Here is a 144,179-nt window from a genome sequence, read left to right as displayed (position 1 = left end):
CCAGATGTGTGTCCGTCTCCAGACCACATTTCCAGCCACAAACCAGTGTCCTTCCTTCATCAAAATCCCTCACTTTATGTCTCCACAGAAACGATTTTGATGTTTTGATGTCCTTTCACAGAGCAGGCCCTTCAGTTGACATTGTACCCTATCTACCACTTCCTTCGTTCTCATCAGCATAATCAATAAGAGCAGCCACAACAAGCCCTTTTAAATTTTTAAATACTACTATATTATTGAACTACTCAAACTTTGAAACTAAACCGCAAACGGATTCACTTACTTATCATAGAGAGTCCAAAACGCGGAATTTTTCACGACAGGTAGTTCACTCTCGTCTTTGCGACTACAAGTAGCAGCAACAACAACAACAACAACAACAACAACAATAATAATATTAATGACAATAACAAATGTGATAATTCTTCTGAAATTAACGAAATTTACTTTCGCCTGTCAGTCACAAGAAGTATTTCATTTAACTGACAGTAATATCAAACTTAACTGCGAATGGTCCTATTTGGTGCGTGAGCGTATTGCCCTTGTGCTAGTAATACATCTGGAATTAAGGACTAATGCATTTCATCCAGGTAAAAGGCACGCGAATCAAACACATTCCACACTTATACCTTCTCTACTTTGGCCATAGTTTGCTATTTTTCCACCAAAATAACAAAAGCCATCAACTGATTTCAGTCTCTTATTTTCAAATATAATTCCTTCACAACCGCTTGATTTAATTCGAATACATCCCGGTCCCCTCGTTTTACTTTTCATGAAATTCGATTTATAAGGTAAAAATAAAGCTCTGTCCGAAAGTCGTCTCACACCTTGCCAGTGGTGTCAACAGATACGGTATACAGGAGCATGTGGTCAGGACTCCGCTCACCCTGACGTTTTCGATTTTTTCCGATACTAATCCGTCAAGTGGCTCCTCACGTAGCCACACGAGGCTGAGTACACCCCGCACCAGTCCTCCCACCAAGGAAAATCCCTGGCAGTACAGGGGACTGGAGTCTCCCAGATGGCGGTCACTCAACAATGAGTTCCCCGCGCACCAGCCCTCCCACCAAGGAGAACTCCTGGCAGTACCAGGAACAGATACTGAATCTCCCAGATGGTGGTCAGCCAACTATGAGTACCTCTTGCACCAGTCCTCCCACCAAGGAAAACCCCTGGCAGTACCAGGAACTGACATTTGGTCTCCTGGATGGCGGTCAGTCAACTAAGAGTACCTCTCACACCAGTCCTCTCACGAAGGAAAACTCCTGGCAGTACCAGAAACTGAAGGTGTGTCTCCCAAATGGCAGTCAGTCAACTATGAGTACACCCCGCACCAGTGCTCCCACCAAGGAAAGCCCCTGCAGTAGCAGGAATTGAAGTTTGGTCTCCCGGATGGCAGTCAGTCAACTATGAGGACCCCTCACACCCGTCACCAAGAAAAACGCCTGGTTGTACCGGGAACTGAATTTGAGTCTCCCAGATGGCGGTCAGTTAACGATGAGTAACCCCCGCACCAGTCCTTCCACCAAGAAAAGCCCCTGGCAGTACCGGAAATGAATTTCTGTTTCCCAGATGGTGGTGGGTCAACTGTGAGCACACCCTGCACAAGTCCTTGCGTGAAGGAAATCCCCTGGCAGTACTGGGAACTGAAGTCGGGTTTCCTCGATGGTGGTCATCAACTATGCTGACCCTTCAGCTACGGACCCGGAATGTATATCCCATTAGTATTCATTTTCAAGACTGTGAAGTAACGTGGATTTCATGGGCGGGAGACTGCTACAGGTAGATGGTGCCACCTTGTTGGAGAGATTACTTCTCTCCTTTCACATTGCCGTTTTGCTTCATGAAATGTGACGGTGGTGTCTTCATTGAAGGTGTCTGTGTGATGTGTATGCACTCACCAAGTTGTTGTACCTTGTTTGTGTTTTTGGTAGCAATGTAAGGGAACTGGGACAGAGTGAAACCCGATGATAACCCAAACCTTGACCCTTTAAAATTAACTTCCTAGTCGTTATGTTGTTACAGAGAGCTACAGATTTTGAAATGAGTCTAGATAGTATGTCAGCAAACCGGCACAAAGTTTTTGTTTAGCTGAAATGATCTTTAGAATAATCAAGGGGAAATCTGACACATTCAGTTTTAATGGATGTTTACAGCACCACCACAGTTCATCCATTTTTAAACAACCATTGGATCACGACATGATTAGCTACTTTCCTAAAACAACTGCAGCGTTCTACAAGGTGAGTACAGCATATTTCGATTCACTTCACAGGTGACCATTTTTCTCTGAAGAAGGTTGGTTTTATTCAGGATTCCACGCCACCACAGTATTCCTCATTCTTGTGGCTACAAAGCCCTATTTTTCAACATAATCTCTGTTCAATGCGATGGCCTTACGCCATCTTACTGGGACCGCCTGTGTGTCTGTATGATTTCACTGTACTGGCCGATGTCGGAGGCAAGGTCTTGCTGCATCAGTAACGTCCCCATCATCCATGTAGTGCTTCCCTCCACGGAGTGCATGGTTCGCGGGAAGAACGACTGTCTGAAAGCCTCCGTGCGCGCTCGAATCTCTCTAATTTTACATCTGTGATCTCCTCGGGAGGTATAAGTAGGGGGAAGCAATATATTCGATACCTCAACCAGAAACGCACCCTCTCGAAACCCGGACAGCAAGCTACACCGCGATACAGAGCGCCTCTCTCCCAGAGTCTGCCACTTGAGTTTACTAAACAGCTCCGTAACGCTATCACGCTTACCAAATAACCCTGTGACGAAACGCGCCGCTCTTCTTTGGATCTTCTCTATCTCCTCCGTCAACCCGACCTGGTACGGATCCCACAGTGATGAGCAATACTCAAGTATAGGTCGAACGAGTGTTTTGTAAGCCACCTCCTTTGCTGATGGACTAAATTTTCTAAGGACTCTCCCAATGAATCTTAACCTTGCACCCGCCTTACCAACAATTAATTTTATATGATCATTCCACTTCAAATCGTTCCGTACGCATACTCCCAGATATTTTACAGAAGTAACTGCTACCAGTGTTTGTTCCGCTATCATATAATCATACAATAAAGGATCCTTCTTTCTATGTATTCGCAATACATTACATTTGTCTATGTTAAGGGTCAGTTGCCACTCCCTGCACCAAGTGCCTATCCGCTGCAGATCTTCCTGCATTTCGCTGCAATTTTCTAATGCTGCAACTTCTCTGTATACTACAGCATCATCCGCGGAAAGCCGCATGGAACTTCCGACACTATCTACTATGTCATTTACACATATTGTGAAAAGCAATGGTCCCATAACACTCCCCTGTGGCACGCCAGAGGTTACTTTAACGTCTGTAGACGTCTCTCCATTGAGAACAACATGCTGTGTTCTGTTTGCTAAAAACTCTTCAATCCAGCCACGCAGCTGGTCTGATATTGCGTAGGCTCTTACTTTGTTTATCAGGTGACAGTGCGGAACTGTATCGAACGCTTTCCGGAAGTCAAGGAAAATGGCATCTACCTGGGAGCCTGTATCTAATATTTTCTAGGTTTCATGAACAAATAAAGCGAGTTGGGTCTCACGCGATCGCTGTTTCCGGAATCCATGTTGATTCCTACAGAGTAGATTCTGGATTTCCAGAAATGACATGATACGCGATCAAAAAACATGTTCTAAAATTCTACAACAGATCGACGTAAGAGATATAGGCCTATACATTTACGCATCTGCTCGACGACCCTTCTTGAAGACTGGGATTACCTGTGCTCTTTTCCAATCATTTGGAACCTTCCGTTCCTCTAGAGACTTGCGGTACACGGCTGTTAGAAGGGGGCAAGTTCTTTCGCGTACTGTGTGTAGAATCGAACTGGTATCCGGTCAGGTCCAGGAACAGTCCAGTGAAGTTTTGTGAGCTCTTCTCTGGTGCGCAGACTTATGTGAGGCCTTGCGCTATCATGGAGAAAAGAAGTTCGTTTGCATTTTCGTGGCTCCTCGTGACAATAACACGCTGAAGTTGTTGCTTCAATTTCCTGATGGTAGCGCAATACAATCCCGATGTGTTCGTTGTATCATGAGGGTGAACATCAAGCAGAATAACCTGTAAAGAGTCCCAGAAGACCGTCACCATGATTTTATCATGTTATGATGCGGCACTGAACATTTTTTCCGGAGGAGAGATGGTATGGGTCCCCTCCATGGACTGACGTTTTGTTCCTGGTTCGAAGTGATGAACCCATGTTTCAAAACCCGTGACAATCTTCGAAAAAAGTGTCACCATCAGTCTCGTAACGTGCAGGCAATTCCGCACAGATGGTCCGTTGTTCTTTACCGTCTTCTGTAAGACGGCGAGAAACCCAGTGGGCACACGTCTCTGAGTACACCAACTGGTGGACGAGTGTGTCAGCACACTACCAATTGAGACTGCCAGGTATGTGGCGAGGTGTTTGATTGTGATCCGTCGACCAAGTCGAATGGGAGTGTCCACACGTCCCATCATTGCAGAAGTCACAGCTGCGTTCGAGAGACCGGACAGGTTTTGGCCCCCTTATCGCGATGATGACATACGCCACTCTCGACGACTCACCGTGCTTACGTTCAATACCAGGTCTCCATAGACATTCTGCAAGCGCTTATGAATACATGTGATGCACTGGTTTTCCGCCAAAAGAAACTCAATGACAGCTCTCTGCTGGGAGGACACCTCCATGACACTCGTCAGTTTGAAGGCTACGTGTAGTGTCACCACCTATCAGAACTTCAGGAAAGTATAGGGGCTGAAGTGGGAATATTACACGATGACCCGCAGCAACTTCCTCATTTTTTCAACCGAAAGTGGCGGAGAGAAAAAGTGAATTGCATTACTTATTGAATGCTCCTCGTGACAATAAAATGATATTGCAGAACACTCCTAATTTTGTCTCTCATTTGCGGGGTGTGCAGGGGGCAGGGGGGCAAGATAGTAGAGGAGCCAGTGGAGTGGTAGTGGAGTGAGTGCTGGCTGGAGCCATTACCCTCGCCGACACCCAGCAACAAGTGCCGGCCAATCGGTCAGTGTCGTTGTCAGCACCGACGCGGCGTCCGGCATCGGGGCCAGTCAGTCCCGAGGGACGGACAGGAGAGAGCTGGTGGCCGGCCACTCTCCGGAGCACCGCACCTCGTGTGCTGCCGCCACCAGCAATGTGGGCGGCGGAGGAATGCAGTGGGATGGGCCGGCCGAGCCTCCTAATGGTCATGCGCCGGCCGTATTTATAACTATTATTCTCTCGATTCCTTTTATGCTATAGCACTGTTTCGAGCGCGGCTGGAACATCCCGATGGGGCGATACGTTTCTGACAAATGATGGATGCAGGCGTTACCGCTTTAAATTCGTTTCTGCGGCTCGTTTAATTAGAGTCGCCTATCAAAGGGACTGCCCGCTGCTGCGCCGCGACTGCAGCGGTGCCACCGGCTGCGGGCGGTCGGCGCGTACCAATCGGCGTCGCGGCTCGACGGCTAATAGTGCCACCTGCAGTTTGCCATTCTAGAGTATTCTCCAGCAGCGATGTTTTGTGAAGTGTCTCTGTCCTTACATTGACAGGGCATTTGCGAACTGAGAGGTACTACCAGTAATAGGCAAATGGTGATTAATATCTAGCCTGCCGTCGACGACGAGGCCATTAGAGACGCGCCACAGACTCTGACTGGGCAGGTACATGCGAGGGAAACCGGCCTTTTCGTTTGCATACCGGCATTTACATTAATTGATTTGGTGAAACTTCGAAAAGCTTAGATCTGGAGAATCCCCATGAGGCGTAGCGCCTTCGCATCGCTCCTGTCACTCGTTAGGACGATATCGTTACAGGCATGAGTCATCGACAGATGTCACCAGCTGACGTGGACCTGAGTTACAGAGCTGCACGTAGTTGTACTAGTAGGCGGCAGAGGTCAGCAGCTGACGGACAGTGCTAGCAGTCGTAGTCAAAACAACGTTGTTTGATTAATGTATTTGCATAATTATAATTGTTTTATATGTGTAGTAATTAGCAGTGTCAGTGTTGTATGACTGAAGAAGAACAGAAGTAAATCAAAATTGTTTTGTTTATTCACGAAGTACCAGTTAAACTATACAGGGGATTTACTATAATTAAATGTGCAGTCGGTTTATGGTACTCTAAATCGTGAGTAGAATTTCAGAAGGAGTAATTTTATATTTGATACTTTTCTAAATCTATTTATTTAGCAATTGCCATAGAAGAAATGTTTTACTATGATTGGTCATTGAAGTAAAGCGCGGGTTAGCGCGGGATAATACTGCAACCTGATTTGCTGTTTGTGATATCAGCCAATCAGAAAAATGCAGGCTCGCTCCAATCTATGCTGGGAACAAAGCCTTTGGTGTGATCTATGGATCGGGGCTGAGGGTTCGAACGAGTAACATCTCATTGAAAGCAGCTCCGACGAAAGTACTGTAAAATCGCGGAAAAATGCTAATTACGAGTTCGCGAAGTAGTACAAAGTGTATTTAAGTGAACAGTATAGTGAAAGTCGTATGGAATTTCGGACGGAATATCAAAATTATTGCTTTTGACTGTTAGTTAAAACCGCGTGACGTGTTGCGCGATCTAAGACTGGAACAGGTATTACGTGTAGAGCAGAGTGCACAACATTTGAGCGAGCATTTTCATAACTAAACGATCCGGTGAACTCTATTAACTTCGGTAACGGGTGTAAATACCATAAACTGGCTACGTGTGTGATTGTGGTGTGCGTGTGAACTTTACATTGTGTTGCCACTTAGTACGGACTTGACAGTGTTAACTGTGATTTTTATCGTAAAAATATACCTGAAAATTTACATTGCCAAGTTAAAACTTTTATTTCAATAGCTAGCCACATCCCGGACAATTCTATGTATGTTGCGACCTGCAATAGACAGTAGTGGTCTAGTATTTTATACTACAGCTTTTAGCTAGACAAATGAACATTGCTGGACATTGGCAGGGCGGTAAAAAGTAACGCGCCGCGCTGCACCCAGACAGCGATGGGATACCATCCTGAATGTCGCCCGCCATAGGGCCCTACTAACGGTAGTGATCGCCTGGGATGGCACATCTTTTCGTAGCAGGACTCCTTTGATTGTCATCCGCGGCTCCCGTGCAGCACAGAGGCACGTCGACGATATTCCACATCCCATTCTGTTATATCATGGGAAGCCTTCCTAGACTTACATTTTAGTAAGACAATGCCCGCCCTCACACGTCAAGAGTTTCTACCGCTTGTCTTCGCTCTTGCCAAACCCTACCTTGGTCAGCAAGATAGCCGGATCTCCCCCCAATTGAGAACACTTATAGTTTTATGGGCAGGGCCCTCCCACTATCTCGGGATTTCGATGATCTGACGCGCCAATTGGAGAGAATTTTCGCGCTATATCCCTCAGGAGAACACACAACCTCTCTATCAATCAATGCCAAACTGAATAGGTGCTTGCATAAGGGCCAGAGGTGGACCAACGTGCTACCGACTTGCTCGATTTGTTAAGTCCTTACTATTAAATATATTCTTCTGTAATTATAATCATTACTTTGTCTGCACATGTACGTCACATCCGACGGTTTACGTCCCATTCGGATATTTCTTCGTCGTATCTTTTATTTTATTTTACTTTATTTTCCCTTGGAGTGTATGTAGAATATGTGTGTGTGTGTGTGTGTGTGTGTGTGTGAATGTGTGTCTGTGATAGTGTGTGTGTGTCTGTTGGTATGGCCTCCGACACAACTCCGGGTGCTGAAACATGCAACGTCAAAGAGACACTAATTTGCAGTTCACAAGGTTTGCCACCCCAAATACTGTATAAATAAAGTGATGTGGAATTTTAATACTTTAATGATTTATTTGACCTATAACTGCACAAGGCTAATATCATTCACTCCTGAATTAACACTAGTTCTAAGCAAATCACCAAAATTCTGATTTGTAAAATGCAAATGGCTCTGAGCACTATGGGACTCAACTTCTGAGGTCATCAGTCCCCTAGAACTTAGAACTACTTAAACCTAACTAACCTAAGGACATCACACACATCCATGCCCGAGGCAGGATTCGAACCTGCGACCGTAGTGATCGCGTGGTACCAGACGGTAGCGCCTAGAACCGCTCGGCCACCACGGCCGGCCCCTGATTTGTAGTTGCTGCAAAAACACGAAAGGTTGCTTGCACAGCAGCATAGGCCTGAAGACCTGGTGTCATCGAAACAAGTCATAAGAAATGTGCATGTAACTAACTCTGTCAGAACAGGCATCCGAAGGTGTAACGGTATCGACCGAGTACCGTGTCATCCTTAGTCGATAGGCGCCAGTGAATGCGGATGTGGAGGGGCGTGCAGTCGGTCCGCCCAGCGCTGTCCCAGCCGTTGTCAGTTTTCGTGATCGGGTCCGCTACTTCTCAGTCAAGTAGCTCCTCAACTGGCCTCACCCCGCTTGCCAACAGCGCTCGGCAAACCCTGACGGTCACCCATCCAAGTGGTAGCCAAGCCCGACAGCGCTTAGCTTCGCTGATCTGACGGGAACCGGTGTTACCGATGCGGCAAGGCGGTTGGTTAAGAAACATGCAACTGAAACAGAAAATAAATGACATAAAATTTTTAAAAGAATCAACACAGTTGCTAAATTCGTTCACGACGTACATGTCTGCTACAGAATGAAAAATGTCTCTTCACACATATAAAAACCAGAAGCTCAGTATGTCACTGAAAATGAAACGCTTCACATAAAAGACGACATGCAAAATATCCTGGAAGGTGGAAAAGAATCTCTACCCCAAAGAATGACAGACCGCTACACACAAATATCCCACGAAACAACAAAAAAATTATCCTACCTCGTGGTTGACGTCCGAAAAGAAAAGACTGAAACATTACGGTCACACCCACATACTTCTAGCAATACCACAGGAGGCAGGAGTGCACATGTCGTTGATAACCAAATGCGGAAAGAACAAATTCTCAGCAGTAGCCTCAACAAATGGTTCAAATGGCTCTGAGCACAATGTGACTTAACATCTGAGATCATCATTCCCCTAGAACTTAGAACTACTTAAACCTAACTAACCTAAGGACATCACACACATCCATGCCCGAGGCAGGATTCGAACCTGCGACCGTAGCAGTCGCGCGGTTCCGGACTGAAGCGCCTAGAACCGCTCGCCCTCAACAAATGGCTCGGTGTACAGCAAACGGAAAAAAGCTAGACGATAGCAGAATTTTATATGACTGACGGCTTATTCGCATACAAAGAAGGATAGTTATGGGAGGTATATTTGAGAGGACATTTATACACCCCTAGGATCGTAAATTTCTGCGGAGGTGTCTCTTCTTATCCGTGAACTGGAAAAAAAGAGAATGTTCCAAGGCGGGTGCTGTGCCTACTTGAATTTGCCCTGTGCTTTAAGATGTAAGGTCAAAAGGTGAAAGAGAAGCGAAGAACATCACAGAGATAATTCAGTCGGACATATTAATTATTGCGGCCCGACAAAGAGCATGTTCTTTCTGTTCCTTTCGCTTTAGACAAAAGGATCGTTGCTCCCACGAAACTCTTCGCCTTTCTCCTTCGTCTTCCCAACAAAGGATGACCACGCCTCAGAGGTGGCAGGGCCACGTCTAACGCCTGAGACTACACCCCGCCCAGAACAATACTTTCGGCGCGATCGACCCGCGTTATGGGGTGTCACAGAACGGCTGTCTCCGACTGTACTGATCTACACCTGCGTCTGTTGCTTGACAGCGGTTAGTACACGTCATGAACGTAAGTTCACAGAACGGAATACTTGTGACCCGCCGAAAAAAGAGCATACTGGTTGCCTTGGAGCGCTGCAGTTGGTGTACAACTGGTGCCAAGTGATCATGTTACCTTTCACTGTAGTCGTCAGTCACTATGGTGACGTTGTGTGAATAAGCATGTAGGTTGTGTTGAATCAGTGCAGTAAGACGGGTCGATTGGGGGCGTGCCACAATGGCAGAAAGGAGCTATAATGTTCCGACATGTCCATGACGACATTGTGAATAAAATTACCAATTTTGTTTGTGTATCAACGAGGACTGTCGAATGCGCCTGCAAGAAATTGTGCACCACTGGCAGCCACACAACATGGCGTAACGACCTAAAGAGACCGAACGCAAATATCACGCTTTGTCAGTAACAGGCAACTTACATGCTGTTGCTCACAGTCAAAGCAAAACCATCTGAACTTCTTATCGAGCGAACACTGCAAAGAGAATTACATGTAACGGAAAGTTGGAGTCGCATACCTTCCAATAGAAGAGCGCTCACTACGGCAGATAAAACAGCACGTCTTCAGTGGGCTAATCAAGACAAAAATTGGGCAGTAGCTGACGAAGTCGTGTACTGCGATCGGTGGGGTTGCACTCTTACCTCTTTCCGGGCAATAAGAGACGTCGAGCGCACCGACCGTTCAACAAGGCGTTTAACCCGCAGAGAGTGAAACTGCAGTTCAGGTTGGATGTGTTCTCTGACGTTTTGTTTCTCGTACTATGTCTTGAGTCTACTCGTTCAGGTTGCCGTAAACCACCCCAGAGTGTTTATTTCAGCTTTGGTGGCCAAGTGTTGGCCTTTCATCTACATTTCTGTTTGATTCACCAGTCTTCTGACTAGTTTGATGCTGACCAACACAAATTCCTCCCCTGAGCCAAAATTTCGTCTCAGAAGAGCACTTTCAACTTGCGTCCTCAATTATTTTCTGGGTGTCTTCCAGTCTCTGTCTTCCTCTACAGTTTTTACCCTGTGCAGCTCCCTATAGTGCCATGGAAGCTATTCTCCGATGTCTTTACAGACGTCCTATAATCCTGTCCCTTCTTCTTGTCAGTGTTTTTCATACATTCCTGTCCTCGCCGATTCCAGGGAGAATCTCCTCATTCCTTACCTTGTCTGCTCGTCTGTTTTTCGACATTCTTCTGTATCACCACATCGCAAATGCTTCGATTCTCTTCTGTTCCGGTTTTCTCGTGGTCCATGCTTCACTACCATACAATGCTGTGCTCCGAACTTACATTCTCAGTAATTTCTTCCTCAAATTAAGGCCTATGTTTGATACTAGTAGACTTCTCTTTGGCAAGAATTCCCTTTTATCCAGTGGCAGTCTGCTTTTTATGACCTCCTTGCTCCGTCCGACATTCGTGATCCCGTACTGTCTGACGTTACGTTTCTCGCTAGTCTCATTTCCGTTACTTCTCATTATTTTTGTCTTTTTCCTTTTTATTCTCAATCGATATTCTCTACTCACTAGACTGTTTATTCCATTCGGCAGATCCTGCAATTCTTCTTCACTTTCGCTGAGAATGGCAGTGTCATCAATGAATCTTATCAATGACATCCTTGCACCTTGAATTTTAATTCCACTCTTGAAAATTTGTTTTATTTCCATCATTGCCTCTACGATGCATTGATTGAACAGTAGGGGAGAAGACTGGACCCCTTTTTTACGCCCTTTTTAGTCCGAGTGCTTTGTTCTTACTGTTCCCGTGTTATTTCTCCCTCTTGTTTCTTGTATATATATATTGTATAGACTATTAACCGTCTTCACCTATAGCTTACACCATATTTTTCAGAATTTCTAATACCTTCCACTACTTCACATTGTCAAATGTTTTGCCAGGCCGATAAATTCTATGAACGTGTCTTGATTTTTCATCAATATTGCTTTCATGACCAACTGCAACGTCAGAACTGCCTCTCTGGTGCTTTTACCTTTCCTAAAGCCAAAGTAATTGTCGTCTAACAGATCCTCAGTTTTCTTTCTCATTCTTGTGTATATTATTCCTGTCAGCAGCTTGTACGCATGAGATGTTAAACGCATTGTGCGATAATTCTCGCACTTGACTGCTCTTACTGTCTTCGGAATGATGTTTTTCTTAAAGTCTAATGGAATATCGCCAGTCTCATAAATTCTATAAAACAACGTGAATGGTCGTTTTTTTTGCTACTTGATTTTAGAAATTCCGATGGAATGTTATCTATCCCTTCTGCCCTGTTTGATCCTGAATCGTCCAGACCTCTTTCAAATTTGATTCTAAAACTGGATCTCCTATCTCTTCCCTGTCGACTCCTGTTTCTTCTTCCATCACGTGATGAGACAAGTCTTTGCTTCCCTCCACTCCACCTCCCCATAGAGGCATTCATTGTACTCTTTCCTCCTATACGTTCTCTCCTCTGTATTTAATAGTGGAATTCCCATTGAACTCTCAGTATTATCCCCCTTGCTTTTAATTTGACTCTTCCGTGTGCTGAGTTCGTCTTTCCAACAATCATTTCTTTTTCAATTTCTCCACCTTTTTCAGGCAGCCTTTTCGTTTTACCTTCCCGGCACCTTCTAATTATTTCTTTGAAAAGTGACTCGTATTTCTGTACTCCTGAATTTCCCTGCACATATTTGTAGTTCCTTCTTTCGTCAATCAACTGAAGTAATTCTTCTGTTATCCTTAGTTTGTCCGAAGTTACCTTCTTTGTATCTATGTTTTTCTTTCCAATTTCTGTGATTGCTCTTTTTAGAAATGTCCATTCCTTTTCAACCGAAATTGCAACTCTGCTATCCTTCATCGCTTTATTTACAGCCTAAGAGAACTTCAAGTGCATCCCTTTATTCCTCAGTGGTTCCCTATCTAACTTCTGTGCACATTTATACTTCTTGACTAGTCACTTAAACTTCAGGCTACTCTTCATCATTACTAAATTATGGTCTGAGTCTGTATGTACTCTTGGATACGCCTTACAATCCAATATCTGATTTCGGAGGCTCTGTCTGACCATGATGTAATCTACGAGGAATCTTTCCGTATCTCCTAGCCTTTTCCAATTATACCTCCTTTTCTTGTGATTCTTTACGGGTAGCATTCTGTTGACAGTCCTATCTTCCAAGGTGACAAAAGCTGCACTCACAAGTTCCTGGTTTTGTGACCGCTTCTGACCGGCTAAATCACCCGATCCTAATCCCACATATAATGTCTGGGACTATCTGTAGCAGAGCGTAAAACATAGCAATCGTCCCCCCATTTTGCTAGTTACGAGGTATCTAATTATTCATGAGTGGCTTCCGTTGGGTATGCAAAACCAAAGAAACTTGTGGACTCTTCTCGCCGAAATAATGTGGGCCGTGGAGTTGCTTGAAGTTGCGTTGGGGTGGAACATGTGTAGGTGTAGGAATGTGTTTGTAAACCCGGGGCGGCATACCATGATTAGTGATCACAGGGGAAACAATGGGATTGACGGTATGCCACATGAAAGATTGAACTGCTGCTTGAACCTCACTCACACACTTAATGTGATATGATATTGCACGCTAGAGGCATTAATTCAAACGTGACACTGAAATTAGATACTGAGGGAAAGAGATGAAAGACGATTGGTTAAAACTGGAAGAAGGCCATAAATTTCGTTCGTTGTAGATGATTTCACGTATCTTCTGCTGCTGACAAATGCAATATCGATGTCAGTGTACTGTCACTCAGGAGCTCACACTGGAGCAGAATATAGGGGGATGTGAGTATGAAAAGAGGGAAGGATATAATTTAGTCCTCCGATGAGATGCATATCTTTAGGAACCGAGTAAATGCTCTCCCAGCGATTGCTCCAGTTAGTTTCATGTTACATGGATCATTTCTACGATTAAATATTATGATTGGAGCGAGTCAGTTTACATTCACAGTGCACATTCGTAAGTAAATATGGCTACACGCTGCCCATTCACAACAGTTTCTTATTCCTTTTTTTTTCCACAAATACAGGTTTGAGTTGGTAATCCTTGCCCACCATTATTTGTAGACATTATGCAGATAGAAAATTTCTACAGAATAGGAGTTCCTAAATGGAAACTTTTTCAGTTTGCTTTAAAATTTAACTTTGCTGTTTGTCAGACATTTTGTGAGTGGGTAAATGATCAAAAATTTTGGTGACAACATTGTGAACCCATTTTTGCGCTAAGGACATCCTTAATGTGAAATAAGGGATGTCACTCGTCATTTTTTCTTATGGTGTTGTATTTATATACATCACTGGTCCTTTTCAACTGCAGTGGATAATTTACAACAAACTTATTGAGTGAATAATTATAGTCTGAAGCAGTAGTCAAAATACCTAACTACTTAAACAGATGTCTACAAGATGATGATGGGTGACCACCACATCTTATCCTTACAGCACGTTTCTGAGGAATGAAGACTTTCTTTTTTAAAGATGAATTACTCCAGAACATTATTCAATATGAGACAACTAAAGGAAAATACACAAATTATATCAGCTTACTGATTTGTTTCTCTCCAAGATCTGAAATGATTCATAGGACAACTATGACTGAACTGCGTAGTTTAGGAGTTCCAAAACGTGTTGGTTCCAGTTTAAATTCTCATCAACAAGGGCACTTACAAATTTGAAGTTTCCAGACTGATTATTATTTCGTCTTTATGTGCTACACTTAGCATTTGTGTGGTAACTCTAGATGTGCATACTGAACGTTTTATGTGTTTTTCAAATTGAGAGTAAGACCACTTGCAGAAAACCGCTTAGTAACATTTCTAAGGACATTTTGTTATCACAAGATGTCAGTCAGCTGTGGCAATTTGAAACACCGCACCGCTGGAGCAATGTGAATCTTTGAGGGTGCTGTCAGCAGGAGCGTGGCGGGGGAGGCATGTCTGACCAGTCAGACATATCAGGCAGAATTAGAAGTACAATTCAGAGAGTAACATGAAAGGAAATCCTGGAGTACCACTGAGCATTCGAATGGATTTGATCGGAAGCTTGGGTAGCTGTGGTCTTGTCGACAGCTGGTAAGAAGGGGGTAGTGGCTGAACAGTGGAAGTATGGCACGCACTGTGGCGTTTGTTATAGAGCAGTCGGTTCATGGAAAGCACGAATTGTGGCAGCTTCTTGGTCTGTGTGAGTGTGTAGTCAACAGCACTTCCCTCATTTCTGGTGCAAGTTGTGAACTGTTTTTGGATTAAAGGATGCCACTCACCGAAAAGCAGAAGTGTTGACTTACCGATAGGCACATAGAAAACAAAGAAAACCAGCTAGATTTCGGAATAATTTTTTTTCGGGCTGGGATAAAATTCACATAGAAAAACACAAGCATAGTACACACACACATGCATACACCTGCACATTCACGCTTATGCACCTACATGGTGCCGGCTAGACAAAGAGTGCCAGCTCTACATTTCAACAGATGGACCAGTTTCTGGTGGGTGTAGTGTCAGGTGGTTTGGGTAGAGGGAGAAAGTGAGGTGGGAGGCATGGAGAGTTATTTGGGGTGGGTGGGTAGCACCTCAGATGGAGGCAGCCAGTTTTCCAGTCTGTAATAAGAGAGGGTGCGAGGCAGGTGCACGTGTTGGGCCTGTGATGCATGACTAACATTGCCAGTGTGCAGCAGTGCACATCGAAGGTGATGTGAGGGCATATGTTGGGAGGATGTGACAAGACAGAAGAAGGGGAAACTGTTGGGTGGAGAGCACTGGAATAGTGGACTGCCAGAGATTCAGTCAAGAACTATAATGGGCATGATGGATGTGTTGTACGGATAACTTCCATCTGCATACTTCAGAGAAGTTATTGCAGGAGAGAAAGATCCAGGTGGGCCAGGTTGTGAAAAAGCCACTGAAATTGAACGTGTGTGCACAGCTACATGTTGAAACACCGAATAGTCAACTTTGTTCTTGGCAACAGTTCGGCAGTGGCTGTTCATCCTGGTGGACAGCTGGTTAGTAGTGATAAGAAAAAAAAAAAAAAAAGGCTGTGCAGTGTTTCCAGCAAAGAGTAGGTATATGATATGGCTGCTTTTTCAGGTGCTCCAGGTAGGGTAAGCCTGTGATGGGACTGGAGCAGGTGCTGGGTGGGTGGAAATGGCAGGTTTTGCACCTTTGTCTACCACAGGGACATCATCCCTGTGGGAAAGGGCTGGGAGTAGGAGTGGCATATGGATGGACAAGGATGTTGTGTAGGCTAAGCAGGTGGTGGAATACCACTTTAGGAGGATGTATCTCATTTCAGGGTCTGATGAGAGACAGTCAAAGCCCAGATGAAGGATATGTTTCAGTTGTTCCAGTTGAGAGTGATAATAGGTGATGATGAGGACGCTTCTTTGTAGCTGATTCTTGGGAGGATTGTGGATGTTTGAGGGTACAGCATAGGAAATCAGTTTGTGGATTAGTTTTTGGGGGAGGGGGATAGTGCCTGTCTATAGAGACATTCATGAGGTGTTCAGCTTACTGGGAAACAGAATCGCATCACTGCAAATATGTTGTCCAAGATCGGCTAGGGTGTAAGGGAGGGATTTTTTAGTGTGAGATGGTTGGCAGCTGCCAAAATGCAGCTACTCTTCGTGGTTTGTGGGTTTAATGTGGATAGAGGTGTTGATGGAGCCATCAGAGAGGTGGGGGTCAATGTCCATGAAGATGATACGTTAGGTTGAAGTTCATCAGGTGTAGTTAAGAGGGGAGAAGTCACGAAGACATCATTAATTAAAATGAATCATACTAGGGCCTGAGAGTTTTGAGAGGCTAGGAAGGTTTCCTCTAGGTAGCCCTTAAACAGATTGGCATAGGGGGGTGCCATGTGAATCACCCTGGCTGTTTTGCGGATTTGCTTGTATACCTCCCCTTCAAACGAAAGGCAGATTTTAGTCAGGATGTAGTTGAGGAAGTGTATAAATAAAGCTAGGTTTGGAGCCTGAAGGATGTTGGGAGAGGTGTTTGAAAGCAGCAAGGCCATGGGCATGTGGGATTTTGGCGTATAGTGAAGTGGCATCAATAGTGATGAGTAGGGATTCAGAAGGTAAAGAGGGGGACATGGTGGGGAGACAGTGAAGGTAGTGGTTAGTATCTCTGATTTGAAAGGTTATGTTTCAGGCATTGATTGGAGGAGTTTGTCAACAAGAGTGGAAATTCAGTGGGAGCACTGTAGCCAGTTACTATGAGGCATCTGGGATTGTTGGGTTTGTGCATTTTGTGGAGCATGTAGAAGGTGGCTGTGTGGTGTGTTAGGATTGGCTATGAGGAGAGGTTCTGGGTGGGCTCATGGATTTCAGTGGAGACTAGAGCTCTGTTGGACTTCTAGAATGGGATAACTAAGGCAGAGCTTGTACATGGAGGAATTCTGACAGTTGGTGGAGGCTATCTGTCACATACTCGCTGTGACTCATCCCAACAGTTGTGGAGCCTTTGTGTGCATGGAAAATGATTAGGTTAAGGTCAGTTGTGTTGTGCATGGCTGTCATTTCTTCTGCTGAAAGGGCAGTGGTCTTAGGAGGGACCTGGGAAGTATGGTGAACCACAGTTGGAGGTAATGAATTCGAGGTGTTTAGATGGGAGGGAGTAGGAAGGTCACAGTTGCATGTTGGCATGCACTGGGAGAGTTAGGATTCAATGTTGGGATTATGTCAGCTTTGGTTGGAGGACTGGTGACAAAGAAGGATTTCCAGTGCAGGGATTGGGAGAAGGAAAGAACTTAGACAAGTCCAACATGGCTAAACTTGGGTGTTAGCATGAAGGCCCTGTTGCTGTTTAATTCTTACTGTGTGCACAATATCTCTGAAACTGACACTAGTACACACCAACATCTGGAGGAGCATTCCAGATACACCCTCCATAAATTATCCAACTTGTTAACTTCTTACTCCCACCTTGGAGAACAACTGCCCATCATCACCCATCCTACTTGCTTCAGTGCCCCTCATCAACCCTTCATATTATCCAGACCCTTCGTAGCTGACATCTTCAGTTTACCACATCCTTCAAAACCCCCTCCCAAAACGCCACACAATCCAGAACCCAAGTGAATACAAAACACTGTTGTTGACCTTCCCACAGAAAACTTCAGTCAGTTTCAGTCATATCCAAAGTTCTCATCTTCAACCTTACATATAAGTGTAACCATGATTGACCTGTCAAAGGCCTCTCCTTCTTTGGATTTTTATTTCTTTGGCATCAATCCTCCAATCAAAGCCAACCTAATCCCAACATGGAATCTTACCTCTCCCAGTTTATATCATCATGCAACCATGAACCTCCATCCTGGCCACATTCCACGAATTCCTTACCTCCAAATTGGCCCCTCCATCTGTCTATAGACCCCTTCCTAAGACTATTATCCTTTCATCAGAAGAAAGGACAATTGCACATGATAACAGATCCTAACCTAATTATCTTCTCTGCAGACAAGGGCTCCACCACTGTCATGGTGATTTGCATTGAGCATGTGATAGAAGGGGAACATCAACTGCCTGATTCCTACACCTACAAGCTCCACCATAGTGATCTCATCTGAGAAGTCCAACATAAGCTCCAATTTCTTCTGAAACCATAGGTCCATCCCAGGACCTATCCTTGAGTTCATCTCCCTCCTCACCCTAATGACTCCTCAGACACACACATTCTACATGCTCCCCAAAATTCAGAAACCTAACAATCCTACATGTCCCATAACAGCTGGCTATTGTGCTCCCACTGAAAGAATTTCTGCTTGTCTTGACTGACCCCTCCTATAAGGCCAAAACTTACCCTCCCATATCAAAGATACTGACCACTTCCTTCACTGAGTCTCCACCATCCCCACCCCTTTACCTTCTGAATCCCTACTCATCGCTGCTGATGCCACCTCCCTGTACACCAAAATCCTTTATGCCCATGGTTTTGCTACTATCAGACACTACCTCTCTTAACATGCTTTGGACACCAATCCCACCAACTCATTACTTCTACATTATTGACTGTATCCTGACTCAAAACTACCTGTCCTTTGAAGGAAGGGTAAACAAACAAATCTGTAACAAACGCATGGGTATCCACTTGACACCCTCTTATGCCAATTTGTTTATAAGCCATCAAGAGGAAATCTTCCTAGCCTCTCAAAACTCTCAGGCTCTTGTCTGGTTTAATTTAATTGATGATATCTTCATTACCTAGGCTCAGGGCCAAAACACCCTACATGCATTCCTTCATAACCTCAACACCTTCTCTCCCATCAGGTTCATCTTATCATCCTCTGCCTAACATGCCACATTTCTGGCGTTTGACCTCCATGTCTCTGACGGCTTCATCCACAACACTGTCCACATTAAACGCACTAACCATTAACATTAGCTGCATTTTGGTAGCTGTTATCCCTTTCACAACACAAATCTCTCGTTTACATTGTAGCTATCCATGGAAACCTCATTTGAAGTGATGAGAACTCCCTCGCCCAGTATGATGAAGTCTCAGGTAGGCCTCCACAGATGCCACTACTCTGCCCCCCCTCCCCCTAACCTAATCCACGATACGATTTCCTGTGCCATATTCTCACACACCCCCAACCCTGCCACCACCTGGAAGGATCGGCTACAAAGAAGGACCCATCTTGTCACCCTGGACTGCACTGGACTGAACTGGGAAAACTGAAACATACCCTTTGTGAGCATTTTGGTTATCTCTTATGATGCTATGAAATGAGGGAGATCCTACTGAAGATCCTTCCCACACCTCCTAAAGAAGTACTCTGTCACCCACATAAGCTACACAACATCCTAGGAAATTCTGTGTCAATCTGACTCCCTACCTCTTGCCACAGGGATCATATCTCTACTGTGGACCAAAGTGCAAGACTTGCCTGCTCCAGCCACCCAGCAACTCCCACTTCAGTCCTGTCACATGCTCATCCTACCCCATCAGAGACCATACCATGTCTGCTGTAAATACTTCACAGGAGTTTGTGTTGGTATGACTACCAAACTATCCCTCCACAAGGATGAATGGGCGCCACCAAACTGTTACCAATAACAAAGTTTATCACCCAGTAGTCCATCATGCAGCTGAGCACAGCATGCTCAATTTCAATGCCTGCATCGATGTCCAGGCCATCTGGATCCTTCCATCCAGCACCAGTTTTTCTGAACTACGGACATGAGCTATCCTCATAACATATCCTCCACTCCAACAATCATCTTGGCTTTAGTCTCATGTAATCCATTGTCTTCACATCCTCCACCCAACAATGTCCCTTCCTCTGTCCTGTCAATCCCCACATCACTTTCAGTGTGCACCACTTCCCATTGGCTCTGGTAACTGCACATTACATTCCTAGACCATATACCTGTCTCCCTCTCTCCCATGTTATTAGCTGGATAACTGGTTACTTCACTCTAAACAACTACTTACCCACACCAAATCCCTCTCTGTGTCTCTCACCCATCCCTCTCCCACTGCCCCTCACCTGAAACTATCCCCACTAGAAGCTAGTTCACCTGCTGAAATGCAACTCTGGCACTGTTTGTCCAGTCAGTACCATGTAGGGGCATAGCTGTGAATACCTGGGCATGTGCATGGGTAGTGTTGTATTACAATAATTTCAGCCAGTTGTGCAACAGTACTTAGTAACCACTTGTTAATGTTATTATACCCTCTGCCTGGTGGTGTAAGCATGTCTAAGTAAAACAAAACCCTTGACAAATTTTGGTGCCTTGAATCTAGTGTTGTAATTACCTCTCTGGTTTCTTTTACAATGAGTGAGTTCTGAAATTTGCATAGTCTTATTAAAGTTGTTGCCTGTTACACTGGTTTCGAGTACAAGGACTAAAGCTGTGTTGGGAAGTTATTTGGAAACGTTCTCTATCCCTGTTATGATTCTGAATTGTAACAAAATTCTTTGTGATTGTTATGTTTCTGATTCCTTGTCACCATGTTATTTTGCAGAGACTATGGCCAATATCATTCAAAGCAAACTTTCATAAATATGCTCTTATTTTTACAGTGTGACGGTATTTAGTGCTCTAACCTGCTTGCTGTCAATTTATTTTAAATCTGGCATATGTTTTCAAATTGTTCTCATTCTGTGAGTTTCCCTATGCAATTTTATTATGTTATTTGTTTTTCATATTATGGCTAGTATCTTTGGGCCCTGTTATGTGGTCATGGATTTTAATTGATTGTAATTGTACTTTAATTTTGCCTTAATTGATAGGGTATTTGCCTTTACTGAATATTTGTTGTTATTGTGCCTCTTTTACAATTATAAAACATTGCTATTATAAGGTTTTTTAAAGATTTCTTGTAATATAAAACATCTACCATGTTGTTAAATGAAAAATTTGCAGTTATGATATTGCACCACTCAGCCCAGCCCTGCCACTTCCTGTTACGTCATAAACATTATTTGCCATTTGTTCTCTTGCTGTATGAATATTTGGATTGGTTAAAACATCAATTTCATCTGAAGAAGGAACTAATTTTGGTTGTATATTAATCGGAGGGTAATTTACATATATGGGAGGCAACAGTGACTCTAAGATTGGACCCTGTGGAACACTATGAATGATACCTCCCCAGTCACAATAACCCCCCCCCCCCCCTGCATATACTGGTTGAATGATTAAGTACAGTTTTCTGCATTCCTATTGTTTCAGATACCATAAATTCCATAAATAGTCAGTTTATCTAGGAGGATATTGTGATTCACACAGTCATACGGCTTAAACAGGGCACAGAAAATACCAGTAGGTGCTATTTTGTTATTTAATCCTCAAAAATTTGGTGAGTAAATGCGTAGACAGCATTAGGTAAGGTTAAATTTACTTTCATTCCAATTGATCCGTAGTGAGGAGGTCCTCTATGATGTAGAACATGACAAAAAAACAAAAATACATGACAAATATTTACATCTAAAACAAATAAGCTTGTTTTAATGAACGCTATATGAAGGGATCATTTTTCAGAACTCATTTACTAAGATCGCATTAATGCACTGAATTTAAAATTTTAAAAAAATGTTTTTTTCATTTATAAGGTAATAAGCATGTAATAGAACTACTACAATACTTCTTTCACAGTGAACACATTACTGCACTGAAATGGTGCAGAAGTAAGATTGTACTTATATATATATATATATATATATATATATATATATATATATATCAGTTGGTCCTACTGAGAAATTCATCAATGGAGCAGAAGGAGTTGGTCGCCAATACATCCTTTACACTTCTCTTAAACTGAATTTCATTGGTTGTTAAGCATTTTTGGCTGCTGGCAAATTATTGGAAATGTTTGTTCCTGAATAATGCACACCTTTTTGTACAAGAGTAAGTGACTCTAAATCGTTGTGAACATTATTCTTATTTCTAGTATTGATTCCATGAACTGAGCTGTTCGTTTGAAAAAGTGACGTACTTTTAATATAAAATTTCATTAAGGAATAAATATATTGGGAAGCAGTAGTTAGTATCCGTAGTTCCCTAACCAGGCCTCTGTGGGATGTTCTTGAGTTCACACCACATATAACTCTTACTGCACGTTTTTGTGCACAGAAACCTTTAGCTTGGCTTGATGAATTACCCCAAAAACTGATCCCATACGACATTATGGAGTGAAAGCAAGCATAGTATGCCAGCTTTTACATTTTTATATCCTCTATGCCTGACAGAATTCGCATTGCAAATAGAGATTTGCTTAGATGCTGCAGCAGTTATGTGGTGCGCTCCTCTCAGTTGAATTTATTATCAAGCTGTAATCCCAAGAATTTAACACTGTCCAATTCTTGTATCTGCTTGTCATCATTAGGCATATACTCGTCGGACAGCCCTTACAAGTTCTGAACTGCTTGTAGTGTGTGTGTTTTTTTTTTTTCAAAATTGAATCACAAAGAATTGGCTAGGAGCCAGTGATTAATGTCCATAAATATTTTATTAGTCGCTCTTTCTAAGACTACAATTGATTTGCTATTTATTGCAATGTTTCTATCATCGCCAAACAAAGCAAACTTGGCATCTGGTTACGTTAGTGATGAAAGGTCACTGATATATGCAAGAAAAGGTAAGGGCCCTAAAATGGAACCTTGCGGGAACCCACATGCAATTAGTTCCCAGCTGGATGATGCCTGATACCTTAATACATGTCTCTTTCCTAATAACACCCTTTGTTTCCTGCCAGAGATATAAGATTTGAACCATTTTGCAGCATTTCCTGTTACATCATAATATTCTAATTTACTTAAAAGAATATTGTGCTTTACACAGTGAAATGTCTTTGACAAATCACAAAATATACCAGTTGCCTGCAAATTTTTGTCTAATGACTTAAGTACATTTTCACTGTAAGCGTAGATACTCTTCTCGATATCAGAACCCTTTAGAAATCCGAACTGCGACTTTGAAAGTATGTTACCTGTGATAAGATGGCTATAAAGTCGATTGTGCATTACTTTTTCTAAAATTTTTGGGAATGCTGATAAAAGTGAAATTTGACGGAAATTTGATGCTATTTCTTTATCTCGCTTCTTAAACAGTAGCTTAACTTCAGCATATTTCAACCATTCAGGATGTATTCCACTGATAAGCGAGTGGTTACACAGATAGCTTAATATGTTACTTAACTCAGAATCACATTCTTTACATCTACATCTACATCTACATCTATACTCCGCGAGCCACCTTACGGTGTGTGGCGGAGGGTACTTATTGTACCACTATCTGATCCCCCCTTCCCTGTTCCATTCACGAATTGTGCGTGGGAAGAACGACTGCTTGTAAGTCTCCGTATTTGCTCTAATTTCTCGGATCTTTTCGTTGTGATCATTACGCGAGATATATGTGGGCGGTAGTAATATGTTGCCCATCTCTTCCCGGAATGTGCTCTCTCGTAATTTCGATAACAAACCTCTCCGTATTGCGTAACGCCTTTCTTGAAGTGTCCGCCACTGGAGCTTGTTCAGCATCTCCGTAACGCTCTCGCGCTGACTAAATGTCCCCATGACGAATCGCGCTGCTTTTCGCTGGATCATGTCTATCTCTTCTATTAAACCAACCTGGTAAGGGTCCCATACTGATGAGCAATACTCAAGAATCGGACGAACAAGCGTTTTGTAAGCTACTTCTTTCGTCGATGAGTCACATTTTCTTAGAATTCTTCCTATGAATCTCAACCTGGCGCCTGCTTTTCCCACTATTTGTTTTATGTGATCATTCCACTTCAGATCGCTCCGGATAGTAACTCCTAAGTATTTTACGGTCGTTACCGCTTCCAATGATTTACCACCTATGGCATAATCGTACTGGAATGGATTTCTGCCCCTATGTATGCGCATTGTATTACATTTATCTACGTTTAGGGAAAGCTGCCAGCTGTCGCACCATGCATTAATCCTCTGCAGGTCCTCCTGGAGTACGTACGGGTCTTCTGATGTTGCTACTTTCTTGTAGACAACCGTGTCATCTGCAAATAGCCTCACGGAGCTACCGATGTTGTCAACTAAGTCATTTATGTATATTGTAAACAATAAAGGTCCTATCACGCTTCCCTGCGGTACTCCCGAAATTACCTCTACATCTGCAGATTTTGAACCGTTATGAATGACATGTTGTGTTCTTTCTTCTAGGAAATCCTGAATCCAATCACAAACCTGGTCCGATATTCCGTAAGCTCATATTTTTTTCACTAAACGTAAGTGCGGAACCGTATCAAATGCCTTCCTGAAGTCCAGGAATACGGCATCAATCTGCTCGCCAGTGTCTACGGCACTGTGAATTTCTTGGGCAAATAGGGCGAGCTGAGTTTCACATGATCTCTGTTTGCGGAATCCATGTTGGTTATGATGAAGGAGATTTGTATTATCTAAGAACGTCATAATACGAGAACACAAAACATGTTCCATTATTCTACAACAGATTGACGTAAGCGAAATAGGCCTATAATTATTCGCATCTGATTTATGACCCTTCTTGAAAATGGGAACGACCTGCGCTTTCTTCCAGTCGCTAGGTACTTTACGTTCTTCCAGCGATCTACGATAAATTGCTGATAGAAAGGGGGCAAGTTCTTTAGCATAATCACTGTAGAATCTTAAGGGTATCTCGTCTGGTCCGGATGCTTTTCCGCTACTAAGTGATAGCAGTTGTTTTTCAATTCCGATATCGTTTATTTCAATATTTTCCATTTTGGCGTCCGTGCGACGGCTGAAGTCAGGGACCGTGTTACGATTTTCCGCAGTGAAACAGTTTCGGAACACTGAATTCAGTATTTCTGCCTTTCTTCGGTCGTCCTCTGTTTCGGTGCCATCGTGGTCAACGAGTGACTGAATAGGGGATTTAGATCCGCTTACCGATTTTACATATGACCAAAACTTTTTAGGGTTCTTGTTTAGATTGTTTGCCAATGTTTTATGTTCGAATTCGTTGAATGCTTCTCTCATTGCTCTCTTTACGCTCTTTAATTAACTTTGTTGATATTTCGTCATACCCACTAGATGTTTTTTATTTTAAAGATTTTATGATGGACATTCTCAGTTGAATAGCTCTTCTGAAACCCAAACTAGGATTTACTGAAGATATTATTGTTACTCAGTTGGCATACGATTCTAGAACACACTATCACTTCAAAAAATTTGAAAAATGATGTCAGTAGTGAAACAAGTCGCTAGTTGTTGATATCTAACGAGCGAAGTGGCTCAGTAGTTAGGATACTGGACCCACATTCGGGAGGACGGCATTCAAATCTCCACCCAGATATCCGGATTTACGTTTGCCATGATTTTCCTGAATCGCTCAAGGCAAATTCCTGGATTGTTCCTTTGAAAGGGCATAGTCAGTTTCCTTCCCTCTCGTAACGTAATCTGAGCTTCTGTTGCTTCCCTAGTGAACTTGTTGTAGACGGGAGGTATCGCTGTACTAACAAGCCCTCTGAACTCATACGGTCACAGGAAGAAATTATGCTGACAGATAAGAAAATTGGGTGGCGATATTCAGAAGACGCTTTCTGCAGCTGTTGACAACAATTCCATCTGTCTCACAAGTGCCGATGTAGAAACTCGTAATACGTCTGTACGCTGTTGGTGTGGGCCAAGTTCTGCAGAAAAACGAATTCCTATTCTTCCTTGGGAATGCAAGATTATCCATTGTTTCAGCATGTGCACCTCTATTTTCTAGAAGAAATGTGGACTGGACGCAATTTGTATAAAACTATGTTAATCGTGTTTACTTTCGGAGTGTTACAGGTGATCTCTAGCACGGCATGAGCTTTTCTGAGGCTTCGGTACCAACTGATAGATTTGATGAATGAAGTGATCCTTGATAGCTCATAACGTTTCGTTCCTACAATCATCATTTACCAATAGATAGGGAAAAAACAGTTACAAATCATCTTTCCCTCTGCAATATCAATTGCCGTTTGCACTGGATCCACTGTAATTGCTTCTGTAGAATCTCCTTCATCCATTTATGCTTCCTATTTACCATACGGCCTTAAGGAATCCATATCTACATCTACATCTACATTTATACTCCGCAAGCCACCCAGCGGTGTGTGGCGGAGGGCACTTTACGTGCCACTGTCATTACCTCCCTTTTCTGTTCCAGTCGCGTATGGTTCGCGGGAAGAACTACTGTCGGAATGCCTCCGTGCGCGCTCGAATCTCTCTAATTTTACATTCGTGGTCTCCCCGGGAGGTATAAGAAGAGGGAAGCAATATATTCGATACCTCAACCAGAAACGCACCCTCTCGAAACCTGGACAGCAAGCTACACCGCGATGCAGAGCGCCTCTCTCCCAGAGCCTGCCACTTGAGTGTGCTAAACAGCTCCGTAACGCTATCACGGTTACCAAATAACCCTGTGACGAAAAGCGTCGCTCTTCTTTGGATCTTCTCTATCTCCTCCGTCAAACCGATCTGGTACGGATCCCACACTGATGAGCAATACTCAAGTATAGGTCGAACGAGTGTTTTGTAAGCCACCTCCTTTGTTGATGGACTACATTTTCTAAGCACTCTCCCAATGAATCTCAACCTGGTACCCGCCTTACCAACAATTAATTTTATATGATCATTCCACTTCAAATCGTTCCGCGCGCATACTCCCAGATATTTTACAAAAGTAACTGCTATCAGTGTTTGTTCCGCTATCATATAATCATACAATAAAGGATCCTTCTTTCTATGTATTCGCAATACATTACATTTGTCTATGTTAAGGGTCAGTTGCCACTCCCTGCACCAAGCGCCTATCCGCTGTAGATCTTCCTGCATTCCGCTACAACTTTCTAATGCTGCAACTTCTCTGTATACTACAGCATCATCCGCGAAAAGCCGCATGGAACTTCCGGCACTATCTACTAGGTCATTTATATATACTGTGAAAAGCAATGGTCCCATAACACTCCCCTGTCGCGCGCCAGAGGTTACTTTAACGTCTGTAGACGTCTCTCCATTGATACCAACATGCTGTGTTCTGTTTGCTAAAAACTCTTCAATCCAACCACACAGCTGGTCTGATATTCCGTAGGCTCTTACTTTGTTTATCAGGCGACAGTGCGGAACTGTATCGAACGCCTTCCGGCAGTCAAGGAAAATAGCATCTACCTGGGAGCCTGTATCTAATATTTTCTGGGTCTCATAAACAAATAAAGTGAGTTGGGTCTCACACGATCGCTGTTTCCGGAATCCATGTTGATTCCTACAGAGTAGATTCTGGGTTTCCAAAAACGACATGATACGCGAGCAAAAAACATGTTCTAAAATTCTACAACAGATCGACGTCAGAGATATAGGTCTATAGTTTTGCGCATCTGCTCGACGACCCTTCTTGAAAACTGGGACTACCCGTGCTCTTTTCCAATCATTTGGAACCTTCCGTTCCTCTAGAGACTTGCGGTACACGGCTGTTGGAAGGGGGGCAAGTTCTTTCGCGTACTCTGTGTAGAATCGAATTGGTATCCCGTCAGGTCCAGTGGACTTTCCTCTGTTGAGTGATTTCAGTTGCTTTTCTATTCCTTGGACACTTATTTCGATGTCAGCCACTTTTTTCCGTTTGTGCGAGGGTTTAGAGAAGGAACTGCAGTGCGGTCTTTCTCTGTGAAACAGCTTTGGAAAAAGGTGTTTAGTATTTCAGCTTAGCGCGTGTCATCCTCTGTTTCAATGCCATCATCATCCCGGAGTGTCTGGATATGCTGTTTCGAGCCACTTACTGATTTATCGTAAGACCAGAACTTCCTATGATTTTCTGTCAAGTCGGTACATAGAATTTTACTTTCGAATTCACTGAACGCTTCACGCGTAGCCCTCCTTACGCTAACTTTGACATCGTTTAGCTTCTGTTTGTCTGAGAGGTTTTGGCTGCGTTTAAACTTGGAGTGAAGCTCTCTTTGCTTTCGCAGTAGTTTCCTAACTTTGTTGTTGAATCAAGGTGGATTTTTCCAATCCCTCACAGTTTTACTCGGCACATACCTGGCTAAAACGCATTTTACGATTGCCTTGAACTTTTTCCATAAACACTCAACATTGTCAGTGTCGGAACAGAAATTTTCGTTTTGATCTGTTAGATAATCTGAAATCTGCCTTCTATTACTCTTGCTAAACAGATAAACCTTCCTCCCTTTTTTTATATTCCTATTAACTTCTATGTTCAGGGATGCTGCAACGGCCTTATGATCACTGATTCCCTGTTCTGCGCTTACAGAGTCGAAAAGTTCGGGTCTGTTTGTTATCAGTAGGTCCAAGATGTTATCCCCACGAGTCGGTTCTCTGTTTAATTGCTCGAGGTAATTTTCGGATAGTGCACTCAGTATAATGTCACTCGATGCTCTGTCCCTACCACCCGTCCTAAACACCTGAGTGTCCCAGTCTATGTCTGGTAAGTTGAAATCTCCACCTAAGACTATAACATGCTGAGAAAATTTATGTGAAATGTGTTCCAAATTTTCTCTCAGTTGTTCTGCCACTAATGCTGCTGAGTCGGGAGGTCGGTAAAAGGAGCCAATTATTAATCTAGTTCGGTTGTTGAGTGTAACCTCCACCCATAATAATTCACAGGAACTATCCACTTCTACTTCACTACAGGTTAAACTACTACTAACAGCGATAAACACGCCACCACCGGTTGCATGCAATCTATCCTTTCTAAACACCGTCTGTGCCTTTGTAAAAATTTCGGCAGAATTTATCTCTGGCTTCAGCCAGAAGAAACATGACGGAGAGAGAACTGCAACGTACTTTATTCTTTGGTAACTTGCAGTCTTTCCACCGTGGGTTCTGTTAAAAATAGGTTACAGTTAACGCTATATTTAGCCTTGCTCGTGTTCCGTTCATACGGTATCTCGACATGTTTCTTGTCTCTCTTCCCTCCTCTTCTACCCTATGTACGTAATTCAGTTTCAGTATTTCAGTTTGTTCTTTATATATGTATCTTATGTCCTTATGACACACAAAATTCAGTTCAATATATGATACGAAGTAGAGAATGTTACAGAGAAGAAAGAGGAACAGGAGGAACAGAAGGAGGAGGACAAAAAGAACAAGAAGGTTGAAATAGCTTGCCGAACACAGACTCTGTAGCGGCCACATCACAAGAATTTTCAGGCACAATTATTCTTTAATGTTAATAACGGGCTGTGGTGTTGCTAACGGAGCTAAGTCAGGAGTCATAGACACGCTTCGCAATATCGGATTACGACAAGCGCTTTCTCAGCTTCGATCATTGCAGCTGCTTTCAATGAAACACCCTTACCTATTAGTCACGGCGCGGAAGTGCCTCTTTACGCTGCTGAACTGCAAGTAATTGCATATGTCGTGTTAGAATCTGCGGCGAGTTAAGCCAAGGCGTTAGCACACGCTAACAAATTAAGTAACGTTAGAGCCTCGCGTTAAACGCTATGCGCTGGGTAGTTACGCGCAACTCGTGTAGCGGAAGAGCGGTTACGATTACGAGACGCTCCATTCGAAGCCATGCGTGGCTTCTCCACCCGCCTGCGGTCGAACATTTCCTGCCTTTCATATCGCCTTTCTATATGACTGCGATCATTGACCTTAGAATCGAGGGCGTCGATATTACCCCGGGCCACTCCAGTAATAACGTCTTTGCGTGCCGCTGTGGTCTATCATGAGCAGCGATGGTACGAAACTGCAAATAATCGCCATCGATGTATACGGCAAACGGTATCAATGAACATTCGCTACGCTACGTGAAGACAACTCGATCCACTGTAGTGGAACACGTCGCTATTGAGAAGCAGCAGGCAAACAGGTGTACCTGAGCTATAACCAGTTATCCATTGTTGACGACGGAGGGTCTGTGGAATTCTGTTTGGACCGTCACTGTTAATTTCATTCCGAGAGAAGCCCATTTTAGGGTCCAGGCACTGGATGGAATTTGTTACGGAAAGAAAAAAGACAAAGAAGGAAACATTATGGTGGCAGGTTTGGAACCATCACAGAAGTATCACTTCGTCCTTTTCTAGGTTCGTTTGGAAAGCATTCTGGGCACCTACTGAAATTAATAAATATCTGTAGTTCGTATACACTCGAACTCGATCTGAATAGAGTAGAATAAATTTGGATAGATTTTGATTCATAGACCGACAGTGAAAATTCTCTTGCGAATGTCAAACAAATTTTAAAACACTATTCTACATGGACACATATATTCCGCAAGCCACCTTATGGTGTATGGCAGACGGTACTTTGTTTACCGTTTTCTGTTCCAGTCGCGAATGATCTGCGGGAACAACGTTTGTGGGTAAGTGTCCTTGCCAGTTGGAATTTCTAATTTTACCCTCGTTGTCTTTCACTACTTGACACAACAGTGGCTCTAAGATGTGGAAGGCTGACAACTGCTGGGAGAGTAGTGTGCTGAGCCTTGGCTTATGCATACCAATTCCAAATGAAGCAATATGGCAGAGGGCGACACGGCGGCTAGTCAACATCATGGGTTCTTTACGCTGATCGCAGATTTACGTTTTTTTCTCTTAGACAAATATCAGCGTTCTGTAAGTGGGGCAAACAAGTTCCAATGTAGGAGTTAATAGTTCGGACAATGTCTTAAAGCTAAGGGAAGTCTCCCAAAAGCCTTGCTTAGAACCAAATAATTGGAAGTACATTTACTTTAACTATGGTCTAGTGTGTGTATGCATATATCTATAAGTGTGTGTAACAGAATTGAGGCAATGACTTGCTCGACAAGTATTTCAGCGTACTTCAAGAAAATGGTTCAAATGGCTCTGAGCACTATGCGACTTAACATCTATGGTCATCAGTCCCCTAGAACTTAGAACTACGTAAACCTAACTAACCTAAGGACATCACACAACACCCAGTCATCACGAGGCAGAGAAAATCCCTAACCCCGTCGGGAATCGAACCTGGGAACCCGGGCGCGGGAAGCGAGAACGCTACCGCACGACCACGAGCTGCGGACTCAGCGTACTTCATCGTCATGAGCGTGTAACGAAAGCGGCGGGTGCGTCGTTAGTATTCGTGAAGGAGTACGAATTCTGCGATGAAGCAAGGTGGCGCCGTGGTTAAAAACTGGAATCTACTTCCGGAGTATGAGAGTCAAATACTTGTTCGGTCATCAAGAATTGAATTTTCCATAGCTCCCTTAGATTAATTAAGACGAAGGCACGATAGCTCCTTTGAAAAACAACACGTCTGTTTTACTTCCCAAACCTTATCCCGTCAGAGATTTTGCTAACGTCAGATGGCTCCTAGGCCAACGTGAAGTTTAAACTCAAACGTTCTTGCCTTCGGAATGACTGTGACACTGGTGAGAAGGCAGTGGACATCCTTGCCCCAGCGAAGACCCTGAAACTTGTTCGCTTTGTAACCCAGAGCAGATAGTAATCTATGAAAGAAGAAAATGCTTAAATGTTTGGGAACACGTCGTTCGTTGTTCGTAGTTCACTATGGCAAATGGCACCTGGCAACATTTGTTCAACTAAGGGCATCATCAATTACATTTGCAGAGGGGCGGGAAATCGTTATTTTATTATACTTCAATACATCGTGTCGAATGCAGTTGAACTGAATTAAATTTTTGTTTCAAGTAATAAAATCTAGTCTTAAGAGGCCCTCTCTCTCTCTCTCTCGTTCTCCGCCCTCACTCGTCTCTCTCTCTCTCTCTCTCTCTCTCTCTTTCACACACACACACACACACACACACACACACACACACACATGCTTGTAATTCGAATTATTCACTATTTAGAAAATACTCTAAACTACAAAAACCTCCAAATAAGTACAAAAAGTAAGAATCAGATACGCAGGTTGATAACGTCAAATACAAAATGAAACAGCAAGCCCGCGAGACATTAAAATCTGCATCTTGCTGTTTTATCAAGAATTTAGAACATTACACAAAAGTTTAAAGGACGTACACTGTACGTCCGAAAAATTCCAAGACTGATTTCATTCCTGGCGCACAGGGGTCATTAGCGCAACAGCCGCTGTGGCATCTTGAACCAACAAAAGTAAACAACAGATGTGTGTTCAACCAGTCAACTGTGAGCGGACAGAGTTAGGTAGCGGACACACTACGGTAGTGCGTCGACGTTGTGTCGGAAATCGCAATGGACCAACAACTCCTAATCAAGCCTTCAAGGCGTTTTCCAGAACGTTTTGTTTCAAAGTACTGCACTGAAAAGGTGTTTGAATGTTGTGCAGGTGTGGTTAAATTTAGTGGAGCTAAACTTCTTACTGTTGTTATTTATAGATCCCCAGACTCCGATTTCACAACATTTTTGCTAAAGCTAGAGGAGGTTCTTGGTTCACTTTATAGGAAATACAAAAAGTTAGTTATATGTGGTGACTTCAATATTAATTGTATAAGTGATTGTGCAAGGAAAAGGATGCTGGTAGACCTTCTTAATTCATATAATCTTATGCAAACCGTATTCTTTCCAACGAGAGTGCAAGGGAACAGTAGAACAACCATAGACAATATTTTTGTTCATTCGTCATTATTAGAAGGGTATTCTGTTAGCAAAAAGGTGAATGGCCTTTCAGATCATGATGCACAAATTTTAAGTCTAAAAGATTTTTGTGCTGCAACACATGTTAAATATAGTTACCAACTTTTTAGGAAAGCTGATCCAGTTGCTGTACAGACTTTTGTAAACCTTATCAAGGAACAAGAGTGGCAAGATGTTTATAGTGCTGATACAGTAGACGATAAATACACTCCTGGAAATTGAAATAAGAACACCGTGAATTCATTGTCCCAGGAAGGGGAAACTTTATTGACACATTCCTGGGGTCAGATACATCACATGATCACACTGACAGAACCACAGGCACATAGACACAGGCAACAGAGCATGCACAATGTCGGCACTAGTACAGTGTATATCCACCTTTCGCAGCAATGCAGGCTGCTATTCTCCCATGGAGACGATCGTAGAGATGCTGGATGTAGTCCTGTGGAACGGCTTGCCATGCCATTTCCACCTGGCGCCTCAGTTGGACCAGCGTTCGTGCTGGACGTGCAGACCGCGTGAGACGACGCTTCATCCAGTCCCAAACATGCTCAACGGGGGACAGATCTGGAGATCTTTCTGGCCAGGGTAGTTGACTTACACCTTCTAGAGCACGTTGGGTGGCACGGGATACATGCGGACGTGCATTGTCCTGTTGGAACAGCAAGTTCCCTTGCCGGTCTAGGAATGGTAGAACGATGGGTTCGATGACGGTTTGGATGTACCGTGCACTATTCAGTGTCCCCTCGACGATCACCAGTGGTGTACGGCCAGTGTAGGAGATCGCTCCCCACACCATGATGCCGGGTGTTGGCCCTGTGTGCCTCGGTCGTATGCAGTCCTGATTGTGGCGCTCACCTGCACGGCGCCAAACACGCATACGACCATCATTGGCACCAAGGCAGAAGCGACTCTCATCGCTGAAGACGACACGTCTCCATTCGTCCCTCCATTCACGCCTGTCGCGACGCCACTGGAGGCGGGCTGCACGATGTTGGGGCGTGAGCGGAAGACGGCCTAACGGTGTGCGGGACCGTAGCCCAGCTTCATGGAGACGGTTGCGAATGGTCCTCGCCGATACCCCAGGAGCAACAGTGTCCCTAATTTGCTGGGAAGTGGCGGTGCGGTCCCCTACGGCACTGCGTAGGATCCTACGGTCTTGGCGTGCATCCGTGCGTCGCTGCGGTCCGGTCCCAGGTCGACGGGCACGTGCACCTTCCGCCGACCACTGGCGACAACATCGATGTACTGTGGAGACCTCACGCCCCACGTGTTGAGCAATTCGGCGGTACGTCCACCCGGTCTCCCGCATGCCCACTATACGCCCTCGCTCAAAGTCCGTTAACTGCACATACGGTTCACGTCCACGCTGTCGCGGCATGCTACCAGTGTTAAAGACTGCGATGGAGCTCCGTATGCCACGGCAAACTGGCTGACACTGACGGCGGCGGTGCACAAATGCTGCGCAGCTAGCGCCATTCGACGGCCAACACCGCGGTTCCTGGTGTGTCCGCTGTGCCGTGCGTGTGATCATTGCTTGTACAGCCCTCTCGCAGTGTCCGGAGCAAGTGTGGTGGGTCTGACACACCGGTGTCAATGTGTTCTTTTTTCCATTTCCAGGAGTGTATAATGCTTTCCTCAAGACTTTTCTCGTGCTCTTTGAAAGTTGCTTTCCGTTAGAACGTTCAAAACAGGGTACTAGCACAAACAGGCAGCCTGGGTGGCTGACTAAAGGGATAAGAATATCTTGTAGAACAAAGTGGCAATTATATCAAAACGTTAGAAACAGTCAAAATCTAAATGCAGCAGCCCATTACAAACAGTATTGTAAAGTGCTTAAAAAAGTTATTAGGAAGGCAAAAAGTATGTGGTATGCAGATAGAATAGCTAAGTCTAAGGATAAAATTAAAACCATATGGTCAGTCGTAAAGGAAGTGGCTGGTCTGCAGAGACAGGTCGAGAATATAGAATCAGTGCGTAGTGGGGATGTCCGTGTTACTGATAAGTCGCATATATGTACAGTACTTAATAATCACTTTCTGAATATAGCAGGTGAACTAAATAGAAACCTAGTCCCAACAGGGAATCATATAGCACTCTTAGAAAAAAGTGTTCCGAGACTGTTACCTGAAATGCTCCTCCATGATACTGACAAGAGGGAGATTGAGTTAATAATTAAATCACTAAAGACCAAGAACTATCATGGATATGACGGGGTATCTAGCAGAATACTGAAGTATTGTTCCACGTATGTTAGCTCAGTACTTAGCCATATCTGTAACTTTTCCTTTAGGAGTGGTCGGTTTCCTGACCGATTGAAGTACTCGGTAGTGAAGCCACTTTATAAAAAGGGAGACAGGGATAATGTTGACAATTATAGACCTATTTCTATGCCATCGATGTTTGCTAAAGTTATCGAGAGGGTTGTATATACAAGGTTACTGCAGCATTTAAATTCACATAATTTGCTGTCAAATGTACAGTTTGGTTTTAGAAATGGCTTAACAACTGAAAATGCTATAGTCTCTTTTCTCTGTGAGGTTTTGGACGGATTAAATAAAAGGTTGCGAACGTTAGGTGTTTTCTTTGATTTAACGAAGGCTTTTGACTGTGTTGACCACAAAATATTACTGCAGAAGTTGGAACATTATGGAGTAAGGGGAGTAGCTTACAATTGGTTCGCCTCCTACTTTAAGAACAGAAAGCAGAAGGTAATCCTCCGCAATATTGAGAGTGGTAATGATGTTCAGTCCCAATGGGGCACTGTTAAATGGGGTGTTCCCCAAGGGTCGGTGCTGGGGCCACTGCTGTTCCTTATTTATGTGAATGATATGCCTTCTAGTATTACAGGTGATTCAAAAATATTTCTGTTTGCTGATGACACCACCTTGGTAGTGAAGGATCTTGTGTGTAATATTGAAACATTATCAAATAATGTAGTTCATGATATAAGTTCATGGCTTGTGGAAAATAATTTGATGCTAAATCACAGTAAGACTCAGTTTTTACAGTTTCTAACCCACAATTCAACAAGAACTGACATTTTAATCAGACAGAATGGGCATGTTATAAGCGAGACGGAACAGTTCAAGTTCCTAGGCGTATGGATAGATAGTAAGCTGTTGTGGAAAGCCCATGTTCAGGATCTTGTTCAGAAACTAAATGCCGCTTTATTTACCATTAGAACAGTATCTGAAACAAGTGACATTTCAACACGAAAAGTGGTATACTTCGCATATTTTCATACGCTTATGTCATATGGTATTATTTTTTGGGGTAATTCTTCTGATTCAAAAAGGGTATTTTTGGCTCAAAAACGGGCTGTTCGAGCTATGTATGGTGTAAGTTCGAAATCCTCTTGTCGACCCCTATTCAATAGTCTGGGAATTTTGACATTGCCCTCACAGTATGTATTTTCTTTAATGTCGTTTGTTGTTAGCAATATTAGCTTATTCCCAAGAGTTAGCAGCTTCCACTCAGTTAATACTAGGCAGAAATCAAATCTGCATGTGGAATGCACTTCCTTGACTCTTGTGCAGAAAGGAGTGCAGTATTCTGCTGCATCCAATTTCAATAAGCTACCACAAGAACTCAAAAATCTTAGCAATAGCCCAAACACTTTTAAGTCCAAACTGAAGAGTTTCCTCATGGCTCACTCCTTCTATTCTGTCGAGGAGCTCCTGGAAGAGATAAAAAATTAAGCAAATTCCAGTGTTACATTCTTGATTTTCTTTATTTAAACTAACGACTTGTCGCCTGAATATGTTTCTTATATTTCATTTTATCTGTTTCTACAATCGTGTTATAATTTCATGTATTGACTCGTTCCATGACCATGGAGACTTCTCCTAAATGTGGTCCCACGGAACAATAAATAAATAAAAAAGAGGAAGATGTGCGGACAGATTTTCCCTGACACCTTAACTCCAGAACAAATACAACTACGCGTGGACGCCTGTCGCGGCCTGATGAAAATACGAAATTCGGACAATTCTTTCCGGAAAAAATCACCACGGGTGATGATACTTCATATTATCAATATGAACTCACCACAAAAAGACAAAATGCATGATTTCACAGAAAGAGCTGACATTTGACGACATAACAGATATTTAAGCCAATGGGAGGCGCGAGTTTACCAACATTCCAAAGAAGGACTTACGTGAAGTTTCAGATGGATTTATAAACGTTCCATGCGTTGTACTCAAGTGAGTGGAGACTATGTAAAACAAGACCTAAAGCGTTAAGATCACCATCTTAACTTTTCCATATTTTTTATTTTATGCAGTCTCTAAACTTTTATATTAAATGGTAAGTACACCCGACTTTATACCACGAAAAAGACGGGCAAGTCACCATTTAAGCCTGGGGTCATTCTTCCGCCAGTATATGAAATACATCTAGTTGAGAAGTATTTTTTTTAACATTGTGTCACAAGCGCCATATACAGGCGACTGAACAAGACGCGTTAACGCTGAGTACCGTTCATCACTAGTCACTGCTTTGTTTACTTTTTGTGTTACGTGTGAAGCTGCTTTGGATTGATCCTGGGATAGCTGTGTCTGAGAAAAAAAAGGTACTTGATAATGCCAGTTCTTGTAACTGGATTGTCAGTGGCAGTGACAAAAGCGCGACTGTAATTGATAAAATATCCGAATACGTTTATTGCAGTGTGGTCGGTACGTAAACGTGACAGGATCTCTTAACTGCGAGCTTCACATCTCTAAATTTGTGCTGCGTGTAGTCAGCTACGTGATTTCCCGTTAAGTCGTGACTTTGGGTCAACAGTGACCTAACTGCGTGCAGCAGGATGGCACGCTATGTTACCCTAAAGTCCTCTTCGCTCCCACAGGGGTTATAGCGTCACACGGATCCCTGCGCGTGGAGGTACCCAACATAACGCCTTGTTACTGTAACTGCTGAATAGTATCCTGGATGTTCTGTTTTGTCTGCAGGGTACAAGCTCCGGACCGACTTGACAGCACTTACTGAGTTGGAGGAGGTGAGGGATTTCCTCTTTCGATCAATTTAGTATTTTTCATGTCTTTTGGATTTCAAGACGTCCAATTTCAAAGACAATAAATTCACTTAGGAGACAAATACTGAAGATACGACCAGCGAAAATGATTGCACAAATAATGTAATCCTTCTGCTCAAGCCGTCTGTCTACTAAAGTTTAAAACCGTCTTTATCTTACCAAATGTAACATAACTAAATATAGAAGCGTGAATTGGGATTCGTGATTTATAGTATCACTTCATATTTAAAAATGGCTCTGAGCACTATGGGACTTAACATCTATGGTCATCAGTCCCCTAGAACTTAGAACTACTTAAACCAAACTAACCTAAGGACATCACACAACACCCAGCCATCACGAGGCAGAGAAAATCTCTGACCCCGCCGGGAACCCGCATTGAAGGGTATGTGGGTTATATGCAGGAAACTTCACGATGGGATTATGTTTGTACCCATGTCACAATATGAGGAGCTACTGCTGAATTGATAATGGTTGTTGCCGAGCCCCAGCGCATAGTGAGATAGTAAGAATACTTTTCGGTGTGTGGCAGCTATTCTAACCGTTGTGCTTGTTGTAGCCTTGGTACTATAAATCCTTCTGATTAGTACTAATCCTACCGTGTCGCAGTACAACGCTTTATTCATTCTACTATATTAATTTCATGTATCCAGGCAAGAACAGGACCACTAGGTCAGACAGACAGTCTACAAACATTGAGGTAACAACAGATACGGAATAGCCATATGCTCGTTTGTGGATGGCGTTAGTAAACCCTGCACAAGGTATAAAAATGTAATAGATTGACGGAGCTGTCACTTGCAGTCAGGCATTCGTGTGAAATGGACCCAACGTGATTACAGCTGCAAGACGGGAATTAACAGACTTTGAACGCGTAATCGTGGCTGGAGCTAGACCCGTCGGACATTCCACTTCGGAAATCGGTAGGGAGTTCAATATTCCGAGATCCGCAGTGCCAATGCTGTTCCGAGAATACCAGATTTCAGGCATTACCTCCAGCCATGGACAACCCAGTGGCCGATCGCCTTCAGTTAACGACAGAGAGCAGAGGCTTTTGCCTAGAGCTGACAGTGCCAACAGACAAGCAGCACTGGGTAAAATAACCGTATAAATCAATGTGGGGGTACGACGGATGTATCCGTTAGGACAGTTTGGCGAAATCTGGCGTTAAGAGGTTATGGGAGGAGACGACCGACGTGAGTGGTTTGCTAACAGCACGACATTACCTGCAGCGCCTCTCCTGGGCTCCTGGCCATCTCGTTTGGACCCTAGATAACTGGAAAACCGTGGCCTGGTCAGGCGAGTCCCGACTTCAGTTGGTAAGAGCTGACGGTAGGTTCGAGAGTGGTGCAGACCCCACCAAGCCGTATACCCAAGTTGTAAACAAGGCACTGTGCATGCTGCTGGTGGCAACATAATGTGGACTGTGTCTATGGGGAACGGACTGGGGCTTCTGGTCCAACTGTACCCATCATTGACTGTAGATGGTTATGTTCGACTACTTGGAGACCATCTGCAGCGATTCGTGGACTTAAAATTCCCAAAAAACGATAGAATTTTTATGGATGACAATCCGCTATGTCACCGGGACATTGTTCACTGTTGGTCTGATGAACCTTCTGGAAAATTCGAGCGAATGATTTGGCCACCCAGATCGCCCGAAATGAATCCCATCGAACATTTATGGGGCATAATCGACAGCTGAGTTCGTGCACAAACTCTTTCACCGGCAATACTTAGGGAATTATGGACGGCTATGGAGACAGCGTGGCTCAGTATTTCTATAGGGTACTTCTAACGACTTTTTGAGTCCATGCCATGTTGAGTTGTTGCACTGCGCCGGGCAAAAGGAGGTCCAACATGATGTTAGAAGGTATCCCACGACTTTTGTCACCTCAGTGTATTTTATCACACTTACCGATAACACATAGAAACAACTACCACACAAACATTGGAAACAGTAGCTGCTTAAAAAATTAGAAAACCAGTTCATATTCCTGCTGCGCTAGTGGCAGGAAAGGGGAATTTTGTTAAAATTCAGTAAAGGCGCGGTTGGGCGATGAAGTCTGGAGCGATAAGAAGCGAGAAGAAAAGCAGTATAAATAGTCCGGCACTTTTAGCTTGAGGGGGTGTGCCAGGTCAGTAGAGAGTCAGGTCGGACCTGTGCTGGTCTACGTATATAGAGGCCAGTCTGGCAGCGATGTTGTAAATATTCTATGTAAATACGTTCTTTGTTTCTATGTACTTGTTCAGGCTGTAATCCGCCTCCGGGGACACAACACCGGGGCGGGACGGAACGGCAGCCGGGTACTTGGAGGGCAGTGACAGTGGTCTGCAGTGGATCCAGGACAGACCACGTTCGCTTCCCACCTGGTGTACTGGGGTCCGGGTGAGACGTGCGCTGCAGGAGGCGCGGCAGCGCTGCGGCAGCGCCAGAGTCGGTGGCAGGTGTTGCCATCCGGCAAGCACCACTAGCGGCAAGTTGCGGCACCGCATCCAGGAGGGCGCGGGTTCGAGTCCGTTTCTGTCCTGGGTGCAGCAGCGGCCGAGGGCCACGGGTGACCAGTACAACCACCTTAGTTCCATGGTCGGACAGAGTAGACCAAACAGGGCGGAGGGCGGCGGGGACCAGGGCCTGTGACAGTCTCCGGAATCACGGGCAGCTACACGACGCAAGACGTGACGCCACGGCGAGCGGCGACCGGGCAGAGCGCGGCCGCCTTCCAGCTGAGCAGCCTTGATGACGGACAACGGCGTCGGCATACCGGGAGTTGCTGAGCTGGCTGGACTTGCGGGACAGCATGCGGGTGGCACGCTGACACTACACTGCACCCATCATAGTACTGTAAATTATGTGAATAAAGCAATGCTACCGTATACCGCTGTATCACTCTCCACTGTTCCTTGACGCTACTGAACTTGCTCAGCCTCCTGACGAGAAGTGGCGTGGTGGGCCCCGCTTCAGCTCGGCCATCTGGAGTCCTGGGTTCGACTATCGACGCAGTGCAACACTCGATTATGAAAGGTAATACAATAAAGTCAAATTACATACAGACTAAAGGCAACGGCAGCAGTGGGAGTAAGAGGAGGGGCAGGAGAAGGAGAGGAAGAGGAATGTCACGAAACAAAAGTGATGACGAGGGGTGGAGGAGACTGGTGACTCCGACTAAGAAACGAAAAGAAGAAGAATATTAAATAGCAAGCAACTTATTTGATTATCAACTGACTTTCAGCTATTTAGTATATCGTCAGTCAAAACTAAATGTCGCACAGATAAAATCAGCGTGACTTACAAAGATATTTCTGACACAAATACAGAAGGCACATAAAATGGTACTATACAAATCGGTACAAGGGAGAGTACTGCTTTTTCTTCGGGTTCCCGGGTTCGATTCCCGGCGGGGTCAGGGATTTTCTCTGCCTCGTGATGACTGGGTGTTGTGTGATGTCCTTAGGTTAGTTAGGTTTAAGTAGTTCTAAGTTCTAGGGGCCTGATGACCATAGATGTTAAGTCCCATAGTGCTCAGAGCCATTTGAACCATTTTTTGAACTGCTTTTCTTGCTGCGTAAAAACCTAACATCAAACACAAATGAGAGTAGAGTTTTTTACCTTATATTGAAATGGATACATTTGATAAAATATGAAAAACAGAACAGTATACTGTTGCAGTCTAACTTTTGCATAACTGAGACTTTATTTGACAATGGGGAAAAGGAAATTCTGTTTGGCCATTTAAAAGTAAACTTACATTATGTGTCATCTGTTTATTGATTTCAAGCGTTTCCATAGTGTGATTTTCTTAACAGCATATATAATAGAATGTTCATCGTGTTGGTAGATCTTTCTTTCTGTTTTCTTTTTTTTTTTAAGGTCGAATATTATAATTTTCAGCTCCTCTCATGTTTGGATAAGCTAATCGACTGAGTAAGCAACACAAACGTTTAGACATTACTTGCATGTGCTTTTATACACAACGTTATGTACCCAACCTTTTTTGTATATTTCCGATTGAAAGACAGATTTAGCTATACTGTTATTATTGTAGTTGCGAGGCCTTAGGTTTTCGGAAAGACTATCTGAAACAACATTCACTTTTATTTTCATTTTTGTTAAATGTAATATTTTCTATGAAGCTTAAAAAGTCAGTTTCTTTTGTAGACACTTTGGATCGTATCATTTTATGTGTCATCTGTTTCAGGAATACCGTGTAAATTTTCGTTTTATTTATGAATACCTGGCGACTGTCAAAAAGTCGGAAGCCGGTTGGTATTCAGATAAATAAACTTTGCAGAACTGTCACGTCCCGTCAAGCTCCGATGGAAAATTCACTTAATGAAAAGAGGAAGTAGTATAACAGGGAGACGACAGGGGCATTTGCTTTGCTGTTTGACAGATAAAACTTCACATACGTTAATTTTGTAGGGAACAGTTATAACATTCGCCAAAGAAAGTGCTTTAGCCTCCTGTTAATTGCATAAAAGCTTTGAATTGTGTGCAGAGTGCAAGATAGATTGTTCCAGAGACGGATGGAGATTTAAAGAACGTTTCTAAATGATTGATTGCCGTATCTTTGATAATACGTAACTGAGATGTTAAGTTGCAATTATGATAAGATGATATATACATGATGTCTTATTCGTGGTCCAAGGGTACATGTGCGATGGGAAATAGATGTAGACGGTAGACGCTGATGTTAAAGATGTAACGCGCACAAATATCAGTGGTTAGTTTCAATTGTTAATTGTTTACAGATTTAGCTACTCTTGCCGCGCTGGGCTAGGTCGCAGTAGTGGATGTCCAGCAAAATGAATGACTGCGTAAATCTGCGTTTCGCATCAGGCAGAAATATGTTCCGGAACTTCTGAATGGCACATGGGTAAACAAATGTCTTTCTCAAGGAGCGACAGCATTTCTTGCTCACCTTAGGTGGTCACTCACAGTTGTGCCCAAGTATCGTACCGTGTTCTTGCTACGGTAGTGGGATACTGTCGAGAAGACTACGAGGCAGCTGTTCACCGAATTAGTAACTAATTAGCCTAATGAAAAAACACGTGACACCATTGTAATAGACTAAATACTTATTGTTTTAAAAACCGGTTTTAGTCTGTTACGGTGTCATCATACATAAAGATAAATATGTATACCTGTGAAATTTTTATGGGGTCCAAGATTTTAAACTAATGCATATATAGCGTATCTCAGTTGCACAGCCCATGTATTTATTTTAGTGCCTGCCGATAGCGTATTAGTAGAAAAACTGTAATAAATACTACAGAATATTACATCACAGTCATGTGTTTTTTTATTCCTAATGTATAACGTTTTCTACTAAGAAATAACGGAACAATCAGTTAACCGGACGAATTAATATGTGACTGGATATTAAAATTACTTGGTACTCTTCACTTTTAGTTTAAGTTATGGGTTTTGCACCCTCCTGAACACTGAAGACAGATAGTACTTCATCTGGACGGTGGCACTATTGATATCTTCAGATCTGGCATTTAAGTAAGTCTGGAAGTCAAACGCATAGAGTTGACTTTTAAAGAACGACAGGACCGATTAGAATACTACGGACATTCATGGAGAACAACAGTGTGCTGGTCTAGCGGTTCTAGGCGCTCAGTCCGGAGCCGCGCGACTGCTACGGTCGCAGGTTCGAATCCTGCCTCGGGCATGGATGTGTGTGATGTACTTAGGTTAGTTAGGTTTAAGTAGTTCTAAGCTCTAGGGGACTGATGACCATAGATGTTAAGTCCCATGGTGCTCAGAGCCATTTGAACCAACAACAGTGTGCCAGGAATTGACCACTGTCGCAGTCTTGGAAGAGCATGTTTTCAGGACAAATTTTTTCCCCCAAAGACGACACGCTGCTGTCTGTTTCTCAAATAGCTTTAAAACCATTTTAGCACACTATCATCAAATTTTAGCTGTTGCAGTTTTTTGGGCAGTATGAACATTTCATTGCATCAAATACTCTGATGATGGTTTGTAGTGTCAATATTGAGGCCTCACGATTGTCTGTGGTATAATTAAGATTGTCAGTGACCTTAATGTGTGTTTATGCTATGATATCTACAAAATCCGAACTGACATCTGTTACGTAAGTTGAATTTGCATTAAGTATTCTGTAGTTTCGTGGTGGACAGCATATTACAAGGCTTTGGAAATAGTGCGTAAGAAGCTGACTAATAGACATTCGCAAGTTGATTATGGGTTTTGATTCTTGTGGAAAGCTCAAAGCGTCTCTTCTATAGACTGGGGTATATCACACTAACGAGAGGAAAATTAAATGTGTGTACTAAGACTGGTACGAAGCTAGCACCGACATTCGTGATCGTGGTTACTCTGACACCGCTGTAACCTATCGCTTCAGAAGAGACTGTCCTTATTGGCCTTCTTGTTGAGAATTTGAAACTTCTTTAGGTGAAACAACTCAGGCTATGATATGTAATCTCGAGGCTATTCCAGGGAATAGCCGTTTGCAGTATGGGACTGCTTGGTACTGACAAAAGATTCATTCAGTTCGTCAAAAGAGACCAGCTAGCCAGTTCCTGATTTTGTCTTTCCAACAGACAAGCTAGGAAGATACTTCCACTGAGTTACGGAGCTCGTACCTTGCACACAACGGAACGAGCGTGCCTTATTTTGGCATTGAAAACGTACTGCTTTATCCTTTACTCTTTATCGGCCTTAAATATGCTTGCCATAACCTCTTTCTACTCCAGCTATTCTTCGAACCTTTGCCATCGTTATCTGAAAGGCTGCTATTTTGTCTTCGCAGTTCTGTCAATGTATCCCTGACTGCGAAGTGAAATTCGTAATTCCACCAGAGGACACGTTGCCTCGTTTGCTGTCCTGAGGCTTACGAAAGGGGTATCTCAGCGGTAAATCAAGGTTGAAATGTGGTCCAGCCAACCCTGAATGATGACGTTCAAATATCGCCAGATGACTGTATAGCTTCCTAATCGCCCATTTTGGCAATATGCTTTGGGGGACTCTCATTTCTGGAAACTGTAACCAGACTAGGAACTGGTCGCTTGACTGGAGAATGGTAACATCGTTTCACTGAGCGGAGTGTGTGAAGACAGACGAAAAACACAAATAGTCTGTAGAACAGAAGAACGCGTTGTCGAGTTTAGTCTCTATTCAATGCACGTGTTCTCCGACAAAAAGGAGACTTTTCCGGTTCCTGGAACAGGTGTGTGTGTGTGTGGAGCCCCAAAACACAAAAAATGGTTCAAATGGCTCTGAGCACTATGGGACTTAACATCTGAGGTCATCAGTCCCCTAGAACTTAGAACTACTTAAACCTAACTAACCTAAGAACATCACACACATCCACGCCCGAGGCAGGATTCGAACCTGCGACCGTAGCGGTCGCGCGGTTTCAAACTGAAGCGCCTAGAACCGCTCGGTCACACCGGCCGGCCCCAAAACACAGTGTGCGTGAAAATCGTCCAGCAGAAATGAGCGAGAAGCTTCTTTATAACCACTCTAAGAGCCCCTCTGTCTTGTGGACCTTAAGGTGGAAGATAAAATGAGCACGTGGTGACCATAGCCGATTCATAAATCTATACCGTAACTACATTTTAGTGGCTACTGAAGCTGATGCTAATGGAGCGGTACACCTCACTGACAGACACAACCACAGTGCCTTTCGCTGATTCACAAGTTTTCAGTTTGTGATTACAGACACAAGAAAATGTCGATTATCTGAGAATTCTGAAATTAAGGTATTCAATTTCCTACAAACTCTGATTCCACAGAGCAACAGGAACGCTATCGAATTTTGTACACAGGCATTCATAAAATAGATCTTAATTTCAAATTGGAGCCTATTAGGGCTGCCCATTGTGTAATTAGCTTACAGGGAGTGTATTAAATTTGGTTTGTGCCAAGCCTAAAATACAATATACCACTTCGACACAAAATAAAAGAGAATGGAATTGTTTGCCATGGTATAGCAATGAGCGAATGTTTTTCGATCTTGTACTGTGCTTTATGCGCAATGAGACGTATCATCTTCCGCTCAAGAAGAAGAGCACGTCTGCAGTAAACCAGTAATCCACTGCCACAGATATTACAACTTGTGGCAGAACGTTTCACGGGTTGGATGGTTGTTTCCGTGGCTGGAATAGCAGGTCGGCCGTTCGGCTTTTTAATCTTCCAGCTGCGCAGCTCTGCAGCTTCCGTACGGCGACAAACATAGCGTCTGCCTGTGCTGACATCGACGTCAGCTCCCACAAAAAGATTCGTCTGTCTTTGATAAGCGCAAATGGGCGTTTCACTTCCAGCGTTCTTGAACTACTTCTCAGCAGGCTGTTGCTCGTAAGATACGTCAAAGTTGGCAATCCCATAGTGGTGTCTGTTGAGGTAGCGTGCCTTATGAAAGAAGCACTGTGGAGCCGAAGCGCTTTTTGTTGCCGTTGGTGTGTAAGTTAGTAGCGTTTTTCCATAAATTTAATAAACACAACAGACACAGATAACAGAGATTTTAGTCATCAATAATATATTCTCCTTCTATTTACAAGAGTCTCCCAACGCTGGGGTAACTTTTCGATTCCGAAACAATAGAAGTCACGTGGTTTTGAGACAAAGAAATCGTCGAACCATGTTCGGAGTGCATTTTCATTCGGAAAGGAAGTTCCTTGAAGGTTTGACAGAGAGCGGAAAATGTGAAAATTTGAGGGTGCAAGATAAGATGAGTAGCATGGGTGCGGGATTACTTCCCGACCTAACCCCTGTGTCGTCGATTTGCCAGTCTAGTGGTATACAGGTGGGCGTTATCGTAGAGTGGCATCACTTCGCTTGACTGGAGAATGGTAACATCGTTTCACTGAGCAGAGTGTGTGAAGACAGACGAAAAACACAAATAGTCTGTAGAACAGAAGTACCCGTTGTCGAATTTGGCCTCTGACCGTTCTTCGAAGGGGTTCACAACACCTTTCAGTTGTTAACAATAAACGTCAGTAGTGACGGTTACACCTCAGGGAAGCAGTTCCTAGTACATCACACCGTCGCTGTTCCACCAGATCCACAACATTGTCTTCTGTGGATGGGCGCAGGTCATTGTAAGGAGACGTGCTGTTTCGTTTGGGCTCAACTACTCCTTTCTTTCCCCTATGTTAGCATAATGACACCATACAGCGTCACCAGTAACGGTACAGGATGGGAATGACCGGTGTTGTTGACGATCCAATGCACGTAAGGTCACCAGTTGATTTTTTTGACCTTGGCTTAGAGCATGCTGTACCCACACACGCGATTTTTCAGCCTTCCGCACTGTATGCCACACGATGGTGGAATGATCACTGTTCATCACATTTGCAAGTTCGCGAGTACAGTGACGTGGATCATCGTGGGTTAATGGGTTTAAACGATCTTCAACAAACCCGTAAGGTCCTCCTGAAAGTGGAGGGTCACTAATGTCAAAACGATTCTCCTTATAACAAGAAACTACTTTCTTGTGACTCTTCAAGTTTTTTTCTTGCTGTGCTCTGTCCAGTGGCATTATCCCCATACACGGCGCAAATGATTCCAGCTGCGTCCGCTGCTGTCACGCCTCTACTGACCTTAAACAGCGTCCACAGCTCTATTCACTGTCTCTGGATGACAAAATGACAATATGTAAACTCAAACAGCAACAGTGGAATACGAATAGAAAATGACAATCGATAAATAAACCCATAGCAACCGGAATACCAACATGAAAAACAAAAACGCTACGAACTTATGCACTGATGTAATACACACTACTGACCATTAAAATTGCTACACCAAGAAGAAATGCAGATGATAAACGGGTATTCATTGGACAAATATATTATACTAGACCTGACATGTGATTACATTTTCACGCAATTTGGATGCATAGATCCTGAGAAATCAGTACACAGAACAACCACCTCTGGCCGTAATAACGGCCTTGATACGCCTGGGCATTGAGTCAAACAGAGCTTGGATGCCGTGTACAGGTACAGCTGTCCATGCAGCTTCAACAGGATACCACAGTTCACCAAGAGTAGTGACTGGAGTATTGTGACGAGCCAGGTGCTCGGCCACCATTGCCAGAAGTTTTCAATTGGTGACAGATCTGGAGAATGTGCTGGCCAGGTCAGCAGTCGAGCATTTTCTGTATCCAGAAAAGCCCGTCGTGCATTATCCTTCTGAAATGTAGTGTTTCGCAGGGGTCGAATGAAGGATAGAGCCACGGGGTAACACATGTGAAATGTAACATCCACTGTTGAAAGTGCCGCCAGTGCGAAAAGGAGGTGACCGAGACGTGTAACCAATGGCACCCCAAACCATCACGCCAGGTGATACGCCAGTATGGCGATAACGAATACACGCTTCCAATGTGCATTCACCGCGATGTCGCCAAACACGGATGCGACCATCATGATGCTGTAAACAGAACCTGAATTCATCCGAAAAAATGACGTTTTGCCATTCGTGCACCCAGGTTCGTCGTTGAGTACACCATCGCAGGCGTTCCTGTCAGTGATGCAGCGTCAAGGGTAATCCCAGCCATGGTCTTCGAGCTGATAGTCCATGCTGCTGCAAACGTCGTCGAACTGTTCCTGCAAATGGTTGTTGTCTTGCAAACTTCCTCATCTGTTGACTCAGGGATCGAGACGTGGCTGCACGATCCGTTACAGCCATGCGGATAAGATGACTGTCATCTCGATCTGCTAGTGATACGAGGCCTTTGGGATCCAGCACGGCGTTCCATATTACCCTCCTGAACCCACCAATTCCATATTCTGCTAACAGTCATTGGATCTTGACCATCGCGAGCAGCATGTCGCGATACGATAAACCGCAGTCGCGATTGGTTACAAATCGACCTTTATGAAAGTCGGAAACGTGATGGTACCCATTTCTCCTCCTTACACGAGGCATCACAACGGTCCACCAGGCAACTCCGGTCAACTGCTGTTTTTGTATGAGAAATCGGTTGGAAAGGTTCATCATGTCAGCACGTTTTAGGTGTCGCCACCGGCGCCAAAATTGTGTGAATGCTCTGAAAAGCTAATCATTTGCGTATCAGAGCATCGTATTCCTGTCGGTTAAATTTCGCGTCTGTAGCACGTCATCTTAGTGTAGCAATTTTAATGGCCAGTAGTGCAGCATTTCAGAAGGTAAAACCGAATTTCCCTCTCAAACTTTGTGCTGAAAGCAGAATAATCTTCATTTGTATAGGAACGTTACCAATCTGTAGGACGCGAGTCGTCGGTGGTTTCATTTCGCACACGCTTCATATCTTTCACAATATATCGCCCTGCAGGGATCGTATTCATCCACTCCGTCTGACGGGAATAAATTTCGGTTGCCGAAATGCCAGGCAGTTGCCGTTATTACGGGGTTATTAGCCGGTAGCCGGAGCGTAACGACGTAGCTGCTCTTCACGCGGCCCCGTCCCGCTGACGGCGGCGCTCTGCCGCGATGTATATGTATGAGCGGCCGCTGGCCGGCCGTCCCCTAATAAGACGACTCTTTCGTCACATTATGCCGTGCCTCCTCCTGTCGTCTCCAGCCGAGCGTCGCCTTTGATGTACGAGGGACTCGCCGCAACCCGACGACAGTGGTCTTTACGATGAAGCAATAGTCATCTCGGAACTGAAATGCCAGTGTTTCGAGTCTCGAGAATCCTTTATGATCGATCTCGTCCACAAACGACAACGTGCGCACGTCTCGAGGCGGCGATATTTAAATTTTCTGTGCACGAGATTGTTTCCTCGGAGACTTAAAGCACTGGTTGAAGAAACTATTTTTCCGATTATTCAAATTGACAGCCCTGTAAGCAACGTTAGAATTGAGTTGTAGCGCCGGTAATGCCCGAAAATAATGTGCTATTAACGTGTGAGAAGCGTGTTATTCAAATGCTGGGTACTGTAAGAAACAGCTATCGATTACCGTGCGTCTATTATTTACTTCAGATTCTGTCACGAGCAGCAGAAACTACTTCAGTACATCAAATAAAAATGAAATGGTCAGCCGACTGGAGCACCGCTGAATGTGAGACAAAAACAAGTAACTGGTAAAGCACAAACTTTTCTGTTACTGGTGACATAAGGAAGACTGTCGAAACGTTGACCAGGAAAACCAGGGTAGCGCCTGAAACCTTTCCAGGACACTCCAGTTGTTTTACCAACATTGTGCTCTAAATTGGATCAAAAACCGAGCAGCCAGTGCTTTTAGTGGGAGCTTTTGCAGAAACAGCCTTTCATTTTCTTTGCCACTGAGCGTACTGTAATCCTCATTTCTTCCATAGCCTTTGCCTTCAATTTCACCATCAAACAAAAAATGACGTCTTGGGTTGTCGGGTGCTCTGCCAGATGTCAGCGTCGTATTTGCACGATATTTCGGTAGCGTAACTTGCTACCTTCATTAGGTGCGACCTGAGACATCTCAGGTCGCACCTGATGAAGGTAACGAGTTACGCTACCGAAGTATCGTGCAAGTACGACGCTGATATCCGGCAGAACACCCGACAACCCAAGATGTCATTATATCGTCGGGAAAGCCTGAAGAATTAAACCCAAAAAGCGCTACTGAAATATCGTGCAAATACGACGCTGATATCCGGCAGAACACCCGACAACCCAAGATGACATTAGATCGCCGGGAAAGCCTGAAGAATAAAACCAAAAAATGTTTATGAATGTTGCTCTTTATTCATGAGTGCTATTTGATTTTTCACCTCATGGACCTTCCTATCTGTTTATTCTGACACATGTGAGATCTATTCTTCTAAATTTTTCCTTAAGTGAGCCACTTATTGCTGCACCTTAATAATAGCTCCGTAATTTTAGGTGACTTATTCAAATCTCACCTCTTCAGTGATGTAATGACAAATTAGCTTCGATGCGATAAATGTAAATGTCGTGTGGTTAGGGTCTCCCGTCAGGGAGACCGTTCGCCTCGTACATGTCTTTCGAGTTGACGCCACTTCGGTGACTTGCTTGTTGATGGGGATGAAATGATGAAGATAAGGACAACACAACACCCAGTCCCTGAGCGTAGAAAATCTCCGACTCAGCCGGGAATCGAACGCGGACCGCTAGGTATAACATTCCGTCGCGCTGACCACTCAGCTACCAGCGTCGGACTCTGGGTACGATAACGTTTTACTTCCTTGGTAAACGCTTAAACCTAAGATTACCGTTGGATCGCTACGTATAACGCTCTGATACGTGAGGGATAAGGAGGGAGCGACTTGAGATTCGTGTATGAATGACAACAGCAAATACTTTACTGCCACGTTCACTCATCACAGACCATTAGGCCTACGTTGTTTCTGCTTTTCACAGTCTACCCTTAATGCACGTATGAGTTTCCTTTACGTTGGCACTGCCACGTGTCAAAACTGGCAGCCGTAAGCGAGGTCTTGTTTTATCCAGTTCTGTTATTTCTGTAATTTCTGCCTGTAGAAAACTTCGTACAGTGTGAGACCAACTGACAATAGCACTTTAAGCACCACTGTTGAATGCGTTGAAAATTATTACTAGTCCGAATTCCGCTATTGTTCAAATGTGTGTGAAATCTTATGGGACTTAACTGCTAAGGTCATCAGTCCCTAACCTTACACACTACTTAACCTAAATTATCCTAAGGACAAACACACACACCCATGCCCGAGGGAGGACTCGAACCTCCGCCGGGACCAGCCGCACAGTCCATGACTGCAGCGCCTTAGACCGCTGCTATTGTGGTAGAAGAAAATCTATTAATACCTCCTGCAGGATACGTACGCACTGGTAATTGCAACTGTACGCTTCTTACAGTTGCTCTTGCTCATTTGCCATCCTGTCTTGTGTAACTGTCACGGCAATCCATTTTAGTGTGCGAAGCTCCGAACGTTGTTGAAAATGTCCGCGACTCCGAACTAAAGGATTAAAATAATTCAGTAATGTTTCTAAGCTCCATTTTCCCTGAAATTTAATGATTTTGATCTCTGGCTTTTAGGTAAGAAAACTTTTTATACTTACTCCATTACCTTTTACTCGCTTTACACATCTTTATTTATTTTACTGCATCTCTGTGGGATATGAAGTGCTGGTGTAGGGCGAATCCCGAAAGCCAGTAGTTTTGATACTGTTGCACTCTTTATTTATGTATTTTATGAACTTAGGCACTTATTTAGTTTTTTAATGCGAGTTGAAGTTTGAGAGGAGGGAGATTTTCATATATTTACAACATAATCCCTGCATTCGCCTTACTGCCTTACGGAGGAGCCTCCCTGTAGAAAAATCTAAGCTGGTATTGTTTGCCTTGTGTCCTGGAATTTTCATCCAATCACTTTCTGTAGTGTAATGCATTAATAATGCGTATTGTCGCAGAGTCTTCTTCTTTTTTGTATTTTATTGTTTTTTACTTTGTTACTAGCCGGAAGCACGACCTTCCCCAGTTATTTATTTTTAACTGTGCGTGCACGCCCGTACCACTCAGCGACTGGCCTTGTGTTTAATTTTTATGACATCATTACTCCCGAATTGTGTGTCGTAAAGTGATGTAATTTTGTACGCACATTCAGCGGCATATCTGGATACTGTCTGCAAAATCTGTTACGAATGGAATTAGTAGCAACGAAGTAAAACATTTAAACGTCATGCGCGATGCGAAAACTTTTCTCGCATCTCACTATTCATGACGTCATATCTCCTGAACACGAGGCCCACGAGAGAGACAGGCCGCGACGCGTACGTCACGAAGGTAGTCCTGAACTCGCTCGCTCGCTCAGCTCAGCAGACAAAATGCGTTTCTAAACTTGTTAACTTGCAGCTTGGCGTGTACGCACTAACGAGAACTGCATCTTCGACTGGAATCAGCTATTTAAGATCAATACTTGATATAAATGGTATAACGGCTTGTTTATAGCATTTAGTCTCTTTTGTCTAACGGTCCTCATTTCATACTGGAAGTATGATTATCATTTTGGCATGATTTTAATTTGATTGTAGTATAGGGTGGACGCAAACTTTGTAAGTTAAAAGTGACACCGGAAGTTTTGTGTCATGAATTCTGTTTTTCACGTGTTGTTCTAGGTTTAGTCTATGGTCTGCTTTTCTTGTTTTTCCTGTTGTGGTTTTTCTTACCAGTTTAATAGTTTGTCCAAGTGAATTCCTTTTTTTTTTTGTGTATTTGTGCGATAATTTCTTGCCCCCAGAATTGAATTTTTAGTTTTTGTGATTTCTGTGTTTGCAGATTAGTGAGGTGTTGATGTCGAAACAAAATCAACTGGCTTTTGTGGTGTTAGGTCTTATCCTCCACTTGTTTAGCCAGGATACCAGTTTCTCGATGTAGTCGTTTGTCCGTTCGTTAATTATTCCACAAGCTAGGGCATGACACCAGTACGCAGTATCATCAGTACACAACGTTATTCCTTCGGTCCACCGTCGAGGACTAGGAATGTCATTTGCATAGATTGTGTATAACAGTGGAGCTATGACTACCCTGAGTTACCCCTGCGCTTAGTGGGCAACTGGTCACCAACCCGGACTTGAATGAGGGGCAGTGAAATTAAAACAAATCAGATGAAAAAAGTAAGTAAATTGTTTAGTATTTCAAAAGTGATCGCCGTAATAGTTAATACATTTATTCCATTGTGAGAAGAGACAATGACTTCATAGTAAAGGTCTGCAGTTGACTACGGAACCATGATTGTACCCTCACGTGAATCTCTACCTCCGAACCAAATCGATGGCCACGAACGGCTTTTTTCAGAGCTCCAAAAATACGGAAATAGCATAGGGAGAGATCGCAACTCTGTGGAGGTAGTCCCAGCGAAATTTCTGCAGCGTAATAGGTACAATCTCATCAAGAATATACAGTGTAGATCAAGTAAGCATTCCCTTATTTTATGTGTCGCCAGAACAGATCAGACAATGGAACGAGGTTAACGAACGTGGATAATTTTCTAGATACTTCCTTTTTTTACTAATTCGTTCTTCAGTTGCTTCAATAAGTGTCAGGTAAGTTACTACTCTTCCAATTTCTGTGCATTTACTTTTCTTTCGACCGCTAGTCCAGTCACACCGCAACTCCAGTCTTACTCGTTCCGTTCCTCTGGTGTTCCTCCCAATACGTTACCAGTGTCCGTCAGTTCGCCCGTCTCGAAGTAAACTGTTTGCAAAAGGGCGTTGAGTGTTTTCTAAACACGCTGCCCAAAGTGGGGGCCCCACTTTGCGGTGTGCGTCTGACAACTCGCTCCGACATGTGAAGACTCTTCGTTCGGAAAATTAGCTCCTACAGTCTCTAACCAACAGAGCAAATTCTAAGGTAGTCCGCCGAACATCAAATATGGTCAGATAAACAAGTGTTAATGTTTCTGAATGGACAAGGTGAGGCAGCTCAAATATCTATAGCGTGACGACCATATTGGCTCAGCAATTTCACTTGTAAACGGGCTTGTTATTCCTCGAAGTCGCATTAACCTAACATTGTTTTTCTAAACAGAAATATGTCGGTTTTCTGGCTCCAACTTGGCGGTTCTTAAACAGTGAGGATAAATCAATGGCACGAATGTTACACGTACAAAAATTATTCACAGTAAAAACATTTATATTTTTTGTACGTCGATTCATATCGTTCAGTGCCAGACATGGAAATGTCCACAGCAGACTGAGAATCTACACCTTTACCTACTGCGAAATTTTGCGACTGAGAATGCTAACCGCTGCAGATACAAATAACTGCAGTTAAGTGTTTGGTAAACTGGAAGTGTATACGGAATGAAAATTACCGTAAATTAAAGATCGCCACAAACGTCGATTGCGTGGCACGAGGCTAAAGACAATTTCGTACTGGAATACTAAAACAGAGAGTTTGTGCTGTCCCCAAATGTATGGGAGGCACTGTCTGTGAATATGAGCACAGTGACTGCGATAAAACAATAAATGGGAGAATAAATCATCGAAATAAATTATTGCACAAATTTACAATTACAAATTCGTCCAGTGACGTATTTCATTCAAAGTCAGCACTGCCACACTTTGTAAGTACGTATGTGAATACTTAACTTTCTTCCCGATTTGTATATGCACAGAGCGAATAAAAATTCTCATACTTGGTCGTCACAGTGCAGTTCCTCGCATACCAACAGTACAAACATGCCTGTAACGAGATTTCGTCACTTGCGTATATTCTGTAGAAAAAGTACGTCAAAGGGAGGTAACCTGACCACACTGGTACCAGATGACGTACGACGAGTACCTTGACTTCATAGTTGGCTGCCGTGTTGCATAGTTAGCGCAGTGGGTAGAGTTTAGTAAAGTTGAAGAGTACGATAGCCGTACTTTTTATTTTGTAATTTACGTCTCCACAATAATTCTGCAGCATACGATGTTTCTTAAACGGATCATATCCTATAGCTACAGCATTTTAACATTGAACATAACTATTACCTATTATTTTATTCATGTCTTATATTTTCACCAACTGTAGTGTATGTTTCAAAATAAAATTCAACTGTCGGTATCACAGATATTTTTATTTCACTTTACTGGTTTCAACAAAGTAATTTCGCATCTTTAGAAACCTACAAAATTACGAATCTTGTAAATCACTAGTTCTTGGCCCTACATTTATGTAATGTGTAACAAATGTATTAAAAACTTACTTAGTACCGGTTTAGCAGATGTCAATATCTTCTTCACAGACGCATACCACCATGACATCTCCTAAACTGTACATACAGGGTGTTTCAAGAATGACCGGTATATTTGAAACGGCAATAAAAACTAAACGAGCAGCGATAGAAATACACCGTTTGTTGCAATATGCTTGGGACAACAGTACATTTTCAGGCGGACAAACTTTCGAAATTACAGTAGTTACAATTTTCAACAACAGATGGCGCTGCAAGTGATGTGAAAGATATAGAAGACAACGCAGTCTGTGGGTGCGCCATTCTGTACGTCATCTTTCTGCTGTAAGCGTGTGCTGTTCACAACGTGCAAGTGTGCTGTAGACAACATGGTTTATTCCTTAGAACAGAGGATTTTTCTGGTGTTGGAATTCCACCGCCTAGAACACAGTGTTGTTGCAACAAGACGAAGTTTTCAACGGAGGTTTAATGTAACCAAAGGACCGAAAAGCGATACAATAAAGGATCTGTTTGAAAAATTTCAACGGACTGGGAACGTGACGGATGAACGTGCTGGAAAGGTAGGGCGACCGCGTACGGCAACCACAGAGGGCAACGCGCAGCTAGTGCAGCAGGTGATCCAACAGCGGCCTCGGGTTTCCGTTCGCCGTGTTGCAGCTGCGGTCCAAATGACACCAACGTCCACGTATCGTCTCATGCGCCAGAGTTTACACCTCTATCCATACAAAATTCAAACGCGGCTGCCATTGCTGCACGAGAGACATTCGCTAACGATGTAGTGCACAGGATTGATGACGGCGATATGCATGTGGGCAGCATTGCGTTACTGACGAAGCTTATTTTTACCTGGACGGCTTCGTAATTAACAGAACTGGCGCATATGGGGAACCGAAAAGCCCCATGTTGCAGTCCCATCGTCCCTGCATCCTCAAAAAGTACTGGTCTGGGCCGCCATTTCTTCCAAAGGAATCATTGGCCCATTTTTCAGATCCGAAACGATTACTGCATCACGCTATCTGGACATTCTTCGTGAATTTGTGGCGGTACAAACTGCCTTAGACGACACTGCGAACACCTCGTGGTTTATGCAAGATGGTGCCCGGCCACATCGCACGGCCGACGTCTTTAATTTCCTGAATGAATATTTCGATGATCGTGTGATTGCTTTGGGCTATCCGAAACATACAGGAGGCGGCGTGGATTGGCGTCCCTATTCGCCAGACATGAACCCCTGTGACTTCTTTCTGTGAGGACACTTGATAGACCAGGTGTACCGCCAGAATCCAGAAACAATTGAACAGCTGAAGCAGTATATCTCATCTGCATGTGAAGCCATTCCGCCAGACACGTTGTCAAAGGTTTCGGGTAATTTCATTCAGAGACTACGCCATATTATTGCTACGCATGGTGGATATGTGGAAAATATCGTACTATAGAGTTTCCCAGACCGCAGCGCCATCTGTTGTTGAAAATTGTAACTACTGTAATTTCGAAAGTTTGTCTGCCTGAAAATGTACTGTTGTCCCAAGCATATTGCAACAAACGGTGTATTTCTATCGCTGCTCGTTTAGTTTTTATTACCGTTTCAAATATACCGGTCATTTTTTAAACACCCTGGATGTATGTATGTATGTAATAGCTGTAAACATAGACGTATACATAGAAGTGATTCATCTACCGTAAATTATCAATTTGTCAAATCTGCCAGATTTTGGAGGCATCTGAAGGTGACGGATTATTTTTTTATGAACTGTAAGGCGTAATGAAATATCTGTGCAACTGACAGCCCCATATCAGTCTGAAATAAATAACGTTAGTCAGACATGCCATACATAGTCACGAAGGGAGATAATCAGTTAAAAATAAATTACCTGTCATAGATCAGAAGTAACTACATAACTTATCGATGTGGATATACATATATTAAATATATATACTGCATTTTGTTAGAGTGGCCAGTTGTAATACTTAGAATATACTCGTAGTATCAACAACAGCACGTCTTTCACAACACAGAGCAGATGCTCAAACCGACTACCCTACCCCTGCATCTCCGAACATTTAACGACTCAGTAGATCATGCTTCTCTGAAATTTTCGCAGCATAGCTACATTCATAATTACACGAACAGCATGGGTGCGTGCTAACTGTTCTTCCACATTCATAGCTGGAATTCAGTAAATATAACAGTGTTTGAGAATTACCTGTGAAGCGGATTGCAATGTCATGAGGTAATTTTGCAAATGATTGTAACTGACATGAAAATGATAAGCATGATAATTCGTAATAATTGACAGCACCAATGACGTGAGGGTTTGCGGGAAACTGAGATGGAATATTTTAGATGAAGTATGAGGAACAATATACGTAGACGTTATGGCTAATTTATATGCGTGGTTGCAAGGGAACTACCTACGATAAAAGAAGCAGGGGCAGGCCAAGAGTGAGAGGGGTGGAGTCGACTGGACAGAGGTGTAGTGTGTGGAAGAGAACACAGTGAACGTTTAAGGTAAAGTACGTCTTGAAAAGCGAAATATTGAAAACGACAGTACTCTCAATTCTATCTTAATCCCCACATATTTTAAAAATGCATGTATGTATGTAGTGGTATTTATCTATGAATGAATGTTTCACATCTCCTCCCTATCACTGTCCGGAAAGAATCACTATGGGTTAAGAACCATCTACGTATCAAAAGGATGGGGATCAAAAAAGAAATGTAGCCAACGACGCACGAATACCTAGATTTTATTGATGTAGCATTTTAGATTGAGAGCACTTAGAAACTGACATCGAACTTTCTATACAATTTCAAACCATTACGAAACATTTTCTCGCTGACAAACCCCACAAAATGATGAAAGGGAAAAAGTTTATCACGTATAACATTTACGCTGTTCATGCAGTAAAACTGCCACATCAGGCAAAACTTTGTAATTTAGTACTTCTTTACTACTAACTGCCTCGTGACACACTTTGCAGACAGTATTCACATATTTCACTGAAAGTACGTGCTAACTTAGATCATTGTGCAGCGCTAGTTCAGGAGTTATGACGTCATAAACAATGAGATGCGATAAAACTGCCGCATTATGCATGAAGTTTACATTTATTACTTCTTTACTACTAACTCTATTCACAACACACTTCACAGGCAGCGTCCACATGTGTCATTCTTCATCTACATCTACATTGTTACTCTGCAATTCACACTTAAGTGCGTGGCAAAGGGTTCATCAAACCATTTTCATACTACTACTCTACCATTCCACTCTCGAAAGGCGCGGGGGGAAAAGGAATACCTAAATCTTTCCGTTCGAGCTCTGATTTCTCTTATTTTATTATGATGATCATTTCTCCCTGCGTACGTGGGTGTCAGCAAAATATTTTCGCGTTCAGAAGAGAAAGTTGGTGATTGAAATTTCGTAAATAGATCTTGCCGCAAAGAAAACCGCCTTTCTTTCACTGACTGACACCCCAACTCACGTATCATATCAGTGACACTCTCATTCCTATTGCGCGGTAACACGAAACTAGCCGCCCTTCTTTGCACTTTTCCGATATCCTCCGTCAATCCTACCTGGTAAGGATCCCACATCGCGCAGCAATATTCCAGCAGAGGACGAACAAGTGTAATGTAGACTGTCTCTTTAGTGGGTTTGTCGCATCTTCTGAGTGTTCTGCGAACAAAGCGCAGTCTTTGTTTCGCCTTCCCAACAATATTATCTGTGAAGTCTTTCCAGTTTAAGTTGCTCGTAATTGTAATTCCTAGGTATCTAGTCGAACTAACAGCCCTTAGATTTGTGAGATTTATCGTACACCCAATATTTATCGGATTTCTTTTAGTACCCATGTGGATGACCTCGCAATTTTCTTTGTTTAGTGCCAGTTGCCACTTTTCGCACCATACAGAAATTCTTTCTAGATCGTTTTGTAATTGCAGCTGATCGTCTGATGATTTTACTAGTAAATTTCAGCGTCATCTGCAAACAATCTAAGAATGCTGCTCAGATTATCACCTAGATCATTTATGTAAATCAGGAACAGCAGAGGGCCTATGACACTACCTTGCGAAACGCCAGATATCGCTTCTGTTCTGCTCGATGACTTACCGTCTATCACTATGAACTGTGACCTCCCTGAGAGGAAATCACGAATCCAGTCACACAACTGAGACGATACTCCATATGCACGCAGTTTGATTAATAGTCGCTTGCCGGCCGCGGTGGTCTAGCGGTTCTGGCGCTGCAGTCCGGAACCGCGGGACTGCTACGGTCGCAGGTTCGAATCCTGCCTCGGGCATGGGTGTGTGTGATGTCCTTAGGTGAGTTATGTTTAAGTAGTACTAAGTTCTAGGGGACTTATGACCTAAGATGTTGAGTCCCATAGTGCTCAGAGCCATTTAATAGTCACTTGTGAAGAACGGCATCAAAATCCTTCTGGATATCTGAGATCCCTTGTCGACAGCACTCATTATTTCATGGGAATAAAGAGCTAGCTGTGTTGCACAAGAACGATATTTTCTGAATCCGTGTTGGTTATGTATCAATAAGTCATTTTCTTCATGGTGATTCATAATGTTGGAGTACAGTATATACTCCAAAATCCTACTGCAAGCTGAGGTCAGTGATATGGGTCTGTAATTCAGTGGGTTACTACTATTTCCTTTCTTCAATATTGGTGTGACATGTGCTTCGTTCCAGTCTTTAGGAACAGACCATTCGTCAAGTGAGCGGTTTTATGTGATTGCTAAGAAAGGCGCTATTGTGTCTGCATACTCTGAAAGGAACCTAATTGGTATACCATCTTGACCGGAAGACTTGCCTTTCTTAAGTGATTGAGTTGTTTCGCAACACCTAAGATATCTACTTTTATGTCACTCGTGCTAACAGCTCAAAAAATGTTCAAATGTGTGTGAAATGTTATGGGACTTAACTGCTAAGGTCATTAGTCCCTAATCTTACACACTACTTAACCTAAATTATCCTGAGGACAAACACACACACTCATACCCGAGGGAGGACTCGAACCTCCGTCGGGGCCAGCCGCTGCTAACAGCTATTCTGGTTTCGAATTATGGAATATTTACTTCGCCTTCTTTCGTGAAGCAATTACGGAAAACTGTATTCAGTAACTCCGCTTTAGTAACACCATCATCGGTAACATTTCCATCGCTATCGCGCAGTGACGGTATTGACTGTTTTTTGCCACTGGTGTACTTTACATACGACCAGGATCTCTTTGGGTTTTCTACCGTATTTTGAGACAATGTTTCATTGTGGAAACTATTAAAAGCGTCTCGCCTTGACGTCCGCACTAAATTTCAAGCTTCCGTGAAATTTAGCCAGTCTTGGGGATTTTGCGTTCTTCTGAATCTGGCATTCTTTTTTCGTTGCTTCTGCAACAGTGTTCTGACGTGTTTTGTGTACCATGGTGGATCAGTCCCGTCTCTTATTAACTTTTGCGGTATGAGTGTATCTACAAAATTATGGCCGGCCGATGTGGTCGAGCGGTTCTAGGCGCTTCAGTCTGTAACCGCGCGACCGCTACGGTCGCACGTTCGAATCCTGCCTCAGGCATGGATGTGTGTGATGTCCTTAGGTTAGTTAGGTTTAAGTAGTTCTAAGTTCTAGGGGTAGTGCTCAGAGCCATTTGAATTTTACAAAGTTGTTTCGTTGTACAACACATAGTTCAGGAGACTGGACACCATAAACACTGAGCTGCGTGAAAACGAAACTGCTGGGCGAAATTCGCTGGAGATACAGATGAGCTATGTGTACAGATCTGTGTGGAATGTGTTACATATATGTGACACTTGCATACGTGGGCAAAGTCACCGCTAAAAGCTCCTCCTAAACCCCCAGATCAATTTCAATCAGACTTGCACACATAACCTACTTACTATCTGAAAAGAAAATCTGTGGGGTAGGAAACCTCGGGGTAGAAGTGATTACGTGGAGAGAGAAGGTGTTAGGAAGAGATGGACACAGGTGGACACAGACAGGGGAGAGGAGAAGATGGACAGAGAGCAACGGGAGAGGGTCAAATGGACTGACAGGGAAAAGGAGGAGATGGTCAGAGAAAGAGGAGAGGAAGAGATTGAGAGAAACAAAACAGGAGGAGATGAACAGAATGAGGGAGCAGGAAGAGACCGACAGAGATAAGGGGGAGGAGGAGATGGACTAACAGGATATTGTAATGAACATACACCCTGGCCACGCCACGAACTCAGCTAATATTAAATAACTATACGTGTTTTATGAGACTGCTGTGTGACGATTAACACGTGGGATACCATACCACGCAGCATAAAATTAACAAATTACAACACTGTAACTAGACTCGGTACTACACTTTCGAACTCCTCTAACGCAAAAGTCTACTCCTCGTACCAACTGGGCAGCAAAACCATGCAATACTGAATGAAGATACTTGTTGCACATAAGATTACAGTGTTACCGTATTACCTTCCTTGACGTCCAGTTTCAACCGTAAATATGGGCGGGACGAAATGTCGTTAGACACATTTTTGTACTGTGTTAGTGTGCAAGTATTTGCACTATGACGTATGAGAGTGCGATTATTGGTTTTCCATACATAGGGTCACCCGAAAGTCAGTTAACATAGGAAAATTCAATACTTTACAAAATAATGTAGGTAGACAGGTAACATTTGACACACTTGTTTGAAATGACTTGCGGTTTTATTGAAACTAAAAAAAAAGGTACAAAATGACCAACAGATTGAGCTTAATATGATTCAAGAACAATAATTAGCGTAACAATAATTATTGTTAGCTAAGACGATGTTCCTCATAACAAATGTTCAGCATGTCGGCCGTCACTCATCAACGATACCTGTAGTCGATGGGCAATGTGGTGAACAGCACTGTACACAGTATCAGCAGGTACGGCGGGAAATTGCCGTCGGATGTTGTATTTTAGCGTCCCTAATGAGGTCGGACGATAGAAGTAAACTAGCGACTTCAGGTAATAATCACGCGGATTGAGGTCTGGAGGCCTGGGAGGCCAATCATGACGGACGTGGCGGCTCAGCACGCGATCCTCGCCAAATGATATGCGCAAGAGAACTTTCACACGTGTAGCAATACGAGATGGAGTGTCATCCTGCCTAAAATTCGTACCTTCCTGCAGATGTTTATCAGGCAGGCTAAGGATGATCTGACTCACTCTATCATTACAGTCCATTTTATAAACGATTTTCGTGCTGCGTCACTGAAGTTTTGCTGTCCAGCGCCATTTGTTAGCCAGTTTTTGAACTCGGTTTAGGTTTCAATAAAACCCCATGTCATTTCAGGCATGTATGTCAGGTTTTACCTCGTCAACCACTTTCTCTCATGACTTAGTGATATTTAAATGTTAACGGACTTTTGGGTTCCTTCTCTGTCCATCTCCTCCTCTGTATCCTTCTGTCAATCTTCCTCTTCCATCTTCCTCCTTTCCTTTCTTTGTCACTCTCCTCCTCCCTGTCTCTCTGTCCATGATGGACAGAGAGATACATATGTATTCTTGTGACACGGATAGTTATACTACTTGAAGATGCCACTGCCGTCCGGAAAGACATGAAGCATATAGGGATGCAGGTGTTCCGCACTAATTTTCAAGTAGTATGCAGCTGCCATGGTGCCTTCACTTGCTACCACAGGTCCCCTGGAAGCCCAGGTGGGTGTCCCTCTTAACATACTACTGCTTCCACCGGCCTGCCTCCGTGGTGTGTTGAATGTTTCTCACAGTTATTTGCCTGTATGACGGTCGACCTGGTGTAACAACAAACGACCAGGTGACACGTTTCTATTGATCCACAGTCTCGGCTGAATGTTCCCGTATACATAGCAATCTTTAACTGACGATGACGATTAGTCAACATGGGAATACGTAGGAGTGGTGTGCTGCAGAGCCCCATATTGAACAATGAGTGCTGAACAGTGTTCTCTGAAACACTTGTTTCTGCACCGGTACTGTACTCCGCCGTCTGATCTGCCACATATCGCCACCTATCCAGCTATACAGAGCGGGCAAACATCCAACCTCCGCGTTCTGCGATCCGACGTGGATGTCCGATACGTTGCGGCCTACTCGTGGTTTCACTGTCTTTCAACCACTCCCCACAGAAGCTGGCGACAGTAGCACGCAAACAGCCGACCAGCTTCGCCGTTTCCGAAATGGTCGTTCTCAGGCATCGAGCCGTAACAATCTGTTCTGCGTCGGAGTCGCCTGTGTCAGTGGGTTTCCTCATTAGCGACCAGCACCGTCACCCCATTCCTTTCGGTTCTGCTTACACACTTTTCTTGCCGCATCAAGTGGCCGCAACTTCAACAAGCGACATTCAGTCACGTCAGGTAGTGGTCATAATGTTTTGGCTCATTGGTGTAAATGTAAGTGTACAACTAGATAATAGACGAATGATTACTCTCTGCCGGCCGGGGTGGCCAAGCGGTTTTAGGTGCTACGTTCTGTAAATGCGCGACCGCTACGGTCGCAGGTTCGAATCCTGCCTCGGGCATGGATGTGTGTGATGTCCTTAGGTTAGTTAGGTTTAAGTAGTTCTAGGTTCTAGGGGACTGATGACCTCAGAAGTTAAGTCCCATAGTGCTCGGAGCCATTTGAATTTTTTGATTACTCTCTCTATTATCAGTTTTGTCTTGAAGACTGGAGAAATGACTTTTTCGACTATTATGACAGTGCTAAATTTTTCAAGTTAAAATCTTCCATTTAACTTACAGGATCATTTAGTAATCGCGAAAGCGTTACGGAGATGATAGATAAACTCCAGTGGAAGACTCTGCAGGAGAGACGCTCAGTAGCTCGGTACGGGCTTTTGTCAAAGTTTCGAGAACATACCTTCACCGAAGAGTCAAGCAGTATATTGCTCCCTCCTACGTATATCTCGCGAAGAGACCATGAGGATAAAATCAGAGAGATTAGAGCCCACACAGAGGCATACCGACAATCCTTCTTTCCACGAACAATACGAGAATGGAATAGAAGGGAGAACCGATAGAGGTACTCAAGGTACCCTCCGCCACACACCGTCAGGTGGCTTGCGGAGTATGGATGTAGATGTAGATGTAACTTGCTAGTCGCAGTTCGTTCACATACAGAGACCAAATATGGAGTATGTGCTTCTAATAGAGCAAAAAACAATTCTGTCAACGTTGTGACACCGTACTTGCACAACGATCGTGCTTCATGTGTCTAAGTATCATTGGCTAACATGTAAGACTTCCTTTGCTACGCTCGGACGCTTGAATCTAGGCCTTGGAGCATTGACATTGAGTTTGCGTTAGGCTTTGTAACATACACACAAAGCTTGCGGCCGTCCTGACTGTATCTGTTTTCTCTGTCGCCTTACAAATCTTCGATCAGTGTGAACTATGCGTAGTTAAGGATCATTGGAAATGCTACTTTATTATTCGGATTTCAACTACACGAATCGGTGGAAAAGGAAACTTAGCTGACATTAAATAGTTTGTGTGTCGGCTCCTCTTCCTTTGCTGTACGTAAGATCATTTCCTTAATTACTAGTCAATGATGCGTTTGTGGAGTGAGTGTTGGTTGGTGGAAAACTTTCAGCGCCGTTTAAGAAGTGTTTGCGTAGTGCCTTGTTATTTGTCTGATAATTTCTTCAGCAGTAATTTCACTTTATCACCCCACGCTCGTGGCCTACAACTTGATAGGCACAACAACCTGTTAATACTTACGCCTTTAGGTCAGGAGAACACGTACAATATTTGCTCTCATTACCTATTTCTGTTTTTAACCGTTGAGTTATTGACTAAAAGTAATCTGAAATCCGAAGTTACAGATCAGGAAGAGATTCGCTATAAACCTCAACTCCTCCCCCCTCACCCTAACCTGTCCCCATAAAATAACCAGAAAAATTACTGTCTCGTCTTATCTTTATTGACTTTAATTTATTAATTGATTTATTTAGCGTGATCTGATTAGAACCATCAGGTCAGAGAGAAGACAAGGGAATATGGAAAATTCTGCGCTTGTCTGCACGCAGCTAGGACGGCTGTGCATATGATGATGACATGATCAAACAGTCGAACATCGCAGATATAACAAACACAAGTATTCATAATCAGCTCCAGGCGCCGAGAGCTATTCTGAGAAGGACCTTGCAGAAAAACATCGCTGTAATCAATAACGGGCAGTATAAGCGTTTGTATAGATTTCTTTATCAGGTCAAGAGGGAAGTGGTTTTTATATTTCTGTAGGACGTGGAGAGAAGCTGATGCCTTCCAGCACATAGCAATGATGTGATCTAGTTTAGGTTGTCATCTACTTTTACTCCCAAACTCGTTGATGAGGGAGAGAAGTTGATACTTGTCCCAGTTAGGATTAAAGATGGTAGGGGGTTCACGACATTTCGGATTAATGAGCCTAGGATTACTCACCAGTACCGCTTGGGTTTTCGATGGGTTGAGCTTTACCCTACATCCTGAGTCTATTTTCATAGTGCACACATATCGGTATTATGATTCTGGATAGCTATCTTCAGTTTTATTGGTTTTTTACTTAGATACAACTGGCGGCGCTCAACGTACATATTTGTAGTAGACAAAACTGACGACACATCACTGACATACAATGAAAAGAGTATAGGACCTAATACTGAATACTGTGGAACGCGTGATACTACTTGCCTCCATTGTGGTGCCAGACATGACGCATTGCTGGCGAGACGTCAGGTATGGGCGGAACCACTGCACTGTGCTCTGTGAGAAATTTAGGCTGGTATGTTTGGCAGGTAAATAGTCGAGGTGGCTCTGAGCACTATGGGACTTAACTGCTGTGGTCATCAGTCCCCTAGAACTTAGAACTACTTAAACCTAACTAACCTAAGGACATCACACACATCCATGCCCGAGGCAGGATTCGAACCTGCGACCGTAGCAGTCCCGCGGTTCCGGACTGCGCGCCTAGAACCGCGAGACCACCGCGGCCGGCCACAGGGGTTTATCTATAGTACAATGAATCACTCTATATTGCAACTAGAGTGATGTTAATACCAATTTCTGCTAAATACCCATTTCTTCCCGAGGAATATGTACATAGTTCATTTATAATTAAAGACTATTATGAGTGATAAATGTATATTTAGACAGTAACGATAGAACTATGTCAGAGCGAATACGATAAGTTTATTGAAAATACCTCTGAATCAAGTACCAGTCAATTAGTTTTATAAATTGCGTTTGCTTCAAGGGTTTCGATAATACATATCTAAATTATAGATTTCAACTACGACACTACTTTGCGCGACAACTGAATATACAAGGGAAAATCAAATACTATTCAATTTCCTCTGCCAAGAGCTACGTTGTGAAATTTACTAGACGTATGTAAACTGCAAGTAAATGCCATTAATTTCCTTGGGAAGTGGAATCCTAAATATCATTTGCAGATCCATGTCGCAATTTTATTCACGGTAGTTCGTGCTGCCTAAAATTTTCCCACCCCTTACCGAATAGCCGGACGTAAGCCTTTCTGTCCGGCAGAACGTGATGTATGTCGTCACGTTTCCTGTGTTTGTTTCGTGTAAATCGATGCCGGCCAATGGGCGAGACCCAGCGTGGGGGGCGTGGCCGCCCGCCTTGTCTCGTTAGCCGGCTGACAAATAGCGCGCCGCGAGGTTCGTGCCGCGTCACTGGCGACAGATTGGCCTCTCGCCTGATATAACGCAGCGCAAGCAGCAGCACCCGTTACAGTGATGAAATCAGCTGTTACCTGTACTACATGGGTCCCTGTCAGATGCAATTTAAGAGACCTTAACATCTGTTCCACAGAAATCGCTTTGGAACGGTAAATTGTTACAAGCTGACCCGTCTCGGAAATGAAACACCGAAGCTCGCGGCTACGCATTGTGTTACCATTGTGTTTCACATTGTACGCTACTACCAGTCGAACAGTCACCGTAAGACATACTACTATAAAGTATTAGAAGAATAAATATGTATCCACTGCGTGAATCCAAGGGGACGACTTTAAAAGGCTTTACACTTCCTAACGTATTTTTTTTTTTAATGATGACGCAGATACGAACGGTGATTATAAAATTGTAACTATCATCTCGATATGAAAGTACAAGAACTGACATTGGCTGTACATAAAGCAATGAAGGCCTCGATAGCTAGGAGAGGTTCTTCTAGAGGACTGCCTTACTACGTGGCACCTGCGCCGAGACGCTGCAGAAATTAAGATGTTACACAAGAAGTGCCAGTAAGCCATAAACACCGTTTTATGGAAGAGTCATGGAAAACAAAAATGGAACGATGGAAACAATTCGTAGATACTAACTTAGGAACAGAACCCTGGGGTACACTACACAAAGTAGTCTGTCATAAAATCTGATCTCCAACAGTCATATCTAAACTCGAACCGAATGGTGGGACGGTAACAGAAAGCTGGGAACCGTCAGCTGTCCTGCTAATAAAACACTGCTTCCTAACGACGGAGAAAAAGGCGAGACGTAATGACAGCGTAGATTACAAAAAATGTTATGGGAAGGCTATACAAACAATTAACTAGTGTATCCCTTCGCACAAGAAAAAGTTAGGTAAATAATTTTAAGATTGAAAAACAAAAAATCTCCAGGACCGGATGGGATACCTGTGGAAGTATCACAAGCCTTATGTAACCAATTAGATATTTACCGGCGTGAACGGTACGAGTGTATCTCGCAAGGAAGGGCCTCTGCACCGTGGAAGAATGCTGAAGTGGTGATAATTAATAAAGTGGAAGACAAGGATCCGATGATACCCAAATCATAGAGACCAATTTGTCTTTTGAAGATTCTAGGCAAAATATTTGGAAAAAAAGGCCTTACGCAAGAGACTATTAGACCATAGAGTGCTGCACGGGATGAACCCTCAACAGTGCGGGTTTAGAAGAGGCAAGACAGCTGAAGGAGCAATTAATAAGGCGATCTTCCTAGAGACTGATACTCATTCTACTTACGCTCTAACGATGATGATCGATATTGTTGGCTATTTCGATAATATATCGTGGCCATCTTCCTTCGGTCGTCTTACGCAATTCGATGTTCAGGGGTGCTCTACAACTGCCTATTGCTCCGGGAGACGTGCTACATTAATACGCCCAGGAAAGGGAATAACGAAGACAATAACAAAACGCTGTCCTCGGGGATCAATGTGTATTCCAGAGTTTTGGGATATAGCGTTGGAGACCATATTACAGAAGTCACGTGACAGGAGTAAAGTATGCGCGATGGTGGAATTTGCAGAAATCTGTCTGCTGTAAGCGATTACTCCAAAATAATTATAGAAGGAAAACGTAATGCAGCCCTCCATGGACTTGAAGCATAAAATGATCACTAACATCTCACAAAACTTCGTACCTCTTGCTGAAAGGAAACCTAGCAAAAAACCCAAAAATAAAATTAAATGATGTAACGATTAGAAGAAGCCGAGTAACGAGATATATAGCTGTATTCCTAGAGCCGGCCGCTGTGGCCGAGCGGTTCTAGGCGCTTCAGATCGGAACCGCGCTGCTGCTACGGTCGCAGGTTCGAATTCTGCCTTGGGCATGGACGTGTGTGGTGTCCTTAGGTTAGTTAGGTTTAAGTAGTTCGAAGTCTAGGGGACTGATGACTTTAAGTCCCATAGTGCTTAGAGCTATTTGAACTTTTTTTTTTATTCCTAGAGGTACGTCGAAACTTTGTACATCATATAAAGGAGGCAGGCAGAAACGGTTTAAACACGATCAACAATATTATAAACACTGCCAATAAGGAATTTTGGATTCCCTTGAAAACAATCAGAGCATACCACCTACATTAGCATCAGTCGTAGGATTTGGCGCGAGCGTTTGGGTTAGTATATTGCAGCTTGAGAAGCCAGTCTGATTAGTGAGTTCAACGAGCAGTGCTATTAAGATTAACGGGCGCTACTGCACTATCCCCAAGGATGTCTTGATAGTAATTCTAAGAATATGGCCTCTGGTCTTGGAAATTTGGAAAAGGGGGGAGTCGTTTATTGGTTGGAAATAGGCAATCAAATAGAAGAACGAAGAATGATTAGAGCTGAGACCAGCACGAAGAAGTTAATAACAGGTCGTACACTACAACTGTGGCAAAACGAATGGTACACTTGGGGCGCAGGCAGGAGAAAACATGAATTTCTCTTTAACATCAGAGAGAGAGAGAGACTAAAATGTCATTTCTTAAGCCATCGAGTGGTCTGACCTGTCATGACACTTATGCTACTTTTCTGTAGGAAATCGAAAGACAGATGAAATATAGTTGCGCTTGCGGGCGTGTGGGCACACCAGAACACACATTGTAGGACTGCGCGCTCTACGAAGATGCGGTGGGTAATGGCTGTCGGGCGTTAAGGACAGTACATCCCAAAGCAACACAGAGCATCGAGTCAACGTGACGTGAACGGCAAGGGATGTCTTCAGGAGGCATTCAACGACACGTCAGCATGCTGCAATCCCAGCTAGATGAAACTCTCTGGCGATGGAGAGAAGACTACTGAGATTGACGACCACAGAATGAAATGGTTTTCTCAAGAACTTACATTGCGTTGGTACACGTGATCACGGAAATGTGCTGCCCGAAGTCCAAGGAATCCACCAGATAATGGTTGTTGAACGGGGTAGTATGCGGGGCGGAAACAATCAGCTGCAGGCTAAATGTGTCAAAATAAATGAACAAAAACGCAACTTATTTCGCAGTGCCAACAGTAGTATTAGCAACTGGGAAATGATAAGGCTTTTTTGTAGTAGTAGTCGTAGAAGTAGTTATATTAACAGTTTTGTAGTATTAGTTCTTTTATTAAATAACCGAAATAAATATTTAATATATAAATTTACTGTCATCCAAGAAAATGTAATTTGTAGGCTCTATTTCGCTTTAGATAATAGACTGTAATTGTGACGAATAAAAAATAATAAAAAATGTCACCTCGAAAGTGTAATTTACTTAATTAATTTTTCCTATATTTTCTGGTACTTGTCTTCATTCCTGGTGAACGCTGAAATCACTACAGTCCAGTACCGAAGGACGCCATTAGAGGAACTAAACAAATTGTTGGAGCTCAGTGATGAAGTGGAGTTAGGGCGCACCATTTTGTTCTGTCTCATTTAGCGACGTGCTACGGTGCTGTGGCGTGAGGATTTTAATTTGTACCAGGTATGTGCCTACAAACCCACAAAATTACTTGCGTAAATTTATTTTTGCGAAGCGATAATTAGAAATTCATGATTGCCCCTCGTATACCTTTATTTACGGGGGTTGAAAGTTTAATAGCAGCAGCTATTTATTTACAACTTATACAAGGTGGACACGTTTTTTTAAGTTTTACTGTCCTTCAGAGTAATCGCCGGCATTGTGTTTAACCCGTTACCATCGATGTGGAAATCGTAGGATACCCTTAGCAGCGTCAGTTGTGTTGACAGTGCGTGCCTTTCTCGAACAAAGCCTGCGACCAGCTTAGAGACAGAAGCGGAGGAACTTTCTTCAGAATCCGGTCGTAATTTTGCAGAACAACACTGGGGTGCATATCGGTTAAGTTGTGACTGATTGGTTCGATCGACAGGGCGGGGAAGCCCTGTACCACCGACCGCATTCCCAAGACTTAAGCTCGTGTGACTTCAGTTTCGTTCGCTTCATAGCTGCTACAGAGATTCGTCGGGCAGTAGACGGCTTCCCTCGCAATATCAACAAAGCTGGCGCTGTTGACAGTATCCTACAACTTCCACATCTCTGGCAACGGGTTATACACAAACCTAATGACTACTCTGAATGACAGTAAAACTTTCAAACGTCTGTCTGTTTTGTATAAGATGTAAATAAATAACTTCCACTATTAGATTTCCAACCCGCGTATTTGATTTGCTTTTGTTTCTCGTTCACTTAGCAGAAAATCTTTGAGGACTTCCCAACTACGAAGAAGCTTTTACAGATTTTTTTGCTTTTTCATGAAAATTCTCAATAAAAATTACACAGAGAATTTATTTCTAAACACGTTGAATTAACGTGGTACATAAAAGTGGACTGTCCGTTGGCTGTATTTGGCTTACCCCTTTTTCTAAATATCTGATGAAATTGAGAGGTTGAGAACAATTGTTGTTTTCGATAATGAATAAAAGAAACAAATTCTATACCTTCTAGTTAACTGTTTTTATACGCAGCCATGTAGCAGCCGGTGTCCGCCTCTGCAGACGACTGATCAGTACTGCTGATTCATACGCGGAGAAACCAGCTTCATTACCGGTACTGAAAGGGAATTTTCCTTAGTGGAAGGGCTGGTACGGGGTACATTCAGCCTCGTGATGCCAGCTGAGTAGCTACTCGATCGAGTAGTACTGGCTGAAAGGTCAAGAAAACCGACGACAGCCTGGAGAGCATCCAATGACGCCCGCGCCGTTGGCAGAGGATGATACGGCGGTCGATGGAGCCTGATTGGCTCGGGTAGGACCAGAACGTTGATCTTACTTGCCTTATGTTGCATCTTGTGTTTCTTGAGGACGTAAGAGCAATTCGTAATAATATAGTCCGGAAATATTGCATTACCACTGTGGTTTGGTTATTACAGTTAAACGTCTTGCATATGATAATTTGATATTTAGTTTATAGCTTTGAGCCAGCGAAGAGATACTCTCTGTACGCTGTAGTGCACTGGATGCTCTTTTTGCCGTCTGGTGCTGTCAAACATCAGCGTCGTAAGCGGGTGCGACATCGCATCTACAGACGTTGGTTTTCCTGGCGGTGGTGGGCGTGCCTGTGAGACCAGCCCTCTGGGAACATCGCCAGCTAATGAGGCGGCAGTGACGTGTTAATTACACACAGCCGGCTCTAATGAAGTTGTTGCCCTACCTCAAGCTGTCTCGGACTCTTCCACCGCTGTAACTTCATAGCTGTAGCATAATAAAACTTTCCGTTGGCGGTGGTCCCTTGTTACAACTGCGGAGTGAGAGAAGGATATTTTACCAATCACTTCCCATCAAAATATTGAGACAGTTGGTGTACTGAATTACGCACTAGCTTAAAATGTGATTGTTTTAGCCATGTGATATTTATTTCCCCTAGTTAACACAGATAAAATTAACATCGCAGTAGAGCAGGAGAGGCAGATTGGATTATGTGAGGACATGGGATGAGGTCGGCTGTCTGTCTGTCTCTGACATCGTTAAGGTACGCCACTCTGGTGGTGGACGACGCGAGAGCGGTCGATACGAATCTCAGTGGTTCAAAAATGGTTCAAGCACTCTAAGCACTATGGGACTTAACATCTGAGGTCATCAGTCCCCTAGACTTGGAACTACTTAAACCTAACTAACCTAAGGACAATCGCACACATCCATGCCCGAGGCAGGATTCGAACCTGCGACCGTAGCAGCAGAGCGGTCCCGGACTGAAGCGCATAGAACCGCTCGGCCACAACGCCTGGAAATCTCAGTGGTGAAAGAAATTTTTGTCAGAATAAATTGGACACCGAGTGGGTGGAAGTTGTGGTAAATTGTTGCTCTTCGCTGGACTATACGCCAGTATTCCTTCTTAAATCACAACCCTCTTCACAGAACCTCTGGGGTGGCGGGTAAATAATCAAAACGATCGTTACTTCGTCATGAAAATACACTTAAATTTTTTGTGCGTCCCTTAAACCCACGTTCACCGTTTACAAGAGCCTGAAAACTCTTTTTTCGGTCAACCAGAAAGCGATGGAGAACATACTGAGCATAATTTCCAATCTGCAAGACCACATGACTCTTTGTCTCACTGAAAGAAAATGTCCCTGAGCGGGATCAGAAACTATGGCTATAAATAAAACTTACGAGTTCCAACTTATCGATATATTCTTTAAAAGTACACATGCGCAAAATATAATGATATCCCTAATAATAGCAGTAATAATAATATCCCTGTTGGAAACAGCATTATTAACAGTTCAGAGGTGACCTTTATGGGGAGTTCCAAGTAAAATGTTCTATCACCCTGACCTCTAATCATCAAAGTTAATTGCTCGCCCTAAAAGTGGAAAATACTGTCTCCGCTTCCCAAGCGGTTTTGTCAACATTACAAGCGGTACATGGAACATGGACAGTTACTTCCGTGAAATCTAAGGGATCCAGGACAGCGTACAATCATTGCGAGTTCATTTGCTCCTTTTAGCGAAAGCACATTCCGTAGCAGCCAGGGTCTGACGTAATCCGGGGCACAGAGCATGCAGGCGTTTGACTGACGTGGACAGATTGATATCTCGGTGCGTAGTGTCTCTGCCCAACTGCCTCTCTGGCCTAATTTATATGTGGGGGCAACGGACCACCAAACGGAATATCTGCTATCAGTCACTCTAGGCACAGGTAGCACCATCTAAATGGCCCCTTTCTCAGACACGTATTAATTAATAGTTTTGTCATTTAACAATTCACAATGTTCTTAATTTTTATATAAATAGGTTTAAGCTTGCCTTAGTTACTGAAAAAGTTTTAGTTCGGCTGCAATTGAACTTTGTCGGCTAGAATCTTTAGAATTTAACCGGCAGTGGAAAATGGTCTCTGAACTGTCTCTTTAAGATTCCTTGTAATTACTATTATTTACAATATAGTCTTGACACTTGGTACAGCTGTATTGTTGTCTGAATGTAATCGATAACTATAATTAGAACTTTCTACTAGAAATATAAATGATACTTAACCTACTATGAATAAGAACGTTATCGTTCCAAATTTGGTTTTTAGTAAATAGCTTGAAAACTAATAGAGGTAGCTTATTGTTGTCACGTAATGTTTCTATATGTAACTGAGGGTACATACGAATTTTCGTCTTCAAAAGTCTAATATTTAGCGCCTTCAATTTTTCGTAAAAATGCCGATTTTGAGCATAATGTTCTTGTGATCTAGTTGAAACTTGTAAGCATTGATGTGACATACATTTGCATATTCTGAACACTTCTTTGCTTTCTAATTTTATTATTCAGCGCCACTTAGTTTTTTTGTAAGATTCTATATTTTGTATGACATTCATTTGATCTTTCTGAGACTTAACAATGTTGACATTAATATACTTGAGCATACACTGACGAAGTTTGAAAAATATTTTTAATTTTTAATTTCATTCTTAAATTATGGTGCAATCTTTTGTATGTCAAGCACGGGCGTGTTATGATGACGTGCTCCTGGTAGTAGTGAACTGGGTAAGCTTGCCTCCGTACCTCCTACAATGATACAGCGCTTGTTTCACCTCAGAACCTACTGAATAAAGGCGTTTGAAACAGCTGAGGGTAATCCTCTCGTGAGAACTTCAACAAATAATTAGATAGACCTTCTGAAGGCACACTCATAGTGTCCGTAATTAAGGTTCCGGCTTCAAAATGCTGTAGAAAGAGAAACAGTGTTCAACATAAGTCAGATCTGAACAGCATGTTATTAACGTAACCTTAAATGTCGTGGAATAAAAAAAGAGAAAGAAAATAACTAAAATTTTATCAATAGATGGAGCGGTAAGTGTCTTAACGTACATGGAGTCAGCTACAAATGAAAGATGAATCGCAATACGAAGATTGTGGTTTGAAGATCGCGTTACACCATCTGTACCGTTCAGTGTGCATGAGCCCACAAGTACAGCAGTCAACAGCTTTTTAATTGTTAGGGTAATCCCATCAACCACGTCAAGGTCGTACCACATCGGGTGGAAAAAAATTGGTTTTTAATTATACAGAGGCCAAAAACCGCATAAAAAGCAAAATGACATCGGGTGTTAATTGCCCCGAGGCCAAAAGCCGCATAAAAAGCTAAATGATATCGGTTTCTAGTTCTCGTGAGACTGGCGCAAGATATGTTCAACGCGCTGTCCACCGTTTTCTGCCGGAGTTGATTTCGGGAAACAGCATGTTCCACAACAGTCAGAGTGTCACAGGGGTCACGTTCAGAGTGTACTGCACAATGTCTGCCTTCAGCTCAGATACGTTCGTAACTGTAACTGTGAAAACAACGTCTGTGAGATAACATCACAGCCAGAAGTGACACGAATAAGGATCAGGTAATCTGGACGGTAAAGTTGTAGGGAAATGCTGCATTTTTTAAATGCCTCCGGAGCAGTCATTTCATTGGCTGTGCAACGTGCGGAGGAGTGCCATCTTGCATAATAATGATATCCATCTACCTACCTATCCACGTTGTTGAATCGTTAGAACGGCATTGATGTGCAACAGACTCTCATATCGTTTACCAGTGACGGAACAGGTAACAGAACCGGCAGGACTCATCTTCTGGAATAAATACGGTCTTACCATAAACAATGTTGTCAACCCGCACCACACAGTCAACTTTGCAGAATGTAGTGATATCAACTAATGTGCGTGCGAATTTTTCGTTGTCCATATTCTTCAATTCTGCACATTGACTTGTCCTTGGAGACAGATATAGGCTTCGTTTGTCCACAGGATACTCAATGGTCATTCATTAGCCACTTCAATGCGAACAAGAAATTTCAGAGCGAACGTTTGTCTTGCTTGCAGGTGAGCAGGAAGCAACTCCTGAACACGGGTGACACTACATGGATAGCAATACAGGATGATTATTTCTGTAGAGTAGTGTGAATGAAGACATGAAGCTGAGTATATTTCTGCCTTTCTGTTTATGATGTGTAAAGTTTAAATAAAAGTCTGTCATTCTGCGATGTTGGCAGGGTGGTGGAGGTTAGAGCGTGAATGTGTTTGACGTGTGTGTGTGTGTGTGTGTGTGTGTGTGTGTGTGTGTGTATGTGTGTGTGTGTGAGTTAGTGTTAATTAGTGGAAATGTATGTTTGACAGAGATATGAAAGAACATTTTGGGGGGGAGGGGGGGAGGTGATTGCAGTGCTTTTTTTTGGGGGGGGGGGAGGTGGATGGTGAATATAGGACAGAACCTGGGAGGAGGTTAGAGGGTGAATGTTTATGAATGTAGTGGTAAATGAAGCCTATGATTTTTCTTTATAAAGTTGAGGAGCAAGTTACTTACGGTGTTTCTTGACACATTCTCCAAACCACTTGTTCTTCCCTCCTTGTTAGCAGCGACTGGCGTCGAAAGACTATGTTTCACTTACACACATGGCAGTTTTTGCCATTCTGCAGTATTCCTTCCGTTGACTTTGGGTTATTTACACTTCACCTTTGTAAACTGAACTGAAGTTATGCGTGTTCCTCACTCTGGACAGTATTACAGTATTTATGTCTGTTCGTTTGTTTTCGTGCAGGTTGTGAGTGTTTCCAACCTGCAAAACTGCATTTTTTTAAAAAACGTGTGTGCGTGTGCGTGTGTGTGTGTGTGTGTGTGTGTGTGAGAGAGAGAGAGAGAGAGAGAGGGAGAGAGAGAAGAGAGGGAGGATTTTTGTAAATTAGTGCAAATTTCTTGTACGTTTGGCAGGGATTGGGGGGGGGGAGGTGATTGCAAGGCTTGTTTCTTTTTTTGAGAGGGGGCGGGGGGGGAGAGGTGATTGCAAGGCTTGTTTTTTTTTGGAAGGGGGGGGGGTTACTGGATGGTGATAACTGGACAGAACCTGGAAGGAGATAATGGTTGTAAGTGGAGTCCGCGGCTGTATGTGTATACTAACTCTTATCTTCAGAGGTGAGTCGGTTTAAGGAGTCTGTGATTTGTGGTTTCCCAGATTCATTTAATTATTTATGAGTTTTTTCTTTTATGTTATGGTTTTTTTGAATGTGGTAGTTTTCTTGTAAGACGAGGTGTTTTTTTTTTGTTGTGTTTATCGTTATGATTTCCTTGCCTGTGTCTCTGGTAGTAATTTTATGTTCAAAAAACAGTAGCGGAAAAGAAACAACTCATAAATAATTACCCCCCCCCCCCCCAAAAAAGCCTTGCAGTCTCCTCCTCCCTCCTAAGTTTCCTCTCACATCTGTTCCAAACATCAAACATACAAAACATTTCCACTAATTTACACTAACTCACACACACACACACAGACACGAATTAAAAAAAAATGTAGCTTCACAGGTTAGCAACGTTCACAACCTGCACGGAAACAAACGAACAGGCATAAACACTGTAATACTGTTCAGAGTGAGGAACACACATAACTTCAGTTCAAGTTACAAAGTGAAGTATAAATAACCCAAATGCAAAGCAAGAAATATTGCAGAATGGCAAAAGCTGCCAAGTGCATATGTGAAACGAAGTCTCTCGACGTCAACCGCTGCTAAGGAGGAGAGAGGAAGAAGTGATTTGGGGAATATGTAAAGAAAAACCGTAAGTAACTTTCACTCCGACTTTATACACAAAACTCTGTTTTTAATTTGAAACAACCAAAAATGTAAAAACATACGTACCCAATTGGCAGAATAACCATAGAAGACGCTTAATAAATAAAAGCGAAACGCGTCTGGTGTAATTCTCTTTAACTGAATTTCAATATGCTCATGATGGAAAACCAATAACAAGTGATTTTTAACAGCTGCTGCGGAAGATGGCCATGAAAACAAACGTAGTCTCGGTGTTAATTTGTGGTGTAGTAAGCTAGTTAATGTTTCTCTTGAAACTACCATTATTTCTAATGAGATGCATCAACTCCTATAGGTAAGTACTGTTTGAAAGGACTACGTGTCTAAGATTTGCCTTATTTGGTATTTGTGTATTTAATCATTAAATTTTAAAGTATTCACTAGCTGAAGTTATATAGTTATTTTTGCTCCTTTGAAATATGTTTACTGCAGTGAATTTTGGTATAACGTGTTTTACAAGTTTTAATCATTTGTATGGTAGCTGCAAGTTCATTCTTCTGGGATTGAAATAAATCAAAATTCACGAAAGTTTTCTAAATCAGGCTTTAACTTGTATAGTTGTTACTCAAGTTGTACGAAAGTACGTCAGAAACATTCTTTACCTCAGCTATAGTTAGTGTGTAAAATTTGTGGTGTCAGCCTGGTTTCATGTGGGTCACCATCACATTGTTAAACTGTCACTTCTTGTAGCAGCATGTCATCATTGATTGTAATATAAAGTACGTAAGATGTCTTAATCACCTCATGAAAGTTAAAAAAAAAGTTTCAGGGTTTTAATATTTAAGTCCAAATTTCTGAGTAATAAATTATTTAATGCGAAATGTGTAATTTAATTTTGGCCCATCACCTAACCACTTCCTTCCCGCTCCTACCACTGCAAGCACACACGACGTGTTGCTGGTTTGAGTGACCGGTACCAGACATCCCCTTTTAACCTAACGATGCAATGTTGTTTTGGCATGCTACGACGAATGTGGGCAAGCAGTGATATGGTCAAAGACTGAAAAACATATATTGAATCTAGATTTGTTCTTGGAATGTATGTGATGGTGACAGATCTGTAGTGTTGCACGGGATAAAGGTCAGACTGGGACGTGACAGTGTAGCTGCACGTTCACAAAGCTAACAAATGTGAGTGAGATATCTTAGTTGAGGTGTAGATTTGGTCAAAAGGTGACAGTTTGGCTGTGAGTAGCAGAAATTAACAAATGTAGTATCATAAGAATGACTATCTTTCTTGCCGGCCGGAGTGGCCGTGCGGTTCTGGCGCTACAGTCTGGAGCCGAGCTACAGCTACGGTCGCAGGTTCGAATCCTGCCTCGGGCATGGATGTGTGTGATGTCCTTACGTTAGATATGTTTAATTAGTTCTAGGTTCTAGGCGACTGATGACCTCAGAAGTTAAGTCGCATAGTGCTCAGAGCCATTTGAACCATTTGAGCTATCATTCTCGTTATGACGTGTATTTGTCGCATATTCGACAAGTTGTTCATGTCCACAACCTGTATGACGTTGTGGAATTTCAGTCAATTATTACTTCACAATATTGATTCATGTCAGTCACCATTTTGTGGTTAATTTTATTTAGAGTGTACTGGGCACATTTGCTATGAGGAAGGCTTTCTGTCTTTCTTACTGGGAAGGTGTTCAGCTGGTGCGGTCTCTGGGTGCTCTTTGTCGGTAGGAGGTGATCAGTGAATCTCATTAGATAGGACGAAGGACCCCTGGGAGACATTTTCACGGAAGTAATGGTGCAGGCTGCTTCATGCTTTTGTTGGCAGACCCTGCTCTTTCCTAGCTCGGAACGGGAGGTGACGTGCCGCCACTGCCATCTCCAGAGAATAACGGAGCAAAGCATTTCTGCATACTCTGTTCGGGCGCCAAACGACGAGACACCGAGACGCTGTCCGACATTGTGGGTAGGTCACTCGCTTTCGCTCCAAAATTTGTTTACCCACTGGAATTGAGTCGTCGCACCACTGAACTTCGCCCGAAGAAGCTGACTACTCGATGGGACACTGCTCCATCCCAGTACCAACCACTGATTTGTTAAGGTGTATTTTGTGCACTAGAGTGGTAAGTTTCTGCAGCACACTAGGACACAACGTCCAGCCTCGTGAAACGAAACAGATGAATGATATTTGTAGGTTCAGTATTTCCTGATATGGAACACATTTGTAATAAATTTAGTTTCCACATCCAATATTAGAAAATTGGTCAGAAAGTTAGTTGCCCCCAAGAGACATCACGCAAATGCCTCGTGACACCTATTCGAGCCTTGATTGTGGTCTCATTCCGGCGGATAGAACGCAAGTTCCTTTATTTGTGCCGCGCCCAGCTGAAGTCACTCACAGATGATTAGATTTGGCAGAGCTGCCAAATTGCAGGGTTGCTAAGCGCTGCGTTTCCCCTGATGTTCCAAGGTAGTCGCCGATGGCCGGCCGAAATGGTCGTGCGGTTCTAGACGCTACGGTCTGGAACTGCGAGACCGCTACGGTCGCAGGTTCGGATCCTGCCTTGGGCATGGATGTGTGTAATGTCCTTAGGTTAGTTAGGTTTAAGTAGTTCTAAGTTCTAGGGTACTGATGACCTCAGATGTTAAGTCCCATAGTGCTCAGAGCCATTTGAACCTTTTTTTTTTTTTTTTTTTTTTTTTTTTTGTAGTCGCCGATATTTTGCAGGTGATCAGGTGATTAAGATGGAGTGATTTGGCGGGCTATTCGGAATGTGATAAGATGCCTGAGTGCTCGTCAAACCAGGAATGTGCGTGTGTAGCCTTTTGAGCACGGATGTTGTTTTACTGAAAGACGAGTATGTCCACAGGAAACTCGCCATGAAGCTATAGAAGAAAGGGCAACGTTAGTGACGGAGTGACTATACATATTGTATAAATGGAGGGATGTATGTTTGTATGTTCCACATATCTTCCCAAACCACTGGACCGATTTTATACAACTTACTTATCAAAGGTGTGGGTGTGATATTGAAAAAGAAGTTCAGCCCATGACGCGCAAATACACATACTTTTTAATCCAGTATTTGAGAATGAGACAATTTAGTGACTGGCAACAAATTTTACACGTAATATCAGAAATTTACGAAACACTTTCTCGTTTACTACATTTTCACTGTTCATGCTTTAAAACTGCCGCCTCAGGCATGACATTTTAATTTATTACTCCTTTACAGCTAACTGTTTACGACACATTTTGCAGACAGTATTCACATATCCCAATCGATGTAGCTGCAAAATCATATGATCCTGTTAAAGAAATGTGACTTCATAAACACTGAGATATGTGGAAACTGCAGCGTTATGCATGACGGTTTAGTGCGACATGTGCAAACTCTAGCAAAGCTGCGGCCGAACGCCCCTCCTAAACCTCTGGAACGATTTCAACTAATTTTGTTGCACGTATTTCCTACCGTCTGGAAAGAAGAACCATGAGAGTAAGAACTAATAGCCTACTACTGTGGTGGATGTGATAACTTGATGATGGAGAAAGAAAGTGGGGAGGAGAAGACGGAAAGAAAGGTGCAAGGAGAAGATGGAGACACATAGGAGGGAGGAGAAGGTTAACACAGAGAGGGGCACGAGGAGATGGGAGGGAAAAGGGAAAAGCATGAGATGGACGGTGAGAAGAGAGAGGAGGAAATAGATAGAGATAGGAGAGGGAGGATGGACAGATAGAGTGAGGAGCAGCAGATGGAGATGGAGAATGGCAGGAGAAGGTGCACAGTGATTTGCGGAGGAAAAAATGGACTTTGGGAAAGGGGGAGATAGAGCAACAGAAGACTGGAATAAATACATACCTGGGCAACGCTCAGTACTCTGCTAGTGTTAGAATAAGCGTCCTGGTTAACGTCCAAGGTAAGCTGATTGAGTGGACCCAAGTAATGACAGGAAAACCACACACAAAACACCACAGTACCACCTCTGGTCTGAAATGCGACCTTTGAAAATTGTGGGTTAAACGTCTCATGTTTCCCAAACACCTCGCATCGTTTGAAAAAGAGGCTATATCGCGACTCGTCGGATGACAGTGCCGCTACCAGACAGATACTATCCAGTTTCTACGTTGTCTGGTACACTGGAGACGTGCAGCAGGGCACTCGATATCCATGTCAACTGTATGTGGAACCCTTCATAATGTTTCCTTGGAAACTGGTTGAGATGCACCAGCATTCACTGACAGATGCAATTCTTTCGCAGTTCGAAACAGATGTCACTGACAAGACGTGACACACGTCTTTGGTCTTCGTCGATTACAATCTTTTAAAAGTACATTTCTTACCTTACTCTACATGGCAGCGAGTTGAACACCATTTTTCGTAGACGCGTGGTACAGTCTTTATTGGTAGACCAAGAAATGAGACAACTTTATACCCGACAACGATGGCGTCTTTCTGCAGTTCTCCATAGGAGAACAGGCAAGATCACACGGCAGTGTAGGCGAGGGATAAGTCATTGCAAATGTGAAATGCCGGCACATTAATAAGCGGTGTAACAGTGAGAACGTTGAATGCAAGCTTGCTAACGTCCATGCATTGTGTCGTACGGGTACTGGATGCCTGTTTGTGGGAGGGAGTTCCATGCCTCTTGCACTTGGCCGGTCACAACAGGGATGGTTAATGCTGTTTGAGGATGACGCTGAAGTTGTCGTCCGATGATGTACCATAAATGCTCGACTGGAGCCGGATCTGGTGATCGAACAGGCCAAGGCAACATGTCGACACTCTCTAGAGCATTTTGGGTTACATCATTACAACAGCGGTATCAAGGCGAGCATTATCCTGTTGGAAAACATCCCCCGGAACACTGTTCATGAACGGCAGCATAACAGGCAACATAACTAACAAATTTGCAGTCAAGGTGCGTGGGATAACCACGTTAGTGCTCCTGCTGTCATAAGAAATTGTATCCCAGACCATAACTCCAGGTGTAGGCCCAGTGTGTCTAGGAAGCAGAGAGGTTAGTAGCACACCCTCAACTGGCCTCCCTATAACCAACACATGGGCATCACTGACACCGAGGCAGAACCAGATTTCATCAGAAAACGCAACAGACCAGTACCCTGCTTGCCAATGAGCTCTCGCTTGAAACCATTGAAGTCGCAAATGGCTATGGTTTGTGGTCAGTGGAATGCACTCTAAAGGGCGCCTGGCTCGGAGCTCTCCTCGACGTAACCGATTTGTAACAGTTTGTTGTGTCACTGTAGTGCCATCTCCTACTCAAGTTGCTGCTGTAGATGAAGTACGATGCACCAGAGCCATACACCGAACACGATGGCCTTTCCTCTCGGCAGAGCCACGGGGCCGTTCAGAGCGCGGTCTTTTTGCGACCGTACATTCTCGTGATCACCGCTGCCAGCAGTCATGTAGAGTGGCTTCATTCCTTCCAAATGTTTCTGCTGTATCGCAGAAGGAACATCCAGCTTCTCGTAGTCCTGTTCCACGATCTCGTTCATAGTCAATGAGATGTTGATAAAGGCGTCTTTGTCGCCTTAAAACACTCTTGACTAACATCAGCTCACGACGTCGAATCTCAAAGGTAACAGACGCTAACGATCGTACAGGGTGTATTTAAAGCAAACCTGATTTTGATATCATCATTCAGATGTAGCAACACGCGTACCAACTTCTGTTTATATTGCACAATTCCTTGATGATGCTACCCTACTGGCCATTAAAATTGCTACACCAAGAAGAAATGCAGATGATAAACGTGTATTCATTGGACAAATAACTCATACTAGAACTCACATGAGATTACATTTTTACGCAATTTGGGTGCATAGATCCTGAGAAAACAGTATCCAGAACAACCACCTCTGACCTTAATAACGGCCTTGATACGGCTGGGCATTGAGTCAAACAGAGCTTGGATGGCGTGTACAGGTACAGCTGCCCGTGCAGCTTCAACACGATACCACAGTTCATCAAGAGTAGTGACTGGCGTATTGTGACGAGCCAGTTGGTCGGCCACCATTGACCAGACGTTTTCAATTGGTGAGAGATCTGGAGAATGTGGTGGCCAGAGTAGCAGTCGAACATTTTACATTTTCTGTATCCAGAAAGGCCCGTACAGGACCTGCAACATGCGGACGTGCATTATCCTGCTGAAATGTAGGGTTTCGCAGGGATCGAATGAAGGGTAGAGCCACGGGTCGTAACACATCTGAAACGTAACGTCCACTGTTCAAAGTGCCGTCAGTGCGAACAAGAGGTGACCGAGAAGTGTAACCAATGGCACCCCATACCATCACACCTGGTGATACGCCAGTACGGCGATGACGAATACACGCTCTCCAATGTGCGTTCACCGCGATGTCGCCAAATACGGATGCGACCATCATGATGCTGTAAACAGAACCTGGATTCATCCGAGAAAATGACGTTTTGCCATTCGTGCACCCAGGTTCGTCGTTGAGTACACCATCGCATTCGCTCCTGTCTGTGATGTAGCGTCAAGGGTAACCGCAGCCGTGGTCTGCGAGCTGATAATCCATGCTGCTGCAAACGTCGTCGAACTGTTCGTGCAGATGGTTGTTGTCTTGCAAACGTTGACTCAGGGATCGAGACGTGTCTGCACGATCCACAGCCATGCGGATAAGATGCCTGTCATCTCGACTGCTAGTGATACCAGGCCGTTGAGATCCAGCACGGCGTTACGTAATACCCTACTGAACCCACCGATTCCATATTCTGCCAACAGTCATTGGATCTCGACCAACGCGATCAGCAATGTCGCGATACGATAAACCGCAATCGCGATAGGCTACAATCCGACCTTTAACAAAATCGGAAACGTGATGGTACGCATTTCTCCTTCTTACGCGAAACATCTCAACAACGTTTCACCAGGCAATGCTGGTTAACTGCTGTTTGTGTATGAGAAATCGGTTGGAAACTTTCCTCGTGTCGTCCCGTTCTAGGCGCTTCAGTCTGGAACCGCGTGACCTCTACGGTCGCAGGTTCGAATCCTGCCTCGGGCATAGATGTGTGTGATGTCCCTAGGTTAATTAGGTTTAAGTAGTTCTAAGTTCTAGGGGACTGATGACCACAGATGTTAAGTCCCATAGTGCTCAGAGCCATTTGAACCATTTTTTTCCTCATGTGAGCACGTTGTAGGTGTCTCCAGCGGCGCCAACCTTGTGTGAATGCTCTGAAAAGCTAATCATTTGCATATCACAGCATCGTATTCCTGTCGGTTAAATTTCGCGTCTGTAGCACGTCATCTTCGTGGTGTAGCAATTTTAATGGCCAGTAGTGTATGTTTTTCTTTGAGTGTATTTTGACCGTTGAGCTTATGAAACATTGGAAATGAAACTTCTCAAGGTAAAGTAATATTACTATCCACGATCATTATTTATGTAATAAGCAGTTATACCCTCTCATAACGTCCACCCCATACTCAAACAAAGTGGTACGTCACATATGAATAAATAAAGATAGCTAACCTGTTAAAAGGAGCTGAAAGCGAGGAGGAGCAGACGTTAATACACAAGTGAGCAGCGCCACCAGTAGCAGGTGTAGGCTCCGTGACTCGGCGCCTCCATGAGCTGCTGAGGGGGGACAGCGGCGCGCCTGAGGAGGGAGCGGCCAACAGCTGTGGCCGGCTCTACAGCTGTGGAGCTGGGCGTGGCCCGCACTGCGTGGCCCCTCCGCCTTTCCTTTTGCCTCCTTATGATGTCCCCCTTTGTGGACCTCATTTACTGGCCACTGTCACCGAAGGCGCGAGCGTAGCTTTGGACCGAGCCAGACCACGGAGAGGCGGTCACGGACTATCGGGACTCGCTTCACATCGTTATCTGTAGAGCTGAATGCTGACTGCCCGGCGTGACAGGATATAACGCTGTGTCCGTTTCATTACGGAAAGACTTGGACGAAAGTTACGGAACATTTATAACACCTGTAGTCATAAAGAATTCTCATCAAGAAGCAAGTTTATAATTCAGACGAACTTTTATCTGTGCGATGGTAGTAGTGCGTAAAAAAGAAAAAACCGCTACCAGTATTATTCGGTCAGTGTTCTTCTAACGCAGTGTAACCTGAACTTTTAGTGGCCTGTCAAAGTGCGCCGTTTGCATGTTAAGAGCACAGGTGTTGAGTAGGCCTGCTCACGGAGGCTGTCACCTACGTTCCAAATTAGGAACACACAGGAACCTGGCGTCACAAATGTCCGATAAACGTTGCAGTGACTACAGGTAAGATCAAATTATAGGTCAGGAAACGCTGTAAGTACAACGTAATCTTGCTAGGAGCTGCAGTTCCTTCTGATAGCGTTACCACGACGAAAACGCTCTTGCCTCGTCAACTACAACGGGTACAGTCAGATCACCGAAGTTAAGCAACACCGGGCGTGTCCGGTACTTGGAAGGGTCATTTTACGGGTGCGTCACTCTCGGTTGGCAATGTCCTGGATTTAATTCCATTCCTCCTCTCAGTGTCTCATGAAGTGAGGGCGTGGGACACTGTTGATGTTGATCTGCCCGTCGGATCCGCCCGTCGGATGGGGATGCTACGTTCAGCGGCCACTTTCATGCTATTCGAGAGGGGTAGGCTATGTGCCAGTACAGAGATTCGTCCTGTTGTTTGTTTCAGCAAAATCACACAAACCAAAGTGACACTATACCACCTTTACAGTCATCTAGACGTATCAGATACACTTAATACACAGATCTCACACTTCGCGAAGGCAATGTGCCTGTGTGCGCCAATAATGGGAAAAAGATTTACAACTAGGCAGGTGAACGTGTCTTTGGTGGTCTCCCAGCCAATCATGCCTCAAGACTACGTTTTTTTTAATCACAAACCGTTGTGCAGCGCATTCATGCCCCTTTCTTTTATCATAGGCTGAATCTACACTAAGGGAAGACACAGCCTACACAATTACTCTAATTTCTCGTGCTACTGTAGCAAATAATTACTCACAAGTTTAATCTTAAAAAGAAAACCTGGTAACTATGGATATTCGAGGATGTCAGCACTGGTCACAATCACGTTAAGGCCATTTCCAGCACTTCTACGTCTTTCTGTACCTTTTTGCTACTGTTACTGAAATTCATCACCTCTCGTGATTCAGATTTTGTGGAGAACTATAGTTAATACCAGAATGAGCTTCCTGGCAGATTAAAACTGTGTGCCGGACCGAGACTCGAACTCGGGACGTTGCCTTTCAGAGGCAAGTGCTCTACCATCTGAGCTACCCAAGCACGACGCACGGCTTTACTGCTGCCAGTACCTCTTCTCCTACCTTCCAAACTTCACAGAAGCTCTCCTGCGAACCTTGCAGGACAAGCACTACTGAAAGAAAGGATGTTGCGGAGACATGGCTTAGTCACAGCCTGGGGATGTTTCCAGAATGAGATTTTCACTCTGCCCGCGAAAGGAAAAAGGTCCCGAGTTGGAGTCTCGGTCCGGCACACAGTTTTAATCTACCAGGAAGTTTCGTATCAGCGCACATTCCGCTGCAGAGTTAAAATCTCATTCTGGAAACATCCCCCAGGCTGTGGCTAAGCCATGTCTCCGCAATATTCTTTCTTTCGGGAGTGCTAGTTCTGGTAGGTTCGCAGGAGAGCTTCTGCAAAGTTTGGAAGGTAGGAGACGAGGTACTGGCAGTAGTAAAGCTGTGAGGACGGGGCTTGGGTAGCTCAGATAGTACATCACTCGCCCGCGGAAAGCAAAGGTCCCGAGTTCGAGTCTCGGTGCGGTACACAATTTTAATCTGCTAGGAAGTTTTATAGTTAATACCATCCACTGAAAAAAGATGTGGTAGTCACCCCCGCAGGAAACAGAAATTAGTTAAATGTCACACTGGTGTATTCAGTGTATGTTGAGACCGAGTCAGACAGCACCTGTAGGAGTGCGTTCACTGCTAAACCTTGCCTTTAATCTTAAAAGATAAATTTTCATTTTTCTCGTTGAAGTCATCTTAACCGTACAGCCATTTCTGTTGCTGCTGCACTCCTGCCTCGAGACCGCATATTTGACAGCATTCGTTTCTGAAGTGACACTCTTTTATAACTGACAACTCATTAATGTGAAACAGTCGTACAAAATCAAACTGCGGTATTCAGAGGCTGCTTCTAATATTTCCTGTAGAAGAATGAATTTTTTATCACACTGTATTAAAAAATACCTAGGGAAACACCTTGAACTACAACAAAAATAATGATTACTAATAAAAGTAGTAAATAATATGAATGAAAGTAAGTATAAATAATGGTACATCCTCAGGTCTTCGGAATCCATATTGCTTTTCACCACACTTCAAGTAAAAACACACTTTAACACATTCGCAAGCGCAGAGCGATTTCAAGCTTCAGATGCACTGCAAGGGGGATGTAAATACAGACTAGCTCTACCGCGTATCAGTGCACAGTAAGCAGATGACACACTGCCTCAACAGTGCCCCACCCATCAGATTATCGCCGGAATTTATGCTTTCACGGAATTTTTCACACATGGAAAGTGGAATTTTGACCAGCTGATAGGGCAGAATATCTCTTATGTGCGTCATCTTCGAAGAATCTCAGTCACGACGGCGTCTATAACTTTTGGCCATCTTACAATACAATATTATAATATATAATAGTTTTTCAGTATTTGTCGTTGGAATCTCAATATTTTTATATGGATTTGTACAGTTTCGGACTTAGTTAAATAACTTGAAGATCACCTAAGTTTGGAAAAATGACCTAATTAATGTGCGTGAATGGAACTGGGAGGAATTCACTGATAGACTTCACTGTAAATTAGAGTGTTAGAGTTGAAAAAGCGTTTTTTTTCGAAGACATCCGAAATATGGAAATAATTTTCAGCTAGCGTTTGAGCCTCAACGTTTCGTACGCCGTGAAATGTGTACAAAATTTTCTGCACTTTCATTCTGATAGCTTCCGAGTTATAAGCAAAAAACTCAAAAACTGAGATTATTTATGTTTTTACATTTTTTCACTGTTGCGCCACGAAATTTTGTTCGCAAATCTCAAATTCGGATTCAGCACTCCTAAGACACGTATAGAATAGAAGAAATCAAAACTTTCTGCTGTGATCTGGGCATCATGAACGAAAATGAAAGTTGGGTTTCATACCTTGTAGCTTGTAGCCAGCGTAATGATTTGCAAACGGGAGTCGTTCGATCCGCGAAAGTCGTCATCACGGAGCACAATGTATTTTCCGTTATGCTATTAAAAGTCGAAGTCAATGAAACAACTTCCATTTCAGCAAGTTGGTCTTGCAATAGTTCATTTACATTGGAACAACCATCGTCTTTTTCCAGTCACGTGCCATGCTTCCTTCCGTTTCTGTAATCTCGCCAAGCTGTTAAAACTGGACCAAACTTCGAGAAGATTTCGCACAGATTTTCTGTTCGTGACTGATTTATCGTGTAACCGAAGTTTAACGGATTCCTTTTACCACTCATGTGGATGACCTCACACTTTTCGTTATTTAGGGTCCACTGCCAATTTTCGCACCATTCAGATATGTTTTCTAAATCGTTTTGCAATTTGTTTTGATCTTATGTTGACTTTATTAGTCGATAAACGACGCATCATCTGCAAACAACCTAAGACGGCTGCTCAGATTGTCTCCCAAATCTTCTATATGGATAAGTAACAGCAACGGGCCTGGAACACTAACTTGGGGAACGCCAGAAATCACTTCTGTTTTACTCGATAACTATCCGTCAATTACTGTGAACTGTGACCTCTCTGACAGGAATTCACAAATCCAGTCACATAACTGAGACGATATTCCATAAGCACGCAATTTAACTATAAACTGCTTGTATGGTACAGTGTCAAAAGGTTTCTAGAAATCCAGAAATACGGAATCGATCTGAAATCCTTTGTCAATAGCACTCAATATTTCATGCGAATAAGGAGCTAGTTGTGTTTCACAAGAAAGATTTTTGTAAACCCATGTTGACTGTGTGTCAATAGACTGTTTTCTACAAGGTAACTTATAATGTTCGAACACAATATATGTTCCAGAATCCTGCTGCAAATCGACGTTAATGATAGGGGCCTGTAATTAAGTGTGCTACTCCTACTACCTTTCTTGAATATTGGTGTGACCTGTGCAACTTTCCAACCTTTGGGTACGGATCTTTCGTCGAGCGAACGGTTGTATATGATTGTCAAGTATAGAGATAATGCATCAGCATACTCTGAAACGAACCAAATTGGTATACAGTGTGGACCAGGAGACTTGCTTTTATTGATTTAAGTTGCTTCACTACTCTGAGGATGATTACTTCTACGTTACTCATGTTGGCAGCTGTTCTTGATTCGAATTCTGGAATATTTACTTCGCCTTCTTTTGTGAAAGCATTTCGGAAGGCTGTGTTTAATAACTCTGCTTTGGCAGCACTGTCTTCGGTAGTATCTCCATTGTTATCGGGCAGATAACGCATCGATTGTTTCTTGCCGCTAACATACTTTACATACGACCTGAATCTCTTTGGATTTTCTGCCAGGTTTCGAGACAAAGTTTCGTTGTGTAAACTGTTATAAGCATTTCACATTGAAGTCCGCGCTAAATTTCGAGCTTCTCTACAAGCCCGCCAATCTTGGAGATTTTGCGTATGTTTAAATTTGGCATGTTTGTTTCGTTGTTTCTGCAACAGCGTTCTGACCCGTTTTTTGTACCAAGGAGGATCAGCTCCGTCTTTTGTTAATTTATTTGGTATAAATCTCTCAATTGGAGCCGACATTGTTTCTCTGAATTCAAGCCACATTTGGTCTACACTTACATCTGATTTTTTGAATAGTTATGTTTTTCGCTTATTTTTGGAGGATTTGGGAGTTACAATATTCACTAATCCCTATATCCGTTTTGATGCTCGTTATTAACTCAGGATTATTTGTTGTTAAGAGGTCAAGTGTGTTTTGACAACCGTTTACTATTCACGTGGGCTCATGACTAACTGCTCGAAATAATTTTCATAGAATGCGTTCAGCACAATTTCGGATGATGCTTTATGTGTTTCTCCGGAATTAAACATGTATTTACGCCAACATATCAAGGGTAAATTAAAGTCACCACCAACTATAATCGTATGAGTCGGTTACGTATTTGAAATCAAACTCAAGTTTGCAATGAAATGAACACCCTTAGCTCCTTACAGGCGTTGACATACGTCAACGGGGACAGATGAAAATGTGTGCCCCGACCGGGACTCGAACCCGGGATCTCCTGCTTACATGGGAGACGCTCTATCCATCTTTTTTCTCTCTTTTTTTTTTCTTTTGGAACTACAAAAAAACCCTAAGTGCCACCGCCACTTTTCATCCTATAACAAAAAAATCTGGTCCACTTCAGGCGTTGGCTCCTGACTAAACCTACTCCAGAGAGCTACCTATATACCAGGGGAAATATGGGAAATCAAGGTTAGGGCTATCCTTACAAACAAAACAAAATCTTCCTCTTTCTGAATTTTATTTTTATTGTTTTTATTTTTTTATTTTTTTATTTTTGATCTCTTTTCTTTTCTTTTTCTTTCTTTTTTTTCTTTTTTGTTGTGTAATTGATCAGAGGCCTTCTGCGCCCCGCTGGTAATATGTTGAGTCACGTCTTCTCGAAATTGATGTGTTCCGTTAAATTGTTCAGAAATGTTCATTGGTTCAAACAGGAAACCTTCTTCTCTCTTGGCTTAACACATTCCAGCTGCGAGGCGGGTCGTGGAAAGCGCTCTCAAGGATGTTTGAGAAAAATTGTCTGTATTTTGGGTGACGGACAACGACATAATGACGGTCATTGAGGTATGTCCAAAAATCGAGTACAGAGTCTACAGTTTGTCCAAATAGGTAGTGAATGGCATGTCCGCGAATCCAATTCACAGCATTGGTCTTTGTCCGAGGAAAATAGTCACGGTCCGGAAATAATAATGAAAGGGGAGTAATCCAATCCGGAATGTCCCGCGTTAGAAAAGCCACAATATGACGCACCAAGTGCCAAACCTCCGCCGCCGGTCCGCAAACAAACCGATGTTCATCATTGTCAGGCACTCCACACGTGGAACATAGAGGTGATTGGGCGAGGTGGATACGATGAAGGCGAAATTGGTTGATTTGCTACCATTGACAGTTAGGTTCCAGACAGATTGAACATTCGTGTCAAGGTAACAGGCGAACACCGCGCGCCATACATGACGCCAGTCAACCTGGGGGAACTTTTGTTCAATCGGGTTAGGTGGACGACCTAATTGGAGGACATTGTATACTGCATTTGTCTTGAGTAAAAGTTGTCTTGGTAAGGTGAGGCGTAGATAACTGAGTTCAAGAAAGAAGTATCGTATATAATGGCACTGGGCCGGAACATCCGAGATCATCACTGGGGCTGACAGTGAGACCGGCGAATATGCCGACAGGAGGAGACCAGTGAGGCTCGTTTGGGCAACGTGTCCATACTGTCATCTGGGAGCTGACAAATAGGGCGCGAGCTCTATCCGGCACGTGAAACAGACCTATCCCACCTCGTTCACGGGGAAGAGTAAGGGTTGCATAGTTAACTTTGAACAACAGCCCAGAGCTGACGAAAGATGCCATCGCTGCCAACATGCGACGTGCCACAGTAAGCGGGAAAGGTAGAACTTGTGCTACTTGGGGAACTCGGGATGCGATATATATATATATATACATATATATATATATATATATATATATATATATATATATATATATATTTACTTATCGAGCTCGTTGGAGAATATCTAGGGATCGAAGGAGATGGTCCATAAAACCTGCTCTGATCATTAAAAGGAGGCGTCGGCAGTTGATGGTGGCTGAACGCCGGAGATCAGATGAAAAGTCTATTCCCAAACAGCGAATGGTACCAACGGTGGTGAGAGGTGCAACGCTCTCCACGGGAAGTCCCGTGCCAATGAACATAACTAGTGACTTACGTACGTTTAAAGAGCTACCCGATGCCTCACCATAAGTCGCTACCCACGTCAAACCAGCTCGAAGCTCGTCGGCATTACGTAAACAGATGACTACATCGTCAGCATAGGCCGTGCAACAGAATCGGTAGCGATCTATGGACAACCCTACCAAACGTTGTCTTAGTCCACATAGCAAGGATTCTGAGGAAAAGGCGTACAAAATCGCTGATAGAGGGCAACCTTCACGAACGGATCGACCTATTTTTATCGGAGGAGTGAGTTCCATTGCACATAATCCTGGATGAGGCACCCCACAGAAGGCGCATCACTACCGTGATAACGGCGATTGGGAAACCCATATGGTGGAGAACGGCCGTAAGGAACGAATGGTCAACCCTCTCAAAAGCTTGACTAAAGTCCAAAGACGCAAATGCCCCAGACAGGCGTTGTGCCTTGGTAACGGCGATCATATCCCTGTAGCGGCATAAAGCTGTGCGGATATTATTATCCCCTCCCAAAGATGCTTGGTCTGGCGACACAACATATCGGGCAACGTTTATAAGTCGTGCCACCAAAAGGCGAGTGAAGATTTTCATATCACTGTTAAGGAGGGTGAGGGGCCGATAATCACTGATATTGTTGCCACCATGCGGTTTATGTACAGGAATACTAATTCCTTCCATGAAAGCGTCCGGCACAGGTACTTCCGGAGACATCAGACAGATGGAGGTGAAGGTGGACTCTAACAAATCACGGAAGGTGCGATAAAATTCGAGGGGAAGACCGTCGGGTCCTGGAGAGCGATTGATGGTTCCTGCCCGAATCGCATCGCTGATTTCTTCATCAGTCACCTCTGACATCAAGTCAATCGCCGCATCTCCTGGGATACCACCGAAGTTGAGCTGTAAGACTTCCTCGATCAACTCTGGGGAATGTGGAATTGCGGCGTAGAGCTGCTGGTAATGGGCGTGAAGCATATTCCCTATTGCAGATTGGGTTACATAGCGACGCCCTTCTTGGTCTGTTAGGACGTGAATCAATTTTCGGCGTCGATTTTGGCGTTCTTGGATGATATGGTACATCGACGGATGTTCATGTGGCATGCGATCAGCAGTACGAGATCGTACTATCGCTCCTTCCAAATGCCTCCGCATGAGATTGGAGATTTGTGCCTTAGCATGGTTCATCCTTGTATGGCACTCAGGGGAGGCTGGCATCGTGGAGCATTCTCGTAGGACCCTGTAGTAAAAGTCGAGAGTGCCCCTCCTCCAGGCGACAACATCTTTGCCATACCGGTTCAAAGTTTTTCGAAGAGCAGGTTTTGCACACTGGATCCACCAGGATATGGTAGACGGATACGTGGGACGGCGTCTATTACATGTGATCCAAGTGTCTTCTATTAGAAGTCGACAGTCAGGTGAATTAAGAAGTGCCGTGTTCAGTTTCCATAAACCACGTCCGTGCCATACTGCCTGTCTTGTGAGAACAACATCACAGGAGTAAGCCTCATGATCGGAGAAAGAAACAGGCCAGATTTCAGCATGTCGAGTGTGTTGAATTAGGGATCGCGAGATGTAGATGCGATCCAGTCGGCTAGAGGAGTGCGCAGTGTAGTACGTAAAGCCCATAAGATCACCGTGAACATGTCTCCACGTGTCGACAAATTGTAGCCGCGTGACGACTGTTTCCAGAGCTGCGCATGGTGAGTGACGCGGCAATTGATCCTGAGGTCGCTGGGTGCAGTTGAAGTCTTCACCCATGACCCAGTCATCGTGTGGTCCCATGAAAAGGGGTGTAACTTCATTCGCGAAGAAGGCAATGCGTTCACGACGGTAGCTGGAGCCCGACGGCGCATAAATGTTGACGATGCGTACACCAGAGAGTAAGGGCCATACGTCTGCCGTTGGGGAGGTATAGGACATCTTCGGCAGGAAGACCTTCTCGTAAGATGATGGCAACACCACTGCCGGTGTCCGAAGACGGAGAAAGATGCGCCGTGGTGCACCGGTGGTGAAAAATCGGCGACATGCACTTCCTGAAAAAGCGCAATATCTATGTCCGCATCATAAATCATATAGCGGAGCAGTGCTAGTTTGTGTGGCCCACGAATGGTCGCGAGGTTAATCGTTGCGACACGATAATGCTGGTGTTGGAGTCCCATAGGCACAAGTGGGGCTCCTTCTTCAGGAGCGAGAGGTCGTCGATCTTGCCGGTCCGCCGAAGAGGTTGATATTGTGGAGAGTTTGCGGGCGCGGGCGCAACCGATGGGGGCGCCCCATCATCAGCACCGTCCACCCCAGTCCCTTCGATCTCCACGTCGTCTGCCCAGGAGACTGATACTGCGGTAGGGCATCGGCTGTGCATATCATCCACGTGGAGAGGAGACATAGTTTTCGGCTCAGCGGATAGCCTCTCTTCAACGTCGACCTGTGGGGGCGACGACGCCAGTAAGGAGGGGTGTTCGTTGCCAGTGGTCGTCTGTGGCGGGTCGTTCGCATCAGACTTTTGGTCATCAAAGAGCGGCTTGTCGTCCATCGTCGGGTCTGCATCCCTGGTATCCATCCGTAGAATGGATTCATCAGGGGGTGTACGGCAACGTTCCTTTCTTTTTCGTGTCGACCCTTGTTTTCGAACATGTCGTTCAGTGTCTGATTGCGGGTGGCTTTCGTCTGACTCCGGACCAGCCTGAAGGAAAGCAGAAGTAGGTACCACTCCCGAATCAACGTCCATCTCAGTAGTATTTTCAATCACATTGCTGCGAAGATTCGGCAGGTCAGGATCTGGCGTCTGTGGCACCTCAGAAGGAATCTCAGTAGCGGTTGCATCTACCTGATCAGACGACGTCAACGGAGCCGGAAGACCCTGTGTAGAGGTGCTACCTTCCTTGGCAACCTTGGCATATGTGACAGGGATCTGAGTAATCACCGCTGGGGACGCTTCCTCGCCGACCGGCGTCGCATGCAGGCGGATCTGACGTGGCCTTCTTGTCCACAACCCGCACATGTTCGGGGTTGGCCGTCGTACATGACAATGGCTCGCACCCCGCCAATTGTCTGGTATGATGGTATATGTTTTTTCAGTTCAATTTTGACCTGACGCACACCATTAAGGACATGGTAGGTCGTGAAGGTTTGCCATTTTTCCTCTACGTAACCGATGGCGTTACCGTATGGTTGTAACGCAGAGACGACTTCGTCCTTCGGCACTTCAAAAGGTAGTTCAAACACACTAATTGTGCGTTGACCCTACTCTGCGAGTTCAAGTGTTACAGCTCCGACGTGACCATCAGAGTATTTGAACTTAAGTCCATTGGCATGGCGGCGAATAACATCTTCACACACCTCGATGTCTGTCATTTTAATATAAACGACACTACTCATGATGAAAAAATGGATTCCTATAACGTGGTTAGGATCTAAACGAACTTCTTCACGTATGAACGTTTCAACTTCATGTTCAGCTGGGAAGGAAACTTTAAGGGTCGTACGGCGGTAAGTGCTCGACATGTTGTTCACGGTGGACGGTGGACGGACACAAGCCTTAAAGCTACGACGCGGAAGTAAACAACGCCTGCAGCGGAGCACTGGCCGCACACTGCCACGGCTGAGAGCCGAATTATCGCGAAACCCACATTCTCAATGTATTGCCCGCACTACATTCGTAGTGCCCCCGCCCATGATACTCATTACTCGCGGCGCGTTGCCGATTCCCTTACGAGTTCGGGCACTGTTTGTGCATTCGCACAGAAGAAGAAGATGGTCAAGTGGCCGGTGAGGCTTAGCTATATATATACTAAGATGGTATAAACGCAAGTTTCACATGGGGAAGGGTAGGGAATGTATAGAGAATGTTTAAAGACTACCCAGAGAAACTTCTGCAGCGTAGGCGAAACAACCTTGGGGACGTATGAGTCTTCCCACATGCTACCGAGTTTGTTTCGGGGGTGTCAGCATTGTTAAATGTTGTAAAGAATGCCGTCCTGCTGCTTGTTGTACTGCGAACTGTCGTTTTCGACCTTGAAATGTGTGGCAATCAAAGCCCGAAGGGAAGTATGAAATGTGCGTGAGAGGGAGTGTGACGGCCTTCCCATCGTGTGACACTTCCACTGTGGCGTTGGGCAAAATTTTCCTGTATTCTGGCGTCTATGTGACAGCATTAATCCACCTTTCAACTTAAGTGAACTTCTGAGCTCTGAATTTTTTTTCCGCATATGTCGACAACTTGCTGTCTGAAGCGAAGCCGCATTAGAGTGTGACGTCGCAGGATGCAACGTTTTTGCATCATTACAGAGGAAGTTTGCAGGCACATTTGATAGAAATTTCATACTTCCGCGTCGCAATGGAAGACAATTACAAAGATTCGAAAAGTGACCCTTTAATTGTGTCGCGCAATGTACATACATTGCTGAAAATGTGAAGAGGAAAAATGAAACTTCACAGTTTGAGAGGACACGTGACGTAATTTCAGTAATTACTAAATCGAGGGACATTTACAAAGATGTTGGCCGCAAGAAACCACTTATCAGTATGACCCAACACCATCTCTGATCTCGGTGCATACGGTTGGGAAGAGAATCATGAAGCCGATCTGTCCTATTCTGAGGGTAGATCGCCCATAACTGTTGTTACTGGTCTTTGATATCCTGGATACTGCCATTGAGACGGTGTTTGAATGCTAGTCACAGATATGGCCTATCGGGGACTTATCTTGGGATTTTACTGGCCGTGAGTGTTCCTCAACCTCACAGGCAGTTCATAGAGACAGGTACCACATGTGGACGAGCATTATACTCTTGAAAAAATTCTTCACGATTTCTTCTGCGTGAAAGGTGACGCATGTGCACGACAAACCACTATGCCATCAGAGTTCCCACAGTCACTACCAGACGTGATACAAAGTCATACTCGATGGCTTGCACTACCATGACAACCAGAGTAACACCATTGTCCCTCATCGAAACAATAGAAGAATAGGATCTCTCTCAAGATCGTCCGGGTACTCGCCGAAGATGGTCATTCGGGGTAGCACAGAACCGCGAATCACCGCTGTACACTAGCGATGCCAGTCATTAGCTGTCTATGCTTTCCGGTCACAGTACGGTTCCAAACGCAGCCATTTATTTTGTGGTGTTACTGGCAGCCTATGCATCGCACCAACAAATGGTAGGGGATGACACAGAACGTTGCAGGCTTTCCATTACTTGAAACTTCCTGGCAGACTAAAATTGTGTGCCAGACCGAGACTCAGACTTGTGAGGCGACCGCTGTGGCCGAGCGCTTCTAGGCGCTTCAGTCCGGAACGGCGCTGCTGCTACAGTCGCAGATTCCAATCCTGCCTCGGGCAAGGATGTGTGTGATGTCCTTAGGTTAGTTAGGTTTAAGTAGTTCTAAGTCTAGGGGACTGATGACCTCAGATGTTAAGTCCGATAGTGCTCAGAGGCATTTGACCCATTTTTTGAACCAAACTTGGGACCTCTGTCTTTCTGAGGCAAGTGTTCTACCAACTGAGCTACCCACGCACGACTCACGCAGTGTAAATGCCTTGACAGATAACGTCGGGATTTCCCTGAGGCCTTTCTCGGGTGATGGTGTCATCTACAGAGAAGTCTCAACGCAAAAAAGTTTTAGCGAAATCCATGAAGACTACAGAAGATCGACGTTTTGTGCAGGGATTAGCAGTTGACCCTCAACATAAACAAATGTAACATACTGAGTGTAAGTGTGAAAGACCGATTATTGTATGATTATTATACGATTGTAGAAAAGTCAGAGGAAGCGGTCACATGCACAATACGTATACCTAAGAGGACACGTATGTAGCGATTTAAAAGAGAACGGCCACATAAAACTAATCGCAGGTAGTAGAAATGGCAGAGCGAGAAGGGAGAATCCTCAGGAAGTGTAGTCCACGCACAAAGGAGGTAGCCGGCATAACGTTTGTGCTAGCAGTACCTCAATATTGTTTGTCAGTCTGGGCTCCGTACCATATAGGATTGACATTGGAAATAGAGAAAATCCAAAGAAGGGCAGTGGATTTCGTTTCGGGTTAATTTAGCACATGCGAAATGATCGTGGAGATCTTGAGACAACTCCAAAGGCACACGCTGAAACAGAGGAGTTGTACATCACGAGGTGGTTTGCTCTTAAAGTTTCGAGAGCGTAGTCACCTAGAAGACTCACCCCGTATATTGCTTTCTCCTACATATGTCTCGTGGAAGGACTATGAAGATAAAATTAGAGAAATTCGATGTCACATAGAGGCTTTCCAACGATCGTTCTTCCCGCGGACCTTTCGCGACTCGAACAGGAAAAACAGGAAAGTGACAGTGGTAAACGAAGGACTCTCCGCAACCTAGAGTAAGGTGCCTTGCGGAGTGCGGATGTATGCAGGGTGACTCTCGTAAGTGTTGTCAGGCACATTTTCTCTGGTGTTTCGGGAGATATCTGCACTTAGGGTTTTTCAACGAGTAGCTAGAGCTAGCCCAAAAAATTGCTGCTAATCACATCTATAATGCGACACGCAGCATTAATGGGAAGCGTCGGTTTGTTTCCCGTTACAAATAAAATTATTTTTAAGATTGAATTCTACGTGCCTATACGACAGGGCGGTCCCAAATTAGTCTAGTACGATATTTGTTTTACCGACATGTGTTAACAGAGACAGCAAAACACGAGGAGTAATGAGTACTCCAGCAGTGACAGCACCACCTTGGTCTGCGGTGACTGCTACCACCATGCAGACGCGCGCTGCTCTTCTTTTTTTAATGCTCCTGTTAATACATTACTGGTAAAGCAAATAGCGCACTAGACTAATCTGGCCGCGCTCTATCGAATGAAAACTCCGATTTAAAACTCATTTCACTTATAATGGGAAACAAACCGACGCATGCTCTCGATGCTGGACGTCGTATAAAAGACGTGATGAGCTGGATTTGTTTGAGCTGACACTAGCTACACGTTCCAAAAACGAAATTTCAAATATTTGCCGAATCACCAGAGGAAATGCGCCAGTCGGCCCATAAGGGAGAAACCCTGTATATAGATGTATCGAGCGATTCGGCTAGCATCCATGCGTCGGTCATACATAGGAACTGCGTTGGGATCTTCGGTGAGGCGTTTTCGAAAGGAAAAAATTAATCTTTCGGTACTCATTTTGTATTTTCTGTTTCCTTCTCGTCGAACAGCTTTTCGACAAGCAGCTTTGTTTCAGTGACGGATTTTACGTAAGACCATAAGTGTTTAGATTTTTTTTAGAAATTCCTCGTTTACATGCAGAAGCACTGCTGTGCAAGCACAAAACAGACGACCACGGACGCGGCAAAATAGTGAGCACTGCAGCGACATTTATGTACCGAATTACGATATGTCACCTATAATATTCGAAATTTGAAGTTTTGTATAATTCTTAATAAGTTTCATTGTCTATCCCGTAGGGTAGAGTAGGTTGTTAGAGATCGGACCATTGTAGAGGGGAAATATTTTCAGCCATAATCAGGAGAGCTGATAGTGGGAGAGTGGGATCCCAATTGGAAATACTTGGGAAGGAATTCGCAGTTGCAGCATTTGCTTGGAAATGAAGGGAAATCGCCGGAATACCTCGTTCTGAACAGAAGGATTCGGGTTCTTTTTAATTTATTCCTGGGACATGACATCACAGGCAAATCACGAAAGAGTAGAGTTTGTTTAAGTATGTGTTTATGTGTGCTGCAAACTAATGTCGAGGCCTTTTTAGACATGTGCAGCAGGTGCCAAATGTGTGAATATCACGCGCGGCGCTATTTAACTCGTGGCTACCTAAGGTCTGTGTTGTTATCGTTTGACCTAAAACTTTCGTCTTCCCAGTAAATCTGATATCGGCCTTGTTGTTTCGTATTTGATTGGTCGCCATGCTACGTGATTAGCATTTTTTTTTCATTTAAAGCAACAGTGCCAAGGATGAACAAGCTTGTGAAACATACGTGCACATCAGTACTGTAAGCAGGATGCAGATACTTTCTTAACCGAATAAAATGAAATGTAGGATAAAGCTGTTTGAGATGCCCAAGTGAGACAGATGGCCAACCGCCATATTTTCACGAAGGTAATGCTTGATGGTGCTGCATCTCATGTCAGTTTACGTACGTGTTCAGACGATTGCAAACGTCGTGTTTCACGCTGTGATAATGTGATACGTGTGTACTAAACCTACAAAAATGTATTGATAAGAAACCTCATTATCAGCATATATTACGTAATTTTGTGAGCTAGGGGGCTGAAAGAAGTCGCTGACTTGCTTGAATTAGGTGACTACCATCCAGTTAGTCTCCAAACCATGTGGCAGAGTTGGCCAATAATTTGTTATACGTACTTCACATATTTTACAAGGAAAAATACAACTGGGAGAACGCAAATCGTGGACACGATACGGAAGAAGATTTGAGACATGCAACAGAAGATGACAAAATTGGTTCATCTGAATAAGTTGCTCCGTAAAGTATCAGCACTCCTAGAATGAACCTTGAAAGATAAATTAAAAGTAATAGCTCCACTACTGGTAACATAGGCTTGGAATACATACTGACGGAAGCTAAAGAGCTGTTCATATATTATTAAAAAGACTCAAGAGTTCACATTCCCTATATTCTCTATGACCACGCGAAATGTTCGTAAGCTTGCCTATAATTTCGTTGAAAGCTTTCAGCTCGATCACAAGTTTAATGAAAAAAATTGTAAGGACCGACGATTTGCTGAGATGCCTTTCAAGAAGACATCCCGGTGTGTCTATCGAGGAAACTGAAGTACGTCCGTTGGATGAACTCTTCGACAAGCCAAATTCAATTTTTAATATCGCCGGAAAAGAATTGCATTGGAACAATTGATCGTGCCATTTTGTAGCAGAAAAAAGGAAAAAAAGTAAATTGTTACAGTGACTTCATGGGAGAAAGTTGATATCATCGCATTCACCCCCTGCGGCAATGCCGAAGTCTTTTTGTCTCTAATTCATGTCTTTAAAGGCGAGAAATTAAAAGTCTTAGTGGTCTGTTTTGATGCCACCTGGTACAGGTATTATGATGTCTCAAAAATGAGAATATGTAACCGCAGAAATAGTTCCTACTCTTTTCTACAAAACACTTCCTTCCAATCAAGGATGACTTTAATTGTTAACGGAAATACATCTCGTTGCTCTTCTGCTGAGATTTTAGAATTTGCCGAAGCGAATAGTGTTGCGATCTTATTCCTGTCTCCGCATGCTGTGTACAATTTTTAGCCACATGATCGAGCGGTCTTCAAATCCTTGATGACTTTTTAACAGGTAGGTTAACAGGAAGAATGAAGGACACGCAGGAAGAAAGTTAGGCCGAATAAAGTTAGGTGAAAGTTGGAGAAAGTCAGCGACCGACGAAAACGGAAAGTCATGCCACGGGAATACTTCCCTAGAATCCTGACTTCATTCTCAATCACGCTTACAAAATACCTATCAAATACATGCATAAGGGCAAAGCGAAACCTGACCGCAACAAACGGATTATGAAGGCTCTAGCGGTGCAGGCTGTTACCCAGCCGCAGGGACATCAACTGCGACGCCGTCGTGCAGGGAAGCAATTGTGGAAGTTCGATACGAAACACCAGTGGCAGAAAGGCACTATGACTGATTTGACTCGAGGAAAACGTTTAGAAGTAATCCACTGTGTACCCAAGGCTTGTTACATCCATAAGAGAAGGGGAAAAATGCGTGGTTGCGGTCTTAAACTTCGCAGAACAGATTTCCCCCCTGTTAAAAATAAATGTGAAAATAAAGTTAAAACAATACAGAGACGAAAAGAAAATGTTCAAAAAACCTTCGTCAAATTTAGAATTGGACGATAACACAAATAAGACTGAAAATAAAGCGAAGGAAACAGAAAAGAATATTTTAGAAGGAAAGTGCTCGGAAACACAGACGGTCGTCTTTGCCAAATTCAGGTGAATAAGATGAGTACATGTTTACATGCTTTGTATCTAGCGAAAAATGATTTAGTTGAAAATAAATAGGGCTGTGCGTACAGGAAGTGTTCAAATGGTTCAAATGGCTCTGAGCACTATGCGACTTAACTTCTGAGGTCATCAGTCGCCCATAACTTAGAACTAATTAAACCTAACTAACCTAAGGACAGCACACACATCCATGCCCGAGGCAGGATTCGAACTTGCGACCGTAATGGTCGCTCGGCTCCAGACTGTAGCGCCTAGAACCGCACGGCCACTCCGGTCAGCTAGGAAGTGTTGAAAATTATAACAGTACACGAAGGGGCGATTATCGGATTCGTTGATAGGTCGATAAGCCGACTCTGTCCGCAGAACACATGGCAGCATAATTAGGCGAAATCCGGCGTTCGCAGTTGACATGTAACCCGCGCCGCAGTTTCTGCAAAGTATCTTCAAATTGCTGCACATTGATGCTGGTTACATATTACAGGAATTTCATCGGTAGGGGTTCCCTGCAGTCGAAGAAGGTCATCATGACCTTACCGGAACTTGTGTGAACAGTGTTGAATTTCTTTGGCAGGAAAGATTGGAATGCCTCCACTGTCTGCCATCGGGCTGTGGGATGGAATCATCCTGTTGCACCAAAACGCCCGCCCCGACACTGTCAATTGGACAAAGGCTACGGTTCAGCGATTTGATTGGGAAACGCTGTAGCGTAGTCCGAACAGTCCGGGTCTCTCACCGTCTTTGGCAACCTGAAGAGATACATTCGTGTACGTCTGTTTCAGTCCGACGAGGAAATGCAAGAGTGGGTGCTGTTGTGTATCTGTCAACGCTCGACAGCGTTCTACGAAACAAGAACTGATTATCTCATCTCCCAGTGGGACAAATGTCATAACGCGTGTGCTGATTACTTTTGAATGGAACCATTCCAGAGTCCCGTTGCATACCTCACAGGAATTCTAAATTTGTGTCAGAACTGTATGCGATCGAACATCCAAAATATTTCACCTGAAATCTGCATCCAAATATACACCAAAAAACCCTTTACCTTCAAGGAAAAAAAATCGTTTTCAGAGAGTGCTATTTGCGTGACACAGGCCATTTGCAGGGAGGCGAGGCAGAGCTGTACCTGTCATTTTCGGCGGCATATGCACGCTGTGTGAAAATCACACTTGGTAAATAGGGGTGCTACTTGGGCGGGCTGGTAGCCGTTAGTTGACGGATGTGAAGTCGCAGCGCGTGGGGGAAATTACAGGTCGGCAGAGGCCGCTCCATCAGACGGCCGCCGCGGTTAACGCGTGTGTCCAGTCCGGCAGAGCGGCCACGCCCCGAGGCGGCTAGCATCGCCGTTCATAACGCGGGAGCTGCTCGCTTAGGCCTTGACCCACGGCAACCCGAGAGGTGGTGGCAGACCGATAACCATCTACGTAATAGGTGTGAGGAGGGGGGAGGGGTGGCGGACAGCGAAACTACAGGCACAAGGGTTAGCGTTCCCACACTGGGACTCTAAACACACTTTTCTTCGGTTCGTGCGTTATTATACTGTAATTTACTGTTCACAAACAATGAAACTCGTGGTTTTTTCACAGGAGCTTATTAACTCTGTCAGGCCACACATTTGTTTAACTTATGGAGGTAAATGTAAAGTGCATTTGCATTATGGAAAGGTGCCAATATTGAAAATTTACCGCTCTCGTATTGTTGTGGTACTTTCAGAAACTTGCCTCCATCCATCCAACGAAAATATCTTATCTTTATTCTTATGTAAATTTATGTCTGGATTTTAAGATGCACTATCTCGAGGATCAAAAGGTGTGAGAACTGAATTCGCTCCGTAGTTTCTGGCGTCCACATGTGTCTTTCTAGACTTACCCTCCAATCCGGCACCCCAAACTCGAGAGATTACAGAAGATGGCTTGTTGCTTTACAGATTTCTGCATTTTAAATCAGCTGTATTCTATTAGCCAACGGCCTTGCCGCAGTGGTAACGCCGGTCCCCGTCAGATCACCGAAGATAAACGCTGTCGGGCTGGGCTAGCACTTGGATGGGTGACCATGCGGTCTGCGGAGAGCTGTTGGCAAGCGGGGTGCACTCAGCCCTTGCAAGGCTAACTGAGGAGCAACTTGATTGATAAGTAGAGGCTCCGGTCTCGGAAACCGACATACAGTCGGGAGAGCGGTGTGCAGACTACATGACCCTCCATATCCGCATCTAGTGACGCCTGTGGGCTGAGGATGACGCGGCGGCCAGTCGGTACCGTTGGGCCTTCATGGCCTGTTCGGGAGGAGTTTCGTATACACTACTGCCGTACTGATGACAAACATTTTTTTATTTCACTGATATCCTTGTTTTTGGGATTCCTTAACAAGCTCCCCTGTGTTCCGCATGCATATCTTTACTGTTCTTCACGGCACGCCAAATATACTCTTCTACTAACTACTGTCTGGTTCCTACTGGGTTGTTGAATTTCTTGTTAGACACAAGCTGATATTTTACTGAACGCGTTCACCTTCAACGTACTCCGCACCTGTCTCTTGAGGGTGTGTTTTCAAGTGTACACTACGTGTACTGGGATTTTTCAATACCCCTTTTCACTACAAAAGACAATCGGCTAACGGCTCTTCTGGGTTTCATCAGAACGAGTACTCCCTTGTGTTTACAGCAATATATCAGTGGAATGAATGAACCTTTAAATGAATTCTCTCTTAAGGGGATACAGTCGCGAACAGGCTCAAAAAATCGAATTTCTTTTAGTCTTAATCTATGCTCCAATTATTTGGCTACATAATGCCGTTTGTTTCATACAAATCTGATTATTAGATTCGGAGTTATTAATTTGTTCGTGAAGCATGGTAACTAGCGCCACGTCCATTTTTGCTGTGTCTTGCGCAGTAGTCAACACTGACTATAGTACAACAATCATTTATGTTCCAGGGATATAAATACTCTTTATTTGGGTTGCAAGAGAGAATTATTATTCTGATGTTTGCCAGCCTGTCTGCATTGTCGACTATCGTTTGTCAATTTCGTCATCCTAGTTGTTTGCGTTTTGGTGATACAAATGTAATGATTTCGTGAAACGTTTTAACACAATGCGTAGAAAAAAGAAGTTTGGATATAAGCCTAAGTTTCGTGGAAATAAATATGTAAAAATAAACTGCGAAACTGCTAGTTTTGAACAGAGGGCAGAAAATAATATTGAAAGTGAAGTCAGTGCGAGTGTCAGTGCTTCAAGCAAGAAGCTTCTAGGTGCTGCTGGTTTTCCAAGTGCCTCTCAAATGCGTGACAATGCAATACGTGGTGTGAACAGTGTTTCTGTTGTTACTGACACAAACATTCTGATCTCCATGAGGTTATTACGTGAACTTATCGAAAAACACACAACTTGTAAAAACTGTGGTGGAAACGTTACTTTGCACGAAGATGTGGTGAAAACCAAGGGAATTGTTTGTAATTTAGTTTTGACATGTTTGGAATGTAGCTGTACTGCCAATACAATGTCATCCCACGTAACAAGAAGCAGATTGTATGAAAACAATATAAGATTAGTGTATGCACTTAGATCTATTGGAAAAGAGCGAAGTGCAGGTGCTATTCTTTGCGCAGTGATGAACATTCCTCCACCTCCAAGAAAGTTTGATGTTTACAACAAGACTATTGGTGCAGTTGTAGCTGAGGTAAGTGAATCTACAATGTTGAAAGCAGCCAAAGAAGCAGTTCAGTTGAATGATACGAAATCTGGCCCAAGGCAAATTTCTGCTGGTTTTGATGGCAGTTGGCAGAAACGTGCGCGTACATCCCTAAATAGCATTGTGTCAGCAACTTCTTTTGATACTGGGAAGGTTCTGGGTATTGAAATTATTAGTAAGTTCTGTGACATCTGTAGCAAAATTCCCTCTATACAACATGTGTGCAAAAAGGACTATGATAGTTCTAGTGGAGGCATGGAAGTGGCTAGTGTTGCTAACATTTTCAAACGGTCTGTGCAGTCAAGAGGTATCCTCTATACAGACTATCTTGGAGACGGGGACAGTAAGGCTTGTCAGAAAGTGGTAGAAGATAAACCTTATGGGCCTAGAGTCAAAATTAATAAACTGGAATGTATAGGACATGTACAGAAAAGAATGGGATCACGACTTCTAAAAGTATGTAAGGAAAAAAAGTTAGGTGGTAAAGGGGGCCTGACAAAGGCTGAAAGAGACAGGATCCAGACTTATTATGGTATGGCCGTTAGAAATAACTGCAAAAATGTAGAAGCAATGAGGAGAGCCATCTGGGCTATATTCTTTCATAAAATTTCAACAGATGAGGAACCACAACATAACCTTTGCCCACGGGGACCTGACAGCTGGTGCAAATTCAACAACCCAGCTACATCTTCCAGCTATAAGCACAAACATTCAATTCCAGAAAAAATCCTGCTAGCTGTGAAACCCATTTTCAGAGACATTAGCCAACAAGAGCTGTTGAAAAAGTGTCTCCATGGAAAAACTCAAAACCCAAATGAAAGTTTGAATTCTGTCATTTGGACAAGGCTACCAAAAACTGTTTTCGTTAGAAAAGAAACACTAAAATTTGACAAAAACTATGAATGCTACAGACATCAGACTTACAGTATCTCTTGTTAATACAACTATGATTAATTAGATAAAAAATAGACCAGTAGTGATAAAAAGAACAGATTTACAAGCTCCAAGGTGTTTAGAAAAGTTTTAATTTTTTGTCTTATAGAACAAAAAATTGATTACTCATGAAATATATAAAATACATCAACCATTTTTTATTTGTTTTGAGAATGATATTTCAGCTGTACACTGTAAAAGTTCCAGGTCTTTATCTCCATTAGTTACTTCAGAAAGTGTACCTGACGTTTGCTCGTTTTAGCATTGATTCCTTATGGGAGTTCCCTCGCGACTGTGTCCCCTTTTTCATATTGTTCTTTAATTTTATTTTTCAGACGCAACACATCGCCCCTAATAGGTGGAACCAATGAAAATCATTTGTTCCATCTGGCGACATGAGATTTCTCTAAAGTGTGTTCGCACACGGTAACACAAATCTGAGTGGAACTCAACTAACTACAAAATGTTCAAATGTGTGTGAAATATTATGGGACTTAACTGCTAAGCTCATCAGTCCCTAAGCTTACACACTACTTAACCTAAATTATCCTAAGAATAAAGAGAACACACACACCCATGTCCGAGGGAGGACTCGAACCTCCGCCGGGACCAGCCACACAGTCCATGACTGCAGCGCCTCAGACCGCTTGGCTAATCCCGCGCGGCCCCTAACTGCATATTGTGACGTCGCAGTGGTTACGGTATCGGACCTCTATTCGGAAGGAAACGGGTTACAATCCTGTCCGAAAATTCAGATTTCTGTTTTTCGTCGTTTCCTTTAATGATTTGTTGTTTGAAAAGGGCGTAACCCATAGCCGGCCGGGTGACCGAGCGGTTCTAGGCGCTACAGTCTGGAACTGCGTGACCGCTATGGTCGCAAGTTCGAATCCTGCCTCGGGCATGGATGTGTGTGATCTCCTTAGGTTAGTTAGGTTTAAGTAGTTCTAAGTTCTAAGGGACTGATGACCTCAGAAATTAAGTCCCATAGTTTTCAGAGCCATTCGTAACCCATATTTTTACGCACCTTGTTCAGATAAGCAGGTAATGAAATTTGTGGTTGAATATGGTACTATGTTGGTACGCCGGATGACTGAATGGTGATGGCGACATGCAAGTAAAATAAAATAAATTAAAAAAATGGCCGAATTACAAAGGCAACAGGTAAGTTTTCCAATTGCAGACATTATTTTGGTCAGTATTTTACGTGATCTTATCTTCAAAGGCCGCCCAACGGCCTTGTTGCGGTGGTAGCACCGGTTCCAGTCAGGCCACTGAAGTTAAGCGCTGTCGGGCTGGCTAGCACTTGGATGGGTGAGCTACTGAAGTTAAGCGCTGTCGGGCTGGCTAGCACTTGGATGGGTGAGCTACTAGTGTGCCGAGCGCTCTTGGCAAACGGGGTGCTCTCAGCTCTTGTGAGGCCAGTTGAGGAGCTACCTGACTGATGCGTAGCGGCACCCGTCACTGAAACTGAAGACGGCCGGGAGAGCGGTGTGCTGACCACATGCCCCTCGGTATTCGTATTCAGTGATGCCTAAGGGCCGAGGATGACACGGCTGCCGGTTGATGCCGTTCGGCCTTGAATGCCTGTTCGGAATGTGTCTGTTTTTTTATCTTTAAGGACCTCACGTTAATAGCTCATCTACACTACTGACCATTAAAATTGCTACACCACGAAGATGACGTGTTACAGAGGCGAAATTTAACCGACAGGAAGAAGATGCTGTGATATGCAAATGATTCACACAAGGTTGGCGGCGGTGGTGACACCTTCAACGTGCTCACATGAGGAAAGTTTCCAACCGATTTCTCATACACAAACAGCAGTTCACCGGCATTGCCTGGTGAAACGTTGTTGTGGGTTCAGGAGGGTAATACGGAACGCCGTGCTGGATTCCAACGGCCTCGTGTCACTAGCTGTCGAGATGACAGGCATCTTATCCGCATGGCTGTAACGGATCGTGCAGCCACGTCTCGATCCTGAGTCAACAAATGGGGACGTTTGCAAGACAACAACCATCTGCACAAATAGTTCGACGACGTTTGCAGCAGCATGGACTATCAGCTCGGAGACCATGGCTGCGGTTACCCTTGACGCGGCATCACAGACAGGAGCGCCAGCTATGGTGTACTCAACGACGAACCTGGGTGCACGAATGGCAAAATATCACTTTTTCGGATGAATCCAGGTTCTGTTTACAGCATCACGATGGTCGCATCCATGTTTGGCGACATCGCGGTGAACGCACATTGGAAGCGTGTATTCGTCATCGCCATACTGGCGTATCACCAGGCGTGATAGTATGGGGTGCCATTGGTTACACGTCTTGTTGGCATCGACGGCACTTTGAACAATGGACGTTACATTTCAGAAGTGTTACGACCCGTGGCTCTACCCTTCATTCGATCCCTGCGAAACCCTACATTTTAGCAGGTTAATGCACGACCGCATGTTGCAGGTCCTGTACGGGCCTTTCTGGATACAGAAAATGTTCGACTGCTGCCCTGGCCAGCACAATCTCCAGATATCTCACCAATTGAAAACGTCTGATCAATGGTGGCCGAGCAACTGGCTCGTCACAATACGCCAGTCACTACTCTTTTTTCATCTGCATTTCTTCTTGGTGTAGCAATTTTAATGGCTAGTAGTGTAATATGGACGTTACTCACAATAGTAATCAACGTACCCCGACAAAGATCGTTTCATTATGATTCTTCTTAACTCCTATTTTCTTGTTTATGGCCTGTAATGGATTAAACAATAAATATCTTATTTCCACAAATATTTCTCTCTCTATGATTGCGGAAGTTATACTTCTATTTCTGATGAACTTCTATTTTACAACGGAAACCTATTTGAAGAGTTCATCTCATACTCTAGGAATTATTTGTCGTACTACCTTTCCCTATTTAGGAACATCATTTAAATTTTTAGCACAGTGAGTCATTTGATTTTCATCTGCAGTTATATTTATGTTGCAGTGGATTTTAGAATACACTATGAACCTCACTACGTGTATACGCCCTTCGTGAAACTCAGCATTCAAAATTCACAAAGGAGAGAACGAGTGATCATACCTCGCAGATTTGGATTATAAAAATATCTTCGACAGATCAATAAATATTTAGAGACTCCTAGAACGCTGGTGCTCATTGGTCAGTTTATATATCAGATCTGATTAATTAGATCATTGGTTATTCTCATGCAAGTCAGGCTCTCTGAGCATCGAACCATCAGTTTCATGTTATGCTATTTGAAAGAATCGGAAGGACCCCCTTCCTCTTTAACTAAAGTATAGTACGTAGATCGTTCACAATCCCCTTAACTGCGCGAAATATAAAACAATTAATTCAAGGTGCTTCTGGAAACAAAGAAAATGAAATATATAAACAAAGTACTTTTATTCACCGTCGAACCTATTTCTATTCTACGCAACAGACTTTTCAAATGTTTACAAAGCTGAATCCCCAGTGAAGACTTCTTTTGCAGTCGATCAAAACGTTAATCCAATAGGTCAATCTAAATGTAACTGATAGAGCTATGTACTGTTACCTTGACGATGGCTAAGCCTACTCTAGATCGTGCTGGTAGCACCATGTCTTTTCCCTCGTGGTGACGGTTTCCAGAAAAAGTGTATCTTGGTCTCATGTATCAGTACGATCGCCACCTGTTTCATCTCTGTTGTCTTCTGCACATCAATCAGTCTGTGTGACCCAGTTTGCGAAAAGATCCTTTGGCATCCTAAGTATTATTAACCATAGTGTTAACAGTGTCATTGCTAATTTCCAGTCATCATCAGCGACGGTCACCGGTGTTGGGCAGCATGTGCTACTCTTGTAGGATGCCGTCTGTCGCTGAGGCTGTTGATGGTCGATACGGACATGGTGAGCAGTCATCAGTTCCGTTTACGTTCCGAGAGCGTTTGACCAGACGTAAAATTTTTTTCTGCTTGAGGTTCCTGGCTCTGCACTGGGATAAAAGTCACATATGTCCCCATCACCATTTTTCTGAGTTTACAACAGTCGTTACGACTATATCATTAGGCACACAGTGTGAGTTCTGATAGCGGAAGAGTGAGAAAGGACGTTGGACGCGCTCTTTCAAGGGAGCCATACGGGGATTCGGATTAAGCGACTTAGAGAAATCGCAAGAAACCAAAATCTAGGTGTCTGGAAAGAAATTCGAACCATTGCCCTTCCCAGATTGAGTCCAGAAGCTTCCCACTGTGTCACCTCGCTCGGCAGTTTGTTACAGAGCTTGATGTCCATCTTTAGCGATACCTTGAATCTTACATGACACGTCCGTTTTCGTAAGAACGTCAAATGCTTCTCAAGCGAAACTTTGTAGAATGACCTCTTCAGAACAACAGATAGGTGACAGAAGAAATCAGTAACCATCGGTATTTAAGCAGTCGAGTTTGGTTTCGTGAGCGAGAAGTTACTATTGTTGGTTTAGCCCCATTTCCTTCTAAAACAGAACTGGAAAGTTGTTAACCATTGCCTGCTTCCAACTCTACAGAAGAAAATAACTGAAATTTATTTTACCTCCTCAGAAATATTTTCTTAGCTGTATCAATTTTCATATTTTTCTTCTCGATGAATGCCTTTAATCCTGTTCCTACACCGGTGAGCAACTAAAAGTTGGAACCACTTTACTCTGTTCTTTCATAGTTCCAACAATATGTCGTGTCCTGCAGCAAGAGGAAACACTAGCGACAAACTGAAGAAGATAGTGAATGTGAAGAGGAGAACGAATGGAAGAGAACATTTCACTCATTACCTTCACTGGATAAAAGACGTAACTGCACTTTGCAAATGCCAAAACTAAAAAAATAGTAGATCATTGTGCAGCACACTGAGTTATTTAAGGCTGACAAATGTGAGCCTTCTGAACTCAGGGCTTTCTTTTGCATTACTTCAGAAAGAAACTGTTTCAAGAAATTTTTTACTTCATAAAATGTACTATCATGTTACTTTTTGATCTTGTACATTGTAGAGTGCGTTAACATTCTAATATAAGTAAACATCGTTAAACTGATAACATTCAGTATTGTTATACACTTTACAGCGTGAAAAGAAGCTTGCGTTACATTAATAATCTATATTGTAATAAAATTTATTTTTACCCATTTATCATTTAGTGTCCCTTAACTTACCTGAAATATTTTTTTCGAAAAATTTTAGCTCAGTCCTTAAAAGTTTTTATTTGGTTAAATTTACTGTGGGAAAAATACGTCTCTATAGAGTGACGTTAACCCATACCGACTAGAGCAACAAATTTTAATATTGGGACTTCTAAGTTTTGTAGTTTTGAGACAGTGTAAAAGTCATTGAGGACTGCATAAAATTAAATTTAAAAATGCAATTTACTTTTTAGGGTGTGTTTGTGGTTCTAGAGAACGTTTTCTCTTATTTGTACTCCGGATTCAGTCTACGACGTTCATGAACACAACACAGTACAAATTCCCTTTGCTCCTCATCTAAAGCCAGCAGACCCTGAAAATCTTGCGTTAATTTAACACACTTCTCAACAGAGTCATTAACAGGTTTTCACTCCTTAACTATGCTTTCGTGTTTACTTATGAGGTTCTGGTCGTCTATATTGAAGGGCATTCCTGAATAAAGCTACTATCCATAATCTTCAGGTAAGAGAACCGATCATTGTTCTTGCTTCACAAGAAGTCGGCTGATATTTTCTTCGAAATGAAGTTCACACTGAATTAGGAGATATAAATTAAGGAATAAAAATTAATAATAAATGGTGACCATATAATGGTCCGTCCAGTTATCCACAGAAAAGGAATAATTTGTAGATTCTCTCTGTCTGAATTTGCCACCATTTTGACTGGTTTGTATGTCTACTTCATCATCAAAGAGCGACAGAAATATTACAAATGATAACTAAATTTCCTTAAATCTGATTCTGAAATCGTAGTATCTATCTTCTTACATGATTTCAGATCTTTTGAGAAGGAGAGATCCAGATGAATAGCTTTTACAGCTCCAGTGCACTGAAGCCACAATTTCAGGAAAACACTTAACGTAGTAGAGAGAGACATGCATTTTTATTTTCAATGGATAATTCAGGTTGTGACCTTAGAAGAAACATTTTAAGCAAGAAATTGCTCTTGCCATCCTCTTGCTAGATGCATTGCTCCAACAGGATATAATTTCAGTTCCTTTTTCCAAAGTCTGCTCCCAAAAACATTAGACACAGGTCTTTGAGTTCATTGTATCATCTCTCACTGTTGGTTGATCTACTTTACTTTCAAATAAGTGTAATATCGCTTTAATTTCTGACTCATTAAAAACAAATCCACAATCTTTCTACCATTGTGAAAATTACTGACATTGACACTTTTCAAGTTTTTTCTCAGATACTGAATTAACTGATATGTCTGGACCAGTTGTTACACCATGGTACTTAACATTCAGATACGCTTTTTAAAATAAGTTTATATATGTGATGACGGCATGGGAAATACAACTTCCTGCCCTCTTTGTGTTCACGTAAGATGCATACCCCACTAAGACGTCCTGTGTTTGAAGCAGTTGTGCAGCTGCAGAGATTTCGTACATTGTCGTCAATATTCCAGTACGTTAATGCATTCCAAACAGCATACTTTTTGCCAAAACTATTCGGTAATTTTGGAACACTAGTGTCTGCTCATTGTCCCCAAATGTAACAATGACTGGAAGTTTTTCTTATTTTGAGTCCCCGACATTCAGTACTGGCAGCGTTCTACCATCCCAATGAACAGTAAGAACTGCAGGGATATCATTATTGGAGCCTGATTTTATTGTTTCAGACCATTCTCCTCTCTTCTTCCGTCTGATTCTATGAAGGGAAGATTTGTTAATATAGATCTCTTCATTATTGTGGCCAAGTGTCTCGAGTGTCACCTGAAGAAAACATATATAGCATCTCTTAAACTCACCTAGCATCTATCCGAGGCAGTCGCTAATTTTTCAGTACTAAAGTCTTTCGTAACTCGCCTTGCAGCATTCTTCAATGGTCTACTGTCAGAAGTATGTTCTAAAAACTCATTATCACAATGTCAATTTCATATGAACTTGAAAATTCCTTATCTGATCCTTCAGATGATGAAGAAGGAAGTACAGCAGAAAATGTGGAAGTACATACTGTGCACTTTTGTTTCTCTTGCCTTTTCTCTTCTAATTTCTTGCTGTCTCCCAGAATATAATGCACTTGCGAACCACAAGATTACCATTTTCACTAATGGCTATAAAATACAACTTCCATCTCTTTTTTATTTGATGGTAGTTTGTGTGCAGTTATTTGGTATTTTATATCTCCTTCTAAGAGTAAAAGGTCCTTAACACCGCGTACACGATCAGTAACAAATAAACAACTGATTGCACTGCACGTGACGGTCTGTAAAGCGGAGGTGACGTCAGCGCAACATCTGCGAACATTCGCACCCAAGTCGGTACTGGTTACACTGATTCGATCGCAACAAAATTTTGTACCAATGTGTTTTATAGTCATCCAGACAATACTATAGGGTTACCACTCAAAAATATTGAAGTCGTAAAATGAGGGCCACCCTATTTTGACACATAGCCTCCTAGAAAAAGTAACAAGGATATGTTACCATTGGTGCAAACAACAAAATGGCTCTGAGCACTATGGGACTTAACATATGTGGTCATCAGCCCCCTAGAACTTAGAACTACTTAAACCTAGCTAACCTAAGGACATCACACACATCCATGCCCGAGGCAGGATTCGAACCTGCGACCGTAGCAGTCGCGCGGTTCCGGACTGAGCGCCTAGAACCGCGAGACCACCGCGGCCGGCTGCAAACAACACTTTAAAGGTATTTTACATAAGTTTACTGCATAAATCTGGCTTGCAGTCTCTAGAGGTTATGTGTTCTTCCATTGACCTGTGACATGTGATCACACTGCCTAAGTTTGACTGGCTGGTGCAAAATCAAGAGAGAAATCGGAAGGCGTTGCAGTCATGAAAGAAAAGTTCAAAAAATTTCGTATGGATTATGGGAAATTCTGTGTTCTGTGCCTCATTCACTGCGTGACAACCTCATGAACTGAGGGCCGAATGGGTGCGTTGATAGTTCACTGCTCAATAAATCACCCTCAGTGAACGACGACTGCGCATATAGTTACGTCGATCCTTGGACCTTGACACAACTTTGTTCTGTACAGACGAGTGACTTAGTAGTGCATGGCTTCGTCCACGAAGCGTCACTGTTACCTCTGCTGCCTCGTGGGGACCTTAAAGGATGAAAGATCGTTATACAGATTCCAATTTTAATGGACCCTACTTAATCACTCCTTTGACCACTATTTCTGACGTTGTACGGGGATACTTTCCGAGTATTTTGGTAGAAGAGACCCGTGTAATCCGACGGCTTGTTACATAGTAAATGCGTTTTGTTTGATTTATTGCCCCCCTTTACATTTGTATATTTATTCCACGGAAAATATGTGAGCAAAAGTGCATATAACGACTGTATGCGATTTGTGTCTTGTTCGGAGATAAACTTCCTCCATTCACTCCCGGTACCCGCTGCCGACAACGGTGAAGTCCATTTCACCTTCGGCCTCGGGCTTGCATTCAGTATAGCTCGGTTCTGCAACGGTTTTGTTTTCCCGGCGATGTTACTTGTACGTTAGTCGTGGTACGCAGCAGTATGGAAAAGCTTACCAATGAAAAGTCGGCCGATATGTGTCTTGTGTATGGATTCATAGTACTGCACTATGCAGCGAAAAGACCTACTGAATACACTGTGTGTTTCGTCTGAGCGTTGTTGCATTACTCTGTGTTTTGTGTCGTATATTTATAAGCGTTACATGGATTTTCACTGTTGTGAAATTATTTTCACAAAACAATGGTAACTGACACAACAAACCCTGGGAATCGTATCTACATTAATAATGTGTAATGAGCCACCTGATACCATGCCTCTCCTATACCAAAAATACTCAAAAATGTTCCTGAAAACTCTCCGAAATGTTGTCTTTAGCGTTCTAATCCACCATATACACTGTACAAGTTTTGATTAAGATTTCTTTGCAAAAGAGTCAGTCAGTTTAACAGCTTTGAAAAACATCACAAACACTACGCAGGAATGCAAAAACTAAATGTTACTTGCAGGTATCACCATTATAATCTGTATTTTTAAATAAGGCTTCCTCTTTGTTCCTGGTAGTGTTTCGTTCACTATTCTACTGTAGAATAATTTCTGAAGAATTGCGAGGAAAGTCAGTAGAAAACGTTTCTATAAAAGTGAATATTAATATTACTTTGGACAACCGGTTACATTTAAAGATTATAATTTTCTTGCAATTTTTCACTAAAAATTGCGTTTTGTGGCGTTTGTGGACATAAAAAAATGGTATAGAAATAACTGTCGTCTACACGAACATATTAAAAAGGAGAAAACAATTTCCACGCAGACTTTCCTTCTTTCCCCTGAGTTCAGAGGAGGATTTCGTAATATGGTACAAATATCTGTAATAAGCTGCCTACAAGCAGAAGGTATCTGAAGATGCAATAAAAAATAAATAAAAAATGAAAAATACATGAAAATATATAATGAAATGAAACTTATGTAACAGACTGTTCTCTCATTACTAATATTTGTGTATTAGAAAACTCTTAATAGCATCACAAGTTACAATATTCATAAAAATAAATTTTTAAATTTTGTAGATAGTTGCTGTACTCTGACAACTATGAAAGTACTGAAATTACACAATCAGCTTGTATTTAACGTAACAAGAAAACATCAGCTTTATTCTAAGGAACTGTTTTTCCATAATTATATTATTATGTTCATTTGTAACATTTTTAGCAAAAACGAACAAACTCTAATTGTTCCTACAGCCTACATGGCTGATTCCTTGTGGTTATTTCTACTCTCTTCTCCCTAGCAATAGAATCTACGTTATAAAAAAATTCCGTAGGTCATGTTAACAAAATTAAATACCCCACAATTCCACACAGTACAAAACTAGTATCTTTTGATGTTGGCAGTTTATTTACAAACATACAGAACTACTATACAGAGTTGGTGTCAACCCCATACAAATAGAAGCCATAAGGCAGGCCATCCACATATGTTTACAGCAAATTTATTTTCAGTAAGAAGGTACTCTATACAGACAGCTAGATGGGTTGGAAATGGGTTCTCCCCACAGTCCTCAATCAGCAGAAATCTTTATGTACCATTCAGAAAAACAGTTCCTACATTACGAATCTCTAAGTAATAACATCAGATTTTGGTACAGTTTGTAGATGATGTAATGTGGCTGTCAACTAGTACCAAAAGACAGGTGAACACATTTCTAGAACATCTAAACTTAGAACACCAAACGTGCAATTTGCCATGAAGACTGGTGAAATACCCATTAATTTCTTAGACCTCGACATAGATATCTTGACATACTTTCAAAATTTACAGAAAACTCACTGCAACAAATAATGTAACAGCCACATGTACACAACACACAATCACACACAAACTTACTGCCTTCCATTCTATGGTTCAGTGTATTGCACCCATACCAATTTCAAGAAAGAATTTTCAAACAGAATTAGACGCCATCAAAAGTATTTCATCTAGCAGTGGCCATATCCCTGACTTCGCTGATAAATTCTACACAAGAAAGAAAGAAGAATAATCGTTTATGCCCCCTCTGCATCAATAGCCATATCTAAAACCGGCTGGTGAACTATCCCATATTTAGGACAGCTCTCCGACATATTAGCCAAAACTCTCAAATTCAGCTATTACAATACTTCACTTTATGTATGAAGCACTATAGCTCACATCTGATTGAACAGCAAGGACAAAAGAGGTTAAGTAACAGATATGTTTGTGAAACCACTTGCAATGACTGCAACGAGCTGTACCTATATGTTGATCTAACAGGCAGAGCTACAGCAACTAAGCGGATTGAACACAAACACAACTGGACAGTACATAAGTCAGACTACAACTTTTCCGAACATTTACTGAAAGAAGGACATGGATACCAAGTCCATACAGAAGTGCTACATATAGCCAACAAAGGAAGATAAATAAGCCTGTTAGAAGCACGTAAGGTAAACAAAGATTTGATTCAAAATCCTAATCTGATTCTAAATGATCACTTACAGCTGAGTACATCCTAACTTTTAAGCTTCACACGGTTTAGTCAACCAGCCACATAAACACAGACCCTTAAATCGACACATACCACTATTCAAAATTAAAACATAACAGAATTTCATATTCCTTACCTTGCTTACCCCACAAACTTCACCATTATAATAGTTTAACTTGTAATACTGTAATATTGTGTGTTTTAATCATGTACTTCGTTTCATATTGCCCATTGCGTATACTGTAATTTACAACGTATAACATGTTTCTTGAAAAACGTATGCGAAGGGTGCTCAGACAATTCTCAGCCAATGTCATGACCTCACAAATTATAGTATCATAACCGTATATCCAATAATCCCGAAAATGATATATTTTAACTATTTATTGTGTTTGATATTGTCCATTGCTTAAGGTGTAATTCACAGTGCAAAAAACATATTTGATGCACAACATAAAAGAGGACTACTCAGTTTGAAAGTTTCTCAAGCAATGTCTCGCCCTCACAAACATTTGCATTATAACCACATAACCTGTAATACTGTGTAGTCCAATTATCTATTAAGTTTTATATTGTCTATTGTTTAAAGTGTAAATTAGAACGTTCAAAAGCAAGTTTGGTACACAGACTCCTGTGCAAGTGGATTGTATCTTTGTTTATAATGTTTGGTTACGTAATGACTAACGTTCCTTTCGGACGACAGTCAGATGTTTCCTAACGATGGTTCAGCACGCCCAAAACTACGAGGGTGGTTTGAAAAGTTCTCGAAATCATCACGAGAGGTCAGCGCTAGCGCAACGAGTTTTAAACGTGATATTCATTGGACTGTTGACTTTAAACATGTGTCACATCAGTGCTCTTGGAAGAGAGCTGTGGCGGTGACGTGGCTCTGTTGTTCCCGCTTAGTGATTTGAGAAGATGAGAAAAATCGAGATTCGAGCAGTGATTACGTACTTCGTAAAGAAAAGTATGAAAGCAAAGAACATTCATGCCGATTTCCAGAATACACTGGGGGACTCTGCTCCTTCATATTCAACTGTTGTCAAATGGACAAATGAATTTAAATTTGGTCAGGAGAGCTTGGATGATGATCCGCGCAGTGGTCGGCCAAGATGTGTCACTACACCAGAAATCATTGCAAAAGTGCACAAAATGGTCATGGAGGAATGCCGATTGAAATTGCGCACGCTTAGAAGATGTCATCTGAAACGATATATCACATTTTAACTGAAGAATGAGAAATGAAAAAATTATCTGCATGGTGGGGGCCGCGACTCTTGACGCTGGATCAAAAACGCACGAGAATGGACATATTGGAACAATGTTTGGCCCGTTTTAGGAGAAACGAACAAGATTTTTTGCGCCGCTTTGTGTCCACAAATGAAACTTGGGTCCACTACTATACCCTAGAGACAAAACAACAGTCAAAACAGTGGAAACATGCAGATTCCCCCCCACCAAAGAAAGCAAAGACAATTCCTTCGGCGGGAAACGTCATGGCATCAGCGTTCTGGGATGTGAAGGGGATTCTGTTTGTAGATTATCTCCCCACTGGGCAAACAATTACTGGAGAATACTATGCTAACCTTCTGGACAAATTTCAACAAAAGATACGCTAAAAAAGACCAGGTTTAGCAAGGAAGGAAGTCCTCATCCATCAAGACAATGCCTGCCCACACACATGTGCCGTCGCCATGGCAAAATTACACCAACTATAGCCACACCCGCCTTATTGACCTGATATGGCTCCGTCAGACTTCCGCGTCTTCCCAAAACTGAAAATTTTTCTTGGTGGACGGAGCTTCACTTCAAACGAAGCATTGATAGCTGAAGTTGACAACTATTTTTCAGGCCTGGAGGAAACACTTTCGAGATGGGATCAAGGCAATGGATCATTGTTGGACCAAGTGCATTAATCTACAAGGAGACTACATTGAAAAACAAAGAGTTTTTTTCTGTTCCGTTCCGAGAACTTTTCAAACCACCCTTCTAGTTACAAATAAACAAAAATCAGTAGAACAAAACAGTTCACTAGTTATTCAACCTCAAATATGTATGAATTAATTCTGAGTACAGTTGGATAATTGTTGGATAATCTAAACTGATATATTTTTGCAGGTCGCAATTTGAATATATTTAATTTTGTTTTCTACTAGTTACTTGTACATCACATTACAGTGCTCCCTCAGCCTCGGCACTTTTATAGCACAGTGAAAAACACATTGTGCATAAAGGGCTGGGACGTACTCACTGGGTGTCCATCCTAAGTGTCGCCAGGTGCATTTTTCTCTAGTGTTTCGGCAATTATTTGCAGTTTCATTCTTGCAATATGTACTTGGGGTTACCCCAAACAAATACTGCTCACCACGTCTTTTACGTGAGACCACTGTCGATTGAAAGCGTCGGTTTGTTTCCCGTTGCAAAGAAAACGATTTTTAAAGCGGAATTTTACTTTCCATGGCGATACAGCGGCCCCAAATTAGTCTAGTCCGATATTCGTTTTATCGATAAGTGTTGAGAAAGAGAGTGAAACAGTCCTGCAACAATTGAGGAGCGCTGCTGGACATCTGTAGCAGTTAGCACGCGAGAATGCGGTGTTCTCTCTGCTCGACTACTGGTTATTCTTTGTGTTTCACTCCTCCTCTCAATAAATATCGATAAAACGAATATTACACTACACTAATCTGGGGCTGCTCTATCGAATGGGAGTGTAAAATGTCGCTTTAAAAATCATTTTGTTTATAACAGGAAACAAACCGACGCTTTCAGTCAAAATGGCGTCCCATGGAAAAAGTGATGAGCAGTATTTGTTCGTGGTGACTTCAGCTACACATTGAAAAACTAAATTGCAAATATCTAGGTGAAATATAGCTGACGACTCTTAGAACACCCGGTATATATCCCAAAAAAAAAGTAATAGGTGCGCTCACGATATAATCCATTGTGTAGCCGGGAGAATGTCTTCATTTAACTTGCTTGAGCTAAAGCACAGCAAGTGCGAGAGTAAAGTAAAATGTTGGAAGCTATAAAACGCTGTCCCGAGATTATATCCTAGCTTTTATGGAAACTGACTGATACTGAGATGATGTAGCGTGGGTTCCGTAAAGGAGCCGCTGGCTTGCTGCCCTATCTACTATTACACGTGAAGCCTGCACCCTGCTTTAGGGCCATCAGACTGAGGAGCAACAAAATTCCTTGGTTCCCACGCACTCAGAGGCTCCCAGAAGCTCACGTTCTTCGCGGTCCCCTGACGGTCTTTTAGGACAAGGAACTGTGATAAGTCGGTTCCGAAATTGAGGCATTCCCATCAGGGTTTGCCACAAGCATACAAGCTTCCCCAGCTGAGCTTAGAAGAAGAAAGGAGGCGCATTCCACGCTTGGTAACCGTATTAGACTGAATCAGGGGTGCTACAGTACTCAGGACGTTGATGGAGCAGCATACTATCGACATGGTCCAACTCCTCAACACTTCTCAAAACATGACACGGGACTGATATTTGTGCTTTTTCCAGATATTTAAAGTGTGCACTGAGCTTCCGAGTATTGTTTTGCATAGATGCATGCCACATACTACTACATCTAGATCACAACTCAGCAGTTCAAATTTTAGCACTTGGCAGAGGAATCGTAGGACTACGAGTAATGTCAGACTATATACCTACCTAAATCTTCACGTGCGAGCTCTGAGTACATTTATTTTATCACGGCGGACTTTCTGCCTATGTTGATCGGAGTCAACAAAAAAATTCCTGTTTAGAAAAGAAAGTTGGCGATTGTAATTTCGTGAAAATGTCTTGCCGGAGCCAAAAATTTTTTCTTTTAATGACCACCACACCAACACGCATATCATAGCCGTGGCACATTCTTCCCTATGTCGCGATAATACAAAACGAACTGCCCTTCTTTGAACTTTTTCAATTTTCTCCATCAATCCTATGTGGTAAGCATCCAGTACTACGTACCAATACACCAGAAGATGACGGACAAGCTTAGTGAGCCCGTTTGTTTAATAGATTTATCGCATCTTCTACGTGTACTGCCGATTAAACGTAGTCTTAGGTTCACATACCCTGTAACATTTTCTGTTTGATGGCTCAGTTTCAGTTATTCGTAATTGTAATCGTTAGGTACTTCGTTGAAACAACAAACTTTAAATTTTTGAGATTTATCTTATAAGCGAAATTTAAAGGATTTTCTTGGTTTTCCTGCCGAAGACCTCACATTTTTAATTATTTATGAGCAGTTGCCCGTTTTCTCAGCATACAGATATCTTAACTAAATTATTTTTCAATTGGTTTTGATCTTCTTGTGACTTTATTCGACAGAAAACAACAACATCAGCGTAAAATCTAAGAGAGATTCTCTCATTGTCTCGTAAATCGTTTATCAAGATTAGAAACAGGAGAGCGCCTATAACGCTTCGTTAAGGAACATAAGACATTACTTCTGTTTCATTTGATGACGCCGCGCGGAGTGGCCGCGCGGATTGAGGCGCGATGCACGGATTGCGCGGTCCCTCCCGCCGGAGGTTCGAGTCCTCCTTTGGGCATGGATGTGTGTGTTGTTCTTAGCATAAGTTAGTTTAAGTAGTGTGTAAGTCTAGAAACCGATGACCTCAGCAGTTTGCTGCCTCAGGAATTCACACACATTTGATGACTTCTCCTCGATTACTACGAACTGTGGCTTTTCTGACAGGACATCATCAATCTAGTCGCACTATTTAGACGTTTCTCCATAGGCACACAGTTTGATTAGAAGCCTCTTGGGACGAACGGTGTTATAAGTCTTCCGGAAATCAAGAAATGTGAAATCAAATTCAGATCCTCTGTCGATAGCCTTCATTACTTCTTGTGAATGAAGAACCAGTTATGTTACACAAGAATGATACTTTCTGAGCCGGTGTGTAAATTTCACTTTTTTATTTACTTGATTACCAGTTTGGAGCCGGGACCCAGTTTCAAATCATCCTACAGGACAGAAAACCAAACTTACGATCACGTACATTATAGGTATTATCAAATTTTTAAGCACACGCCAAATATACAGAACATATCGTTTCAGCATTTAAGTACCAGATAGTTAAAATGGTATTTCCTAAAATACAAGAACTATGTCAAGAAAAATATATACGTATTTTGAAGTGCAAATGAACAGTTACGGCGCATACAAGTAACTGGTAATTTACTCCTCGCGTTGTCGTAAGGAACCCTCGGGAGGGGGGCACCCTTTCAGGATATAGGAAACCTTTTCTATTTATTACATTATTCTCCAACCATCAAAAATACAGCAATTAATGCAATAACAAGACAAGTCAACAGTAAAATTGCATTTGAAATCTTCACGAAAACCAGTCACATACTTAAAGTTACTGAACAGTAAAATACAGCAGCGCCAAGTAGGGCGCATATGACGTAGTTGGATGCCTTATTGGCACTACAAATAATTAAACGTAACCACGAAACTAGTATTAAAAGAAAACAAAGTAACAGAACATTACAAAATTTTCATTACTTCCAACCCTTTGCAAGCATAAAAACCTTACCGTAACAAATTTACAAAGTTTTATGTAGATTAAGCAGTTTTTTTCCTGACATATCGCAGGTAAAACAGACATTAAACACAAAGTTGTCTTTTTTCACAAAGTGCCAAAAAATGTACTTACCATCCTGGGGGAAGACACAGCATAAACACGCTCATAGATGCATGGGGCAGGATTGGCGTTGTAGGTGAAGGAGGGGGGAAAGATAGGGTGAGGATGGAAGGCTGGAAAACGCGAAAGGGAGGGGGGGGGGGGGAAGCATGAAGATGAAGGAGCAGAGGGTCAAGTGGGCAAACATGGCAAGAATGTAAATAATATGTTATCAGTTGCAGTAAAACAAAGTTACTAAAATTGGACTACTATTTGCCATTTTTATAACTGAATAAATAAGAACTTCTGTAGACTAACGGATTCAACACAGAAACCATACACGTATGTTACTGAAGAGTAATAGTACAGATAATATATGGTAACAAAAAAAGAACCCAAACAATTTTTTGTGTCCTACCCCAACATGAGAAGAATATTTTTGGTTGTTTGTGAAAGACAACTTTTTGGTTTAATGTCTGATTTTACCTGGAACTCAGGAAAAAAAATGTTTAATCTTCATATAATTCTGCAGAGTTGCTATCGTAAAATTTTTATGTTTTTAGGTGTCGGAAGTGATGATTCTTTAGTGTCCTGTTTTTCTGTCTTCTTTTAATACTAACATTGTTGTTGTTGTTATTGTTGTGGTCTTCAGTCCTGAGACTGGTTTGATGCAGCTCTCCATGCTACTCTATCCTGTGCAAGCTTCTTCATCTCCCAGTACCTATTGCAACCTACATCCTTCTGAGTCTGCTTAGTGTATTCATCTCTTGGTCTCCCTCTACGATTTTTACCCTCCACGCTGCCCTCCAGTACTAAATTGGTGATCCCTTGATGCCTCAGAACATGACCTATCTACCAATCCCTTCTTCTGGTCAAGCTGTGCCACAAACTTCTCTTCTCCCCAATCCTATTCAATACTTCCTCATTAGTTATGTGATCTACCCATCTAATCTTCAGCATTCTTCTGTAGCGCCACATTTCGAAAGCTTCTATTCTTTTCTTGTCCAAACTATTTATCGTCCATGTTTCACTTGCATACATGGCTACACTCCATACAAATACTTTCAGAAATGACTTCCTGACACTTAAATCTATACTCGATGTTAACAAATTTCTCTTCTTCAGAAACGCTTTCCTTGCCATTGCCAGTCTACATTTTATATCCTCTCTACTTCGACCATCATCAGTTATTTTGCTCCCCAAATAGCTAAACTCCTTTACTACTTTAAGTGTCTCATTTCCTAATCTAATTCCCTCAGGATCACCCGACTTAATTCGACTACATTCCATTATCCTCGTTTTGCTTTTGTTGATGTTCATCTTATATCCTCCATTCAAGACGCTATCCATTCCATTCAACTGCTCTTCCAAGTCCTTTGCTGTCTCTGACAGAATTACAATGTCATCGGCGAACCTCAAAGTTTTTATTTCTTCTCCATGGATTTTAATACCTACACCGAATTTTTCTTTTGTTTCCTTTACTGCTTGCTCAATATACAGATTGAATAACATAGGGGAGAGGCTACAACCCTGTCTTACTCCCTTCCCAACAACTGCTTCCCTTTCATGTCCCTCGACTCTTATAACTGCCATCTGGTTTCTGTACAAATTGCAAATAGCCTTTCGCTCCCTGTATTTTATACCTGCCACCTTCAGAATTTGAAAGAGAGCATTCCAGTCAACATTGTCAAAAGCTTTCTCTAAGTCTACAAATGCTAGAAACGTAGGTTTGCCTTTCCTTAATCTTTCTTCTAAGATAAGTCGTAAGGTCAGCATTGCCTCACGTGTTCCAGTATTTCTACGGAATCCAAACTGATCTTCCCCGAGGTCGGCTTCTACCAGTTTTTCCATTCGTCTGTAAAGAATTCGTGTTAGTATTTTGCAGATGTGGCTTATCAAACTGGTTGTTCGGTAATTTTCACATCTGTCAACACCTGCTTTCTTTGGGATTGGGATTATTATATTCTTCTTGAAGTCTGAGGGTATTTCGCCTGTCTCATACATCTTGCTCACCAGATGGTAGAGGTTTGTCAGGACTGGCTCTCCCAAGGCCGTCAGTAGTTCCAATGGAATGTTGTCTACTCCGGGGGCCTTGTTTCGACTCAGGTCTTTCAGTGCTCTGTCAAACTCTTCACGCAGTATCGTATCTCCCATTTCATCTTCATCTACATCCTCTTCCATTTCCATAATATTGTCGTCAAGTACATCGCCGTTGTATAGACCCTCTATATACTCCTTCCACCTTTCTGCTTTCCCTTCTTTGCTTAGAACTGGGTTTCCATCTGAGCTCTTGATGCTCATACAAGTGGTTCTCTTATCTCCAAAGGTCTCTTTAATTTTTCTGTAGGCAGTATCTGTCTTACCCCTAGTGAGATAAGCCTCTACATCTTTACATTTGTCCTCTAGCCATTCCTGCTTAGCCATTTTGCACTTCCTATCGATCTCATTTTTGAGACGTTTGTATTCCTTTTTGCCTGCTTCATTTACTACATTTTTATATTTTCTCTTTTCATCAATTAAATTCAATATTTCTTCTGTTACCCAAAAAAAAGACCAACATTGTGGTCCACATTTAATGATTTGTACTTGCCAACATGGCATAGAACTTTGTCATACGCGCCGTATGTGGCACTGCTGTGTCTTAGTGATCAGTGATTTTAAGTATTTGACTTTTTTGGTGAAAATTTTAAAAGTATTAATTTCATTGTTCACTTGTACTGTTATTGTATTAATTGTTGTATTTTAGACTGTTGGAGAATACTGTAATAAGGATTCCTATATCCTTATATGGCGCCCCTTCCCGAGGTTTCCTTACGACTGCGGGAGGAGTTGACCGCCAGTTATTTCTATGCTGTTCACTTGCGCTTCGCAATACCCATATATTTATCTTCACATGGTTCTTGTATTTTAGTAAATAACATTTAGACTCTGTGGTACGCAAATACTGAAACGATGTGTTCTGTATTTTTGGCGTGTGCTTAAAAATACCTGCATTGTACATGATGATTTGAAAATGAGTCCCGGCCTGAACGAAACTAGTCATCAAGTAAATAAAAAAGTGGAATTTGCAACTATGGCTGGTTTTTCCGTTGTACTGATTAACAGAAGTTGCTGATTTCCAATTATTCTTGCATGCCAAAGTTAGTATTTCATTTTATTCACAGCATATGTTTCAAAATCCTATACCAAATCGATGTCAGTAGTACGGGCCTATAATTCAGCGCATTACTTGTATCTCCTTTCTTGTGTATTGGTTCTTCCGTGTAATTTTGCAGTCTGTAGGTACAGATATTTTGTCGAGCAAGCAGCTGTATATGGCTGCTAAAAATGGAGCTACATCATCAGCATACTGCGAAAGGAGGCTGTTTTGGTGTACAGTGTGGACCTGAAAACTTACCTTTATTGACTTGAATTTCTCCACTACATTTCGTCCTCATTTAACTATTAAATCTTTCCCACCGTATGGGAACGTTCCTGTTAAACATCAGACCGGTTTCAGATAATGAGATGCGTCTTGCTGCACAAATCGTTTAATTTGCGGAGTATCGTGTGCACCAACAGAGCACCGGAATAAGAAGCCCATGTTTGACGACAGCAAAACATTTCACTTTAAAGATGCTAGAGGTGCAGAAACGCATAATGTGGCGTTAACAGTGTGTTATGCGAGAGCCTCGATACTAGCGTTTTTAATTTGACGGATCGAGAGACATACCGTAACCCTTTTCTTTTTCACATCAAAAGAAGTTACGCATAAAATTGTATTTCAAACTGTGATTCTTCTGATGTCCTTGTTCTGCGTATCTGCTTAAGGAACATCGCACGTTACAGACATACGAGCACACGGAAATGAAGATAAACGCGTTCAAACCTATCGAAACCCGAGCACTAAATATATTGCAATCGGTAACAGATGTATGGGTAGAACTCGCATTGTTATGACAGCCATATTAGATGTTGTTTAAATCTTGACGATCATGAAATCTAATGCTGTTTAACTGACTGATATGTTTTTTTAATATATAAAAAGCATTCATATATTCCAATGTGACCCAGAATTAAAAACACTTTTCTATTAAGTAAAGTTGCTTCGTTGTAATTGAGTTTTTTAAAATTTTATCCATAATTAAAAAGAAACTTATATTAAGCAAAGTTATTTTGTTGCAAACGAGTGAATGCTGTCACACAAGTTGTATGAGCGCATTGTAAGAAGCTGTTCAGTAACTGTCGTGTTGTTTCACCGATAAAAATTGAACATGTCTCTCCCTAAAAATGCGGCATTCAGTCTAGGGAACCTACGCAACTGGTACTCGATTCAATAGCTGTAAGACAGCTGCGATCCCTATCACGTCCACCTCTGGTGTGATACCGCTCCCGAGCGCGTCGTGCTCGTAGCTTTCTTTTGTGGGCTAATGGATTGTTTTAAGCGCGGTGTGGAACATCTGATGATGCGATATGCTTGTAGCAAGTGATGAATGTATAAGGAGTGGAGCCTGGCTTTCTCTGTCAGCTCTTTTAATTAGTCCTACTACCCACTCGTAGAACGTCTTCTGTGAGTAAGAGAAGCCGTCGCTTGCGTGGGATGACGTACTAGAAGGAGGGGTATCTCTCGTGACGGCAAGATGTGATTTCAGTTTTATTGTCGTTCAGCCGTGTTCACACAATCGATTGACGAGAAGATATTACATAGGTATTTAATACTTAACCTTCAGTCAAAATGCTAGATCAAATTATGCTAGTTGACTAGAGAAGTTTAACTTCAAATGTGATGGTATCGTAGAAACACATTTACTGTATATATACGCGTGTGAATGCGGCAGGTTTGGCTTTGATGGAACAACGAAACTCGTACAAATCGCCTTTATGCCTGTTCTATTACTGAGTCCTGTGGGTGATCCAGGCTGAGGGCCATCGAAAGTGTATCTTGTCTCCTCCTGCTTTGCTTTTTCCTAGTGCTGTTCCCATTTGGAAACTCCAAGCCAGACTGCTTGAACTAATCTGAAGTGTGTCCTCGTACACCTGTTTCTGTTGGAAGGTCGTCCTTGGAAAACTTGGGAATTGTTTTAGTAAAAACCTAATCTCGGTAGTTCTGTACAGTTTGCAGTTTCATGGGATTGTATATGTTATATCCTAGCCAGTAATGCCAACCGAGCCCGCTGCCAAAAGGTTGGCAGTATCAAAGTCCGGACGCCGTCCGCATAAGCAGCGCCAGCGATACAGGAAATCGCCGCAAGTCTGCGCGCGCCACCGCTGGCTTCTGCCTTCTTAAGCGCTGGAGTCGCGAGCGCTAGGACAGTTCTGTATTCGCCACTCAGTTGTATACTCGCCACCGAATTGTGTACTTGCTAGTCAGTTGTGTGTTCATCGCAGCAGAGTTGTTGTTTGTCGTCAGCCGACGCTGACCTAGCCGCTCCGACTCGAACTAGACAGATCTTTGTAGACACGGAGTTCACTACTGTGTTTCTGTATCTTCATTAATAAAGATAAGTACCTACTTTTATTTTATCAGAGTGTTTGGGTTTTCATCTTTCTGTTCACTGTTCCAGCGGACCGGTCGGCCCGCTATTAAAAGTGTGGCGGTGACTTCGTAAGCCGTTTCTACAGCGAATTGCTTGTCGCTACGAACACCTCCACAAAAGTATATATACAGTTTACAGAGTCCAAATGACTGATTCGGCTGTTCATATTCGTTTGTGATCTCCTAGTGCAGTGGTGTGTAGATGTAAATTGAATATTTGGCGATTGAGCGAACCAGTGGGCCTATTGTGTTTCGCTCATCCGTCGAGATGATCACGATCATGGTGTTATAATTATTGTTTAGTCGCCCAAAAATAATATGAGACACCGTTGCCGTGTGAAAAACAATATATGTCCACATTTAAACGGTACTGAAGAAAGCCGAAGGGATTAAATTATTGTGTCCGACAGAAAAGACACAACGCACACACACACACACACACACACACACACACACATATATATATATATATATATATATATATATATATATATATATATATATATATCCACAGGATTGACGACCGGGCATGATTCTTTCAGTTCAGATACAAACCACGTTTCATTTCGTCTCGCGGGAATGCGCTACGAGCGACAGACAGATGGACAGGGATTCCACAGTGGCATCAACTCGCTTCATCGATTAATTTCAGTGCTCTAATGCGGCTGTGATTGGAAAAAAATTATCTGCATATGAAATTATCGTCTCTTGCATACTTTCGAAAACGAAGCCTATGTTGAGATAAATACGTAGACGGTGGTCCATTGCTTGAATTAATTTGAAAAATGCCTTCATGTGGAAGGAAGGCTCCTTTTCGGGTAATGACATTTATCAGCAACTAGTTCTTTCCGTGCGATCACCATCTGGCAGCCATACGTATAAGTGAAGGGTATAAAACACATTTGAACAGAAAATCGGACGTAAAATGCAACCAGATAAAAAATGCAACTGTCAGAAAACAGAAAAGGCGATTGTGCTCGCCTTTATAATACTCTAACAGGAAAGTGGGAAACCAGTTTCCTCAATCATCATTCCGTCTTTCTGACAAAAATTTTTTCCATGCGAACTCATTCGCGTTCTTTTAACACAAACCATTCCAAACCTTTTCCCCTTCTCTCTCTTTGTGATGAAGCATTCATACTCAGTAGGTCTCTCTCATTGCCCCATCTGTCTCTCCCACTGTCACTGTCGTCATCGTTTTCTCTCGATCCTCCTCACCTCTGCCAATTTCACTGTCTCTCTGGCCCACAATCACTGCATTTGTTCCATTATTTTTCTCTCCCATTGCCACTGTTCTTTTTTCCTCGTTTACAGTCTGCTGTCTGTATCTTCAATCCCCCATTGTCTCTTCTCCACACATGTCCTTGGGCGTGGTTTGCTCGGAGTTTTTACTCTTAGACTGCGAAACTTTAAAGCATCGGTATAGGAGAAGGGGGAAAGTGGTAAAATGTTTTCCTGTTAAAGTTCGGTGGAGTGGGGGCATTCAGATCCCCCAGGCTTATGCACGAACTCTACTGATCTTTTTCCTTTAAACTGTCTCTCCTCTGTTTTGCTCCCATTGCTATTATCTTCACCCGTCTCTCTGTTTGTTTTACTGCCACTGTCTCTAACTATCGCTACCTCCTCTGTCTTTGACTTCCATTCCTATTGTCTTTATCCGTCCCTCTTTCTCATTCACTGACACTTTCTCTCTCCCACCATTCACTGTCTCCTCTCTCTTTCTGTCCCACTGACAATGCCTCCTCTCTCTTCCATCGTCACTGTCTCTCTGCTGCTCTCTTTAAGCACAAAGAAACGCGAATATTTTTTGGTGAGGAACATTTTATGGAATGAGGATTGAGACAGCTGGTTCCCCACTTTAAGAAGGAGCATATTCGCCTTTTTTAGCTGGTTATCTTTTCGTGTTGCAATAGGGTACGCTGCTCACATAAAACGAATTCTGTAGATCAGTAAAGTTTTGACATTTTATTTTTATACTTCGACACACTTACATACTTGAACACATATATAAAACAAATTCGCACACAGAATTTAAGACTAACTCAAAATCATATTCAATCCAATGCAATTTCATTTTACACTGCTTTGCATAAACATGTGCAACATACTTCGTTTACACTTACAGTATGCTAAAAACTGCGACGTTTGTACGACAAAACAATTGTTTGCAAGGTACTTACACCTCCAGGAGGCACCGTCGAAAGACTTCCAGGTCAAGACGTGAAGTGCGCGTAACACAGAGACAACGCGTCATGCAGTATAGTTTGGTGACCTTAGACCCCTTGTGATTACCCTACAATCTTTGCCATGTGTTCACTTTGAAGTTGCCCTCTCCTCCATACACAAAAATTTAACATGAAAACGTGAAATTTCCCTCATACTAAAATTAAGTTTCAAACAAATTAAATACAGACCAAGAATAATCAGGAACACAGTAGAAAGGATAAAATTACTTTCAAACTCGGGTGTACATAGGAACATAACCAAGAGGTAGCAACTTTAAATTCACAACCTTTTATTACAATATTTTACATAAAATAAATAGATGTAACTAAAAAGCATCGTTAATTACAAAAGTTACGGACACAACACGCCCCACATTATGGTAACAGCGGAAGCCTGCGCATCACGAATACTCTGGTAACTGATTGTTACAGGAAACTTCTAAAACAAGAAACGAACATACATGTAACAGCAAACATTGTAAGAAGTGTGTCAGAACGCTGTATTACATTGTGAGCAATATAGTCAACTTAACGCTATTCTTTGCATTGTGTAAGCACTCAGATATCGATAGCAGCAATCTGAGGGTGAAACATGGGATAGTGATTCTAAGTATTGTTGTGAGACGAGGCCTCTCTGCGAAAGTGGAAGTAGCAGTGTCGGTCTAGAGCTGGGAGGCAGAAGATGTGTCACTCTGCCCTCACGTCGGTGATGGTACATCTTACCACATTCAAGGGCTGATTTCATTTATGTAGCCAGGAGAGGTTTAGATGGGTTAACAACGCTTGAAGATGGAATTCAAGGTGAAATTCGCAAGCATAGCGCAAAAGCAATTGCAGGGTTAGTCTCGTGATTGTTAGTCCGAGTTTGCAATAATGCCATGTTTTGCTTGTCAGTTAAAGAAGCCTCCTCATCCTCCAAATAATAATTATTATTCTCCACATCTAATTAATAAATAAGCTGTGGTTATTAAATGTTGATGTAACTTTGAAATTGAAACAATTTGTAAATCTGCCACTCAGCCATTATTGATACCCATGAGATTGTAATTGTTATGGTCTGTTATTGGTTATGGGTTATGATGATTCTGAAATTTTAAATAGACGTTATTTATGAAATCCCTTCTCACAAGTCATTTGGTAGTTAATAGGACACAAGCAAACTCCTTTTTATTAAATTCCTTCTTAGTAACAATAAGCTCTAGCCGCTGCTGCTGCTGCATACTGCTGTGAATTGCTGTAAACAACATGGAAAAAGGCTAAAGAGGTGACTGCAAAACTTAGGCCCAAAACAGACACGGACACACCACAACATGTCATGTTCTCCAATCCAGTAAATTCCGTTGCACAAGGCAGATTCTCACTTGTAACTTCTTATTCAAAAACGCAGTCAGATAGCTTAGGGATTCATTGCTACAGGTTCATTTGCTCGTGTAGTTTTTCGTATTCAAATACGCAGTCAGATAGCTTAACCAAATGTTTGTTTTAAGTTTCTCATGCAACGATCTGTTGAGGGCTTAAATGACAGAGAAACTGACACTCATACAACACGAACACAGTGTTATTCACGTTAGGTTCCGTCTACTGATAGCTGATAGCTCAGGTTGCTTATCGGATCCATTTTCACAGACAAACGTAGGCAATATTTGTTGTAGCTACACACATATTAGTTGCATATATGTTACAACGTGAGGCAATACTGACCCTACGACTTATCTTAGAAGCTAGATTAAGAAAAGGCAAACCTATGTTTATAGCATTTGTAGTCTTAGAGAAAGCTTTTGACAGTGTTGATTGGAATACGCACTTTCTAATTCTGAAGGTGGCAGGGGTAAAATACAGGGAGCGAAAGGTTATTTACAATTTGTACAGAAACCAGATGGGAGTTATAAGAGTCGAGGGGCATGAAAGGGAAGCAGTGGTTGGGAAGGGAGTGGGACAGGGTTGTAGCCTCTCCCCAATGTTATTCAATCTGTATATTGAGCAAGCAATAAAGAAAACAAAAGAAAAATTCGGAGTAGGATTTAAAATCCATGGAGAAGAAATGAAAACTTTGAGATTCGCTGATGACATTGTAATTCTGTCAGAGACAGCAAAGGGCTTGGAAGAGCAGTTGAACGGAATGGACAGCATCTTGAATGGAGGGTATAAGATGAACATCAACAAAAGCAAAACAAAGATAATGGAATGTAGTCGAGTTAACTCGGGTGATGCTGAGGGAAGTAGATTAGGAGATGAGACACTTAAAGTAGTAAAAGAATTTTGCTATTTGGGGAGAAAAATAACTGATGATGGTCGAAGCAGAGAGGATATAAAATGTAGACTGGCAATGGCAAGGAAAGCGTTTCTGAAGAAGAGAAATTTGTTAACATCGAGTATAGATTTAGGTGTCAGGAAGTCGTTTCTGAAAGTATTTGTATGGAGTGTGGCCATGTATGGAAGTGAAACATGGACGATAAATAGTTTGGACAAGAAGAGAATAGAAGCTTTCGAAATGTGGTGCTACAGAAGAATGCTGAAGATTAGATGGGTAGATCACAAAACTAATGAGGAGGTATTGAATAGAATTGGGGAGAAGAGGAATTTGTGGCACAACTTGACCAGAAGAAGGGATCGGTTGGTAGGACATGTTCTGAGGCATCAAGGGATCACCAATTTAGTATTGGAGGACAGCGTGGAGGGTAAAAATCGTAGAGGGAGACCAAGAGATGAATACACTAAGCAGATTCAGAAGGATGTAGTCTGCAGTGCGTACTGGGAGATGAAGAGGCTTGCACAGGATAGAGTAGCATGGAGAACTGCATCAGATCAGTCTCAGGACTGAAGACCGCAACAACAACGTATGTTACAACATAATGATTTCAAAAGTTCCCGAGCTCGGGATTGTGACGCAATAGCAATAATTATAATTCATAAAATGTTTTCGTGAATAAGTAAATTTTAAAACCCAATTTTAAATAAAATGTACACGGCTTTAGTTAATGGCGCCGCAAAACTGATCAACAGTTCCTTTACTTGAAAAGAAAATACAGCAGTAACTGTTCAATAGAACAATTAGTGAACGATCACTGTGACAAGCTAATGGGCCAATGATTGCTAATTTAAGGTTATTAAACAAGAATGTAGTTTTCAATATGTCGGTCCACTCAATATAACTCAGTAAATGGAAATCACACAAAACTTAAAGACAAACTTTACACACATATGAAAATAAAATACCTTTTTTGAAAAGCAACCGGAACATCGTCAGTCAAAATGTCGAATTTCCACCAATGGAATGAAATAATAAAAACACCTTAAAAGAGCTTCGAATATCCCTCTTCTTCATCCTTAACAGCCTGTGAGAATTAGATAACAGCCACGTCTGCATGTATATAGGAAACAAAGTTATCTCATTCAGCAGTAAACAAGAAACCACAATGAGGAAGGTCACTTGCAACAGTGACCGAATTGTCTGTAGTTTTACATACTGACAAATCGTTCACAAATCCAGAAAAATTTTATTGACTGTGACAACGGCTGCGAAAGCCTACGTTTGTATTCATCCAGCACATTGACATATCAAATTAACATATGGCTAGTAAAGCTCAGTGTTTTTAGGAACGTGACAAACACACTAAACGAGCTAAGAAAGGGCAATGAACAAAGTCTTAGACGATTGCACATGCTCACACGTATCATTCCGAAGCAAAACTGGAATCACCTCAACCACACGGAATAACTTTCGTCTTCCTAGTGCAACACGAACTGAAGGCCCTTCGCATTGATAATATTCCACTTTCAGCGAGCCACCAAATGCTACCACCCGGTACGGTTACAACGGCCAACTCGACCCTCTGCAGTCATGAGCTTCCTTCACGCCTAGCGCCGAATGTAATCCCGTATACGACGGCTTAATAAAACGTCACAACATTGCCCAGCCTCCACTGCTGTCTACTACAAGTTTTAGGCTATACTTCGGCACCACATCACCTCGTGACAAAGCACTGCAGTCTACTCTGTGGAAAACCACAACATTCACTTGCCTGTCCACAGCTGTCCATACTGTCCAACTGGTCGAAAAAAGTTTCAGGCTCCCCGAGAACTCATCTTAAGAAAATACTATAAAATTTGTATGATTTACCATGAACAGAAATCACAGAAGTGGCCATCCCTACAAGTGGTACCGTTCGGTACCCGAAAATGATGGCTTTTCGGATGTATCTTGTTAATGAACAAACATTTTCGAAAAGGTGAAAAAAATCTTTTTCCAGATGAATGTTTATGGAATATACAGTCAAAATTTGAGCCATTTGCTTTGGTTAGTTATTTAGATAATTGCGGCGCATGGTGCAAAAAGGTGAAAATCTGGTTTTAGCGGTTTTCTATGTAAGAATGACAACTTCGAATCTCTGAATCTCGATAATGGTAATGATATCGAGAAACGTTTAGAATTTCGTATAGAACATCATTTTAAGAATAAATATAAGGTCCAAATTTCGACGCGATTTGCCGTGAATAGAAATTATACAAGTGGCCGTCCACACAATTGGTGCTTTTGGCATTAAAAAAAAAAAAAAAAAATTCGGGGATTTCTCATGAACAGGCGATGAGCAAATGGTGATTTTAAAAGACACATAAGACACATACTAGACAATACCTAGTGTAAATGAACTAGTCGATTTGCTCAATTTGTCTAGGTTGGAGGAAGTGTGTAATGTTTAAACATAGACGCTGTACTGTATGATAGCTGCAGTATACCCGCTCTTCCGATAGGTACACAAATGATCGCTAGGCCAAGGGCTATCCGAAACACTTGAACCTTATCTCTCTGATCAATAGACCTGTAAATATAGCCACTGAAAAACAGCATTTTCAAGCGCGGCTTTTTGGAAAGTAAGTTCGGCTAGTTGCTTGGATGTTAAACTGATTGGCTGCAACTGCTTTCTAATGACATGAGCAGGTGCCATTAGTTTACATCGGGTGTTCAAGGCATTCTAAACTTGTAGGGTCGTCACGTCCTTGAGTAGTTACATGCTTCAGAATCAGAAGGACTGTGGGCCAATTCTGCTACACTGAAGCGTCGATGAAACTGTTACAGGCATGCGTATTCAAGTACAGAGATATGTAAACATGAAGAATACGGCGCTGCGGTCGGCAGCACCTATAAAAGGCAATGAGCGTATGGCGCAGTTGTTAGATCTGTTACTGCTGCTACAATGACAGGTTATCAAGATTTAAGTGAGTTTGAACGTGGTGTTATAGTCGGCGCACGAGCGTTGGGACACATCATCTCCGAGGTAGCGATGAAGTGACGATTTCTCCGTACGACCATTCCACGAATGTACCATGAATATAAAGAACCCGGTAAAACATCAAATCTCCAACATCGCTGCGGCCGGAAAAAGATCCTGCAAGAACAGAATCAACGACGACTGAACAGAATCGTTCAACGTGACAGAAGTCCAACCCCTCCCAAAATCGCTGCAGATTTCAATGCTGGGTCGTCAACAAGTCTCAGTGAGCCAACCATTCAACGAAATTTCATCGATATGAGCTTTCAGAGCCGAAGGGCCACTCGTGTACCCTTGATGACTGCACATCACAGAGTTTTACGCCTCGCCTGGGACCGTCAACACCGACATTGGACTGATGATGACTGGAAGCATGTTGCCTGGTCGGACGGATCTGATTTCAAATTGTGTGGAGCAGATGGACGTGTACGGTATGGAGAGAACCTCATGAATCCATGGACCCTGCATGTCAGCAGTGGACTGTTCGAGCTGGTGGAGATTCCGTGATGGTGTAGGGCGTGTGCAGTTGGAGTGAACTAGGACCCTGATACGTCTAGATATGTCTCTGACAGGTGACACCTACCTGACTCATCACTTGCATCCATTCATGTCCACTGTGCATTCCGACGGACTTGGGCTATACCAGCAGGGCAATGCGACACCCCACACGTCCAGAATTGCTACAGAGTGGCTCCTGGAACACTTTTCTGAGTTTAAACACTTCCGCTGGCCACCAAACTCCCCAAACATGAACATTGTTGAGCATATCTGGGATGCCTCGTAACGTGCTGTCCAAAAGAGACCTCCACCCCTGCGTACTCTTACGGATTTATGGACAGCCCTGCGGGATGTATGGTGTCTGTTTCCTCCAGCACTACTTCAGACATTGGTCGAGCCCATGCCACGCCGTGCTGCGGCACTTCTGCGTGCCCACAAGGGCCCTACACGACATTAGGCGGGTGTACCCCAATTTCTTTGGCCCTTCAGTGTATATTAACGTAGAATTTACGGAGTTCGTCCCCTTGCACATAATCAGTTGCGCTGCTAAGCGGAGTTGGTTAAGCCACTGGACTTGCAGTAGCGAGGGACGTTGTAGATACACACTTTCTCGCACATAGATTTAGATTTCTCAATTTTTTAGTGCTCCGTACCTCAATCGGTAAAAATTGAACGCTTATAGGATCACTTCTTTGTCCGTCTGTCTGTCTGTCTGACTGTTCAAAACCCTTTTTCTCAGGAAAGCGTAGGCGCATCAAGTTGAAATTCATGTCACATATTAAGATCTATGGCTTCATGGCGATGCAAAAAAAGTGAAACTTCTAAGTCAATGAAGTCAAAAGATACTGATATTTATGTCACATATTTTGATATTCGCAAACTCACTCATCAGAACCTACAGGGCAATTCCCGTTGACCTAGGCTCATCAAATTTGCTAAGGATCAAGCTTTCAGAATACAACCAAAGCAAAAAATTCGAAAATTATTAATCTGTAGCTATATCACTTCAAAAAACTTTCGTCATTTGTTATCAAACTGTCTGTCTGTCCGTCCATCTGTTAAGACCCCTTTCATCGGGAACAGGCAAACGCATCAAGTTGAAATGTATGCCACATACTGAAGTTTACAGTCGTTTGGTGGTGTAAAAATGTTAAGCTTTTAAGTCAATGCAATAAAAGATAGAACCATTTGTGTCACATATATTGATACTTGCAGGGTCACTCGTTAAAACCCGTGTCAGAATCGTGAAATTTATCAAGATGTAAAACTTTACACTATAAGTAAAGGGAAAAATCCGAATAGTGTGAATTTGTAATTGTACCACAAGAAAAAAATTCTTTTGTCAATAGTTAACCGGCTTCAGACTTGAAATTAAAGCATTCTCGAAAGTCCTGGAATCCCTGGGACTGATATGTTGCAAGTAACAGTGTCGATAACAGGCAAACATCGCCGAGATGCTCGCTTCCCAAAATGGATGAATTTCCTGCATACATAATGAAATTTGTGCGGATACCTCAGTGCACGAGTCCTACCCAGACCCGGCCAATTTTTTTCTGTACTGCGGGGCGACATCTTTCCTAATATTTGTCCATCTGAGCTTCTCATCGTGTCCCCGAATCACGAAGCCAACGGGGTGTTAAATTCTTTACTTTCTATCTGTCATATACTCTCTTTTGTTATGCGTATAAGTGTATCTTCATCTACTAAAAAGCCGGCCGCTGTGGCCGAGCGGTTCTAGGCGCTCCTGACCGGAACCTCGTTGCTGCTACGGTTTCAGGTTCTAATCCTGCCTCGGGCATGAATGTGTGTGACGTCCTTAGGTTGGTAATGTTTAAGTAGTTCCAAGTCTAGGGGACTGATGACCTCAGATCTTAAGTCCCATAGTGCCTAGAGCCATTTTAACCATCTAGTCGAAGGCCTTTGCAAATATGTGTGCGGTGTATCTCAATAGCCTAGTTAGTAGTGGACTAAAGCAAATACGTGCCCATTATACGGTTTAGTTTAATGTAGAACTCCATGGAGAGAGCGATATACATGCTATGCGCATAAGATTCTCGCACAAAATATTGGTGACTCCCTTACAAGAGCGTTCTGATCGCTTTGGAGCGGTCTAGACGGTGCAGAGCTGGTGCCGGATATTCACGTGACACTACACTGCTGACGGAAGTCGTGGCAGTGAACTGTTGTGTTTCAGCCTGTCGGCTGTCTGGAATCACGTTGAAGCACGTTGAAAGTGCTGCTTGCGGTACAGGAAGGTGCGCCGCGCCCGCATCGAATTCGCCCGGCGGATTAACGACGAGAGTCAGTGTGCCGGCCAGGCTGGATGTGGTTTTTTGACAGTTTCCCACATCTCACTAGGTGAATACCACGATGGTAGCCAAGTCCCGCCTCAGTTACACAATTTGCAAAGAGTTAGAAAACTTGCGAACACATTCACGTGAATCACACTACACATACACACACACACACAGTTGGCGTACACATAATCCGTCCCAGGGGGGTAACGGGGTGGCGACAGGAAGGGCATTTGGTCACTCCCTTAGATTAACCCTCTCAAATTTGTTAATAACCATGCCGACGCTGCGCCGATGTGGGAAAAAGATAAAGATGAATCATTAGATATAAGTTCCACACAGGTTAAGAGCACTGTGCACAACAAACCTTATGTCTGGCTGCAAGTCTGTGAATAAAGTCCACGCCCATTACACTGCAATGAGAAATCCGTGATTAATCCAGTCAGAGTCAAACACCACTGATAGTCGTAGCTCGCAGAGCGGCGGACCAGGGTGTCACTCATCGATCTGTTGCGGTGTGCTCGCTGCTTGCTGCGCTTATGGGACGCAGCCGGTTGTGCGACCGAATAAATACCTAGCTGTGTGAGTCTCTGGTCACAGCTTTCTCTATCCCAAGATAAACTGTGTGACTCCAGAGGTTCACATATACTGTGTTACACATTTACAAGCTAGGGTAGCAATGGACTGTATAGTAGTAATTTTTTGCCTACAATGTTTCGTTACTGATTCAGGTTATTAGTAGCGTAATGCGGAGTGCCAGCTGACCTGTTTAGCGTGCCCCTAAGATGCCATAGTCCGATTCCTAATGACCTACAGAAAAGGGAAGCTTTCTATAAGATAACGTAAATTTTAAGGATAGTTATTGTGTCGCACAAACAGAATTATCTTATTGAATGCAAATTAATAGGGAAGGGGGGAGGTGGTCAAGCATGAAAATATGAGTACCACACCACACATGGTTATATCAATGAGAGGAGGGATCATCTATTTATAACAGAAAGAAGTGGTAACTGCCGGCCGCGGTGGCCGTGCGGTTCTGGCGCTGCAGTCCGGAACCGCGGGACTGCTACGGTCGCAGGTTCGAATCCTGCCTCGGGCATGGGTGTGTGTGATGTCCTTAGGTTAGTTAGGTTTAAGTAGTTCTAAGTTGTAGAGGACTTATGACCACAGATGTTAAGTCCCATAGTGCTCAGAGCCATTTGATTTGATTTGTGTGAAAGGGTGGACCTGCCTTAAATTTCTATCTTTCGTAAAAGGATTCTTTCCATTGTCACGAACAATATTGTTGTTTAGCAACTAACTGGCCCTCTGAACCGTTCAGAGTGTATGGTTGGTGAAGCAAATTCCGCTTTTGATTACTTGCACTGAAAGTTAACCCTCAGCACTGAACACATTTGTTTCTTTCCCAGCTCCGTTCTGTTTCCCCAACCAGCTTTGAAATCTGCGGAAAAATAACAAGGTCCTCATCGTAATACGTGAAGGGAAGAGAAGTAGCAATTATCTGGATAGTCACTTGTAGTACTGAATTTTGTCTGCAGTTATGACGCAGTATAAGAGACCGACTACTGTACATTGGCCAAGGGAATGAGCATAAAATTTTATGAAATATGTTGTATGACAGTTCGGGGGAAAGCTGCCATGTAACAATAACAAGAGTAGCCCTATTTCAAAACGTTAATAGCTCTTCCTTAACATCTGCTCCAGTATTGTGATGTCCACATATAACTCTGCTCTAGACATTCTGAAAACACTGGAAAGAACGTTAACAGTCACCACAGACACTTCTAAAAGAAATCTCTTTGTAGGAATCCCAATGGATCCCGTTAGCTCGTTGACAAAATCAAGTCAGCTGCAGAGAATGATAGAGCAAGAAACCAAGAGGCTCCATCAGAGGGATGTGGAGGCTATTTGTTGGCTTACTCGTATCTGTTTTTCGCAGGTCTTTCAGCAGGAATCGAAATCATCGCCAGAAAATGGATCAGATACTCTGTAAAGTTGAAGAGACTCAGTAACAATTATTACATATTCGTGAAAGGGCGCTTTACGATATCGTTTATATCGGGATGCAGAATCTGTCAGACGTACGGCACGTTTCATAACTGACAAAAAGTAATCCACTTTGTAGCAGTACATATGGAGCTACCTGTTACCACCATGTGGTGGATTCGAGAACACTACAGACACTGCAACCAGATTAATCCTTACTCCAGTACTTCCTTCCACTTTCCACCACATTTCATCCTTACGCGATCTTATTTCCAGCATTTTCAGTGCAGAAAAGAGGCCATTCTTGCATTTGCTGAATGGTTTTAGTGCATGATGGATACTGGGTGTGTCTAACGTTACTGGAACTTTACAGGCCGAGATCAAATATGACAGACCCACAGGACGCGCACATTTAGCTTGTCACCATCGTTCGGGCTTTGAGAAAGGTCGAATCATTGGCATGAGGGACGTACTGATAGATCGCACAGACTCTTGACTCTAATGCAATGACTGCAGCACGAGTGGTCACGAGGTGGACTGAGGGCAACAATATGGCAAGAAAAGTAGGCAAGGGTCCCTCCAGAAGAGCTACAACACAAGAAGAACATAGGATTGTTCGACTGGCTCTGAGAACTGACGGATAACAACAGCCGAAATCTTGGAAGAGATTACAGACAGAGGGTTGCCACGAACCGTCGGGAACAAATTCCTGGAAGCTGGGTTCAGGAGTCTCGTCACTTCTTTTATTGCTGATACCGTGATACAGGCAACAGAGGCTGGTATTATGTAGAGCCAGACTCAACAGGGACACTGAGAGGCATTCCGTACTATTTTGTGACGAGTATTCCTTCTACTTCTGGCATTAAGATCGACACCATCGCGGACAATAGACAATCTAGTGAATGATAATAGACCCTATCCCTCCAAGTCCAGGAGTATGGTGTGGGGAGTTATTGAATATTATAACATTTAGTGATTGCTGAAGTGAGGCCGAATCCTCCTCAAAATGTGGTAAGTATTGTAAACCCTACTGTTAGACACTTCATGACCCCGTTACCAAACGGTTACAAATACCGCGAGGAGTATGCAGATCCTTGAGTGACCTCCTTGATTCCCTGTTCTGTCAACCACAGACGATATCTTAGATGTGATGGGAAAACGTATTACATCGTACGTGCCTGCAAGCTTCATGAAGTGACAAAGAATGGCTTTCAGGTATGGCAAGAAATAACTCTTGGTCATATTACGAGTCTAATTTCCTGCATGCCACAACGTGACTATCTTCATGCCCTCTTGTGTTGTGTGGTGAACATCTCCACAAACTTTGACAAATGTCGGACTGGACCTCCAAGGCTTAACACTTTTTGTTTCCGCTAGTGAAACTGTTTCTCGAATCGACCAACATGGAATCGCAGACACACAAGGTAGGGAAATATTTAACTTACTTTTGAAGTGCTGATATTGGGGTAAGGAAGATCATAAAGTATATCGTCTTACCCACTACGAGCACAAATATGTGCCACTGGTGCATTAAAAGGACCAACTAAAACGCATCATGAGGATATCTACACGTTGGATCCACGCACGAATTTGGATGTAAGATAATGTCGTCTGTATTGCTGCCGCATCGTTACACAGCTGTCACCTTGTGTGAAAAGTTATGTCGTATACATCAAGAGATCGAGGAACACAAACGAATTTTTCACCAAATTCCACCACATCATATTGAAAAAGTGATGCAAAAATTGGATTGTACATCTATTTTACAGATGTTGTTTGTACATGAAAATAAGTGACGGACAACCACAAAGTTGTCAACTGATAAATTTCGAGCGTAGATCTTTAAAAGATCTTTAAAAAATAAACTAGCGAATAATAAATGACTGTTAACACCTCGTTTCTCACTATTTTATTGATATGTATATAATATACTACTTGCATCGTTAACATCCAAAAAATCCACTGTGGGCTAACAAAAAGTGAAGATATTTAAAATATGGCAGTATTTCAGCTTGGGCATTAAGGCAACTTTGACAAAAAATTGCCAAAAATTGAAACCTGTGATGCATCAATTACAGTATTTTTCATTTATGAGTTCGGAATTCTATTCTGTTAGAGCTTATTGCAGTCAATCTTTCTCCTGTGTTTCTTGTCATAGAATACAGTTCAAGCAAAGAATGTGTAATGAACCACAACATTTCAATTTATCTTATAATGCTGTTCGATATATCCAAAAATGTTGGTGAAGTTACACAATACGTCGCGTGACAGTGTATAAGACATATTTGCTAAATAAAACTTTGGCCTTTCAACAACGTTATTTCATTCTAAAACGATACATAACATCATGAAAAAGTTCATAAATAAACAAACATTATCTTCCTTATCAGTCGTCATCACCAAAGCGTATAGACTCGTATTAATGGGATGAAAAATACTGTACCCTCTCTTCCGTTCCCCGGCTGTTTTCGTACGCATACACTCAGACGAATATCTTCTTTACTCG

Source organism: Schistocerca americana, chromosome 2 (genome assembly GCF_021461395.2).
Source record: "Schistocerca americana isolate TAMUIC-IGC-003095 chromosome 2, iqSchAmer2.1, whole genome shotgun sequence".
Taxonomy (NCBI): Eukaryota; Metazoa; Arthropoda; class Insecta; order Orthoptera; family Acrididae; genus Schistocerca; species Schistocerca americana.
Note: the sequence above shows the minus strand (reverse complement) of the source record.